This window comes from Aythya fuligula, chromosome 1 (genome assembly GCF_009819795.1).
Source record: "Aythya fuligula isolate bAytFul2 chromosome 1, bAytFul2.pri, whole genome shotgun sequence".
Lineage (NCBI taxonomy): Eukaryota > Metazoa > Chordata > Aves > Anseriformes > Anatidae > Aythya > Aythya fuligula.
Genome location: NC_045559.1, coordinates 4867155 through 5011333, shown reverse-complemented (window position 1 = coordinate 5011333; position 144179 = coordinate 4867155).

Here is a 144179-nt window from a genome sequence, read left to right as displayed (position 1 = left end):
TGCAGCAGTAAGCTTTTGGGGGGATTTCACAACACTGATTTCTTGGTTTGAAGCAAAATATATTTACAAGAGCATCTGCTGGTGTGTCTCTTAAATATGGCATATACTCCGTGTTTCTGCTTCATCATCATGTATAATTGGCAATAAACCTATTTAGAATTCAAGATGCATAAAACTGGAAGTCTTTGAAGGGAATAGCTGCTGAGATTGTATTTATTGTGATTTCCCACAATATTTTTCTATGCATAATGTGATAAACCTCCAAGGTGGTTGTAGGCAAAGCTAAAATATTCACAAGTATGCAGTTATTATGAATTTAGACAGGTTGTAAGACATTTTGATATCAAACTCTTAATGAATGGCAGTAAACATATTCTACATTACTTTATTAAAATGCCTATTAAAACATACACATCCACAGAATGATCACTGGATGTGTTTACTTGTTAGTAAAAAGCCCATGAAGAAAACAGCATGGAAATAAATATTCTTTTCCTGCACTACTATGATAAGAATTAAGGCATGCATTTAAAGTTCATACTATTTTCACCGTGTTCACAGCACATCCAGATACACAGATATTCAAAGGACCATTTCCAGAGAATTCAAATATGTTACCCCTCATATTAAATTGAGCTGTGGAAATGATAACTCCACATTCCATGATCATTTTTGAGATTCCAGAAAAACTTCCCCCTCAAACAAACAAACAACAAATATCCAAAAAGTATATTTGACTAATTTAATGCCTTTCAAAAAAAAAAAAATATATATATATATATATAATTTTTTTCCTGATTTTGTAAATTTTTATGAGAAAAAAAAAAATAAATGTCAGGTTGAACAAGAAATGTAGGGGATTTTCTTCTTTTGAACATTTCAGAGCGTATATTTACAATTTGAGAATACGTATATACATATATGAGTTAGAGATGTATGGAAATCTATTCAATTCTAGTACTATTTTTATTTGCTTTACAAAGTCCTAGTTAACGTTAATGACAAACACAAAGCCATAAATCTTCTCTTAATCCTGACAGCAGGTACGTAACTCCATACTGTGCTTTTAATCTAGAGATATTGTAAATCTTAAGAGGGTTGAATGCACTACATTTTCTATAGGCAATGGATAGTGGCCATTCTCCTAATGGCAATACCACTGTGTGCTGACTCCATGGGAGGTATCCATACCTCAGTGTGAAATAAGCATCTACAAGACCAGCAATAAGAAAAAAGCTCTGTTCTGTGCAAGATGTAAAACCTTGGCCCTATAATAACCAGTGCTCGTGTTCCCGTTCATTTCAGTGAAGCAACTGTTTTGCCCTTGACACTCGAGTTTTGCAGTCCTCAAGAGAAGCCAGATTGTTTGGATGGGTAAAATGAGTCCAGACAAGCTGAATCAACTGAGGGAGAGAGGCTTGCAAAATGAGTAACTGGATCTCTCTCTTTTCCCTTAACCAGTAAATCCATGGAGATGACCAGCACCCCTCTGAAAGAATAATGCTTTACATCCTGATGGAGTTTTCTATTTTTCTTTGCCACATTTACACAATAGTACATTCCTACCTACCTGTTGTAAGTATTTCCTTATTCATAAATGAATTTTTGGATAATGTACAACAGCAACATACCCTACAAAACTCTTATTTATACAGTACTGCTGTTGCTATAAGAACTGTTTATACAAATAAGTAACATACCCCACAGTGTAATATCTTTCACTTGCCTAATGTACTTTTTGACATATGACGAGAAACTGCATCCCTTAATCCCCAAGCCTAGGTTAAAATGACTGAGCAATGTACCATCCAAATGAAAGACAGTCATTGTTCTTGCTGGAAACAGACACACTTATTTTCATGTCTGGCAATAATATTGTTTTAAAGCAAACTGTGAAGAAATTATGCAAGTTGAGTCAAATGTTGGAATATACATGTAGATGTTATATTAATAGGCCTGGAAGAGCATGTATATTAAAAAAAAAATGCTTTATAGAGAACTGTTTTGCCTAAGCAAAGTCTACTTGACATTCCTTTGTTTACACCATTATAGCCCTGTAATACACCATTATACCCTATCTGATATCACCGATAAATGCATTGTGGGATGCCAGATGGACAAAGAAAGAAGGAAAAACAGAATAAAGAACTCACAATAAAGCTTTTTTTGATAATTTATTTATTTATTTATTGGAGGTAGCCTGGGAATGAGAAAAAAGAGAAAATTCTCCCAGTGTCCACACCAGCTACAGATTTTCCCTCTTCTTTCTACCATTCCCCTTCCCCCCACTCTCCTACCCTGCTGCTCAAAGGTGAAAGTAACAGAGATATTTGAGATTATAAAGCGTTTTGGATGAGTGAACCTGGAGTGAGTAAAGCTCTTAGAAAAGAATTTAAAGGATCGCAGTGGCATGCAGTCATGTTATATAAACATATTCTGAATGGTACCATCATACGCCCAGCCCTGGCGCCACAATTGCATTAAGTGAAATTTTATACAGAAATTGTGAAAGTGCACCGGAGTTGGTTGATTATCTGTTTTTTTTTCTGTTCCCTTTCAGATGGGAAGCAAGAAGCCAAGGTGCTGGAGAAGAAAGTGGACAGTGCCAAGAGGTTCCCAAACTAACCTAAGCAAGAGATTTCTTCTTTCTTTCTTTCTTTTTAATTTTTATTTTTTTCACCTTTCCTTCTCTGGATTGTTTTCCTCCACAGAGTTCAAAGCTGTCACTCCAGTCAGAAATGAACACCTGGAACTGACTGTCACTGGGATTTAAAATTTTCAAACACCAAAGGAAAGAGAGGGAAGAAATTGGAATAAGGCCATGGTGTAAAAGATATATGGTAACTTCCTGAAATGTCTAATGAATATTTTCCCTGAGTACCTTGACAGTTTTGAAGTGTGAGGGAGGTTTACAATGCCATACAAGGATTGTTTATTCTTGGCACAATAAGTTTATTAAAATGAGGTTCTGAAAAAAAATAAAAGGGTCTGGCTCATTAGAAATATTAATTTACACCTTGAATTCTGCAGTCTGCCTGCAAGGGTCTCCCTGTGTGATTAGGGCTATGCTTGTTAAGTAGGAAAGCATTGATGCATGTACAGCCAACTTTTTTGCTTTTAATGTTGTCTGATCTCTTTCTCTAAGCCAGCCCGGGTCTGCTGACCTTCAGGGCAAACTGAAAAACCTCTCAGCCTGTTGGATAAGGATAAGTATATGGTTTCTGTTTGAAGGGTGAATGGAGATGGAAAAATGGTGTAGGGTTGTTTGGAGGTTATCTTCCCTACTGATGTTCTTACTTGCTCCTGGTACTACCACTTGCAGGATGTCTGTCCATTTACTTTCGTAACTGACAGCAACTGCACAAATAGTGAGACAGGAGACCAGCTACATATAAACTCTATTTACCATAACAAATAAAGAATTTTGATATAATTTCTATGACTAACACCCACTTCCTCCCCACCCCCCCCCCAAAAAAAAAAACAAAAAAAAATCATTTAAAATCTGAATCATAAATCAAAATCCCAGTCCGTGAGATACATGGAACTCAAAATTAAACCCTTTTCTTCACTTTCTGCACACACACACACACACACAGGGGAACATACATGAACAAAAATAAAATATTATTATTTTTTTTTTTTTTCCACCAGCTCTGAGTGGAAATATATTAACATATCTGCTAGTCTAGTTGAGGAATTCAGTATTGTGACAGAACATGTCCCAAACGAGAAAAACTCAACAGTGAGCATTTATGTCAGAGTTAACATTAAGACATATTTTCCAAAACCCTTAAACAGACAGCACCTGGCAAATCTCTTCACTGAAATTGCATACAAGGCATTATTCATGAACATAACAGCAATTGGTTCTTCCTATGCGTGAATTTATGAGCTCCATCCCTGGATGTTTTCAAGGCCAGGTTGGATGGGGCTTTGGGCAACCTGATCTAGCGGGAGGTGTCCCAGCCCATGGCAGGGGGGTAAGATCTAGATGATTGTTAATGTCCCATCCAACCCAAACCATTCTATGATACTATGAACTTGAAATTCCACCAGCCATGTCAAATAATGTCTGGTTTACTACAAAATGAGCAAAAACATTGCAAATATTCCATGTAAATTATGTTATTTTACTGGCTGTACTGACACTGAATCAACTAGCAGAGAATCTCTTACTTTTCTTTAGACAGCTCCAGGACATGCTGGTGGCACAGTGTGTTTCAGATCTGTGGAGGATGCCCCACTGCTTATAGCCTCACTGAACAATATCTGCTGTTGGCAGTGCAGCAATTCAGCTCCCTGTGGGAATGGAAAAGCTATCAGATTGAGCCAGTTTTCATTTGTTCTACTGTAGCTGCTGGCCCCTTCCTTCCTCTGAGCCAGAGGAAGCTAAGGTATTAAATGGTTATTAAATTGTTTAACATTACTACTATTTCTTTTTTGCATCCGACCTGAGGAACTTGGTTATCAATTTTAACTTAGGCTGCAAGTAGATGCTGGGGCACTGTAGGGAACCACATCTCCAGAATCAGGGACTGGAACACATTATAAACAGGTATTTCCAAAACATTAATGGAATCTGAATATTTTTTCAAACAGTCATTGGGTTAAAATATACCTACAACAACAAGGAATTGCTGAGACTTTCCTCCTCTCTTCCACCTCTGTGAGTGCCCCAACTAGAGTTTGAGTAAGGATGCCATGAAAGGCATTGTTGCCCAAGAGGATGGGAATCCCGGGGGATGCCATGGGACACCAGCTGAGCAGACAGCAAGCCAAGCCACTCAAGAAACATCTCCCTGCATTTTACACCTTCACAGCTCCTATGTTCCTCAGTTTCACTCTCCTTGCTGCCACCATGTCATACGCACTGTAATCTAAGGTAAAGGCACAGGCTGTCTTAGGGCTGATGAGGATTACGTTTTATACAAATATTTATATAAATAGGTATTATGTCCTCTCTCAAGGCATCTTGTTGAGGTTTGGTTGTTTTCGTTGTTTGGTTGCATTTCCATGAAGTGGGAGATCTTCAGAAGAAGGTGTGGAGACCATCCCTCTGCTCAACCAAGAGTAGGACAGGACATTCTCAGGAATGTTTGGAAGCTGATAGGGTATCTTCAAAAACTGAATGACATTAACTCTACCAGATGACGATATTCCTACCATCATGAACTACCACAGAAAGCAGTCACTTCATTTTTGATGAGGACAACATGTTAAGCATGATCTCAAAACACCCACAGGGGCAAGGCTATCAAAGAGCAGCCTGTAGGGTAGGTTTCAGTTCATGCATAAAACATCTACAGGAAAGTTTCTTTATGAGGTGTCTGCATGTGCACAGGGAATCTAATCTGCAATTATAGTCAAGAGATATGCAGGATTCAGATGCTCCCACACTGACATTTAATGCATTTCAGAAACCTTAGTACTGAGGCATAAGCTAAGGGTCCTGAGTAAGCCTTATGTCCTGCTGAGTATGACTTATTCCTTATGGTACTGGCTTGAAAGATGAGAGAAGGACATAGAAGACAAGTGCCTTTCTGTAATGACAGCTGCAGACCAGGTTTCATGTCCAGAAGCAAGTTTAAGTGGCACTAGACACCTATGTGTGGATGACTGGATCAGGTCCTCCTCAGTCAGTGTGGTCAGGGGAACCTAGAGAGGTATTCACATATCCTTAAAACAGATACCAAAACTTGTTAAATTTGAATCGTTGCCCAGACTCTATTCAGTTATCAGCATTTATATTATCAACATACAGTTATTTACATCAAAACTCTTAAAAGGTAGACATCTCAAACCCAAAGTGAATCCCAACTCTATTTTTTTCTTAGAAATAATTTATGAATTCAATTCTGTGAGCCCATGTCAAGAAGGCAATATTTTGGGATGGTAAGAAAAACTTTCAGCCTAAATTGGAGGTGTCTTTGGAGTTTAGGATTAAAGTTTTACACCACAACTTTGTTAAAATGTCACTGCTTAGGCCTGGGGCCAACTTGCGTTTTCACCAACAATTACCAGGCACATTCTAGGACTCAGCACAGGCTAGAAACCAGATCCAATAAGCAATTTTGATGCAACTAGGCTGTTCTGAAATCATATAACATGGATGGCAGCCATGTCATGTTCACTAGCCTCTGTGCCAAAGAATGATCCTGTAGCACATGCTCCTACAGCTCTGACCAGCTCCTACAGCTCTCTCAACCTTTGGCTGAAGGTCGCCTAACTGGGATTTATTGAGATTGTAACTTTGACTTAGGTTCCAAAATCCCATCTATTTATTTTCATCCCTCACTCCTAGAGCTGGAAAATAAATCAGTTTTTGAAAGCTTAAGAATAAAATTAAATGTCTAACAGAAATAATTAATTTAAGGCAACATCACTTAAGCATTCCAATCTGTCATATAAAATTTCTGGAAATTTCTGTGATCTCAAGTCCCCTGAAATAAGAGTACTGGGGAGTAATAGAGAACATAGATCCCATCAGACCTGGCAGGGTCTCTGGTCATCTGCAATAGTGTTTAGATGTAAATTTGTACATGGGTCTGATACCCAAACATCTGGTCGGAAATGAAAATCCCCTCTGAGCTTGCAGAGGTGGTCATTCTTTCTTCAAGTGAATTTCCAGGAAAAGTTATGGCTGTATCCTCTTCTTTGCATCTCATGTACAGGCACTGAGCATGAGACAGGAAAGAGTAAAGTCCCCCTCCTGAGTCTATCTCAGCTCACCTGCTTGGACTCAAAAAAATATGTATTCCTTTATCTACTTTTCACTTCTGAAAATGTTTATATTTATTTTCTTTATAGAAAACAACCCCCTCAGTCCATGCTTATATTCTATCCCCATTGGTGTGGATCTTTCTTTCTATTACAGTACAGGTATTTGGTAATACAATATAATGACAGGGAGCTTTGTTACAACCCAAAGACTAAAACTGAAAAGTGTAAGTGGGAGTGTTGTTTTTTTCCGAAGAAAAGTAAGGCACCAGCTGCTTCGCAGGGGCAAAACCTTCCCTTGAACCAATACCCCTGTGCTTGTATTATGTAGTTCTTCTCCTTATATCTCTCTTAATTTTCACTTACACATCAAGATTGTTTTCTTAGAGTTGTCTCATATAGCGAAGAGGAAGGAAAGCATGAATAGACTATTGACTGTTCTAGCTTCATATATAATGCATATGGCACTCTTATCTGCAGAAAATATTATCATTATAGGAGAATATATTTAAGAGGTCAGGGTATTCAGTTTGTTTTGGCAGAGGAGAGGATTTAGAATGACTAGTCATGTCTAGCAGTGTCGTAAGAGTCAAGACATTTGGGTTCTGTTTTCCTCTCTTCTGTCATTACCTTAGGAAATCACAGCTTGTTTCTGCTTATGTATGTTGAATATTGACCTCCAGAACTGCAGCAAGCTATTCCTGCACTCATAGTGGCATATTTTCCTCCATACTAGCCCATTTTGATACCTCTCCTCTAATTTCATGGGAGAAAGGACAGAGGGAATATTTACCAGCCTCATGGTGCAGCCATTTTCTCTCAAATTCTCTTCTTCTGCTGCTGCCTCCATATCTGTGTTTCATTCAGAAGTGAAAGAGAAGGATAGAGAAGGTAGTGTGCATACCTTGTAAAAGAGTTTACTCCTTCTACCAGTGAGAAGAAGTGAGGCATTCTCGTGGTACATGGGAAAGAGGGAGAAACTGGGATAATTCCACATCCGTAGATTTTCCCACCTCCCAAGGCAGAGGTAGAAAAGATGCTTGGTTTCTTAAATTTTGTCAAATCCTTTGAAATTGTCAGATGAAAGATAAGGTGATAGCACTGTTCTGGGTCTGTGTGAGTACAAAGATTCTAATCAAGGAAGATGAGTACATTTGTTGAAATTTTCCATATTATTAGGAATTTCTGCACTCCACGGAGTAGAAACTGTTTTGATAGTGTGCTTAGAGACGATAAGTCAAACATCTCCTCAGGAGAATAATCCTCAACCCCATTACTATTTTTTCTATCCATAAAAATACACATAAAAAAATAATAAATTTAAAAAAAGCAGGTAGATGCAAGAGGAGAAGGAAAAATAAATAAATAAAAATAAAAATAATTTAAAAAATAATCTCTTTCCTGCTTCCTTCTTCACATGCATCGTTGTGAAAGCACAAATGAAAGAAAAAGGAAGAGTAATTTTCAGAGATCCAACAGAGACTAGAGTCACACCACTATAGGTAGAGGCAATCCCTGAATGACAATGTAATGCCTGTTCTAGCTCACAGCTCAATGGGAGCACCATCAAGCAGAAAGGGAACTGAGGCAGATTTTGTACTGTTACATGTTGTGTGATCTCTTGGAAGGTCTGTTGGTCTTTCCCACAACTGAATTTATGTATCCTGAACTGCTGCTTAAGCACCGCAAATGCTGGACCACAGCTGTTATTAGTATGGACTTACAGATCAGATGATATAGAAAAATTATCTTTCTTCATTTCCCTTATGTGTCAAAATACAGTCCTCCAGATCAAACCAGTATGGCTACTGCCACTAAAATTCTCAGATTCACAGATGATACAAACTTTCAGTAAAAGGTACTGGCATAGATATAAACAGAAAAAGGTTAAATTTGCTGCATCTACTCACCTTACATGCAGGATATGCAATTTAGCAGTTCTGTGTACATTTCCAGTAGCTTGATGATCTTCAACAGAGTGCTCACTTTCTTTCAACTACTTGAACATAGATGCAGGTGCCCTATATTCCTGCACAACAAGAACTTTGACACTGGCAAAGGAAGGACAAAGAATGCACATGACAAGAACCGTTCAATCTCCTTTTTCAAGAAAATGTTTCACATGCCATTTTGCTCAACGTGATGTATTCCAAGGACAAAAGCAAAAAGCTCTTCAAAAGTTTCTTCATGAGCTGGAGATAAAAGTAATCCCTGCTAGGGATGGTTTAACAGTATGCATATTTGGGGGAGGAATTTCAGAGGAAGGGAAATACCCCTCCACCCCATCCTGAGTTTTCAATACTACTTTGTAGTTCTGCCCACTTTTGAAGTAGCTTAAAAGAAATGGAAGTTGTTGGAATGTTTTTAGACAAGAAATACTTCCTTTTGTATAATTAAAATTATTGTGGTTGGCTCCTAGAGTGAGAGGCTCAGAAATTTGTTTCCAGTAACAATCAGTATAGTTAATATATATCCTATCAAACTGAGTTAAATTATGTTCATTTTGGGCCTCATCCAGACTTCACTGATGTCAGAGGAAAGAAACTATCAACTTAAATGTGCCTTCAAGTAGACCCTGCAAGCTGAAGAGAATAGATAATCTGATTATTTCTGGAACAAGGAAAGGGGACATCCAGTGAAAATAAGGAGGGTGAGATTTAAAATAAAATAATAATAAAAAGACAGACAGAAGGACACCATCGCAAAGGTGCCTTTTTACAACCCAGAGTTTTAACAGGGATAGAGAGGGAGCCTAAGGCTTCAGAGAGTGACCACGTCAACTACGGGAAAACAGGAGTAGGCATAATGAGAAGACAATTTGCCTCTCATATGTGATACCATAGGATTAATGTACCTTCTTCTGAATTAATACTTCACCACTGATACAGAAAAAGTATTACATGAGGTGACCTTATGCTTTATGTGTTCTAGACAGACCTTTGATATCAGGTTTAAAAGCTGACCACTTAAAAAAGAGATCAAAAATTAGTATGATGTAAGGATCCTGGATGGCACACAAACTAAGGAACTGTTTATAAAGAAACCAGCATGTTCAGTGGTGGTTCTGGCCCAGCTGGATGAGTTATTGAAAACTATGAGGACCTCTGAAATGAGTTCAGTATTCAGCAGGTTTCCCATGGGAATGGGCATCCACAATGCAAATTCTGTACTGGAGCCCTGCAGCATGATTGCAAGTTCCAAGCATTACAGTCATGAATAAATTCCCTTTTCACTTCCCTTACAAATAATGAAAGTATACAAAATAAAAATTCAAGATACTTTTTACTTCTGTCATGGTTTAAGTGACTGTAGTAGCACTTGCACTATGAAAGCTCCTCTTTTCAACCACAACTATGAGAAACAACTTTATTAATAGTTTAAAACAATCACTGCAGTACTCACTTCCCTGCAGATATCCACTTTCTTTACCTTCCTGTTTATCTCGTCTAACACATTTCCCTATCCTTTCTTTGATTTCTTTCCTCCAACAGCCGGTGCCCGTGTTTTCCATGACAACCTGGAGGTGAACTTCTTCCCTAAAGTGAAATCAACAGTAAAAAGGTTATTGAATTCAAGAGGGCCACGTTTGTGTCATTAACAATTAGCTTCACTTTCAACTTCGCAACTTCTTTCTGAAGTCAAATTATTCTGTGAATCTCTCTGCTCTGAAAATTTTACTAGCATTAACAGGCATGTGGTCAAGATGCCACAGCTTCCCTATGTAGTTGCCGTATCCAAAATCAAACAGCTATTATTGGTTATATGTCATGGTCTCATTCATATTACATTTATAGCTACAGTGGAATTGTAGAATATCATACACATGACATTGGTTATTAATTGTTACATATCACTCTGTGTTTATTTTGTTTTGTGTTTTTTTGTTTGTTTGTTTGTTTTGTTTTTTGTTTGTTGTTTTTTTTTTTCCCCCTTCATATTTTTTGAAAGTTCAGTAAACGTCATGATTCACATACTGCATTTCTGCTCTACAGATTTTAAATCTATGTGGAGCACCATGTCATTTAAATAACTGTTCTGGTAACTTGAAAGATCAATTCAAATCTCATGGGCCAAAGATCTGACATAAAAGTCCAGTATTCCAAAATCTTCCTTAAGTCTGCAAAATACCTGATAGGTGATCTGGTAAGACATTTGACTCCATGTCTTGCTATCTCCAATTGTGAAGTGATGTAACACTCTTCTTTTTTAAGAACTAAATAAAACTAATTCTTCTATTGACGACTTATTCTGGAGACTCCTGCAAAGCTTTACTAAAGCATTCCAATGAAATATCTTTAGCAGAAAAACAATACAGAGCAATAAGAGAAGACTAAAAGGGGTCTAACCCCAACTGACCACTGTAATATATAATTTCCTTGTTGTGAGATTAATTCCTTAATCTCTGGTTATTGGTCCATGTTATAGGATTAAAGAGTGAGAAGAAAAATTACAGCTTTTTGTTCTGTATCTACTTTTAAAGCAATAGGTACTTAGTTGTACGTATACATTGCCCAAGCTACTAGGCCCTTTTCTACTAAAAATGTAGAGATGATTAGTTTAAAGGTACCAGGGATTTGTAAGCACTTAACAAGACTTCTATTTATAGGAATTAACAAAACAAAACAAAAACAAACAAACAAAAGACAACAAAACCAAGAAAAACCTCAGCCACAGAATCCTTCACTTTAAAACAAATAAATGAGGGAAACAGAGCTCTAAACCCTTCCTCATATTATCCCAAACTACATCACAACTGAAATGCCAAAATGTTTGATGAAGGATGTAAATTACAGCTACTTGGGGAATCAAATATAAAACTATTTAAGTCATCACATTAAAGTAAAATAAATAAATTAATAAATAAATAGAAATTAATGATGATTAATACTATAGCAGTATGGAGAAGTAATGGAGAAGTAATATTTACAAATATTATGATGAAGGAAGCTCTCCTGTTATTTTGCATATGGGAGACATCCTTTCATTCCTGTGTTCAAATTGGAGAGAAAAGCTCACATCCACAAGAAGATTTGTAAGAAACAAAACAAAACAAAACAAAAAGTGAATCCCTGTTAAAGTATTATTTGTTCTAAATATCCAGCACCATTGCTAGGGCTGATACACCTCCCTAAAACTGCCAAACTGAATCCCTTGAATGAATCCCTTGAACAGGAAAAGGGTCTAGTACTACAAAACTCTGTCAAGGTTCTTGAAATATTAACTTTTAAGCTAAAAAGTATCTTGCACAGTCAGATATAGCCTGGGTAGAGATAAGCAAAGGAGTTTGTACAATGTTTTTTTCTGTATTAAAAGGTCACCTTAGAGAAATTTTGCTTCATGTTTGTATTTAAAAATTGTTCACACACACAGAAAAAAAAATATAAATAAATAAATTGAATTAAATGGTAAAACATTTTTAATTTTTAAAAAATGCATATTTTTAAATCAAGACAAGCAGAAAATTTTAATTTTTATTATTAATGTTAATTCATGTCTTGCTAGGCTATCTCGGATCTCACCAGAAAAGAACATAATATGTCATTACCATGCAGTTTAGAAAGAAACTGTATTTTTGATTCAGAGGTGGTCGGGCACAGAAAAGATGTGGTATATTTCCCATACCTGTCATAAAATTCATCTTTGTATGGCAGTAAAACACTAACTCTGATGATAATTCATTGTTTATTTGTAAAAAGGCTTTGTAAAAAAGTTTTTTTTTTTTTTTTTCAATGAGGTTTTGACATGAAAAAATAAAAATAAAAATATAACAGTCCAGCTGATTCTTAACAGTTTACCAAAGGGCTCAAATACATTTTTCAACATATGCTCAAATTGCTCTGGCAGATAATACATACGTGGGCCAATGTCACATTGTCTTGGTTCTCAACTTAGATTAAGTGTATCTTTATGATCTTTCTTTATATTTCCATAGAAAATTAAGTTGAGTTCTCCTAACTTGAAATAGATAAAAGTTAGGTACTTAGAAAAGATTACACTGAGTAAATAACAATCTCCAAAGTCAGTGTCTCCACACATACCAGTCTTCCTTACTCTACTCAGTGGAAAAAATGGCATCTCATTCTGAAATTGTTATCTTAAACAGGTGGGATGAATCATGCCTAAAATGTTTTCCATGGACTGTAAAGGGAATTGAGAGGGGGTAGTTAAGCCATAGACTTCACGCTGTATCTGATTTGAATATGAGCTTATATGAATCACCTGCTCTACTGTCTCAGTAAAGAGAGGAAAGATGTAGGAGGTCATCAGGACCTAAATTATCCTAAAAGAGGTGGAATGAATTGTCTTCTGAAGCTGCCTACCTCTCATTGTACACTAGAGAGAGAGAAAGCTTTGATGCCTAACTTTTAGAAGCCTAAATTAGACAAGATAAATCCCAACCACAGTATATAATGCAAGAAATCTGTGACCCCAAAATGGACTCTTTGCTTTAAAAGCAATGTAAATATTGGAAATGACACAGACTTACCAACACATCTCAAAATAGTTTGAAAGCTAGTCAGCCCCTCAGGCCAAATACAACCTTCCAGCTCTTGTTAATATTTTTTTGTTTGTTTTGTTTTGTTTTGTTTTGCACCAGGCCAGAAAAGAAAAATATGGACTGTATTTACCAACCAATGTCTGGACAAGTCAGATACCAATCAGTGCAAATCACATTTTTTTTAATCACTATTTGTGAATTTACTGTTCAAAACACACAATTCTGCATTTCTCTCACTTTGCATAACTGCTTCAGAGATACCAGCTTACACAATACTGCATGACTCTCACCTAAAGCTTGTTCTAAGGTTACTCAAAGACACCCATCTCTTATCAACAAAATCACTTTAAACCAAGATTATCACCAGATATAGTGACATTAACATCCGCATCTACCTCAACTGATATCATAAGTCAAATGTCAGAACACCCTAAAAAGGGCTCCACAGCCAACTCCCTTTCAATGCCAGTCACAACTGACCACAAAAGTCATCAGAATTATATCCCTGTTTCATCTCTGGGGCTGTTCTTTAACTTAACCACTTTATTTGCAGAAATAGGGAAAACATATTTGTTTGAGCAAAGAGCAGAAAGACAAAAAAAAAATCCACATTGCCACCTACTCCACTTAGTCACATAAGAAAATGAGAAAAGTCACAGTCACCTTCCTCAGGGTGTCAGATGCAGAGAGATGGTAATGCAGCCACTTTGGTCCTCCCTACTGCCTAGCTCAAGCATACTGAGGATTGCGGTTGGCCTCTGAAAGAGATGTACACTGCCTTCAACAAAACATGACATGCAAAGCAAATGGCTTCTCAGAAACAAACTCAGAAAAAAACCTTGCTAAACTGACAATAGAAGGAGCTTAAGAAGGATGGTTGGCCTAAAATACACCTGTAAGGAAAAAAGCACAAAATTAACTAAAAGGAAGAGAATTCTCTCCTCAATACATCACCTTCTCTTATCCCTTCTTTAAACATTTTTGTTTATAGGTACCTTCATGTATCCATGAAAAGAATGTAAACCTTTAAGTATATAGATAAAAAGCATTAAAAAATCCATTATTTCTATTAAAAAATAATTTAAAAAAAATTTTGTCACCATGGAAGCTAAGATGAAGCATCCAATAAATGTCATGAAAAAACTTTAAATTTTAAAAAGCCAGCCAATGTTTTAAGAAGGCAGATTTACAACATTTCCACAAATTTAATTATTATTCAAGACTATTCTCAAGATCTATATAAACAAAATCACTGAGACACTGACCGTGACACATTTTAATCCATAAGTGATAGAACAGGACATAGACTGTTATTTATCACAGAATCACAGAATTGTCTAGGTTGGAAGAGACCTCAAGATCATCAAGTCTAACCTCTGACAAGTCCTCCACTAAACCATATCGCTAAATTCAACATCTAAACATGCCTCACAACCCTCTCAGTAAAGAAGTTCTTCCTAATATCCAACCTAAAACACCCCTGGTGCAACTTTAGCCCATTCCCCCTCATCCTGTCACCAGGCACATGGGAGAATAGACCAACCCCTACCTCACTACAGCCTCCTTTAATGTACTTCTAAAGAGCGAAATGGTAACCCCTGAGCCTCCTCTTCTCCAGGCTGAACAAGCCCAGCTCCCTCAGCTGCTCCTCGTAGGACTTGTTCTCCAGGCCCCTTACCAGCTTCGTCGCCCTTCTCTGGACCCGCTCAAGCACCTCGATGTCCTTCTTGTAGCAAGGGGCCCAAAACTGAACACAGTACTCGAGGTGTGGCCTCACCAGAGCCGAGTACAGGGGGATGATCACTTCCCTAGACTTGCTGGCCACACTTCTTCTTATGCAAACCAGGATGCTGTTGGCCTTCTTGGCCACCTGAGCACACTGCTGGCTCATATTCAACTGACTATCACCAATACTCGCAGGTCCTTCTCCACCTGGCAACTTTCCAACCACTCCTCTCCCAGCCTGTAGCTCTGCTTGGGGTTATTGCACCCCAGGTGCAGGACCCGGCACTTGGCCTTGCTGAACTTCATATAGCTAGCCTCAGCCCATCAGTCCAGCCTATCCATATCCTCCTGCAGAGCCTTCCTACCCTCGAGCAGATCGACACATGCACCTAACTTGTGTCATCTACATACTTACTTGCTTTCATCTGTGTACTTACTTGATGTCATCTGTGAACTTACTGAGGGTGCACTCGATCCCCTCATCCAGATCATCGAAAAAGATATTAAAGAGGACTGGCCCCAGTACCAAACCCTGGGGAATGCCACTAGTAACCGGCCTCCAACTGGATTTGACTCCATTCACCACAACTCTTTGGGCCCGGCTATCCAACCAGTTTTTAACCCAATGAAGCGTACGCCAGTCCAAGCCACGAGCAGCCAGTTTCTTGAGGAGAAACATGGGAAATGGTGTCAAAAGCCTTACTGAAGTCAAGGTAGACCGTATCCACAGCCTTCCCCTCATCCACCAAGCACATCACTTTGTCATAGAAGGAGATCAGGTTCATCAAGCAGGACCTACCTTTCATAAACCCATGCTGACTGGGCCTGATTGCCTGGTTGCCCTGTAAAGGGCATTGTTTTTGAAGATACCCTCATTCTTTCAGCATTTACAGCTGAGACATTTTAGTAAGTAAAAAAAGGAAGAAAGAGCGGTTAAAACAGAAAAAGTCTGAATGTGCTATCCACAACTGATCAGTCTCACGTCAGACACTGTGCAGGACATGGGAGACCAGATTCACTGTTTCTTTCTGTGTATCTATACACATAAAACTTAAGAAAGGACTTAGAAAGCTACAGACAAGTTGATGGTGGACTGAGTAATGGGGTGTATGCTGATGTATCCTTCTTTAGAAACTGTTCATGTGGAATAAAACATACAAACACAAATAAACAGGATTCATTGAACAGCAACACATGAACTTAAGAGCCTAGTAATTACATGGCTTGGTTGTGATCATAAAACAGCCTAGATGCTGGTGAATAGTCCAAGGGTGATTTCTGATTATTTCATATGTAACAGTCATTAGACAATATACAAAAAGCAGTCTCCAACACAAGTACTGACATGTAGGACTCTTTCCATCCAAATGATCCCTTAATCACTAGAGAGTAATGCTTTCTTTTAAGCTTTTTTTTTTTTTTTTTTTTTTTTTTTTTTTTTGGCAAAGAGAGTGAAAAATCATTTCTGGACACCTTTAAGCAGCAAGTACAGAGCAACTCAAAGTCTTTAAAGAGCTAAAGGTTAAGACTTTTTTCAGGGAAATGGAAGTTTAAATTCTGCTTCAGCAGGACCTGATCACATTTACTATGCCCTGCAGCATGCTGTAACCACTGCACTAATATCAAGATAGACTTGCGTACTTAGTTGACAAAAGGGAGCATGCTGATCCAAGTGAGATTGTGGGCCAGGCAGTGAGAAGTCAATAAGCTCTACATTCCCTAGGAAATCCTAGGAAGATAAACCATGCTTACCCTTATTCATCTTTCTCTACATCACCCCTGGGGATGGTTTCCCTTCCACTGTTCAGCAAGGGTTGATTTGGGGTCTTGACTGGTTGGAGATGTCTCCTCACATACCAAGTCAACTGCATTGAGGTTTAGAAATGGTGGGATTTAAGGCAAAACAATTGGTGTTTCATAATATTTTATTGAAGGCAATTGCCCAGTCCTTTGTGCTGGCTAGAAGATCCCATTCTGTGGCAGCACTTCATACAGGGCATATAGGATTTTTATGTGGCATATATCAGTTACGTGGCTTAATGCAGTTCCAAAAAGTCCTCAGATATTTGAGTATTAGAAATATATAGGCACTATATAAATATAATAAAAGGTACTATATTTAGGCTGGGATCTCTCTGAGACAGTAACTGAAACTAGTTGAATTTCATTAGAGCCTGTCCTGGTTCCTATTTATGTTAATGCAGAGACTCTATAACACAAATGGAAATAGAGGCTGCTGGCGTGAAAACAGAACGGCCTGAAGGCAGTTTGTTTAAAGCTTCTGCGTGATTGTGAATTAACGCTGTGGAGGATACATGCAGTTTCAGGACAGATGCAGGGGAAGAATTTGTTACCAACCAATGTTAAGCAACAAGCATTCTGGAAAATGAACCTCTGAAAGTTTTCCCAGCTGTTGGGGGCTGACAAACTGATATGCAGTGGGAGAGGACACTGCATTTATCTTGGAAAATGAGAAGCACATGGGAAATAAAATTGTCAGGGTTTTTTCTTGGAATTGAAAATTGTTGAAGGTTGAAGTCTTTAATGTAGGGGGTTTATCAACAGAAGCAGAATCTGTGGTTTTTATCTGACTAGCAGTGAGGTCTGCAAAAGGTACTTCCTGCTGATGAAATTATATAGCTAGAGATTTTGGTCCAGATTTTGCACTCAGGAAGCCCTTGAAAACTTGTTTGCTGCTGTTGAACTGTGGGAATTAATAGATTTAAAATTAACTACTAACATATTTTTGAGGCAACCCAAAGTGTAACAGCAATGATCCCACTGCAAGTGGAACAGAGAAGTGTCCCTCTGTGTCATGGTGGGCCGGAGAGAGGACAGCCTTTCAAGCAACAACAAAGCTGCATTTTACATAGACGTGAGAAAGATCTATGGATCCAGGATTTAGAAGTACTTTTTGTACCATCGTGTCCTTTCTCCATAAATGGGTAGGACACAGAGATCAATCACTGTGCTCAAAATTTTCTAATATCACTTGACGTTCAGTATCCACAAAGAGGTATCTCAAAAGCACCCAATTATCAGACTCTGGAGAGGAAAATACAAAGAAATAATAGCCCTGTTACAATTATTTAGCAGATGCGTTTAGTAATAGAGGATCTCAACAACACAAAGTCTGAAAGGAAATATCCAAATCTTTATTTAGAGGGCTTTCTTAGCTAAGGTCACTTTACTGTTACTCATTGACAAAAAGCCTACAAGCAACTTAAACTCTGTAACTTACATATAGGCAGAAATTGCCTCTTCTTTCTTGCTATATAAGCAAGGGCAAGTTTAAAATACAATAAAAGAAGGTGTAAATAGAACTAAAGAAGTGCTAAAATCGAGAATGACCTTAAAAAATAGTTGTTGGAACAAAAGGACTAGAAAGCGTGTAACGCTGTCAGAATGATACAACATGAACATTGGCTATGATCCTGCTGCCTAATGAGGACAGACATTCTCAGTGCCTACAACCTCTACGGAGTTTGGTAAAAATGTTTCACTTCCCAGCATACGTCTTACTGGAGGTTCAAGTCCAGAAACTATGAGAGAGATAATCTGAAGGAGAAGAAAGATCCACACAAAGTGTTACTTCTGTGAATCAAAAAAATAGCTCCTTTCCTTTACTGGAGGCATAGAAACCGTATGGAAAACACGAAGGAAACATTTTCTTAAATGTAATCCTAACGCTGGACAGAATTTTTCAGTTCCTAAAATAACCTGAGTTGATAAGAGTGTAGTTAGGAGTTTCTGCTTCCAGGAAATTACTTAGCTTTATGAATAGTGCAAATGTTTCTCCTACAGGCAGGTATATGAAGAAGTGGATTGCTCCTTTAGGGCATGTTCTTGTCCTGAGGAAATCAATGAGAGCTTTGCTATTAACTTTTTTGGGAGTATGATATGGCCCATAATCTGATTAACTGCTGCTTTGAGTCTGTGTAGACCAACTTTTCAAAGATATACACAGATAAAAGACCCTTACTTTCATGTCATGCTTATCTTTCTTTGTTTTAGCATAAAAGTCTGTAAAATGTTACCTTAGTCCTAACTCACAATACAGCTTTTTCACTTATACTCAAAATAATTCATCCTACAAGGGCCATGATGGTGGATAATCTAGTTATATAGGTAATTCCACACATGCCTTGTGGCCGTTAGGGAAATGACAATTTGAGACTAGATGTTTTCCTTCAGGCATGGTTTATTACTGACAGAGAAGCAGAGCAGCACCATCTTTTCAGCCTCATGCTCTTGCTGTTCTCTTGAGGTTTAGGCAGTCATGAGGGGGGCAGGGGTAGACTGAGGTGGTTTATCTCTTGGGCTGAAGAGAGCAAAAGAGAAATACTTGGTGGGGAGCTGGACAACCAGGTCTACATCAGTTTTGTTACATCAACGTAAATCACCTTACCACTGTACTGCAGGACTCCTTAAACAGTTGTACAGTACAGAATAGTACACAAATCCAAAAACTGATCTGGCCAGAAGAAGTTTCTTTGTGTTTAATTGGGTTATTCTGTGTTTAGCATCTTAAGTTAGGTGGTAAAAATCTCTCTGCTGCAAAACTAGGACTCAGTAATGATGGATACCTAAGACTCATCAAACATCTTTTGCCATGTTTTCTCCTCGTCCCACTTGTGCCTTAACATTTTAAATGGAGAAGTGAAACTCCCTTCCAGATTCTTTATAAACACTAAGATACTTTTATGATGGAAGATTGAATTTTATTTTGTTAGGAGAAAGATACAAAAGAGCAACAGAGTCAAACAAAAGTCTTACTGTAAAAAAAAAAAAAAAAAAAAAAAAAAAAAAAAATTATTTATATTAACAGTGCTTTACTTCCTAGAGTTTGAAATAGGATTTTTTATTATATATTAAATGTTACACTTGTTTACAATTTTATTTCACTCTTATTAAAACTTCATCTTTTTCTGTAAAAGCACTAACTCTGGTCAACAGAAAAGAACATAGATTTTATGATATGAATTGCCAGTGTCTGATAATTTTAATTTTCTAATTTTGACATTTTCAAAAAATACCTCTTGTTAGAGCCATGTGATTTCATTATAATCACAGGTTTCTTTCTTTTTCCTCTTCCTTCCTTCCTTCTTATCTTCCTTCCTTCCTTTCTTCTTAGATGTCTATTCTTCATCTTTCATCTCCTTAAAACCATGAAAAAAACTCAAAAATTATAGGAGCCCAGATGTCAAACGTCCATTAGAAAATATGAAACCTCCTTACAGTGAATGCTAAGTGCATTGTATAGAGAACATTGTGTCATATATAAGCCCTTTTCATGGTATTTCAGAGGCATTAACAATTATATGTTCTGGTTGGTGTAATTTATTACATCTGTTAGGGTATTTTTCTTTTAAGCCTAATATGCAAATACTGAAGGGCCAGGTTGAAAGACCTGTTATATGATTTATTGTAACACTAAGATTATAACTCTCTCCCCACACACACACTCTTTCCCTCTTTCCCACCCCAGAATATTTTTAAAGGACATCAGTTTGAGAGAACAGACACTTTCAGCTTCAGAACATTTCATTAAAGTGATTTTTTGTGTGGTCATCTTACCTCTTTTCTCTCTCTCTTTTTTTCTCTCTTTCTCTCTTTTTTTTTTTTTTCTTTTTTTTTTTGTTTATTTGTTTTCCATGCATGCAACTACCATTCTTTAAAATTCTTTCCCTTCTGTGAGAGACGCTGAAGCCCCATTGTGGAAAGAGGAACAAATTCTAAAATTCTGATGCCCCTTGTGTCTAGGCACAGACATGTCTTCCCAGCTGCCAACCACGCACCAGGTCCAGCTTGCCCAGCAGTGTATGAAAGAGTTTTTTCCAAAGCTTCAAAATAACAGTTCCCATTTCTTTAGAGGTGAACTTTTTTCCTCTGTTGGAATAAATTGGTTCAACACAGAAACCATGCCCCTCACCTTTTGGGAGACTATCTAATTCCGACAGATCTCAGCCCCCAGCTCTCTCTTGGCAGCTGCTGTGAGTTTTTCTTCTCTTTCCTCACACTCATGCTCTCGTTCACAGTCCATCAGGTCTGGATCTCAGTCACAGTCCCTTTCACTGCAATTAGAAACATGTGGGAAACAAAAAAAAAGCTCCTGCAACTTAGTGTATGCAAGAAATATAAGTGAACTTTAAACCTAGAAGTTGAAAATTCCATTTACCCTGCATTTACTCCTTCATGGCACTGTGATGTTGGGCTGTGGATTTTTCCCCTTCTTTGGGAAGGTGAGTTGAGATTATTGTAAGGTGAAGGTGAAAAATGTCTTCTTTAAGAGGCCAACATCTCCTTAAATAGGTTTACTGACAGCCAGTACCCACTCTAAGCCCTTTTCAAGACATTTCATCTTTTCTATTTCCCAAAAAGTCTACATGCATTTGGAACAGCAGTAGGACTCACTTCTTATGAGAAGGATAGAACAGATTATTGTTGCCCCAAGGCAGATGCAAATTAAAGCTGATTCTTTGCCAGATAAAAACCTTCAAACCTTGCACATGTGGTAATAGATTACACTGAGACTTCACATGCAAGTGTGGTGGACAGGTCTCCTGGCCGTTTTTGAATTGAAGTCCATTGGGGTTCCTCTGTGCCATCTCTTCCTGGCCATCATCCAGTTGCAAAACAAACATGGGGCGTCTTGTTGCTTCCTGTCAGATTATCTCTTTTATCTTGGGTTCTGCTGCAAGAAGGAAAAATTATTCCTATATCTGTTTTGCCTAATTACAAAGGTTTGAGTTTTTAAAAATCACAGAGTTCAGATAAGGCTGTTCCCACTGATGTCAGAGACAGTTCAGAGACTTGTGTCTCTCTGCATTCAATAAATCACGCAAAGTGACTGAAAGGAATTTGTGTTCCCAAATTCCAAACTGTGATCCTAAATTTTTCTTCCTAATCCTTGAGGTCACCCAGCCTCACCTCACCTCTTTTTCATTAAGTCACTTGGGTACTTAATACTACACATGCACAGAACTGCTTTTCTGGCAAGACTTGGTAGAACCATACTAGTTTGTGTCTAGACAGCTTCACAATCTACAAGTTGCTCCTCTGCCTAGGTCTCATGAAGAGGTCAGCTTGGCAGGCATCATCAGAGCATTCCTTACATGAATCAACAGGCTTGAAAGCCCTGAAAGAAGGCTGATGACTACCACTTTGTGACTGCTGGACTTACCCTGGCATTTATATAAAAACCTTTAGGCTACATCATTTGTTTAAGCACTGGAAAATTTAAGTGTTCATTTCCTAATTTTGCTTAATGCTGTTCCTCCCAGGATATTTGTCTGTAGTGTCAGGGCCAGAAGATATTTAGCAGAGGAACATTCTACACTTCCTCCTGACATTGTACAACTTTAGCAGCAGAGAGGTCAAGCTGGCAGAAAAATTGTGATCTTACTGTAGGGCTTACAGCATTCACTTGGAAGGAACATGCCAATCTTGTTGTGAGGTCTCTTTCCAATGTCATCTATGGCATTTTGCACTGATGATCATTTGGTTGAAAGCAGAAACCATCCAGCATACACAGAGAAGCTATCACAAGTCCCACCTTTTTCCAGAGTGATCTAATTATGAGGCTGCAGAAATAGTTTCTGCCTGGTTTGTTCTTCCTTTCTGTTTCTCTCCAACCTCTTTTCCTCCCCTCTCTATCTCTCTGCACAGTCTAATCACTCTGCTTCCAGAGGACAGGAAAGTCTTTTCTTACAACTACTTGCAGTTAGGTCCCTTCTCAAGAAGTGACTCACTTGGTAACTTGAAAGAATTTAGGGAGGTGGAGGCATTTTTCCTCATGTAAAATGAAGATTATACCTAGGTTGAGCATCTTTAATGTAGACTTCTACATCTGAACTAGATTTCTTAAACTCCATTAGTAAGCAATGGAGTTATTTGTGCAGTGATTCATCTGATTTATTTTTGCAGCTATGTCAGGATATGAAAAATTATTCTTCACTGTTGCTTTTTTTTTTCTTCACTTGGTAACAACAGCAGCTGAGAGACAGTAACTCAGCTGTGGATGCAAAAACTACTGATATTTAAAGCTATGTGCCATGTATCTCACCCTTCACTCTTTGTGGGACTTTATTTAAGATGACCAACACAATGAATCCATATACCTCTGGACTGAGAAAAAAAAATGGATTTAAGAACAGATCAAACTATGTACTCTGGAGTAATTTCTAGTCTTTATATATATTTACTCATTGTCTTCTAGAAAGTTTTCAAAAAAGAGTAACATCTAATCAACACTCTCCCCATTTCTACTGGTAAGAGACTATGGCACTATTATGATTGATGGCTTCACTGAAGAAATGTTATTGCATCTACTGAATTTCTTTCCAGAGGAGGAGGACAGAGCTCATAACAGGCTGAAAGATTCTGAGCTGAATGATACCTCTTAAGGAATGCTGACACATGCTACACTAATTCACAAGAATGTGAAAGAAATCTCCGGAACATGACAATTCAGTGACTGGCTGCAGTTAACAACTGATTGGGAACATGATCTAAAACTCCAGCATCCCATTTATCTCAGGCTAACTTTTGACTAAACTGTTTTCAAACTTTATAAAAGTCAGACACGTTGCATAGGCATTTAGGCAAGGATTTCTTCTCTGTAGCCCCTGGGCAACTTTGTAGTTAAATTGTTAAAGAACGCTGGTCAGAGAAACTACTGACATTCATTATTTTTGGTCATATGTGTGTGTGTGTGTAAAAAGAAAAAAATAATACATAGGTTACACATTTTAATCTGATAGCCTTACATCAATTTAGCTATGTATGCTTCAGTTTGGAGTTTCTAGTGATGGTGCCTTTCCCCCAAGACTACCGTGCTAACAACACTGGTTGCCTGACCATAATACCATAATAGGTTGTAAAAGGCTTTCTGGAGAATTTTGGTCTACTTTTTTTTTTTTTTTTTTTTTTTAAGCATTTGTTACTACTTTTCTTGTACTACTTTGGTAAAGCATCTCACAGCATTTGTGATCTGCTGATAGGCAAAGGTGAAACTGCTGGTCTGAGAAGGTCAAGTGCTTCACAACATCCTCCATGAAGGGCTCAGCATAGGTCATGTACTCTGCTGCCTCCCAGCACACCTATACTGAGGTTGCATCTGATCAGGGTGATAGAACATAGGACCCTGCAGACAGAGCTTTTGTTGATCTTCTCATTTACTGACATGTAGGCAACACACTACCTGACAAGCTGCATTTCCAGCAGAGCTCAAGGTCAGACTTTCCAAGATCAGAGATGGGGTTATATTTTTAAGACTTCTCCACACTAGTAGTTCACCCAGCATATAAAAGGTCGGTCTCTGCCTTTTTTTTTACTTGCATGCAAAAAAAAGAGTAAAGAATTCTTACATCTGCAATAAATACGGAGGGAAAAAATCAATTTTGAAAGGAAAAATGCTGCAGACTGGTCCTGTCTAATGAGAAAACGTGAGTTCATTTACCTTTGTGTCTTTTATTCTCAGAAATCTACCAAGACTTTGTATGTCTTAGGAGACATAGGAGAGAGAGAGAGAGAGGTCAAGAAATAAAACCAATTCTGGATTACAGAATTGATTACAGTTTCTTCTGCATGCACACAGCAAGTCTAGCAAAATGATTTTACCACAGGTCCTGACACACAGTTACTTTAATCTGGCAGAGGACTACAAACATGTATTAAACTTTTCTTTTCACTTTTTTTTTTGATTCCATAGGATTTTCTTTCAGATTTTCTTTCTCTACCTTCTTCCAGGCTCCCATGTTTTGACAGTATAGCCCAAAGGCTGTTCTAACCAATACAAAGTTATTATTCTTATTTGAACAGAAAAGGAGACAGTCCTGTAGTGCTTCTTCATGCAAAATATAAATTAAAGCTTTGTGTTAATCATTTCCTTCATGAGCAGATCTCAGCTCCACTTGGAATATTTGCACTTCCACTCAACTATGTAAAGCAGTTTTGAAGTTTGGATCCTTAGAGATATGTAAGCATTTGAACTGATAGACAGCAGAGTGGGAGACCAATAGTCCCTGAATGTAGCTGTTAGAAATTTCCATTGAATTCCCTGAATTCCCTTGATTGAGTTATCTGACTTCTCTGATCAAACAAAATAAAAGTTTTTAAAGTTAGAAGAGCATTTTATATGTGCAAATATCAACATTTTTTTTAAATGACAATTAAAAAAAAAAAAAAAAGACAGAGGTTTCAAGTAAAACTTATTGAAAACTCATAATAATTGTGACTAAGTATTTCCACAGAAGGCACGAGCATGAGGTGTGATCTAATCTGAGTCATTCATTTAATAAATTTATTTACACGGGCTCTCACTCCAAGAATCAGCAACTCCTGACATTTAGTTATGTAGAAAATATTTAGTTTTGAACACAGAGAGTGACTGTGAGTGCCACTTATTGATATTGGTATGCACCTCTTGGGTTAAGAACTTGGAGACCGAATAGACATTACAAAACTGGGATGAGAGACTAAACCCTGATCTTTGCAGAACAATGCAGGGGCAGATTGCTTGTTATAACAATGACACAAAACCTGTCATTCAGATATAAATGGGAGGTATTTGGCTGAAAGGGTACTTTTGTTCCACTTCTGGGGAAAAAAAAAAAAATCAGTTAGCTTCCTGAGATATGAATGCAGGGGTACTGGGGTCTGATCTTTGAAGGAATTGATTCAAATTTGACTTCATTTTTCAGGTAAGGCTGAGTGGTAGCTCAGACAATGTCAAAACAGGCAATCCTTTATAGTAATAAACAATTTGTTTTATGATCATAAGATAATTCAGATGAAAGTCACCTAGTCTTGCCTTCTGCACTTTATGTGCTATTATCGAGTACTGAAAGTAGAGAAATGACCATAATTTTTGCTATAAAATTTTCCTATTTTTTTTTCAGTGCTGATTTTCAGGTTCATGCCAAGTCATAAATCACACAGGAACACTATTTGCTTAAGCAAATAAAAACCATTGACAACTTGATGTCAAAACCTGATACATGTTGAGCAACTCTTTGCAAATCATGCTGATGATAAAATTGTTTTTCAAGATCTTTCACAAATCATTGGCCCTCTTCAAAGCTGATTTTAGTCAGTAGAGTAACATCTACAGGAACAAACTCTTATTTCAAGCCCTATTTCTGTGTGATTCTTAATGCATCCAGGGTTTTCTTTCAATAATACAAATAAAATATTTGTTCATACACTGTATGACTCTATGACCCTCAGGAGTGTCTAGCTGCAGAAATACAAGAGTTTGATCATGTCTAATGTCTAAAAGAAGCAGTCCTTAAGGTAATGTTTTTGCTCTTGTATTTAGCTCTCGGTTTCAATGTTCATATTCCAAGTTTCCCCTTACCCAATGATACGTTGATATTACAAAAGAGTGACATTATAAAAATCTCAAAGCCCTTCCCAAACTGTGATGATTATTCTCATTAAAAGCAATTCTTATCCACAGGGGTATATAATTAAAAAAGAAGCAGACACTCTCGCTTACTGAAAGAGTTCATAGAAGCACAGGTCACACTGTAAAAATTAATAAGGAAAAGCAGTCAGGTCAGAGGTATTGATATAAGCAGAACTATCACTGTGGGAATAAATTTTTAAAAAAGTCACTTGAGGTTTTCTCTCTTTTTGCTAGAGAAGCAAAGCCTTGGAAGCCCAGTTCCACTTGGTCCGTATCATACATGTTGGCCTCCTATACAGTAGTCACATCAAATGAAAATCAGTGTTTGACTATACTAAGAGGTGTTATACACCTGAGACATTTCTTGCACAATGGAGCTTGCAGTCCAAATAGGAGCTCACACTGAAAAGAAAAAAAAAAAAAAAAAAAAAAAAAAAAAAAAAAAAAAAAAAGTGTAATAAAACCCCAGGCAGAAAACAGAATCAAAATAGTCTGTTCCATATCTCTCATCCTAAAATTAGAACCACTGAGCACAATAGACCCTAGATTACATTGCCAAGTGTAAAAACAATCTCAGTTTACTCTAGTTTTGCAGCAAAGTGTTTTGTTCTGTTTTCCAAGTTGCATACACTGTCATCTGTATTGTCATTCCATGGCAGAAAGAGTGTGTAGGCTGAGCAATTTCTAACATCCTTTGATTTTTTACTTTTTTTTTTTTTTTTTTTTTTAAGAAAAGTCATATACACAATATGAGTTGGTTATTTTACTTCCTTTTTTTTTTTTTTTTTTTTTTTTTTTTTTTGTAATTCAGAGGGTCTGATTTGTTATGTTGTGCAATATTTTGAAACCATTAACCAGCCACCATGTTATCAACTACTCAGTAATTCTCCCCGTATTTTTCCCCCTGCTAACAGGTTATCATCTTGCTATGCTCTGTGCTTTAGATTCAGTCATCTCTGGCACGCAAGGAAAGCCTGCAGCAACCAAGCAGGGCATTCCTTCAATCTGTATTTAACAGTTAATTGCAAACCTGTTCCTTGAAGTACTGCCACAATTCCTTGCTTCACTGCAAAGTCTTTGATATCAACCTACTGCTTTTGGAAAGATTACAACTTGTGCACTTGGCTACTCCGGTCAGATGTGCACAAGAACATCAAGTATGAAAGTAAAATTGCTTTCTGCGCTGCATGTGAACCCAACAAACCTCTCAATTGCCATGTTAGATATGCTTCGAACTAGTGCAAACCTGCCAGGGAGCTGCTTTGGGAGAATGGAAATTTCCAACAAGGAGGCTGTATTTCTGGATGGAAATGGAGGAAAGAACTGTACAGGGTAGCCACAATTTGGGGTAAATTCACATAGCTTGCCAGAATTGTTTTCACGTCAAATTGTTTTCACGATCTATCTTCACACCAGTAACTGAGCATCAAACACTGTTCTCATTTCCAGTAGTGCAAATCCAGAATACCCACTCTTAAAGTCTATTCATCAAGAGGATTTTGATAAAGATTAACGACTTCCATCAAGAAAGAGATGTGGCAGACATTGAATGGGAATTTAAAATGACAGTTTCCAACTAAGTATTTCAAACTGTAAGTTACACCCTGTCAATAGTGAGTTAAATTCAGAACACCCAGAATACAGAGATCAACATTTACACACAGGATCAGCTGTGCTGAAGAATAGGAAGGGCTACATGACTGGCTATTTTATGTTAATACTCCGAGTCCACTAAACAGACATGAAATTATTTATATTTTGCATAGTCATATTTGTAAAAATTCATTGTCCTCCATACTTCTAGTACTTCACATTTTAGTGGAGTCCATGTCGATATTAATGCATTGCCCCAAATGTATCTATAGTCTGACATTAGAGAGTCATGTGCATAAATGCTTAAACTAACTAGGTATTGATTTGCTCTTTCTTTTGTGGAAAAGGAGTTTGAGAAGAGTGGGGTCAGGAAATGCTGACTGTATTGGGAGTTTTGAGATATCTTTGGCTCCAGGCAGTCTTACCTTATACCTGGGTATGATCCAGGACTTGCATTGGCTGTGGATGAAGACATCAGTCCATGCTGATTTTTTTAATTTATATTTTTTTAATACCCATATAATATTTTGAATCCCATTTGACTATAAGAACCTCCTTATAAGTTTGCAGCTCCTCCATGTGTTTGGTGATTTTTTTACCACTTTTGTGCAGACTGGGAAATTATTTATCTATCCATATAGTTCTCTGCCTGCTCAATATATGTCTATTAAGTAGGTTCCAGTAACTTGTTTATTCCAGGCTAGACTTGCAGGATCTAACTTCATCCAGGAAAACATAGCCTTTATAATACTTTTCCAGCACCAATGGACCCTGTTCTACCCTGCACATATAGACATCAACTACAGGGTATATTGGCAGGGTTAGCAAAGAAAAGCCATGGACCTGAGAGCTACCAGTGAGTTGACAGGTCACCAGTATGTGTTTCCTCCTGCTCAAACAAGCCTTTTGCATCCAACTGAGAGCAAATGGTAGATCAAAATGATCCACAACAAACTCATTATTAAATTTTTTAGCTCTTAAGAGGCTGCTGCAATCATCTTGCATGAGTGTCTACAGCAGACAGACCACAGAACTTCACTAAGGAGTGAATATTTTTGACTTGGACCTAGAACTCAGCTTAGTCTATGGTATTCAACACTTACTAATTTGTCCACATCCTGTTTAAATATGAGTACCAGAAATGATAGTATTATTTTACTATCAATCTCAGTGATGTCATGTATCTGAATAACAGCAGCTTCAGCTGAACTCAATAACCCACGCAGATTGTATACCCACACGTATATGCTAGAATTGTATCATATGCCTTAACAATGCAGCTGTTTATATGTATTTGGAGGGTATACATATACATCTATTAAACCCCATACCTATGCTTCCTTGGTTCCAGATACATGTGCTTTATCTACCAAACTGTCAACAATGGTATATTCTTAAAGCAAAGGACCCTTTTCTGATAAGTTTAAATATACCTAAGTAACTGTGCTACCAAAACCTTTGGAAGGCTATGAGTAAGAAATCCATATTCTTCCTTTAATTCTCCTGATTGAGCACTACATCACTTGAAGAATTTGCTTAGAAAGTTGCTTTCTTCATACAAGTGTATTTTTTATTATTATTTTTAATTAATAATTAATTTTTTAAAGCAAATTAATTATTTAGAGGTATAAGATTCCAACAGGAGTTTTGGTAAAATGAAGTTGAGCTCTGCAGTGTTTCAAATCTATTTGAGTAATTTTTGTGTTCTTCAAGGCTATATTTACATGATAGTGGTACTTGCTGCAGATCAAGCGAAGGATAATATTCCTCTTTGCTTCTTTTTCCCATGTATGGTACCACAAATTGGAGAAACAAAAATTATATATATGATTTTTTTTTTTTCCATAGGATTGCGTGCACATTAGTAATTTTAGAGACTTCAAGCAATTGCATGTACAAATGTATAAAACTGAGAATAGGGAGACCTGAACTAAAACATTGGAACAGATCGACATGAAGTGTTGAGAGTAATTCAATTTAAAAACTGGATCCAGATATGAAATTTTCAAATGACATAATTTTGACTTCCTAGCAAGCAGAATACAAAGACCAGTAACAAGTTAAGACTGCATTTAGGGAAGTTCAAATACCACTGATAAATATGGGAGGTTGGCTTATTTCTAAAATGAGTAAATACCAAGACAGATACTGTAGGTTAAGAAATTTTGCTTTTGAGTTCAACAGGATCGGGTCTGTTGCCAGAACACCTTTGCTTCTGGCAGTATTACCATCAACATCTATTGAAACCAACTTATCAGTCATGGGTTTGGAAGATCGGCTTAAAACATATAGTCTTGTGCTTGCCTTCTGTCTCAGGATGTAAAAGAAAAGGCTCTCTTACATTACTCCTCACAGAAGAATAGTTTCTTTCTGCAGAACTGGCTTTCAATTTTCCACATCAGGACCTTATTCTCTTTATTGCCGAGTTTACCATACAAAGTCACAAACATATTCATTTCTCTTTTGCTAGCAATTAGTTCTTCAATACATAGGCAGATGTTACTCTTTAGCTGTAGCCTAAATATATGAGCTCCTATTTGCCATAAGATGTAATAGATCATGTTCCACATACAATTTTCAAATGACTTCAAGCCTAAATCATAATAAAGACTCAAGAGTTAACATTCCTTTCATCTACAGATTATTACTGAACATTTCTAATAATCTAGTTAAGTTGTATGAAAAGCACAGAAAGAGACATGAAACAGATTTCTCTTCTCATTTTCTTCAATACCGGGGAAAAGAAAAAGACAAATCCAGCAACAATATTTTTTTCCTTTCTCTTAGTGCTTTAACACAGTGATTTTCTTTGAAAGAAAATATGTTGCAATCAGCTGGGAAAGCCATTAAATGTTGTTCTTGTTTTCTGTGCCACCTGTGAAATACCATGCAAAAGATTTTAATCTTTGTTTCAGTATTTTTTCCTTAAATTCATTCATTTAAATGGAATTACAATTCCTTTGATCCAAAGAAAGAAAACTATAGCTACAAATTCTATTGTTAAAGTTTATTAAATAATAAATTATATATTTAAATAATAAATTATAAATTTAAAAGATATGACTTCATTGACAGGCTGGTGATATACCTTGGTAATTACATTATACTAGTGAATAATTACCATTGCCAATGACACCTTCATGCCTTGCCCCAAGGAGAAAGAAAAAGGAGAAATGGGGTGAAATGTTATTCCCACCCAGGTAGGAGTTTGTATAAGATCTTTTTACTGCAATTGTTTTTGTTTCTTGTAGAGTTCTCATGTTAGATTAAATTAAGGGACATGGCCTAAGAGGCTGGATATTGACTCACAAATCAAGAAAACGTTCCATGAGCTGGGACACGTGAGTTCATGAGAAATGTAGTTATGGCAAAGAACCCATGAAGAAACATTGAACATGACTCATCTAAACTACAGTTTCTCTTACTTTGCAACAGCATAGCTGGGAGTAACTGAAAGCTGAAGTGTTACCAATACATTTCAACATTTCTGACCTAAGAATTTATTAGATTTTTTTCTTTCCCCAAAAATCATTTTCTTTGAAACCAGACTGAAAATAAATGTTGACAGAGTGGAAATTTCTCTGTGTTGAAATTCCAGCCTTCGTTCTGATAACCCATATTTAGTTGGAACCATCGGACCTTTCTGTATTATTTATTGTTGTTTATATTCAAGGTGCCCTTTCCAAACAGACATGAAAATATTTGGCCTCTGCTATTTAGGTCTTGTATCATGTTAAAACTTAAAAAGCTAGTTCATTTAAACTGTTGACATATATAAAAATGATACTGATGTTTTAGAAAATAGTAGCGTTTGTCCTCCTTCACTGAACTTACAAAAAGTCACCATTTATTTTATTTTATTCAAAGTTTTGTGAGGAATAAGAGAGAGAAATTGAGACTGATACCATCCTCAACAAAAGTTTGACCGGGAAAATTTCTCAGAGTTCTGAAAAAGAGCTGAAAGGAAACAAGGTTGATGATGTGACTGGTAGGTCACAAATGATTTTCTTCTATGATAGAAGGGAACAAAATAGGGAAATGGTTGTTCATTCTTCTTCAAATCAGTTAAGCTATGTCATTTTGACTCTAAAATGTCTGACCTGTGGGGATCTGAGTGTAAAAACACAAAAAGAGTGAAGACTGTACTCTGACAGGCATGCTAATTTCATTTTGCCTCAGTTTCCTCATTCCTAAAATGGGCAAAATAAGCTTATGGGTTGCACAGAGTGTCTAGGGAAATTTTGAGAATAAAGAGCACTTATTACTCTTCCCCCATTTTGTTGTAAGTGCAGCTCTCTGTCCTCACCATCCTCTACCCTACAAGCCAAGTTGCCACCAGCTCATTTACAACCAGCTGAATTTCTCTGTAAGTGCCAGCTCTTAAATAAAAATAAATAAATAAATAGATAGAGAGATAAATAAATAATACAAAATAAGAAGAAAGATTCCTTCTTTTGACCAAATCATTTAAATTAAGAGAAAGTGTTCAAAATAGGCTCTTGCCAGAACTGATGTTTAGGGACAGACTCTGCCCTTCTTTAGAAATGAGGTGAGCCATCAGCACCATTACATGGAGCAGGATTAGCACCAGACCCTTTGTTTCTCTGCCTTACTCACCAAACAACATTTCTCCATAGCTCTGCTCCACTGATTGGAAAGGCTGCAGCTTAATGGCCTTTCATTGCAAACTTCCTTTTAGTGCCCAGCCCAGCAATTAGGCCCCAGCCATGCTTCACGACCTCTGACTGCCTCACTGTGAGCTTTGATCAGATCTTTGCTCACTGACACACATCTAATAGCCCACCACCGCACCAACTAAGCTATCAGGTCCTAATTTATGCCTCACTCTGCATCCTAGGCCAAATAAGGAGTGTAATTAGCTATTATACCAGCCAGAAGTTTGACCTGACCTCCTGTTTGGAAGTTGGGCATGGAAAAGGAAAGAAATGAGAAAACTACTGAAAACGAATTTTGTGGGGCGCTGTAAAACAATACAAGATCCATACACAAGCAGTGGCCCTTCATCAGAGGAGACTGCACTGGTATTCACATTTCTGCTGACCACATAACATCATCAGTAGCCAAAATTGCAAATTTTATTTTTGCAGGAATCTGTCTCATTTTGGTAGCAAATAGTTCCTCTAAGATCATGCACTGTTGCTACCAACATGAGTACAGTTAAACAAATGAAAAATGCTAAGAAGCCCAACAGTTTTACAGTTAAATACAAGAGATGTGAAAGGCATGGGTTTCCCTGTCACTTTTTTTCATATGGCTTCTGATTTTATTTTGAAGTGACATTAAAAAGAGATGTGGAAGCAAGGCAAACAGCAGCAAAAGAAAAAGTTTCATTTCAAGTCTATTTTTTTTTTTCCAGACTGAAATGAAATGTTTTACTTCTGAGCCCTTGGAAAGGATGTTTATTCTATTCTAAATAAAACTGAAGTATATTTTTAAATGAAACATCACCTCAAATTACTTTGCAAGAGTCCAAATAAAAAACATTTACATTTTTTCCAGAATCTTTTTCCCACTTTCCTACAGCTTTTTTTTTTTTTTTTCCTTTTCCTTATTTGAAAGGGTTCTCTTCGATCAGCATGAATTCACAAAATATTTCAGCCAACTGACTTGTATCATTTCAGTGGGAAAATTTCCTACTTGAATCAATCATTCCATTCTGTGTGGCCACCTCTCATGAGGCAGAGAGAAAGCAGAGCCCTGGAGAGATATTAGCTTTCCTGAGGCTACGGCTGCATCAGGGCACACTCTCATTTGGCACATGCACTCCAGCATACAGCTATCCACCCGCCAGCACAGGCAGAAGGTTCAGGTTGTCTTTTATTCCAGATGGACAAGGATGAATGCTTTGTGAACACCTAGCTTTGTCCTGCCTCTACTTCTGGTTAAGACAACAACCTTTGCCTCTCTCCCAGTGTAAGAGTAACATAACCTGCTGCAACCAGCATTCAACCCATCAACCAAGCTCCTTCCAGCATCTATGGACTTATTGTGGAACCTCTGACAAGACCAGTTAAAGGTAAGAAAATGTTGGATGGGGTTTTAGTTCCTGAAAGCATGGAGAAGAAACTAGAATTAAGGAACATTCTTGTCATGGGCTGGTGAGGTGGCTATGTTGAGCTGACTAGCAGATGTGTGAGGTTTAGTGTTGTTCTATTTTAGCTAAGTTTCAGATATTAAGTGATTTTCCAAAACTGTAGGCAGACTGATATGCTGAAGAGCTGACTTGACCATTTCTCTGTCAGTTGCTAGAGGAATGAAAACAGCTCTCTTAGGTGTTTTCATATCCAAAATGTATGGTCACAATTGTTATCTTTCCATCTGCTGTAACAGGTCACAGAAACCACAAGTTTTTATTTCCCTAGGATATTCTAAAATAATCTAAGTAACAATATCTCTGATGTATGGCTTTTTTTTTTTTTTTTTTTTTTTTTTTTTAATGAGACATGACTTCTTTTAAAGCATCAAATCATACTTTGTTGGGATATTTAAACTTGTGTTTTAAGGTCATCTTTATATTCTAGATGTTTCAGAATGAAAAAAAAATCTAGCATAATATATTTACAAAATAACATGATCACAAATGTGAAAGCTGTTTTATCTTTTCATAACCACTTTTAATCTACGGTGCTATATTTCTCAGTTTTGTTCTGCTTGAAGAACAAACAAGCAAACAAAAAAAACCTAAAGTTCAGACATGAAATTTTTTACAGTGAGAGGATAACAGAGTTCAGGCCTCAGCCTATCTGTGAAGGGCCATCAAGGACACAGTCTCAAAATACCAAGTGACCTAAAACTGGTCCTGTCTGTCCCCTTGAACTCTTCTGAGAGCAACCTAGAATCTCAGCCAAGATCTCAGTGACTGCAAACACCAATAGTGTCCCACAGCCTGGGACATGCAACACCCTAGGGAGAGTTCCTGACATCTTTATACTGAGGAATACATTGACTATTTTTGGTTGCAAAAGTTCTGGCCACCTGAAATCCAAAATATAATTAACTGAGTCACAATACTCTGAGGATGTCTCCTTTCTTGATTTTCTCCGTACCTCCTTAGGTCTCCTTTCTGGCAGAACTTATGTTCCCTAGTTTGAATGGGAAGTCATTCAGGATCCAATTCACACAGGAGGTCAAAATTTCCAGATAGAAAGAATTCTTCTGGCTTGCTTAAAATGAATTTAGTCATGCAATACCCCTATCAGGATGAGACAGCTGATCTTTAGGAAATATCTCTGCCCTCACTAACAGACCCACTGTCTCCAAAAACCAGTAGCATTGGTCTTTCAAGGGAAGTTCAATAATCCAAACACGAGAACAAGTTTCATCAGAGGTTGACAGAACACCATGAGGAAGGGATTACAAATTTTAGAAATCTGTGTTGGACTGGTATTTGTTAACAATTTATTTGCCTGGGGAAAGAGATGTGGTATCTGGAACACCCCATGCCTTAGCTTTGGAGAGAATTCTGATGTGGGACAGTGCAGAAGCCCTGAAATGAACAAGTGAGTGGAGAAGGTCATTGAATAAAAAGTTATTTTTTTAAGCACTGTGGTCCTGAAATTATTATTTGACATTTTATTTTAAGCCAGTGCTGATAAAAGTATATTAGTAATATGAAGAGCAGAAGAGAGTTGAATAATTAAAAGGGCAAATCAAGATCTGAATCAAACAAATATTACACTTCAAACAGAAATCACCAATGGACAAGGACAGGGATAGTTGTTCTACCAAAAGAAGTTATAACATGATCCAAAAGGTAGAATTAGAAACCAAACAAACATGGGCTGGAACAAATCAGGGTAATTAAATAACGGAACAACTCCCTCCACCACTGCCCACTTTCAAATCTAGAGTGATGTCCTCTGAATTCTGGATCTACTGATAGCAACATAGAACAGTTAATGCAAGAATTACTTCAGAGAAGTCCCATGACCTCTGTCACTAAGGAGGTCAAGAAAGATGAGAAAATAAATCCTTCTGGCTTTAAAAAGACCTGAGTTAATATCCTTTCCAAAATGTTAAATGTTTAAGGCTGAGCAGCATAGCTATTGTGAAATGGATTAAAAGGGGGGTGGGGAGAGGGGGATGTTTTTGTTTTCTTGTTGTTTGTTGTTTTGCTGTTTGTTTTTAAGACAGAAGATAATTAACTTATGGAATGCATTGCTGTGGGATGTAAGTGGAGAAAATATCTTCAATTCATGTTAAAAAATTGTACACCTATTTAAATAACTGGTTAACTTGCGATCCAGAGAAATTTCCCTATATCAGAACACTTGATTAAACAAACTTAACGTTACTGTGATTTTCACAGCTCTGTTTAGATGCTATTTCTTTGCTTCAAGTGGCATGGTCTCCAAAAATGATGCCTCAGGCCAAAGGTACAGGCCTGTTTTTGAAGCAAAGGTTTTTGAAGGTATCATTTCCTCAAGAAATTTCTCTTTCATTATACAGAATAAATGTTGGCCTGAGAGGCATAAAAAAGGCCTGGATTCAAGACAGGATCTAATCTGCAACTGTTAGAACTATTCAGAAATATCCAAATTCAAGGCTCAATTAGAATACTGAAGAAAAAAGAAAAAAGCCAACAATTAAATACTTACCTTCACTCTGGCTCCTAATTCTTTCTTACTTATTGAAGAATAACTTGCTTATGTGATTGCAGCCCTTGGAACAATCTGCATTAAACAGAAATCACCATATTATATTATATAAAAGCTTTTTCCTGCCACCTCATAATCAAAGCCCTGGGAGAATATATATTGTGAAGTATGTGCTTTATATTTAAAAGGTACTTAATTTCAATATGGACATGGTTTTCTTTCAGGGAAGTCCTTTGCTTAATACTTCTTTGTAACATAGCATCTCATATAACATAATTTCAAAGCCTCCCCCTCCTTTTCTGTGTTTTTTTTTTTTTTTTTTCTCAGTAATTTTTTATCAATTTTATTCATTTCCTGCACACCTATTTAGCACTGTTCCTACTGATAGCTTTTTTTTTTTTTTTTTTTTTTTTAAAAAAAAAAAAAAAAGTCACAAGGACAGTTAGTAAACAAACTCAGATTTTTTTATTTTTTTTTCATTTTTTCAGGAATGGTATGAGGCTGAGTCACTTTTTTCCCCCTGGAAAGTGTTTATGTTCAGAGGTGCTTGATTTTTAATAAGATGCTTCCAAATAAAACATTTCCTTTTGAACTATTTCAAAGTATTGAAATTAATGTCATTATTTTTTTATTATGTTTCAGGAAAACTGAGGTTTAAACAGCAGAATTTTCAGGGGGAGAACTTCTATTTCTAAGAAGAGAGGAAACTTTTTCTAAGATGGAAGGGCAAAAAGGCACTTTTTTTGGAGGCAAAGTATTCTATATTAGGACTAAATATGTGCATGCATGTATTTTCAGTGTTTCCTAATAATCAGGTATTCCGATGAGCTTAATTGTAGAAGCAGTGACAGGGATTTTCTCTTACACATTGTGCAGAACTGCTGAATCAGTGTTTCTCAGTGAAACTGCATGACAAGCAGTGCCCGGTGCTCTATTTTGGGCACATTTTTTTTTTAGAAAAATGTCACTTCTATATACAGTTGTTTTGACATGGGATCTATGTGCTTACCTGATTTGATTTCTCTGTCAGTGACTGTCCTCCAGGAAAGATCTTCCTCTTTAACTCACTTTGTGGGGTCTGAAATTTTGGTTCAGATTTAGTGACATGCCAATACAAGTCTCTCCCTATTTATATATATATATATATATATTTATTTATTTATTTTTTTCCCTAGAAACTTTAAAGAGAAGGAAAGTGTGAGCAGCCAGTCTCCTAAACACTGATTTTTAAGGTACAGTTATACAAGCAAAGGTTAAGATGTAGCTTGGATGTGAACTTTCAACCCAGTGGCTGCGTCCTGATTGCTGCTTGTCATGCATGCAGAAAAAATGTGAAGCAGCTAAACTCTCCACAAAGGAGGGATGAATCACCCTATGCTGTATGCTGTAGGATAAGAGCATGTCAGTGTACAGGTACTGTAGAGGAGTGAAACACTCTGGGTTTATGGCCTCTCCACTTGCCTGTAAGCCCGTACTCAGAGTCTGCACCAAAGAAGCACTGGGCATTCCCAACTAAAAGAGAAAATTCCTGAATTTATAACACAAATTAAATATTCCAGAGTGTAAAACCATCAATAATAAAATCTGACAGTATTTAAGAAACATCACAATGGGGAATAGTTGGTGATTTAAAGGATATAAACATTGATTTGGGAAACATTATTTATCCACGTAATAGCCTCCAAAGTATTTTTCCCACTTGCAGTATTTCAGCTTGCCCTGAGAGTGAGAAGCAATCTTTCTGCTGGCATCAAAATCCTAATGCAGCTGGAAGGGGCTTGATGCACTTGAAGATGTGATTATCCACAGGAAGGAGAGATCCTGCAGCCCTGGTCATGACAGGGTGGTGTGCTGACTCCGCAAAACGTCCCCTGCCAATTTGACAACTGCGTGGTTTGCAGTTTTGGAAATCCAAGCATCTTTCTGGGTATTAGTCTGGAGGCTGAGGGCAAGAAAGAAGCTGCAGAGTGGTGGATGAGGGATTAGCAAGTGCACAGAGGTCACGGTATTAAACAATATGTAAACTTCACGGTTTAGGCCCTGCTCCAGCAAACAGGGTTAGGAGTTGAACAGAGCTATTTTCTTCCATCACTGGCTGTCCTCAAATTAGTATAGCAATAATATTTGGTAGCTGACAATGGGGTCCCGTCATTATAAATTTGTTTTGTAAATACCTACGTGGCAGAGGCTGGTTACAAAAGAGCTCAAAACCCGAAAGCAGCAGACAGGCAAAGATTGTGAGCACAGACAGATGCAATCCAGGATGTTCTGCTCCCCTCTGCTGAGTTTTGGGGAGGGGAGGGGACTGTAAGTCTAATGCTCTCTTTTTCTCTGCTTACTCCTCCCAATAAATCCTTGGTTAATTTAAAGTGTAGGCAGGCCAGCTTTGCACATTTATCTGAAGTTTAAGTAGTTAATGTATACTGCTGTTTTACTGCTGAAAGACGGAACACAGGAGTGTTTCTAGTGCACATTAGTGGTTGTTTAAGCAAAGCCAACAGGGAGCTTAAATTCCTGCTGTTTCTGCTGTGATGATTCTCTTTGTGTCACAGAGAGGGGAACCATAGTGCAGAGGACTCTGGCATGTCACAATGTTACCACAGTTAATACAGGAGCAGGTAAACTGGAAGGGTTTACACCTTGCTGAAGGCTGCTGGTCAATACAGAAATAGCTACTGCCACAGCACGGCCTGTTTGGGTCATTACTTTTGAATAAGAAATGTGTCAATTATGTTTCAACATCTGGCCAGTGGTTATGAAGGGAAGCCAGCTGGCTACATCACAGCTGCAATGTTTGATGAGTCCCGTCCTTCACCGTCCCAATTGTGTGGGCCTAAGAGCAGAACTGTGGATCAACAGGAGGAAGAACACAAGGCCTACTGCTGCTTTTTCCTTCTCCAAGCGTTTTATTGTAGCCTGCATCCGTTCGCTGACTGAGCTGGATTAAGTCTCCATGACAGGAAGTCAGGAATGTAGATTTATTCAGACTTGTTAAAACAGCGGCACACATCCCAAGGAAGACAAATAGCCTTTTGTGAGATAATTTGCTAACACTGTTCCACCTTAACATGTATCTGTCCTGTTATCGCATGACTAATATGGACATAACCCTGTGCACTTTTATCAGACATGCATACATATGTCAGCCTGATTTGTGTCTCACTTGGATGGGTGAAGAAGCCAATGGACCTGTGCCCAAGCAAAACTCATTGAACTGAGATCAAAATCTGCTGTGCACTCTTAATTTGCTGCTTGTGCCTTTTTGCAGTAAGTGGCTTTAGCTCAGATGAGCATTTTCAGTAAGTCATTCAGTCATTTCTTTTACATATGAAGAAGAATTCATGGAATAGAAGCATTTGGTATTCACTGTCAACATTACAGTACTTTTTGTTAGTCACATTATTCTTTTGGTTAAAAGAACAGTGGGCATCTGATCAGGAGAAAAACCTACCCTGTGAGTAATCCTATACCATGAGTAATCAGAACAGGATGTATCTTGTTCTCTTGTAGCATTTTAACAAATGCTAAAGAATTCTATAATGTTTTAATGACTAACCTGATGTAAATTAAAATCTGATTTAAATAATGTTACTACCCTCAATGCTGATAGGGAAACTGAGGCATGGGGTCATTCAAAGTCTCTGGATAAGAAGTCCTAGATCCCAATTCAGCACAAACTTCAACTAAGCTTAAACAGAAAGCAAAGAGGCCTTTCGGTTTCACTACTGACACAGGATTAGGGAGATCTGACTATCTCTGTCAGATATGTTGTGTGCATTTATCCTCTTTCAGTGAACGGCAGGTAGCAATACTGCCTTTGCAAACCATCTGGTTAGGTTGTGAGAGCTTCAGGGACAGGAATAATTCTTTCTTGGGCACTTGAATAGTGCTTACCATAAAGAGGTGCTCCTCCTGGCTTTGCTATTGGTGTCAGTGGTGAGGCAGAAGGCTGCCAAATAAATTGTGTGTTGAAAAATTATTTTTTTTGATTCCTCCGGATTATGTGACTAGACAAAATCAGCCTCCTTGGAAGCTGAACGCTACTGCTTTCCACCACAGACATGAAAAAGTATGATAGTGAGCTTTGGGACAGAGATCCATGCTCTCTCCATACAAGCAGCACATATTATGACCTGTTTACACTGAAATTTAGCCAGAAAAAAAAAAAAAGTCTCTCAACTCCATATCAATGGATAAACAAACAGCTCCAGTCACATCCTACATACAATTTCCAAAAGTACCTACATCCTTCTCTTCAGAACCAAACAAATCAAGAGATTCCACAAACAATTATCTGTGTTCATGTCTCACTGAGAGGTATTTGTGTTGGCTGGCACTGTTTTGCTGTTAACCCATGCGATCAGGACAGGCAGGTCCATGCTGGTGTTGCAATACATTCACAGAGGATACTGGCTTTCCTTTTACACCAGTAGGTGACTCTGCACTTATGCTACTGTTTCTCTGCATTTACCTTGTTTGAACCAATGGTATAATTCTGTCCAGGAATTTTGTCTTTCAGCTTCCTAGAGAACAGATGAAGCTAGGCAAAGAACTCCTTTTAAGCAAATAATAAAAGCTCTAGTACCATTAATGTGCTACTGAAGAAAGCCACAGGTACACGAATAAAAGGTGGACCTTTGACCAAAGTGATACACCCACTACTTAAAAGCAGTGATTATTTTTTTCTGAGAATTTTTAAAAGCATAATTTCTTTTTTTATTTGATAGATAGTAAGTCCAGATCAAATGAATACCTTAGAAACTACTCTTCTGCAGAAACCCACGAGTCTCTGCTTTTTCCTGGCAAAGCTGAAGTTAGCTTAAAATTCCTCAAACTTGACATTTTTCCCCTATCATAAAATGCTCTAGTCAAAATAGAAGCTTTGAATGAAACTGTATGATTTTTTTTTACCATTTCTACAAGAAGAAATATATATATATATTCAATTGTATCACAATGTAACATTTATATTTGTGTTTCAAATAATTTTAAAATATATTTATTTAACACAATATTTATCTAGAGAGGGGGAAAATGTAAAAAAAAAAAAAAAAAAAAAAAAAGGCATTAAATGATTAGATTGATCTGATTTTTTTTTCTTGCTGCTTCATTTCAGTTCCTCATAAAATCATGAGAGAAAAAAAAAATTCTATGATGTGATTCAGAACAGGGTCTCATTTCCAAATACTGGAATTCCCCCAAGACTGGAAACCATGAACTCTAATCACAGCTTTCCCACTCTCTGACCCTGCAACTGATATCAGAGTCAAAGTGTTAGAAATTATATGGCAGTTTAATGCAGATTCTCTCTTCCCATTTTACACACTTCTTTCACGGTGGCCTCTGCATTTTCAAGTACTCGTGTACTCGTCCTTCCCATGTCTCACAGATTGCAACATCCAGGTGTTCTGGACATTCCCAGTGGGTATGTTGCCTCTCTATTTTTTAACAGTGACACTGTAAATATTTTGGTGCAGAGGGATAGTTGGCTTACGAAGCAAAATATTTTTAAAGCCATAGGTAATTTTGCTTTCTTGACTACATAGTGAATTGCAATTATTTATATCCTATGAGAACAAGTGACATCTTTTAACATTTTAAATATTTTTATAGTCCTTTTTTATATCTGCTTGTGTTCCATTTAAAAGAAAAAAAAAATAATCAAATTTTGTAATTTTAATATCCAGAATATTTTAAGATTTAGTACAGCTCAGTTGGACTTTGCTTGATGCTCAGTCAGCAATATAAATCAAAAGCAACCTTACTGGTTGTCATTAGACCTCATTCACTTACTCTTAAACAGATGCAAATCAAGAGTAAATACAAAAATAAAAAAATAAATAAAGAAAAATCAGTAGCATTATGAATGGAAGAAGAACTGGTCCTGCTGACTCTGCATTTCTGCACAATTTGGAAGTAGTGACTGCACTGCCCACAGATGAAGAAAATTGTTACAAGGCAGAGCCTGAGCAGAAGTGCTTATTTTTAGCGTAACTTAAATCAGACAATGAGTCTTTCCAAACAACATTCACGCTTTTCAGTTGTTCCACACTACAAGGTGACATGAGAGTTTTCACAGCTCATGATAAATCATTCCAGGAGGACAGTAAGAGGGCTGGCATGGGGGGAGCAGGGGAAGAAAATTCAAATTAATAGCTGAATTACTGTGAAATAAGTACTTTTACTGTGATGGATTTGATGTAGTGAATAGACTCAGGTACAGAGAAGTGGATTTAATTGTAATGCATGGATTAAGATAGACATGGAGAACGGAATCACTGTGTGTAGAATAACTTCTGATAGTTCAATTCTGGTGCATTTTCATTTTAAGTTACTTAGTTTTCTCTCCTATTTATATGTGTATGTATATGTGTATGAACATATCCAAAAGATCACAAAGTTGCACAAAAACAGGAAAAGCCCAAGCACAAAAATTACTCACCTTCAAGGAACATTGTGGCTTGTTTTTTTCTAAGACTATCCTTCTCTTCATAATGTTTCTAGAAACTAAGCAGTGAAAAATGTAGCTTTGAGAATTTCAGAGCACCTTGGACAGAAACCTGCAGTGTAACCCAGACAAATTATTCTAAATTAACATATTTCTGGTCATCAGCTCTCTACCACTGTGACTACATAAAAGCCCTGTGATTCCAATTTACTGGGGAAATTCACTTCACTTATTTTTAAATATCTACATCCCACCTAATCTTCCTGAGATCCCTTGATAGATAGTCAAGGAATATGGTTCTATTGCCTATTCTACATGACAATTTTATGATAAGGTGAACTTTGCCCTAAAAGCAAATATTTTCTTCCACTAACCACCAAGGAAATGTAACACAGACATAGATTTCAGCTGCTGATGGGTATGCAGAGCATAGATATACATGTATTCTCGGTACCTCCCATCTGGTTCCCGTTTAGCTGCAGCAGCTGAAGCCACACCAGGACCAGCTGTTCCTCAGGCCCTTAGCTGGTGATTATCTCCCTGATTGCAGAGATACCAGAAGCAAATTAGAATTAGATCCTTGGATACTATAGCCAGATAGCTCTATCTGGGAAGTTAAACCATGCTAACCTGAGGCTATGAAGAAGCAAAACGAACGGGCAACCTGGTTGTTTCTGTGAAAGACAACATCTGGTAGACAGGTGAGGCAGAAGACAAGGAGAGATGAGAAAGGCAGTGTCATCGTTATCATTAGTTTTATCAAAATCCAAAAAGACTCTGAGTCATAACCCTACTTAGGAAGTAAAACTGTTCTTGATGCGATCTGGAGTAATTTTGGTTTGCTGCTAGCTATGCTGGGAAGATACTGTCATTTCCAGCTCACTGAAGAATCAGATAGGTGGTCTAAGCTGACTTTCTATCTATCTGTTCAGTTGTTATGTTCTGGTCCAAGCATGATGCAACCACTAAAACACAAGGAAATCAGCAACGAGAAATGCTTAGTGCACTTAATTAAGTACTGGAACGTAATCTTGAAGAACAGGATGTGAACTGCCGCTTGGGGAAGAATGGGTGAAGGGAAGCCTGTAAATATATTTGGTTATGAGATTTTGCAAAAAGTACATGCCTCAGAGCTGTTTGTGGGGTTAATTCTGCTTTGATAGATTCTTAGCAATGGAGTACATGTAGTATGTCCATATGCAGCTTCAACTCTGACATTTGTGTGGGAAATTCCCCTGGATTTGTCTTTAAAGGAAAACAAAGGCCCAATTAATCTCTGGGAAGATTGTTCTCCTCTGGAATTTATGAAGCTGTCTGAAGCAAAGGTCTTTCCTTGTAGGCCCTTCCACATCTAACTGCAGAGTGAGTGGGAGTGAATTATAATTGCACGCTACAGGAAGTGGTTGAAGGAACTTCAGCAGAAGAGGCAGCGCCTTTTGTCCAACCTGAGAGCACAAAAAAACAAAACACATAATATGATAATCTGGGAGACCTGATTAAGGACTTACTATACGTCTCCTTGTCCCTATCACATTCTTCAAGGGCTTTTCTTCTATCATTTCATCCCTATTTAGAACCATCTACCTGATTTTTGCAAGTCCACCACAGTGTGACTATGCCTACTCTGAAGCCACACAGCTGAATTGCATCAGGTCATCATGGTGCCAATTGTCCAAGACAAAGCATTAAAATGAGATAAAATATGTCAAATTACATTTAAACTTAGGTTTTCATATGTATGTAGATATATTTTTATATATACACACAGTATATGTATTATTTAATATATATGTATATATAATGAACACATATTATGCAAATGAAAGTATACATTTATGTGTATTACAGGCAGAAATATACATGAGTACATATACATGCTATATATGCAGTAACAAGGCAGTCTGATCATGTGTATATGTATACATAGAGTTATGTGTGAATTAATACACACACATATTTATATTTGGGTATGTATAGGTATAGCATGTATGTATTTGTACCTCAATCTATGTCCATAGGTTTATGCAGTAATAGCTTGTTTGTCTACAGCTATTCCAGCTTACAATCACATATGAGTACTTGAAAACTGATATATTATAGGGCGTGGGAAAAACAAAGGCACGTGAACAGGTTTACATGTTACAGTTTGTGATGGTGCCTAAATATCACACACGTGCATGCATGTCTTTGCATGTGTTTAGAAGCAAAATATTAATGATATTTGCATATTTGCTCACATCAGGGTTTTTTTTGCCAGAAAGCCTTCCTCGAAAGACAAGATTGTTGTTATTATTATTTCAGTAACAAAGCAGCAACAGAAGCTGTGAGATTTAAGCAGACATAGAAAAGTGTCATCTAATAGTCCATCAAACAGCTCTTGTCACACAGATAAACCTTTTATCTCTGTCTTCCAGATTCTAATCAAGGGTACAGTTTGCATGTTTCTTGTGTCACTGCAGCAACCAATTCAGTTGGGACTTCCTATGCCCTGGGAAATAAACTCATTTTGACCCAAATGAGCATTTCACTGTCTTGTTTTATCTTTTCACATTAACATTGACGATTATTTGTTAGTCAGGACAATAAGAGTGCATTTTCTCACCAAAGGGATGGGCTGCAAGGCACAGTGTATCCGCTTATTTGGAGATTTTTGAACACAGAAGAAAACCAAAACTCTTTCTGGGAAATGTATTCACAAGGCAAAGTTTTCACTGTGGTTACAAAACCATTTAAAATGCTCTGAAATCTGAAGTTTAAAGAGTAAATTATTTATTATTTTAAAATTCTGTTTATAGTTTCCACAATTTTTCTCATTATCCGAATATAGTAATGAGAGTATAAAAGAAATTGTGAAGTTTCAGATTCTATCATATTTTTACAATACTGGCATTGTTGCACATTCAAATTGTGTATTTCAGTTCTGCTGTGCTTAATCAGTCATCCTTAATGGTTTTGCACTCATAATTAATTGCTCACATTGAAATAGAAAGCAAGTGACAAATAAACCATTGCCTAAAGTTAAGTCTTAACACTAAAAATATAAAAAGGAATCTTTTATGTCTTGTTTTTATTGTGAGTCTTATAATTCTTGATGATGGGTTCAATAGTCTTGGTTTCTGATATTGTTTACATGAGCGTTCATTCATCTGATACTAATTTCTAGCTTGCGTGTTGTTGGCAAGTAGTCTGAAAAAATTGAGACCTTGGGCTATATCTCTAATAGTAAACTAAAAGCCAGGGAACAAGGCTTGAGCGGGCTGCTGGATGACTTTCATCCAGACAGCTACCTCTGCCTTGGGACATTTGATTTGCTTGTGGGAGGTCAATAAATAAAAATCCATGTCTAATATTTTTAACATTTCTTATTTTCTCTTGAGTATTTGAAAGTTTGGACATGCATCACTGAGCAAAACAAGCATAAAGCTCTGGAAAAGAAGAAGCGGTTGGACATTGCCTGATCAAAGGTGTCTCCAGCATTGCAATTCAGAGCTGATCTAGTTGTCGTTGCCTCTGCCCTTACATATGAAAGAAACAGGAACTTTTTGGCATGCAATTTTTTGTGATATATTTTCATGTTTACTTTTGGATGAGATGATGCCTGGTGGCACATCTCTCTCCTCCAACAGAAGAAGGTTAAAGCAGCCCAAGCTGGATTTGTTATGGAGCAGTAGCTTGTTACCTCTCCTTACCACAAGAGGGAATTTCCCTTTTCTCTTCTCCAACTGATTGAAGAAGTTTTTTAGGAATTTTCTTTTCCTTAAGCATTGTTCTTATTAAAAATAGTTCAACACCTTAGGCCATAAAAGAAATTCTCCTCTGATCAGGCCTCCTGCCTCAAGCAGTTAAATAAATAGCATCCATTTGATGTAGCAAATGTGAAAGCTCCATGTTTACTTCTCCACTTTGAAAAAAGCATATAATAGCAGCTTTTTTTTTTTCTTCTTCCTGAGGTTCATGTGGTTGCAAAATAAACAGATGTTTGGAAAGAGAGGAGGGAAATGTATGCATTTTAAATGTTTAAAATATACCCAGTCACCAGTGATTAACAAGCATAACAAAGGGTGATAAGGAAACAGAAGATATCAGAAGTCACTCACTGGCTTTGGTAATTTTTTTTTGTTTGGTTTGGTTTATTTATTATTATTATTTTTATTTTTATTTTCTACTGTAAAATGTCTGGCATTGCCAAAAATAAAAAAATAAAACCTGCTTTGAAAACCAGACATCTGTTTTCAGAGCCTTTGAGACTGAAAGCGTGAAATGTAGGAAACATAAGAAAAGACCCTAGCAAAGAGTGCATCCCCCCTCAGACCATGAAAAGCTACAAGAAAATCAAATCAAAACAAATATGAGAAACAATTTTATGAACCAAGGTTCCTCTTTAAAGCAAATAGTTTGTGTAGAATGGATGAGAACTTCAGTTTTCAAACCTGAGCTTGCTCATTGTGATTCTCAAAGGCCTTCTCAAGGGACTCCCAGCTCAGAATCTCCTGTGTGGCTGCATGAAGTCTTTAAGTCTTCTTCCATGCAATCTCATTCCTACATCACTGTCCTGTCTAAGCATTGTGTAATGGGGCATTAATTGCAGTGATTAGGATTGATCACCTTATTTCCCCTCTCTTTCTCTCATACAATAAGGAAGCAGAAATAACAAGCCAAGGATGATGATCCCAGTGCAGACTCCTGTTTCAAATCTTGTCCAGTGTAACAAATCCACTAGAAATTTGTATCTGGGATCCAGATGGATATGCAGCTGGCATGATTGATGTAGGTCCAATGATGATCATGATCACCTACTGAAAAGAAAACCAGCAATGGCTGTGCCATTCATTTATTTTCTTTGCAAGGTGTTGAACTTACTCTGATGGATCTTTGAGGACTTGGTGCAAAACCCTGCAGGAGTCTACAGGCTTCCACTGTCTTTGGAACAAGAACTAAGGCAGTTGCACATTTCTGTGACCAGTTATTGACATTCTTGTCACATATGCCTTCACTCAGTCTTTTCCTAAGTTACTATTTTAATGCATACTGACTTGAATTGTCAGATTCCTTTCCTTGGAATTAATTTTTTGCTTGATTTTCCTCCCTTGAGTGGACCCAATTCCTATATGCAACATGCAGTTTTGCAGACATTAAACATGTGGCCAATCCTTTTTTTATTGTACAAAGTAAGCATACAGGTAAGAAGAGTTGTTCATGTTTGCAGGACAGCCCCACAATTCTGTTTTTCTTGCTGCCCTATTAATTCCTTAAATCATTACACTGTTTAACTGAATAATAAATGTTTCACCAAGTTTCTACTTTTTCCACAGCACACTGGTTCAATGATATGGCCAGTTACTGTTTTAATATTTAATTTATAATTATGTAGTTATTCTTTTTAAGCAGTTTTACTGCTCTTGAAGATTCAGGCTTGACTAAACAGAAGTGGAATTTGCTGCACTGAAAAGACCATGCTATTAAAAAGCTGAAGAATTAGCTTTTCCAAAAAACAGTGGTGTGAAAGCTTGAACAGGAAAAGATGATTTCAGCTTTTACCTGATTACCTGAATATTTGATACATTTAACAAGAAGACACTATGCATTTAATGAGTATGCTCCTCCTCAGTTTGAACACCACCACATCTGTCTGCTGTTGTGTCTGTCCTTTCAGACCTCAGCCGGCTACTATATTTTTCCACTTCACTTGACTAAAATACCTGATGATATTTAGATATCTAAAGTTTTATGTGAACTTTCCCTTAACTAAGTTGGCTATACAGGCAATGAAGATAGATATGTGTGTTTGAGGCCAGAAGAAGATTGCTTTATTCACCAAACACTCGAAACCAAGACTGGGAAAGCATTACCCTCTGACTTCTTCCAAATGTCCTCCTCTCTAATGGGTATCCACCTTGGACCCTATCTGAGGAAGGTTAATCTACTGAACACCTAATGTACAGATGTAAATTTGAAGTCACGCTTAGGCTGGGTCTTAAATAAAGCATATCAAAGAAGCTTTCTTAGATCAAAATCATCCCTATCTACTAAAGGATGGTGACTTTCACCTTCAAACAGCAAACTTTCCAGGTGCTTTGCATGTTTTATTGATATTTGTTTGTTTATCATGGAAGTTGCTCCCCTGAGAAACACCATGCCTATTTAAGATAGGCCACTGAATAAATCTCTATTAACAAAATGGTGAAAACATCCAGATTAGATCTCAGTTAGAGGAAAAAATAATAATAAAAATAATTTTACTTTATTAGTAAGATGTGAATCAGCTCTGATAGAACTGTAAGTATTTCCCTTTTAAACCATTATTCTTAGCAGTTTTGTGCAAATTTGGTATGTGAAACATCTTAGAAGAAAATCTGAATCCAATGCTGCCTGCATTCACTACTTATCAATTACACTACCACAGATTTTGAATGCTCTCTGCTTCCCATCCACTGACAAGAATACAGGAATATGTATGCACAGAATTTATATTTTATAGCGATGAGCAGAATAATTAAAGGAAAAATAGAACTTGCTGGAGACAAGGTCAGTGAGGATGTGGGGACAGAAAATCCTTAAGGTTAGACTTATCCTGCTTCCTTGTGCAAACAGAAGAAACATAAATCTGGCAGCTGCCTCCCAGAGGAGTTTGGAGGAAGCATGATACGGTCTGCAGGTCAGCCAGGAGCATAGATGATACCTCTGTTGAACTACATAGGCTTTGACAATATTAAAATATAAAGCTCCTGGAAAAGCTACTTCTTCATCCCCTCACAAACTAGTGAGATCTGAGGGTCAGATTCTTAACCTAAGTAAATTGTTCACATTGTAGTCTGATAGTGATTTGCACCCTTAAAAATCTGACACAATTTTGTCTTCATCAGTTGTTGCTCAGTAATAATTTACGAGTTTATGTTGTACTAGAAGTTTGCCTCTTTGGCTTACTCTCCCTTTACCTTAATTAACAGGAAATGTATATTAGCTATCCATATAAAAACATGAGTTATATATATATAAAATAAAAGTTGGAATGTTTTTCTTAAAAAATACACGTCTTTACAAATAGGAAATATACATATGCATGTGTAATACTGCATATTTAAAACTTATTAAAACTGTAATTTTTACATGCATGATTAATTGTTTTCAAGTGGAAATCTACCTCAAGTAGTTTAGGGTTAGAAAACTGGGCTTCAAAGGAATTTGGTATGCCTTCTTCACCTTTGAGATTCAAACACTGGAGCCAGAATTGAAAACCAAGGTATTTCAGGTGTCTGCATTTAAAAGACTTTGTTTATGTTAAGGCTTAGGTCACCTTAACAGGTATGTTTTAATGAAAACATTACCTCTTGGTGACCTTTGGGATTTGAAGGTGAAAATGCAGTCACTGGAAAAAGGAATCCTAATTGTCATGGATGAAATCTTCAGCATTAAAGACATTGTTTCTCATCCTTGTGAATGACAGTGCAACAATAATTTTGCTTACTTTAAAGAGCAGGGGACAGGGTGGCCTCTGATGAGTTGTCTTCTCTAGAAAACACAATTCCAAAACATTAACAGAATTAAGCAATGGCTTAAAAATAGTTCAGGACAGACCCTTAAAATGAGTGTGTTAGATATTTTGCTATATAAGTGAACCTTGACCTGTGTCACTCAAATATGAATACAGGAGTTTGTGTTTATATTCGTGTTTTACAGGGCATTACCTAGTTGTTCCTGATTTATTTTATTCCTGGTTCTTCAAGGAATAATATCCAGTCATTACAATGAAATAAGGTAAAGTCACATAGTAATAACACACTTTCTGTAAGCATAGTAATTTATAAATTATGTCAGACATCTGGGACAGAGGTTCTTTATGTCAAATATTAAATCTATTTAGCAGTTTATTCATAACATATTTGCAACTTCAAAAAGAAAGGAAGAAAGGAGAGAGAGCGGGGGTTTTCCTACATTTTTTGCATTAATGAAACTGACAGCCCTTGTGCATTTTCAATAAGTCAATTGAAGTAAATGACTTTTTACAACCCTTATTAACTTCAGTTGTCACTGGGATGTCATCAACAAGATATTCATTGCATTTCCAACTGGATCTTTTAAGTACAATAACATCAAAATTGCTGAAATCCAAAACTCTATTTTTTCTTGCAGGGGACAGGGAGGGTGGAAAGAATCTGTCGGTTTCCAAAATTCAGGTCAAGGCAAAGCGGGAGGGAAAAAAAGCTAATGTTTCAAAATCATCATTTTACACTAGTTTAAAAGCCTGAGTGATGAGCGAAATACATCATATTTCCACTCAAGTCTTGTGCCGTCTGAACAGAAAGATGGGTTTGTGAGCCCTTCTCAAGTTACTTATCTAAAACAAAATCCAAAACAAAACAGGACTCAGAAACACATATCTCCCGGTGTTTGAGGGAACACTGTTGTGGGAGGTGAGCAAACAGAGACTGCATTTCTCCCTGAACCCAAGCTCACTTTGTCAAGGCATTTCTCAGCTTGGCAAAGAGCCAGCCCCAAGCTGGAAGTGACACAGACCCATTAGTGCTGTTGAAAAGCATACTGTGGACACCAGGGATATGTCTGCATCATCAAACTCACAGCTCCCCGCAGCACAGCTCTGGAATAGTTCACTTCAGGGACTGCTCTAAAGAAGCAGTATGGATAAGATCACAGCAGCTTTGGATGTCTCGTCTCCAACGCCATTTCAGCAGGTCTTTGACCTGGATATCATGCCATGATGCCATGACAATAACCTTGGGTAGCTACAACACCCTGTCCACCTCTGAGGTTGTGTCCTCAGATCTTTTTGAGCAGTGTGATGTTACAATTTCTACGCATGCAAAAATAATTGGGCTACCATGGTTCCTCATCAAAGGAAACGTGGGCCATGGACAGTGTAGCATGGGCATTTGTAGCCCATTGGGTGAAGACTAGTTTGAGCAGCATGGACAAAGTTCTCACTGTATCCCCCAGCCTGGGACAGGGATGGGTCTGTGGAGTGAATGATACTTGCACTATGGATGCTGTCAGTAATAGGGTGGATGGCTATATCTCTCCTACTGGTGGCTGGTGTATCTCTCCTACACCAGCCCCGTATTGCTGCTCTGATGTGCAAAGCCACCCTTCTCTGTGGATGTGGCCATGAGTAGATACCAGTATGGCACATGGGTGCCAAAGTAAAGGATAATACAGTTCACCATGGCTCCTGTGTATGAAAACTAGCTAAAATGGGTCATTATTTTGGTGTATATTCCATCTCTTCTGTTGCCCTCAGCAGTCCTCTCTGACTTTTCAATGTTGTCACACACAGAGTAACTGTCTACAGTGACTCTCCAGTAGGAATTCCTAAAACCATATTTATAGTTGCTAAAAATAGGATAAATAACCAAGCTTTACAGGACACTTTTCTGGTGCAAACTTGAGGCCATTGGTATTTCCTCAGTAGATCACGGATGTGCAGATATGTTAAGTGATTCCTGGCATGTATATGTGATCTAATTTGAAGCAGGAATACTATCCAGTCCCTCTTTCTTCCCTATTCCAAATAGGTCTAATTTGAATGTCACCAGAACAGAAGAACAGTAGGAAGTGCTACAGGGATATTTTGAAGAAAATGGGTGAGGGATGGATGAGCCATGAAGAGTGATCCTAATGGGTACAGAGGTCTAATGGACAAGGCTGGGGTGGGGTGGAAAAGCAAAAGAATCCCCCAGTATAAGGAACGTAAAGGTTGGTCTGCAAATAATTTTGTGCATGAAGCCATGGTTTTGTCCCATGTCCACTCCCCCTTGCAGACTGAGGTCATTTTGTCCGTCTGCAGTCCCTCTATACGTTTCCTGTTCCACCTGAAACCATCTTGTGGGTGAGACAGTCTTTCTGCTTCAGTTTCTTGATCTGGAAAATGATCTTGTTTTCTAAACAGTTTCTGGGTCCTGAATGAATGCCTGCTTCTGCCATTATAGCTTTGACACCAGGAATAGGCAAGGTTCTTGCACTGTGAGTCATGGAAAGTAAAAGTCAGAGACTGTTCCTGCAAGGAGAACTGAAAGGAGGTGAAAAGGTAAAAGAACAGCTCAGACAAGGTTAAGATGTACCTACAGCATGTTTAGCTTGAAAGCAGCTTCCTCAGGCATTGCTGACAGCAGGGGGTTTAGCAGTTACAACTTTGCTCCTCCAGTATGTTTTACAACCCGGGCTTTTCTCTACGCTCTCCTGCATGCACTATGCCAACAAATTAGCTGGAATTAGCTCAGAAGTATCCATACACAGTGTAGTCATACCTTGTCCTGCTCTAAGTCACAGGAATGGAAAATATCTACAGCTACTTCCTGGAATGGGAAAAATAGCTTTCCCCAGTTCATTAAGGTCAGGACACTGCTGGAAGCTTAAAGAGGCAGGAAGTTTTAACTTTGAAATGTCTTTATACAAGGGAAAAGAGTTCTTTGTGTTTGGCTGAAGAACAACAAAAGTCTTTGCTTTAATAGCCTTCTAATAATATGTAATATTATATAAATTTGGCTAGCAAAATGCACCACAAATTGCTTTTATGTAGCACTTGAGACAAACATTATAAGGAAGGAAGTCCAGTGTTTGGCCAAATATGCAATTAGCTGCCACCTAAAGCAGGGTTTGAGAGCAGTGTATTATCTTTTCAGATTTAAAGAGGTTGCAGTAAAAAATAGGAAGCCATAACTAACAAGGAATAATAATAATAATAATAATAATAATAATAATAATAATAATAATAATAATAATAATAATTGTGTTGAAATTCCTCACAAGGCACAAATCATTGTGCTTCCCAGATCTAAAGAAGCAGGGACGTAAAAATAACAAACCATCTGAGCTTGTTTGAAATCAGGCTGGATCTTACAGGAAAAAAAGGAAAAACTGAGTGACCACATGAAGTCGTATGGTGGTAGCCTGGGCAGAACTGCCTCCTTCAAGTGATTTCCATGATAGCAAGTTCATAAGTGCAGCCATTCTCTTTGTTGCCTTTCAAGTCAATTGTAATACTCCTGGAGGCTTCAGCAGCATTTGACTTTGTCTTTCATTTGAATCCACCAGCAATTTTGCCATCAGCCTTGGTGTAAACAAGATCAGGATCTAAATCACTGGGGGAGGTTTTCAGCCTGTATAAATTGCCTTCAATTTCACTTTCAAGGTGCAACAGTTTACACCATTGAGTTATGACAGTTCTGCCTTGGAGGTAGTATAAATTGCCCCATACAACTATGGCATTTTTTATCTGCATAAGATCTGCCCCTTGTTTTAGAAACTATCTATGCAGGTGGAGTTTGCGGTCATAATGCATTAAGCACATCTTTCCCTTCAATTGAAACCAGCAGGGTTTTTGTCATTCACACGAGCAAAGATATTGCTCTTAATCAAGTCATTGAAGAAGATCTATGTGCTTCAAAAGAGAAAAAAAAATAACAATCTATATAAATACTTTTGAAAAATATTCTGCCCTTTATTTACTGGTGATATGGTTACAGGTAGAAAGAGGGCAAGTTTTTTAAATGATTGTATATTAAAAAAAAAAAAATGAGAGAATAATAACAAAAATATCTTCCAAGAAACAGATTTTGAAAAATAAATAAATATAAAAGGGAAACTCAAATAGTCATATGACAAAGAAGACTTCTGCTTACAAGAATAGAAGGCTGGTATTAGACAAATTTCACTGAATAGATTTACAAATATGATGTAACTTTCACAAGCCAGATTTTGTATCTTGACAAAGATAAGTTTAAGAAAATACCTTGTACACAGGCACATATATACATAAATACACATATATATTGTATATTGGGCTTGTTTATTGCTCCAGAAAATTTATTGAAAGAGATTATGTGTCTCATATTTTCTCTGTTTAAAAATAGAGCATTTGTACGTGTTTTTCATTAGCTTGTTATAGGATTATCTTAATCCTGTCCAAAATATTTTACCACTTCCCCATAGTAAATGTACAACGGTAATCTGTTTATGAAGAGTAATATTAGAATAACTGTAAATAACTTTCTAACAGAAACCAAATAGTAAAAACAAAAACTGCAGCTTAGGGCAGTTTTGGTTTGCAGTTTGTAGAAAAGCAAGCTCAGTTAAGCAAACCCAGCAATGGATAACACTCCACATCATGTCACCGAACCATGAGAAGCTGCAAAGGTTGGGATAAACCAAGGAAACTTCTGCTGGAAAAATCCTGCCCTCATTTCATTTTCATGCATTCACATGGGTATAACTTAGGGTGATTTGGATCCTTATGTGGTTTTCCACATACATGTAGTCACTTATCTTAAAGATGAAATAACCCACATTTTTTTTTATATATTTGGAGGAGGTTTTGCTGACCTTTTTTGAAATTATTTTAATATGATGCCTATTTCATAAGCCTGTGAAAGTCTACTGAGTCCGTGTGTAGTTCAGGCAATGGACATGGCAATAGACACAAGTACTCCATGTTGTACCAAGGTGTCCAAGTCCCCTCCCGGCCTAGTTAGAGATAGGAAGAAGTGTGTTTCACATAAACACACACTATTTAATCCACATGCACAGATTTCCTTCATATGAAAACTGTGGAGATGAAGAGATCTGTGTGTAGTTGGTCCCCATGACTGTACAGCATCATGTCACAGCTAGGGCATCCTCAGATCTTCTAGACTAGATGTAGCTTGAATGCCTTGCAGGGACATATTGCCACATAAAAATATGGTTAAAATCAATCCATTTGGTGAATAAATAAATTAATAACCTTACCTATTTGGAATTGCAAGCCTGGTAATGAGAAGTGAGACAATCTTAAATTGTCCAGTTTAACAGTGAGCAAATTCCATTTACCTGGCTGTATGCTGAATTCCAAGAAACGTGTTTTTCCATTGAATCAAATAGCTATTGGACCATGACCTCTCAACAGTAAGCATTAAGCCATGAACAAGTAAAAACATGTGGTTTGGTTTTTTTTTGTGTGTGTTGTTTTTTGTTGTTGTTGTTGTTTGTTGGTTTGTTTTTAACAAATTTAAATTAAATTTGTTATTAAACATATATGTATATATATATATTAAACAACCATTCTTGTTTAATTTAAGTGCATGACTTATTTCACATGATGTTTTGCCTTGTCGCAAAACAGTGCAGGGAACAGCAGTAGCTGGGTAGACCAGAGTTGGGAAAATGTATTTTTCTGTCTGCTTTTCATTCAAGATTAGTCTTTGAGTTCTAATTTTCATCTTAAGGAAATGCTGGTCTTACAGTGTCTGGACCTCAATATCTACATCTGCAAGTGGAGAAGCAAATATACACAAAGTAACTTCAGTGGATATAACAGAAACTTACAAAGTGATCCAAGTATCTTGGAGCCTCCATGGAAAAGGTGTGAGCCTCAGACCTCCCCATGTGAGGACAAACTGGAGGATGTACATCTTGACAAAAGTCCAGAAGCCAGTCTCTAATTCTGGAGCCACATAGGGACTTAAGGTGGGAATCAGAATACATCCAAACCCATCTCTGTTTCATTGCAGACTACACTCAGGAAGAGACTGGACTGCAGCACTGAGAGGTCTCGCAGCACAGGCAGTGGAAAGATGCTTTCAAGTAGGAAACAGCAAGCATGGGGCTGAGACTTAAGCCAAAGGTCTTTTAAAGAGAAAAGGATATTTTGGTTTTGGATCTTTGAGGCAATTGATAACATCTGCACTATAATAAATATACATCTCTACCTCCTTTCTTCACATATCCTTTTTTTGTCTACATTTTATAAACTGGTTGCCACTGTTTTACTACAGACCTGAGCCTCCACAAATACCACAAAATTAATATATATAATAAGGGTTTTTTTGGTCTTCCATGTGCTGCCATACAACCAATAAAAAATTAGCCATCATCATTTTCTCAACAGTGCAATTAAAATCTTCCTGAAAAGGAAGAATTTAAAATATACTTGACCAGGGAAAAGGATGAGAGATAAAGGAGGGGGAAAGAAATGGTGGGCTTATTAATCTGTTCTAATAATAAATCCTTATCACTTATGCATTCCAGTTACTCCTTCAGCCTCCACATTCTATATTTAAATGCATCTGCTTCACACGTGCTTTGCCAATTAGCTGGTGATATTGACTGTTCAGCACTATCTACTAGCAAATGGCAATGCCGAACAGCATGAGAGACAAGCTTGACCAGAAGAGATAGTCATTCATGAGGCATACATTTCTCTCTATAACTCAGAAGTAGGAAGATAGAAAAGTGGCAGAGCAATTGACCTAGGTTGTACATCAAGGCTAAATAGACACAGAGTAAATTACAGACAAGTGAGACAAGCTACTAACTGTTCCTTGAGCAGCCCATAATGCCAGTAACTCTATTACAATGATTACTAGTTATGCAATGCTGTTGCCATGCAAATTTTTCTTCTTTTTTTTTTTTTTCATTTTTTTTTTTCTTTTTTCTTTTACTCTCTCTCTGTCTCTATCTTTCTGCATTGTAAAATCTGTAGACTGAATAGATATATACAGGGGCCAGCAAGGGTCATTTTGATCATATTGCAGAGCCACTTGCAAGCCACGTAAGTATGGATTATCCCTGAGCAGATTCCTCCTTTGACTGGAAAGCAGCATCAAACCAGTTTATAATTGTTTATCATGCCATAGAAAACAGTATTGAAATATCTGCATGGTTTTAATCTCTTGTAATGTGGTAAAGTATTTGTTGTTATTGTTGTTGTTTTTGTTTGTTTGTTTTCCAATCTGAGACAGATAATATTGAATTTACACTACAATAACAGCTATGTTTAGATATCTGAATTAAACACTTGGTCTTCATTAGTTAGCCTCCTCTTCTCCAGGCTGTACAGTCCCAAATCTCTCAGCATCCCCTTTCTAGAAAGATGTGGGTCTCCCCTAGATTTTGTATCACTTCTTTTGCTTGATGGTTCAGATGCCATTTGTCATTTCAAGTGAAAAGCAATTAACTGAATTTCCAGTTACAAGGGGAGAAGAGCCAGCATATTCCCCAGTTAAAGAGAAGCTGGGTTCTGGAGGAACAAATTGTAGCAATGGAAATAAGCTTGGAACAAGGAAAAAAGACATTAGATTTCTTCCCAGCCTATCACTTATTCCTTATAGGCTAATGGCTAGGTATATTCACTGTTCTACTCAGTTTATTCATCTGTCTGGCTGATAGACAGTGGTTGATAGAATGGATGTGGATTTTTTATTTATTTTTATTTTATTTTATTTTATTTTATTTTATTTTATTTTATTTTATTTTATTTTATTTTATTTTATTTTATTATTTCATTTTATTTTATTTTATTTTATTTTTGAATGCCAGTTTGCTGTCTCTTCTTGGAGGGCATGGGAGAGCTCCATTTTTGGTCAGGCTTGGATTAGGATTCTGCAGATCACTTTGTTGCTGGTTTCCTGAAAAGCCTTGGCAAGTCACTAAGGGCAAGATTCATCCTTATTTTGTAGCCATCCACAGGCTTAGATTAGGTAAGATTGAATGACTGTATAGACAATTAAAACTAAAGGAAATTTGGTAATGAGTTGTCCTTTCCTTTTTTTTTTTTTTTTTTTTTTGTGTGTGTGTTTGGTTTGTTGTTGTTTGTCTGCTTACTTTATGACATCGGGAGATGCCTTGTGCTGAAGGACATTCCCATCAAAGCAGGTGCACTGTATGGCCATGCTCTGTGCAGTCTGGCTTCTCTTTTCCTGTTAGATAGGGCACAGCCGACAGCAACTGAGAAAAAGCCATGCTTCAGCTAGAGACATGGAAATAACTGCTATAAGACAGGTTATTTACCCAAAAGGTGTAATTCTGTGGTAGTTTTAGCCTTCTGAGAAAAAAAAAAATAAAATAAAAATCTGCCACTGAGGTGGCAGAAATCAAAAAATCTGCCATTCAGGTCTCTCTTCCAGTGTTGAGCTGTGCTAGCCTGATGCTAACTCTTTTCAAATCATAAAACTTTAACTGCCTATCACAGTTAAAACACATACCCACGTCTTCATTTAGTTATTTTTTTCAGGCCCCAAGAAACCCAAAGCCTAAAACAAAGAAATGACCAAATTATTATTCAAACAATCAAAGGGAGTGAAAATTAGTTTTGATTCCATGGTGAATTTAAAACCAAGAAAAAAAAAAAAATTGTTTTTTTTGTAAATGTTGGATTTTTTTTTTTGTTTTGTTTTTCTTTATACTTATTGACACAATATAAAGATACATGAATTTGCTTGGAGGACTTGGCAAATGGCAACCAAGCTTATTCTATTTGTTTAAATTACTGGTATGCAGAAAGCTTATGAAGAAATAGGAATATCAAACTTCCAAGAATTGTTGATGCATTCTGATGACATTAAGGAGCTTGTTTACAAACAGATGGGTCAAGGTTGCCTAAACACAGGCACCTGTGCTGTTTGAGTACCCTGGAGGAGCTAAGAGATATCCATGATTTGCTGGAGGATTTATGGGAGACCTGTACCCCTGCAGTCACAACAGCTGTTCATATTGCAGGAACTCATATGTGCCCAAAGTGCCTATGTTTGTGCAAATAAATTTTTGATTCTGTTAATACAGTATGTCAAAATCAAACAATAGCCACTATAGAATCACAGAATCACAGAATGTCCTGAGTTGGAAGAGACTCACAATAATCATCAGGTCCAAATCCTGGCTTCACCCAAAAATCAAACCCTATGTCTGGGAGCATTGTCCAAATGCTTCTTGAACTCCAGCAGGCTCAGTGCCATGACCACTGCCCTGGGGAGCCTGTCCCAGTGCCCAACCACCCTTTTCCTAATATCCAATCTGAATTATTTGGAATTAAAAGTTATTCTACATATGTAGAATAGTATCATGAACATTATGCAATGTCCATCAAAGTGCACAATTGTGCAAATTGTGCATCATGAAATATAGAATACATCATGAGCATTGTGCAATGGTTGAAGCACAATGGAATATTTGCCTTTAGTCATAAAACATTAGAAAATTTACATTACATATCTTTAGATAGCTGTACTAGAAAGCTAATCATTGTGAACTCTCCGTATAGCCAACAGAAACAGAAGTGCATGATTCAGAGGGGAGGCCTGTTCCATGCTCTAAATGATGCTCTTGGGAATCTTTTTCCTTGGGGCTACAAAGGAACACAAGCAGACTCTTTGCATCAAATAGGCTCTGAGCTAGATGGCTATGGTCAGACAGTAAATAGTGGCCCTCCTCTGATCTGGAAAAGTGACTTGTTAAATGATTGAAGCCTTCACAGATGTTTACAGACCTACACAAGGAAGATGGTCCTTGGTGTTTTGAACTCCTAATCCTAAATTTGACGCTGCTCCTCCTGTACTGTGGGAAATTCACATAAGCACTTATTGCTGATTTGTAAAAAAAGGGTGACTGAGCACAGCTACCTTCCCTGTCAAGTTCTGGCAAGGATTAGAGATACAGTAACTTAAGAACCCTTTGAAGTATAACCAAAAAATGTCGTAAAAGGGATAAGACATACTGTTAATGAAAGTGGTCATGGAACATGTTGTAAGAAGAGCTACTGAGTCTTAAGTCATACCAATACACTTCATAGAGCACATCATGTGAACTGTGCAGCCCCGAGTGAAGCAACCCTTCATGCATGATCTCTACTTATATGCTTTGGAAAAGGTTTCAGATAATTGGCTGCAGGAAGCTAATATGTACAGAAATGTCCGTCTACTGGGTCTTGAAGGTGAAAAACCACAGCACATTAGAGGGAATTCAGGGTACATGCATTCATCTGATATGGTAGCTGTCTGCATCGTACCTTTGAATGCGGGAAAGGACACTTGCAACTCCAAAACATCATAAGGAGCCTTTAGGATCTAAAAGCCCTTGGAATCGATGCAGTTTTAATTCTTGAAAAATGGTTGATCAGCTGGGAACATGAGGAATCCAGCCTGAGAGGTAGTCTTACCTGATTTCCAGACATCATTTATGATAGGAGTGCACCACAGACAAAGATGTGACTATGTCTGTTTGGGAAAAAAAAATAAAATCATACAGATTACCTCAAATGAGGTTTGTGGCAGAGACCAATGCAGAAAAATTTGATTGGTAACCTCAGAGAATGTAAGTGTTATAAATGTGGCAAGTGCTCAGAATAAAGTGGAAAATGTATGTCAAAAATAAGATCAGACCCATAGTCTCCTAAGTGAGAGAAAAGCATCTACATTTTTTAACATGCACTTTATAAAATTTTGAAAGCACTCCTTTTTAAGTTTTACATAGGGGTTAATCTGTATTTTGTTTTCAGACAACTTGATTTCCATTGCTCTCTAGAAGAGGACTCAGAACTAAACCTAGTCTGAAGCCCATGACAATGGAAGGATCACGTATTATATATAGACACACAGTAGTCCCCTAATACCCATTTGCCCCTTTTCAGCAGCTCCAAGTTTTGCTTAGGTATGAAGGTAGAAGCAGATTGACTAGGTCTTTCATGAAGTACCTGGGACTGATGACTTGTGGGAGCCCATGTTGCACTGGAGATGAGGATGAGTAATCTAATGGCAACCTAGACCAGCTGGGACATGCTATGACCTGTCACATGTTAATGACCTGGTAAACTGACGTAGCCATGTCACTCAAGCTAACACACACATTTTCAGGCTCTGGATGAGAAGAAAGGTGAAAAGTCTCCAACTAGCTTTAGACCCATCTTCCTGGGATGTGACACATGCCCTCATCTTCTCTGTTGTTCATCTTATGAATTGAGGGAGCTTTTATGGCAAACTTGGGCATTGTGCAAGATGCAGTCCAAGTGTATTTGTTATCATCCATTTCCACTCAGTATGTTTTGAAAATCTGCCTGAATTAAATACTATTAAAACATAACTCCTTCTTAACATATTTTATTCAAAAATCTTTTCCATGCTTATATTCCTAACAATGCTTTGTTCACTCTTTTTTTCATAAAAGTGTAATTCATTATTACTGTATATAACACCAGTGGCTAATCCCTTTGTTATCCTTCTTATGGGGACTGTTGGAATGATAATTAAGCTACTTTGCACCAAGCACACCTGTGAAGCAGGTAAACTTTTATTAGCTCATTTTAAAAAATTAATTAAAAAAAAAAAAATGTTTGTTGTGTTCTGTGCACCTTTTCTTTTCCTTGAAGGCAAAGAGAGATGAAGCAACCATGGCCCATATTATGAAATTAGAATGCAATTATTGCTTTAAGTAAAACAAAGCCCAGCCTCACACAAAAGGTGTGGAAACTAAAATTGCTAAATGATCCAATCGTAGTCACACTTGGTAATCAGCTCCAGTGTTTTTTTGGCAAGACCCTGCTATGAATTATGATGGGAAAATTAAAAGACATGTCTTGTCCCATGCCGTTGCCATGTAAATGTATGCTTCATGCAGAGATATAAACACTGGAAAGATCTTGAGTTACGTTGCCTGTGAGTAATTGCCATCTCTATAAGCAGGCTGTTTGGAGTTGTAAGAAATAGCAAAATTATGCCTTTTGTTCAAGATTTAACAATGTAGAAGAGCCCTGCCAGACCTGTCTTGTTTAATCATGTTAGCTCAGCAGCAAAATGAACAACTTCTTTTAAAGCGAACTTCAAGTTCCTGTAGGAGGAGGTTGTAATTCAGTGCATGCTCACTCATAAGCTTTTTGCACTGTTATGTTGTTAGCATGAAGAGCCTTGAAAGGATTCCAGGCTGCTTCATTTCGAGGAGAAAGCAGTCTTTTAGCCATCGTGTTTCCAAGGCACCCATATGTGCCTTTTTATAGTCAGAATATTAGTCCCCTTACAGTTATCTTTTGTGCTGGGGTTGTATGTACTCTCACAGATCATCCTTGGACTGAAGAAATGCAGAGAAATATTGCTATCTCCATAGGATGCCTGGGGGTGTAAGACATAAAGATATTGATGCCCTCATGGCCCTATAGCAAGTTGATGACAGAGACAGAAGGCAAACTAAAGCAGGTTGTGGTGGATGGCTCAGTGGGAATTTACCCCAAACCCTGTCCAGTTACAGGTTGTTCCTTTCTGCCACATCCAGCCGGGTGATCTTTCCCCTTTGTATGCCTCCCCAAGGATGTGCCAAAAAACGTGTCACAAACAGATGTCAGCACATCTGGGATACAGGGAGTGTAGGTAATAAAGTTGAAAAATCACAGAATCACAGAATTTTCTAGGTTGGAAGAGACCTCAAATGGACCAAAGATATCCAATCTGCACCAGAAATCAAATAATTGGCAATATATATTTGATATATATTGATATATTGTCCATTACTTGCCTTCTCCAAGGCAGCTGTAGACCATTTTGCTCATTCACCTCCATCTGTATAGTCCAGTTTTCAGAACTACCAGATACTGGCTGGGTTTATGGTTTTCAAGTACAATTGTGTGTGAGGGAGAAAGTACAGTGCCTGACATTTACTCAAAGTTTTCTTCCTGATCCCACCACTTCATCTTTGGCAGAAAGTGTAATCAGAGAGGATGGAGGACAAGCTACAGGCACTATTTGCCACCTCTGCTCCCTGTAGAAACAGGAAAAGAAAAAAGGAAAACCGCACAATCAACTTGCATCCAACATCCTCTACCACTCATATTTCCTAGATGAAAAGGCATTCCCTCACAGAAAAAAGGTACTGAAAGTCTCTTGAGTTGCTAATGGATACCACATAGCCCATGCCATAACACAGTCTTAAATTCAGTTTGAAGGTGAGCATGTTCTTCAAAATAAATAAATAAATAAATAAATCCTTATTTTTAAGTGCTCAGCAATAGAAGATAAACATATTTGGAAGCTTCAATTTACCATTCTGATTGTTAAATGGGTTCATGGTTAAAATCTGCTTCTTTTCCGTCTGAATTTTTCTGTCTCTTATTTTTCGTTATTGGACACATTTCAGACTACTGGCCTAAGAAAACTGTCACCAAATGTGTTATTGTCGTATAGGTGTATACAAGCTAAAATCAAATCACTGTGCAGCTATGATACTGTGCTCAGCTCCAGGGCCCTCAGCAGAAAAAAGACAGCAATGTTATTAGAACAAGCCCAGAGGAGGCCACAAGGACAATCAAAGGGCTGGAGCCTCTCTGCTACAGAGCCAGGCTGAGGGAGTTGGGGTCGTTCAGCCTGGAGAAGAGAAGGCTCTGGTGAGACCTCACAGCAGCCTACCAGGGCCTGAAGGGGCTGCAGGAAAGCTGGGGAGGGACTCTTTGTCAGGGGGTGTGGTGATAAGACAAGAAGAAATGGCTTTAAACTAAAAGAGGGTAGGTTTAGATTGGATATAAGGAAGAAATTCTTTGCCGTTATGATGGTGAAGTCCTGGCACAGGTTTCCCAGAGAAGCTGTGGATTCCCCATTGCTGAGAGCGCTCAAGGCCAGGTTGGATAGGACTTTGGGCCACCTGCTCTGGTGGGAGGTGTCCCTGCTCATAGCAGGAGGTTGGAATTAGGTGATCTTTAAGGTCCCTTCTAACCCAAACCATTCTATGATACTATACTAAAGCTAAAGATCGAATTCATCTAGTCTTTCATGACAATGCAAGTCTTTGTTTCAGTATTTCATCACTCCCCTGAGTGACCAAGTTATGAAAAAAGGGTTCATACCTGAAGGGAAAAATCATACCTATAATGGATGCACACCCATAGATTTAAAATTGCCTAGCCCATGATGCACCCTGGACAATCAAAATCGATGTAGGTGCTATGACTCTTCCCCACACACACTACCTTTCCCATTGATGCTCCCTAATGCACTGTATGCCCCACATCATGTTATGAAGGGGAAGTTGTCCAAATTCTTCACATCAAAGCAACATCTAGCCTTCAGATTTATGGGTATCTGTGTTCAGTAGCTGTTCAATACACTCTGTCAACTGAGTCCTGCACATCAGGACAAGATACTGCTCATGGCTGTGCTGTCTATGGGCAATGTCCTCAGAGCTCAGAAAGAAAAAGAAAAAAAAAATCTGCAGGTTGGTTGTTTCAAGGCTCTCTCTTGCACTTCCTCCTTACTCTTCTTTATGTTCTGGTATTGCTGGGCTTTTTTTGTTTGCTCCTTTTCTAATATTGTGCAATCATTTATTTATTTTTTTTCTTCAAGATTGAAATACTGAGTTCAGACCAAAATGACCCAAGTCTTCGAGTCCTGGCCCAAGCCTGTGTTATGTTCTGTTTACTAGAATATGACTGATCTGTCAAACATTGTTAAGAGAATCTAAATTGCACCAATTTCACTCTAAAACTAATGAGGAGTAAGGAAGCAGCCTACCAGCCCTCTTATACTATCTGAATAATCCTGTCAGGTTTGCCTATGGACTTTCACATGTCATCAATCTCATTGCATCCACTTAGCATTAAATCAGACAGGCCAAACATCATGAAACGAAGCTTGCTCATCTTGGTGGGAGAGACCCACCCAGAACTAATGAGATGCAGAGCCTTGAGTGAGTTATAAATTATATAGACAGTAAAACCAAACATATACACAGTGCTCTTGCTGAGTGTTCTCTGTTAACGACATATCCACCGTACATGGCTGACACTGACTTCTACACTGCAGTTTAATTCAGCAAATTGAAAATATGGGACACCTGCACCTAGTCCCTAACACATGCAATCATACAGATACAAAGGAAAAAAATTCAGAATAAAAGGAATCATGTATAGTACATGAAGGTTCCAGTGTGGAAGCAGCTATGTATCTATCAAGTAACAGAATCCATGTCTCAAAGCATTTTCTTCTCACAATTTATTTCTATAACAGAAACAGAAGATGCTGAGGAAGCAAAGCATTCCTGACAGTGGGATGCTGTCTCAGGGTGGTATTTGCAAAAATTTCACAAGATCATTGTTTTTTGCTCCACGCTGGGCACTGAGAAATACATGGACCCTGTGTTGCCTATCTAAGAGAAATGTGCATGGCCACTACTTTCAACAAGCAAAGAGAAAAACAGACAAAATCTAGTTTGTGGATTTTGTGCATCCAAAGAATAGAACTTACTAAGTTTCTGGTGAATTTGGTCTGATCAGACAGTTTGTATTTTTTAAAGAGCATTTTTTTAAAGCAAGTATATTTTAAAACAATACTCTATGATGTTACCTAGCTATTGGTTTATCAGTGAAGTCTATGAGATACCTTCATAGCCATTGTACAGAAAGATAATTTGTTTGCCTTGGGTAGAGCCTTGCCATATTTCACAAACTCAAGGTCTTAGCTTATTTCTTTGATTTATAGATTTTTGCACAAAACTCTTTCATAACTACTAGAATGTATGTGACCTTCCCAGAAGTCCATTATTTACAGCTTAAAACATGGATTTTAAGAAGCTGAACTATTTTTACAGTTTTGTGGACAATTTGCTTGTATATTTACCTAATACCTTTTGCACCATATCTCCATGTCTCTGATCTTCTGAATCTTGTGTTTTCTTTTTCTTTCTTTCTTTCTTTCTTTCTTTCTTTCTTTCTTTCTTTCTTTCTTTCTTTCTTTCTTTCTTTCTTTCTTTCTTTCTTTCTTTCTTTCTTTCTTTCTTTTTCTTTCTTTCGTTCCTTCTTTCTTTCCTTCTTTCTTTCTTTCTTTCTTTCTTTCTTTCTCTTTCTTTCTCTCTTTCTTTCTCTCTTTCTCTCTTTCTCTCTTTCTCTCTTTCTTTCTTTCTCTCTTTCTTTCTTTCTTTCTTTCTCTCTTTCTTTCTCTCTTTCTTTCCTTCCTTCCTTCCTTCCTTCCTTCCTTCCTTCCTTCCTTCCTTCCTTCCTTCCTTCCTTCCTTCCTTCCTTCCTTCCTTCCTTCCCTCCTTCCTTCCTTCCTTCCTTCCTTCCTTCCTTCCTTCCTTCCTTCCTTCCTTCCTTCCTTCCTTCCTTCCTTCCCTCCTTCCTTCCTTCCTTCCTTCCTTCCTTCCTTCCTTCCTTTTTTTAACCTAATGCATCTGTTTTATAAAGGATAAGTGGATGTGTTAATGAAGCCTGTTATTAATACTATACAGCACCTCCTGTTGCAAGACTCCTTTTCTGTTGCTTGAAATTATCTGTAATTTTCAAATTTTAACTGGGAAGGCCAGAACGAGTTATTAAGAAGTCACTAAGCCATTACTTTGGCAGCTTTAGGTTGGTGGATCCTGTTTATTTTAACCCAGTACACTGAAATGACAGAGTCATTGCTACGGCTCAGCCTATGCTGAACTGAAATGGCAGGGAAGTAGATGGTTTAAGGTTGCCAATGTGGGGTCTGTGGGCTCCCTGTTATCCCTACAATGTCTTCAGTGAGTTCAGAAAGAGAAAGGAGCAGAGACTTATGTGTGCCATCACGCTGTAGGCTCCAACAGCTGTGCAGGCTGGATCTCCATTTACCTGGCAAGATCAAATACTTTGCCTGGAGACACCTGCACACACACACAAAAAAAAAAAAAAAAAAAAAAATAGATGCCTTAACCTGTGAGCTGAAGCATATTCTTCCAGCAATAGGTGAGAAGAATCCCACGTCAAGTCTCTAAACCATATAAGTGCTGAAAAATCAGAAGATTCTGAGAAAAAATAAGAATAATTGCTGGAATATATCCAACTTTTAGTAAGGAAAACCAAGGAAAAGCCCAGGAGGAAACCAATCATTCTGTCATCAGGAGGTAATAAATAATGGTGGAGGGGACCACCCACTGAACAATGAAGATAAAATGCAATTTTGAGAAGCTCACAGAACAAGTAGCTGCAAATTTGTAATCTGGAAAAAAAAAAAAAAAAAAAAAAAACACTTTTTGATTATAATACATGTACAAACAGGGGCAGAAAAACTGACTGTAGATTTCTGTGGATTCATGTAAGTCACAGAAGCCCCACTGCTACCTCTCCAAGATAACTGTTACTGGTGTACACCATAGGATGACTATTTGTGGTCAGCAGTATATTGATGGAGGTATAGAACTTCAGGGCCCAGTTTGGCTTCTTTCTGTCTGGCTCAGATGGACAGAGAAAGTTCAGTTCTCTGTCTACCTGTTCTTTATACCTGTTCTACCTGTTCTTTTCCCACATCTGAAAGTATTAGAATTGTTCTTAAATGGATTTCTAGATGGAATCATAAATAAGATGAGAATTTTTAAGTCCTTAAGCTTGGACTATGTCTACCTGCAGTGCAACTATTAAGGGATTTAAAAGAGACACAAGTGATACCAAAATTAACCTAATGCAAAAAAATTAACCTAATGCAAAAAATTAACATAATGCAAAAGGTGGAGAGAGGATTGTGTTTTTATGGTGGGTACAGCACACAACATGTAATCTGTCTCTTGTTGATTTTAAGGAGGAATCACACACACACAGAATTTCTAGGTTGGAAGAGACCTCAGGATCATCGAGTCCAACCTCTGACCTAACGCTAGCAGTCCCCACTAAACCATATCCCTAAGCTCTACATCTAAACGTCTTTTGAAGACTTCCAGGGATGGTGACTCCACCACTTCCCTGGGCAGCCTGTTCCAATGCCTCACAACCCTTTCAGTAAAGAATGTTCCAGTGACTTCAATAATGTTCTAGCTTCTTAAATAATTGAAGAGTAAATTAAATCTATGTTAAACTGTGGTTTTATTGATTAAGAGAAGTCATATCACTGCTTGTTAATGTAAATTACAACAGGAATAATTGTCTGAGGGCAATAAAAAAGCACAGATGGGCCTATTTGAAGTCTGCCTCATGCAGTTTTTGTTATTAAAGTCACTTTGCTTAAGTTTCTGTTTGTAGGTTTCCTGATAGAAAAAAAAATAATTATTTCCCAGGTAAATCAGGTATATTTAGCTTGAATTAGTACTTTATATCAAGTGAGATTAGCATTGATGAATTTTCATAAATATAAGTATATAAATTATATGGTTATATATGTGGTTATTTCATGTGTACTTAATATCTTCATTCTATGTATTTTACCACAAAAATTAAGTGAAGAAAAGCAGTTTATATGTCATTCTATTAAAATCATTCCTACTTATTCATTAGTGGTTGTTAACAAACCAGCTTTAGATGTTTTGGAAAACTTGAACATAGGCCAGTGGAAAAAACAAGAGACATCTTGGCTATTTCTTATTGTGTATACATTGGCAGTCAGATGTATCACATCGATACAATCAATATGTGCACTAACTAAATACCATGTAGGACTCAGCTATATTGTTCCTACAGCTACTGTGAGAGTTTTGACCAAGATCTGGGGGTCCTTTTTGTCTGAGGTGCAGTGGAGGTACAGAAGATGATCTCTGTGTGATAAAATCTCTAACTTAATAAGAAAAGTTCACAAAAAGTGGAAGAAAGTCTGATTTCTGGTAGAAAAAGTGAGGAAAACAAAAAGCAAAAACTGGACCCAGTGCCTAACTGACAGTGTTCAAGGTCTGGCTTTCCAGAAGCTGCAACATTCTGTAATAGTGCTTAGTACAGAAAATAGCTACTTTGGAATCCAGTCTGTGCATTCCTAATGAGTTAAAGTCCATTTCAGTGTTCTTATGGTTTCTTTTCAATGGTACTTTCTAAATCTGTATTGCTTCCATTCTTCTTCCAATACTCTTCCATTTCTGTTAATTCCCTCTTTGGTATGTCAATTTAGCCAATTTGTCCAAACATTAAATTATCTACTGCTGTTATTTCTTATGTTCTTTTTTCTTTGTATTTACTGTGTGGGTTTTTAATTGTTAAGGTGGCATCTTCAACATGGTAAATAGTAAATCATTCACCAAGCTTTTCCCTGCCTTGGGTCTCCTTTGTAAACTTTTTCCCTCACTAAATGTGGGTTTCAGGACATTGTTTTACATTTTTGAAATGCCTCTGAAAATATGGACAGCAAACCCTGTATGTTATATCTTTTCAATTCAGAATTACATTACTAAGAAATCTAAACTTGGGGTGAGGTTTCTATTGGTGCTGGGTTTCTTGGGCAGGTTTGCATATCTCAGTCTAAGGCTCTTAGCATCTGGTTGCACCAGAAAATATGTTCCTTATGTCCAGAAAAGTTAATTCAATTAATTTATGCTACCAGAGAGATTAAGTCAAATGTGTCATCTGAAAGTAAGTTTGCTTTCCAAATCTGGTCTGTATTCAAAAATAAAATACTGGTTTAGGTAAAGAATGAGCACCTGAATGGAATTCTTTGAATAAAACCTGTGAAAAATGAAACCACAGCTGGAGTCCCCAAAATCACATTCTTCTCCAGCTCCCAGATGTGTTTGACAGGGAAGAGACACTCCATTCAGTGTGTTTAATGCATACAAGGGATTCTGATGCCTGACTAGTGTGTGAGTTTTATACTAGTGGAAAAATACATGATTTCTGAACTGAGCTCAGCATGGGCCCCAACATGTGGATTGCATCCTAACGCACTCTGTTCATACAGGCTATTTGTACAGGAGACACACACCTACTTTTTAAAACTTCTGATTCACAAAACAAAAAAAGGCGTCAGCACTAGTCATAAATCCATCATTGTGGTAGCCAGTGATCTCTCCAGCTTCCTTGGCATTGTGGCAGAAAGATGAGAAAAAGAAAAATATTGCATGCCAACATTTTTTTTTTTTTTTTTTTTTTTTTTTGTAATTATTATCGTGTGCTTCCTTTGGCAGAGCAATGGCAGCTCTAGGGTCCATCGATCCATAGCGCAATCTCAAAGCAAGCCTGTCTAGTTCTCCAAGGTGATGTCTCAAGCAGTTGTCTCCCCACCAGGCAGATCACCAGTTACAGGATGTCAGCTGCAATGGCACTAAGCCCACAGAGACTCTGCACATGGCTAAACTCAAGAGGCTATAAGATGGAAGCTCACACTCTGTAACACTGAAATTTGTCATGCTACTGGAAATGCATATGTGAGAAGTGCTGGAAAGTCTCATCATTTTGGTAGTTGTGGACCTCCATGTAGATTGCAATGACAAAAGTGGTGAAATAAGAAGTAGTGCGTTGTATTGCTCCCTCTTTCTGCTAACAGCTCTTGTGCCCTTGCAAAGAGGCTTAGCTTCTTCAGGTTCATTCAAAAGTGAGCAGTAAAAAAGCTAGTCTTGGGCCTGGCCATGCCACAGACTTTCATTCTGACCATGTGCTAGTTAGAAGAAGGATTCTGCCAACCTGTCAGTCCTTCTAGATTCACTGTCTGCAACTGAGCTAGCCCTCTGACAGGGTCGAGAGAAAGAAATTTCTTCAGGCAGAATTCATTGTAATTCACTTTCTTGGCTGCCCTACTAGAACTGAATCAACTCCCTGTTGCTGAATCAGCTACCTGTAGCTGTTGCCTCCTCTCTAGAGAATAAAGAGAACAGCTAAGGTGAGCACTTTAGGCTTAGACATCCACCTTTTTAGCTTTGGTAATGTCAGCCATAACTCTCTAGTATCTCCATTCTCATTTGTTACTTCTGTAATGGTATCTCCTTTCTCTCGTTCTTCCCAGTCATATTTATTTTGTTTGTAAATATATTTAATTTTAGGCTTTTTATTAGATTCTAGGCTGATTAATTTGTAGATAAACACTGTATTATGGATTTCTAAGAGAGGGTAAATGTGCTTCATTTGTTACATCTTTGTAAGAAAGTGCAACGAGTCTCTAACCTCAACTATAAACTGTAATAACAATTATTATTGTTATTATTATTACAAGTAACCATAAGCTTATTTATGCATAGATATAGCTGTGATTTAAAGACTAGTCTTGCAGTCAAAGTGACGATAAGCAATGGTCTTTATCAACACCCATAACACCCTTTCTAAACATATAGGTTCTGCCAGCAATAAGTAGGGATTTTCAAGCATTAGAGCTGCAATCCCTAACTCCAGCTTCAGTATTTATTATTATTATTATTTCTATTATCCTGAATTACCATGCTGATAGAAAAGGGAGGGGGGATTAATTGTTTTTGAAAGTCTGTCTCTTATGTCTAGGCAAGATATTGATGTGTAGACCCAGACAGGAAATTTCATGGAATTCAAAGGAAGGATGAAAGGCAGTCTCTTCCCTGCTGGTTTCTGAACTTGCATTTTCTGCAAGTTTGGGTATTTCTAAAGATACATTCAGAGCACTAACACATTACTTGCAGCTGCCATTTAATTGATTAAAGACTATGTTTAATTAAAATGTGTCACAGGAACAGAGAGATGGAAAGGTGAGTTAAAAGTACATTTCAGCCCACCTGAAATGATGAGGCTCAGAACATATACTCTAAATCACACCACCAACTGGGAAAGCATTTTCAAGGGTAGATCCAGAGCCTTTCTAGAAAGATCCAGTTGCCATCTGTCAGTATTACCTACGGATCCTTACCTATTACAAAGGATATGGGCTGCAAATGCCCTTCAGTATTTTGGAAAGGAGTGTGCTAAGAGAGCAGAGTTAAAAATCCTGTGGAAAGGATTTACATTAGTGTGCATAGATTAATGAAATGTTCACATTTAAAACATAACTTTAGCCCTTTCAAAGTAACATAACATCCCCCCATGCCATATCTTCAAAAACATCCTAGCTTTTTTGGGTCCCCTCTTTTTTCTTTTTCTTTTTTTTTTTTTTTTCTTTTTTATCAATTCTTTCATTGCAGCTGCCCATTTCCCTTGTCTCAGGACAGACACTGCTGTCACTAGATCAATTACTAGCATTCATTTCGTCTCTTGCTATGACCCAATGGACTCCTTGTTCTCCTTCTGTTGACAGCCAGAGAAGGCTCCAGGCAAACTGGCCATAAGCTACTGACCCCTCCACAGACAGCTTTATTAGAGTAATTGCAAGGCTGGAAGCAGCCGAGACTGGGGCCCAATTACACCTGTCCTTGTCCAATTCAGCCAGGGCTTAAATTACTCGGATGGGTCAAGGATGGTAGTGTGCTCAGGTGAACAAAAGGTTTTCTTCTATTCTTATGTCTTTCAGGGACAGGCATTCTTAATTATTCTTGTCATTGGAATATAATAACGCTGATTTCCTTAAACGACATCTTTCTTCATCAGGGTAGCCAATGTATTGTCTTCCTAAACACCACGACTGAGCAGACTATGGTTTTAGAACAAGAAGCCATATTTAGGATTTTCCTCTTCAGGTGGTTATTCTCTAGTCTGGAACAGAGAGAAGTTGTTGCTTAGCGTGTATTATGTGCTCATATTCATACAATTAATTAGTGACAGTGGTGACAAAAGCATGTAAAAATATGTTTCATAATGTTTTCCCATGACAAAGGTATGATCATGAGTCCATTAGTTTAATTTTGTTTGAAGAAGATGGTCATTTGAAGTGTTTAAATGAACTATAACACTGAGTTATGGACAAAGAACTTAAAAATAATGAGAGATGGGCTTCCAAACTTTAATTGTCTTGATGAGAGACTTTTTTTTTTTTCCAAATTTAAGAGCACTGTTATGAAAATAGCAAAGAAAGTATAATTTTTAGATTAGATGGCCTATATAATCTCATACAGTACTAAGAGAAGATCCAACTTCATCTATTACATTTGCCTTGGATATTTAAATCAATATTTTATAGGATTTTAATAAAATGTGATTTTAAGTAATTTATTTTGATTTACTGATTCATTTACTTCCTGTAAATCTCTTTTTGTTTCACACAAAATCAGGTTACAGGAAAGCAAATCCAAATGAATAATTAAACAAAAGATGTTTTTAGATGCTGATAAACATCATGAAAAAATATACAAGAAAAATGTATGAGTATTGGCTTCTTTACTAAAATCTTTCCTGGTTTTCTGAAATCATTTTCCAGTAGGAATAAAAATGCCAGAATTTGTGTACATCTTTTTCTATTGGTTGTTTTTGGTGGTGGTACTTTCACTAATCAGTCATTGCCTGGAGACACAATTTCCAGATTTACATTTGGCATTGCTGGAATAAAAAAGCTCCTTGGCAAGGGAATTTATTGCAAATGTTTTATTTTGATTTTTCTCTGACTAGTAATGAGCTGTCTAGTAATGCGCTTTTAGAAGTTGTTTATTGTATGACAGTTGAAATGGGGATGGGATGGGATGGGATGGGATGGGATGGGATGGGATGGGATGGGATGGGATGGGATGGGATGGGATGGGATGGGATGGAACAGTCTTAATCCAATCTTTGGATAATTAATTTAACTAAAAAGGCCATCACTGGAAAGCAAAACATAAAAGTGATTCTACAAGTGTCCCTATTTGTTGTCCACTAATACTACTTGGAACCAAGTAGAAAATAGTGTACAAAATAGCTCAAACATAAATCTGTGGAGTACAGTTTCACATTGCAACCACCTTTTAATAAAACTAATGATTACTTGGGTGGAAATGTCATACATGTGCTCTTCTAGACCAGACTTGTTTTAGTAATCCTTTATCATGCTGAAATCACTTTGTCTGCAAACAGTGTACCAAGATCAGCAGTGAAAGACCCACACTTTAACACATTTAAATAAGGGAAAACATATAATCTCACAAGAAAAACTCCTAAGAGTTGCAAGGAAATAGACAAAGTGAACCAATCTAGCAATCTGGTTCTGTGCTAGGTTGCATCACAGTGCATTTGGACTGCTTCCAGTTTAGTCACAGCATTCCTCTGCATTCTGTTTGATCAGATCTGGCTTTCAGTATTAGTAAGTTCTGTTTTCCATGACATTGTGTGTTTTGCCTTGTGGAAATCAGTTATGAAACCATCTTGCATTACTAACCCAAAGAATAAACTCATTTAGAACTCTTAGGTAGGAATCCATCTGCCTTAAAAAGACACTTTGAAAGGAAGAGATTCCTCCTGTTCTAAGATAGGTTCATGGTTCAAAGATAGGTGAAAACAATTTCGAGTCACTCTCTGGAGGTACACATTTCATCAATTTTAATGGCTAAAATAAGGTGAAGTGAATCCTGTCAAATGGAGTAAAAGCAACAAACATAATAAAAACAAACATATTACTAGAAACAAGATGTGAGATTTCAGTTTCCTTCTGGGCTGAAGAATTCATCTACATGGAGTCTTGATGTTACTGACAGTTTCAACATTGAGTTGAAACAGCAGAACTATGTATTGTTTGCTGCCTTAGCTTGAAGCTGCTTTTCTGGAAAAACAATTATAAACACACCTATATTTAAAATTAAAAACTATAGCCTCATAAGACACCACAGGATATTAGTTATAATGACTTTTCACTTCAGCCAAGGACCTAAATACACTTTATAAACACCATTTAAATGTCATCACTGTCCATTATTAACCACAAAATATATTTCCCTATTCTCTCTGGAGACTTTCTAATTTTCTCTGCCCTTCCATGGTATACAACACACACAGTGAGCAACAGAAGCTCTGTACACAGAATGAAAAAGCACAGGAATAAGAAGATAAATCCATCTTAATGACACCCAAACCAAAGTAGTGCAATGAAAGAGAAAGATTTTGCTCCTGCTCATTTCTGAGACCAAGCAACTTAGATTTTCATTGCATCCTTTTCCCATTATGTTGAAAACTATTTAGATTTTTTCATGTACAAACTCAGCATGTGATCCAGCCATTTTAAGCTTCCATGAGCAGATGATGCCCACCATTGTGAAAATCCTCAGTTGAGATTCATGTCTGTAAACACCACCTTGCAATATCTTTTAAAAGATCTCTGATTCTGGAACTCCAAGTCACTGTTGATTGCTAGGCCACTGAGGCACCTTTGCTTCTGTTTGCCCTGAAGGCCAACAAGATATTTGCTTATGTAGACAACAGGTTAGTGGGGAAACAAAAATAAAAATAAAAATAAAAATAAAAATAAAAAAGTAAGGAAAAATCCACCTGAGAATGGCTTAACAATTAGGGCATGTGCTAAAAATCTGATTTTGTTCCAAGTGAGCAGAAACAATCCTGAATATGAATTTTTAATACCACAATTAAGTGCCCTAGCCCCTCTTTATTAGTGGGAAGGAAATGCAGATAAATAAATAAATAAATAAATAAATAAATAAATAAATAAATAAATAGGGGTTTTGAAATTATAGCTCTTAATTCAGCTGCTGTTTTTGCCAGTAATGTGATATGCATCATCTCTTGAATCTGTGATGCATCTATCAGTGTAGTATGAAGCCACCTTGTACGCAGATGGGAATTACATTATCTGGGCCAGATCAAGAGCAAATTTTGCCTTGTTATAGTGTGCATTTCAATTTGCACTGGCATAACTTAGATCAGAATCAGCCATGTGAGTATGGAAGTGAACATAACTCTGCTTCCCATTTAAAACAGCTTTCTCAAGTGGGATTAAGGGATTAGGTTTTGTGGTTGTCTTCCAGAAGCAATGTCACGGGGTGGTTTTACTATGGAAAGATCTGGTGTTTCGCCAGTGTAAAATAAAGTCTGCTGGCAACATGAATGCAAAATCATTGAGACAGAATCTCAGCTCAGCTGCAACAGCACAACCCCAAAGTTACATGAACTCCAGCTCTCCTGCAGCAGTTGATTAAAATTAGATGGTGAACTTGTGAAATTCCACTCTCTCCATATTGTCCCTCTTCCAAGGTTGCTGCTCCACTGAAGAAGTGTCTTAAAGCAGCATCTGATCAGTTGCAATTTGCATCTCAGTGCAACACAATTTGGATTAATTTAAATACATGAGGCTGAACAACCAATTTTTATTTAAGTTTCCATTGGGTCAAAAAGTGTAGTAGTTCAGGAGCTGCTTAACAAACTAATCATCTTGCTGGCAAGTCAACAAAATGGGGACAACAAACACAACACTGACCTCAGCTATCCAATTTCAAGCAGCTGCCATATGTGGGTGAAAGCCATTACAGCCATGGAGCCTGATCTCAGTGCATATGAAAATAAAGAAACACAGCAGAGGTGTTATAGCATCCTTCAGTTCAGCAGACTGACTTCTTCAAATGCCAGTAAGAACAAGAGTTGCTGGCCAACTTAATTAGCACAAGCTGGATGATCACTCCCCCTTGGACAGAAGCTCCATCCACCTTGAAAAGGAGTCTTGCCTCTCTGTCCCCTCTCTTGTGTATCTAACACTTCAAACCCTAGTGCTGAGTGCAGTGAATAAAGCTCTTTGCATGCTAGGAATAAGCCAGATGTACTTCTTAGAAGTCACTGATATAATGATGTCTACAACTTTGAAGACACAGTGGCAGTGTGGTCATGCGGAAGGACATACTGTGCCATGCATAAGAAGCTGGTATAAGGTAGTTTCCTCTAAACAGTGCAAGATCCCATGCTGAGCTTGCTCCTCTCACTTCACTGAAGTGATGAATGTATTAAAAGCAATGTCATGTTGCATGTGGACATGTTGTGGTGTGTGTGTCATGTTTGTTGCAGCCAGCTGGAGGTGTAACTCCAGCTTTGCCATCTCCTCCTCTCTTAAATAAGCTGTTGCAGCTACTGCTAGAATTAGAAGTGTGTGGACACCTCGTCTGGGTCTCATCCACAGCCCAAATTATCTGTTCTCTTGTCAATAAATAGGTGGCAGCTGATGGGAACCATCAGCTACCATCCAGACCCCTCTGCGGGTCTCCAGGCAAACCACAGAATCCTGATGGACTCTGACAACCTCCTGGCAAAACAACACAGCAGCTCCTCATACAGAAGTCCCAAGGATCCCCATTTACTGTGCCCATTTCTTGAGAGGGGACTGGAGGTTCCCTGTAGGTTTCTAGTAGGGAAGCAATGCCATGTCCTCTTCTAATAAAAATAGACAGTGTCTTGGTGGTGTAATCTTATTATCTGCATTCCTAGGAGGAACTTGTGGCTCAGTTTGAGGACACTTTGGTCATGCCACAGCAGGGATGCAGGGTTGAAGGTGGTGAATATTTTTTTCTTTTTTTTTCTGTGCTGTTTCTCCACCAAATCCAGGTAGATTGTTAATTGCTTGTAGATTAGAGAGAAACACTGAGATGAGAGTATTTTGGAGCATAACATGTTTTTCAGTTTGATTTCTCCTGGGTTTGATCTGAGGTTCTGTACAAAATAGTCTTCTCCACTGCAACAACCGAACTTCCATAGGACAGTAATTCTTTTATTTATTTCTTTTTTTATTTATTTCTCTTTCTGGCACATCTTTGATGCACTGGAAATACAATTTACCAGCATGTGATCTGAACCTCTCTGACAATATATCACCAAGATATGAAACATAGAGAGGGACACACACACATAAAGAGGTTCTGAGTTTTGTCTTTGTATTCAGAAAAAGCATGGTGTCAAGTGGTTCTGACAACTGTGTTGATGTCCCAGGTAATACTTGGAAGAACATAAGAAAAGGGAGACTGATTGCTGCACTTGCCTCCAAAAATACCTGATAGTTATTGAAGACAGGATTGAAATAAAAATACAAATAAAATTGAAATTATATTAAATAAATAAATAAATAAATAAAATTGAAATGAAACTGGATTTGATATAAAATTCCAACATTGATTAATAGAGTTTTCACTTTTCTACTGAAAATCTTGTTTGTTTGTTGTTGTTGTTGTTGTTGTTTTTTCCCTTGAAGACCTACTATCCCAATGCCACTTTTGTTTTAGAGCTGTTCTTTCAATAGCAGTCTTGTCATTTAGGCTCTGAAGAGGTGAGCTGGATCTGGGAATCTGTGGAGAGAGAAGAAGACAGGGAAAGAACACCATCACAGTTTGAAGTACAGATTTAACATTGGAAAGTGACTATTTACACAGGCAGATAGTGATAGGACAAGGAAGAATGTTTTTAAACAAAAAAGGGGATATTTAGATTGGATGTTAAGAGGAAATTCTTCACTCAGAGGGTGGTGAGGCACTGAGCAGGCTGCCCATTGAGGCCATGGATGCCCCATCCTTGGAAGTGTTCAGAGCCAGGCGAGATGGGGCTTTGGGCAGCCTGGGCTGGTGGGAGACATCCCTGCCCATGGTAGAGAGGTTGTAATTGGGTGGGCTTTAAAGTCCTTTCTAACCCAGACCATTCTGTGGTTCTATGATCCATGTAGGTCCTTTCTTTGATCTGGTCCTGACTCCTTTATCAATGTTTTTGTAAGTGTAGAGCACAACATGCTTCATGTTAGTTGAAGCTGAACTGTCGCCTTTTGAATATAATGTACCCTTACATTAATTTTAGTGGAAAGTTTTCTCTAGGACTGTTTTCACTATTTACCTGTATCATGTACTACACAAACTCCATTCCTCTCCCTTTCATTGAAAGGAATAAAGAGATTCCCAGGGATCAGAACTGGAATGCAGACCCGGGATCCCAAGTGATTTTCTCTTTCCATTTTATATCCTCTATAAATCCTTTCCTCCAGTTTTAGGGTTTCAGGTTAAGGGCAGGGTACTAAAATCTACTTCTCTTGTGGAACATTCAGGGAATTTGCAGACTCAGCTTGGTAGAACCAAGCCCTAGAAGTCACCAGAGCTGCATTGCTTTGACTCACCTGCTGAATACAGCATTTCTTCTGCTGTGTTAGGGCCTGCAGATATCCCAGCACAGTATTTAGCACTCCATGGTCTTGCAAGGTAGGTTGGCCAATGGCATTTCTGTGCTGTTTTTTATTAAGCCATAGAAATATGTGATTTCCCCTCTTGGGTAAATAAACATGATCTCTGCCTTGCACGGTACCTCTCTCCCTCCACATCCCTCCTCTTACCCTTGGGGGTGACAGATTTGCAAATCTGTGCCCCTGAAAGTGAGACTTCATTGAGGTATTTCCATGTCTTTCCCCCTTACCCAATGGTTTCCCTTTTGCTCATTTCCATCCTTAGATTGCTACTCCTCTCCTGCTCCACAGCTTTGTGTGCTTGACACAGCCAGTTGACCTTATTTGCAGGCCACCCCAGCAATGCATGCTTACTGAGACACCACAGTGACCACGCCTCTCCTATGGCCTACCAATCTCAACACTTTGCACAGCCTGACATTCAAAGCTTAGGAGATCTGTGCTAACTGCACAGGGTGATTATATTTGCAGGAAGTTTCTCAAGTGTTACTACATTCTAAGCTCTTTCTATGTCTCAGCAAAAACGTTTCACCTTTTTGTATAGGCATTACTCTACACACTGGACAGCTGTGAAGAACTGTGGGTTGAAGACTGTTTGTAATATGCTTCCAAGATTAAAAATAAATAAATAAATAGAATTTAAATTAAATTAATAAATAAACAAAGTACAGCACCTTGTCTATTGCTAACACTGAGAACATGCTGTCACATCACAACTCCCTGGCTCCCTTTCCATGAAAGAAAGAATGACAATATGAAAAGAAGCTTCCAAGAGTCTTTTATGGAAAAATACAAAGAAGAAGTGATATTAAATACATATAAATCACAGATATAATTACTGCCTGGAAATCTGTCAGATAAATTTTATAGTGAGGCTTGATGAGGCTTCCCCTTTGGGCAATGTAGAGACCATGAAACTCTTTTTCTTACCTTTCCCTAGGCTGCTCCATGCTTTCACTTGTGACAGTCATATGAGGCTGATATAATTTTTGCTGTCTCCTAATTAGCACCATTTCATTATCCAACATACTGTATATATCAGTTTTATTTGTAGTAGCATGTAGTATATGACAGTTACTAGTAATTTAAAAGATTATGATAAGTCACCAAACACACAGTCTTCTTTGCAGAGTTATTACCCCCAACACTGGTGGAATAGAGGGGAAAAAAAATCCATGCAAAGAGATTTCACAACCAAAGTGACCCCCAGATTTTAAGCTTTTTAACGACCACCCAATTAATCTACTTGGTGCTGCTCTCAGTAAATCTTTTTAATAATGCAACATGATTAAGTTATTCCCTGATTTTTCATCTCCAAAGATTTACGAAAAGTTACTCAAGAAACACCTGTGTGGAAAAAAACATAACCCAATCCATCACAGTTTGATGTTTGCCCATAGGCAATTCTCTTCAGCTGAACTAATGGCACTGTGTCAGGTGAGAGTCATATCTTCACACCACAGAACTATTTTGCCTGTGGGAATATACGGATTTATTTTTTTATATATACATTTTTTTTTTAAGATTATTCCTAGTTGTTACCTTTGTAGCAATGTATTTATCAAACAGGTGATACTCTGTAGTTGAGAAGTAATTCCACTGGAAAACCGCATTATGTTTAAGGAATCTCTCTCTCGTTGAGATGGTGTTTTCTTTCAGATGGATAATACTTAGTATTTTCAGGCAGGAGCTTTCTTCCAGTGACCTCCAGAGACATTGTCGGATATCACAAATTTGTGATATCATTAGCGTGATTCATACAGTCAAGGAAGCATGCAGAAACTGTGATCACATATTTCCTCTGATCACTAACTGGATGTCCTTCTGTTTCAGGAAACTGAACTTAAGATATAGAGAGAACTACTGCAGAGGTAACCTGGGCTCTTCTCCAGACATTTCTCCTAAATCTCCACATCACTCATCTCTGTATTGCAATGGTATAGTCAGCTATTACTATCTGGCTTGACTCTTGGGTATACATTAAAACATGAGAGACCAAGCTTATCTCACTTGCAAAACCAGTCTTGCATCTTCTCATCATCCCCAAAGGTCCAGATAAATTTTGCCAGAATGATACAAGAGACCAAACAACTTCAGAAGAGTTATTTCCAGGACTATTTTTTTCCTGTAGGTTCAATGGTATTGGCTGTTACCAAGGGTCTGACACACTTAATTGAGTTGGACTTTACTGACAGCTGCACTTCTTTGGCCCTTTCATCCAGAAATAGCTGCTTCTTCTTCTATCCATCAAAACAATTAATAATCAGTCAATTTTTCCAGTTTTTCTTTCATTTCAACTGTCTTATCCAACCTTTTTAAGGCATAGAATTTAAGAAAAAAAAAAAAGAAAGAAAAAAAAGTATATGTAAACAAGAAAAATCTTATTATCAAAACCATTTTTTACATTTTTTAAAAAAACAAAACCAAGTCATGCCAAATAACAGGGGACAGATGGGTGGTGTCAGGCTTCTGTGGCTTCCATGAGAAGTGCAGACTTCTGTAATGCCTAGCTGCACAGGGATGAGAAACAGCTGTATTTCTTTGTTCATTGAACCAAATGTCCAGTCAAACAGAACACAGATGAATGCTGGAAAGTCAGCAGCATGATGTAGAACTGGACTAACTAGTGGTGAAACATCTACAGCCTTAAAAAAAAAAAAAAAAAAAGTCTGCAAATATGGTTCCAGTTGTTACAGTTTAATTGCAAGCATACACATGCATGCATTTTCACACCTGGATTGTTTCTCCACCCATTCTGAGGACTAGCCCTAAACATCTCACTGACACACATAAAAGAAGAAAACAAGTTGATTTGCAGTCTGTCCTTGTGGAGGAAGTCTCTAGGCAAAGCACGGAGATCTGGCAGGCCTACAAGAAGAAAATATGATAGGAAAACGCACAAGGAGGGATTAGCCACATTGCTTTTGGCCTCCATATCTTACTCTCTTCTATTGAAAGAAAAAGGTAAATCATTAAAACTAGTAAACTTGAAAGGGAAAAGAAAAATGGGTCTGTTTGGGTCTAACGTTTAGCAAAAAACAGAAGGTTATGCCAAGAAAAAATAGAAGCTGTTTGGTTACTTTGACTGTTTAATCAAAATTTAAATTGTTTCTTTTTATTTGGACTTGCTTTCCCAATCATATTCTTCATTTCTACTCATCCTGCTATTGGCAGAACAGCAAATGTACCTGGTTTAACTGAATCCCAGAGAAAAGGTGAACCCTATCTCCTGATTCTGCAGAAATGAAAGCAAATCTGATATTTTAAACCTGACAGAGACCACTATGAATATCTAGGCTATCAATCAGGGAAAAAAAATAAATCACCTTGTGGGTCCTATTTGTATGCAGTGGATCAGAATCCCCTGGCACTGACTGATCTGTTCTTCAGGTTGCACATGGCTATAACTTGTTCTTTACTCCCTGATACCAGCTGTGGTGACAGGGGCTACAAGTGTTACTGTTAGTCCCCATCATGTATGTACAACGACTCTAATCTTCAATGTCAGTGAAATGAGAGCAGTTCTCAAAACCTTGCATGTCAGCTCCAAGTTAGAGGTAAAGACTGTACAGACTGCCCTAACATCTATAAATGTAAACTAGAGTGAGAAGGGGCAACCACACTGTGGCATATCCAGTCCTGAAGTCACTAGTGGGTTTGGTACCAGACCTATGACACTCTAAAAGCACCTGTGGCTTAGAGAGAAATGTCTAAAATTCACTTCTTCCATGAAAATTATGTGGCCACAGATCATATTTATTTTCTACGCCATCCCTCCAATTGCCCAAAACAAAGTAAGAGACATGGAAGATGAGTGGTTTTGTTATATAGCAGTTTCTTGGTAATACAGCATCCACTATGGTAGTTCTCTTCGTGAGCATTTTTTATTATCTTGAACATCTGCTTCTCTGTCCAAAAAAAAAAAAAAAAAAAAAAAAAACAGGGAAGAGGGGAAAGGAGCAAGAGGGGAAAAAAATACAGCAAACTGAAAATGTTTTGAGGAGTAGCTACCCTATTCTCCTAGGAACCAAATGTCAGTGGGACTGAATAGGTCTCCTAATGGATATGAGCACATGCCAGTGATCACAGACAATCACACTAAATTTCCCTTTAGCAATATCCAACAGACCAAACTGTGATCAGTGATAACTGAGCCTTAGGGACTTACTTTGTAGCCCATTCAAAAATGTATATGCCCTCAAGGGAAGGTTTGCCTTGTTTTCCTGAGGAAATTAAATAGACTCTTTATAGAATTAGCAAAAATCAGCAGGGGTTCAGATTTCCATAGTCTTTCATGATCTGCAGTTAATAGCGGGCTTAAAGTTAATGTATATCAGATACATGCATTTTCATTTTCCTCTCACTTACACTGAAGAAAAGACATTGACTTTAATGAGTTATTCCTGATTTCCATGTTAAGTGAAAGGACGGAAAGGGTCACAGTGTTCAAATACCTTTCTGAAGAAGAATATCAAAAAATTACATTGTTTTTTCTGGGATAGACATACAACTCATAGCACCAAGCATCCATTAGTTTGCATTTTCAAAGTATTATTGTTTCAAAGTATTAGTGTTGTAGTATAAGTGTTAGGTCAAAGTCACAGGTAATTATTCTACTGCTTTGAGATTTTAGCTTGGAAAAGTGCTTTGTCTGCTTTCTGACCAAGTTTTACAATTCTAAGGGAGGAGAAGAACCTTTTTTCCACATTAGTTTAATATTTATATTTACATATATATGTATATAATAAAAGAAATCTCATGAAACTGATAATTCAGTTTGCTACTTCCAAACAGCTTGGGCAGAAATATCTTCACCAACTCTGGATATTTGTTTTCAGAGACCAGATGTGATCTGAGAGAACTGAGCTTCCCAGTATTTTGTTTCATACACTCTATTACTGTGGCAGATTGCAGAGACCGGGAAGATCTGAAGTTCTTCCTTTTCCTCCTTCTCCTCCTATCACGTATGTGATCCTGTTAAAGCTCTCTCCATTGTAAAGCTCTCTAGGAGGAAATGTCGTGCCTTTACATTTTGGACTCCCTCAGGCTGATGCAAGCACTGTGGTTTGCAGCCCAGCTGGAGAGAACCAGCACCTTCAGTTCAGTTGCTCTCTGACTGACACCACTCTCAAGAAGCGAAAGCTGAGATTTCTCAGCACATCAGCCTTTGAAAGCTCCTCATTCTGGGGACATGAGACCATCAATAACAGCAGCTTTCTCAGGAGGGAAACTCTTCTGCTTTTTAGGGCATAAAAGATGAATGTGGGCTGAAAAAAGCAGCAAGACATCAAGCATGCTTTCTTGCCTCAGTTTCCCCAAATACTCTTTTGCAAAACTAATTGTCCAAGGACAACATCTCTCTCTCCTCCTCTCTTGAGTCTCTTCCTATGAAGGCTCTAGAGGTTTGTTAAAATTTATAATAGTCAGATAAGAAATCCTCTATTTTTTCTTTTTTGTTTTTTTTTTTTTTTTTCCTATCTTTTTAAAAACTCCAGCTTTCTTTGTGGGATCTTCCCCTTATTGTTCCACTATCTGATCCACATTTTTGGCAAACTTTATATTTTTAAAGCTTTTTTTTTTTTTTTTTTTGGAAAACTTCTAGAGTCAAGAGCCTAAGAAAACTTGTCATTTAAGGGACTGTTGGTCTTATTCTCAGCTGTGAGGTCACTAACGTCACATGCATGCCTCACAGCCCCACTTAGGAGGACATTGCTTCTCAAATATATGCAGAAAACATCCCAGATTGTTACTGGTGATAATATTCCTTGCTAGTTCTTTTTCTGCTTTCCACATCATTGGAACGATAATTTGCCCTTTTCCTTTCAGTACCTCTCTTAGGAATACACACTGGAGCAAATCACGTTCACCTGTAATATAAAGGAGACGGGATGTAGCTAATAAAGAACAAGGCAATTCAAACTTTTTTCCTGAGCCCTCAGGAGGAATACCCAGGTGTGCTGAGGAAGATATGCTTGGAAAAAAAAAGAAAAGAACCATTCTGCAGTCAATCTAAAAGCACTAGGCTTCCTTTCATGAATTGATTTACCCACTGGGTGACATATTGGCAATTTTCTGTTACCTACCCAGTGATATGACTAAGTAGATGAAGCTCAAAGGCAGGTCAGATAAAAAGACTTTAATCTAACAAAAGCAGCCTGAATTTCACATGTCAAGGAAGATGATTTAACAGGGAATAGCAGCCTAAACGCGATACTGGATCAAGGTGGAGAATCCATAATTAATGTTATGCTGCAGAAATGTTTACTGAAAAACAGAATGACAAAAAGGGTTATATTAGCCTTTCCTATAGGAGACCCCAATTCAGCACAATACATCACTGTGGTCTTCATGTTAAACATATGCCTCAATGTCATCTTGAATCCGGACCTGCATGGGAAGCCTTTGAATTCATGTCTTTACAGCCAATGCAAAAAGGGTGAAAATCAGTCATGACAGGTTTTAAAATACACAGTCTGAGTACTGTTATAATTTTATGAATAAACAGACTTGGCAGAAATGTTGTTCAGAGACTTAATTAAAATTGTTTTCTCTGAGGAAGGAAAAGTGTCTTGGGAGAAGCAGTAATATCATAAACAAGTGACATGAGACTTGTTCAAGTATTTTCATGCCCAAGGGGTAAAATGCCCCAAGGAGCAGTTAGTCCTTGAATAATGTATTTATTTTGCAGTTATGCTTCACCATTTTCCTACCAGGGTTATTTGAAATTCCTAAACAGCAACCAAAAACATAACCTCAAGTCACTAAACACTGGTGCTGAGGAAGAGGAAAGCCATATTCTGCTCCCCTAAGTGTTTTATTTGTCCCTTCCTTTCTGATGACTTCTTCTTTATGCTTTAAAATTAAATACGTGCAGTTTCTGTATGGTTGATGTATGTGTACTAAGTGAAGCAGTCACTGTCTGCAATCCCTCAGCTGAACAAGGACTGCCCAGCACTTTGCAGAAGGAACAGGACAGGGCCAACAGCTCAGGCTGAGTTGGATGGCAGGATGGCTTATCATTGGATGGCTACAAAACCATTTTTTGTCCTTTTACTTATAATTTTAAGGTTTTGAGCAGTCAAAAAGACTCAAGTAGCCTTGACTTTGCTGTAGTCAGGGCCTTAGATGAACTGTGTCTGGGGCTACTATAATGTTTACTTTGCACCTCCTGCAATCTTTTTAGGCCACATCTGGTGGATGAGGGAGTATCTCACACTACCCTTAACACAACATGACCCTTCATCCTAGTTAATGACCATTTTGATCTGAAGTAGTCCAGCATGAAGAGACAGCAGTCCTTGAGGTAAAGTATTTGGGCCTAAACACAGGTAAGCACCCACACCACAGCCTGAGGCCCACTGGAGGTGGCTCTCAGACTGCTCATTCCCCTGAAACAGAAGGAAAAAAATTAAAAAGATACATTCTGCGGAAAGCCCTTGATTAATTATCTTCATTACTCAATATTTTAACCCACCTTGTCAGCCCTTCCCACTCTGCCTTGCAGGAGGAATAAGACTCCCAAACTGCCTGGAGCTAACAGCAATGGGGAAACCACACACAGACCAAAGTGCTGACAAGAGCAAAAACCTGCTCCTCCATTAGCGCCCCCGAGTTCTGGCCAACCTCCACAACCTGGGTTTAAAAATATACACCAGATCCTTTTCACTTAGCTCTGGATTAAAGATTGTGTCTGCTTTTTTCCTAGGTGGACAGGCAAGATTCTTCTCCACCACCTGAACAGAGAGGATTTGTTCACAGCTTTTTCCCCTTGCTCTTGCACAACGTGTTTCTAGCATGATCAAGCACATTTTCATGTCCTCTGCTAAAAGGCTGTGAGTCACAGCTGAGTTTTAGCTTGCACAAATCTCTGGGCTCTGAGCAGAGGCATCTTGGATAGAAGGCATAGATGTGAAGAAGAAAGACTTTGTCATTTGGGAAAAGTGAAGGAGATGTTCTTCTGTTTTTTATGTCTAGATACCTACATTCCAAATGTGACTGGTACAGAAACTTAGGGGCATGCAGTTTTGAAGCTAACAGCCCCACTCGGTTGCTCTGGGCTAATGGGTAAGGGCTGGAACTGATTTCCTCAATGTTTTTGTTTAATCTCTTGTAAGTCTTATTAGTAGTTCCCAGTGGTTCCCATCATAATTTTCCCTTCCTCAAAACTTTCCAACTGTCAAAATCAGCCTGCGTTTGCCTTCAGACACATTTGTCTAAGTTCCAGTGCTACGGTAGTATCTTCATGAAGAGCCGAACCCACCTTGCAACAGGACTGAAACCCTCCAAAAAGATGTGGGTATGAGAACTGTTGTATTCAGTCCAGGGGAAACCACTGAGGCACATCCTCCAATATTTCATTGTTAAATGAGTGGTTTACTCATTGTCTTTCTTTAAAGTAAATCGGAAACTATCTGTAACTTACTCCATATACCGCAGAGCAAGTATTAAAAAGATTTAAAGTGATAGGTTGAAGAGCATTTTTTTCTGCACTGTCCTTGACTACAGCTAGGAGTCTTAGCCTCTGATTTTGTGATCAACAGATCTATCCTTGAGAATAAGATTACACAAGGGGAAAAGAAAAAAGGATCTTGGCTTAATTTTATTTTACTTGCCACCAAATTCACTCTAAACCAGGACGAAATGGAGGCCTTTGGAGTTATTCTAATGATGATAAATTTAAACTCCACCTCACTGAATATAAATTTGATACAGCTCCTTGATTGTTTACTGTTTTTTCTAAGCTTATCAGCAAATAAAAAAATCAAATATTTATGCCACAACAAGCACAAGAAAATGTATCCTCCCTATATGGGAGGAGAATGGGATAGATTCATATCCTCCTGTGTAAATGTATTTTCCAAAATAGAAGACTTGATTTTTTTTTTCCAGAAAATATTGTTTTCCTGTGACTTTTTTTTTTTTTTTTTTTTTTTTTTTTTTTAATTATCCTCCATAGGAAAAGTAAACAAATGAACAAGGAAACAAAAAAACTCAAGGTCTAAAACATTTTAGCTTTTCCCAAAATAAATAAATAAATAAAGTGGGACAGGATAAGCAGAAAGTGGGAGGGAGAGGAAGAGATTTGGCTTTGCAGCAAAGCTGCTTGCCTGAAGATGTAAGAACATTCCCAGTGAGCTCAGCATTTAAAGCCAGGCAGCCAGAACATGCTTCACAAGAGACAACCTCCTGTGAACTCCTCACCTTTGTAAGGTAAGTCAGTGTTCACAAGGAAATACCCCACCACACCATTCCCTTTGATGTTTTCATTCTGCAGAAGAGAAGGGTGGTCTCTTTAAAGAATTCACAATAGAGAGAGAAGGGGAAGAGGAAGCCCTTTGAAGAGAGCAGAGAGCCTCCTCTCATTTTGTTGCTGACTAGAAGCCACCCCTTTTCCTTTGTGCCTTGCACAAAAGAAGATTTGCAAGCCCACTTCCCCCTTAACTAGACAGACATTTTCTGCAAATACCATACTGAGAGGAGGTGGCTTTCCAACACACAGAACAGAGAGGGGGAAGGAACTGTATGGCTTCACACATCAACCATAAATCAAACCTCTAGAAACATTTGTGTAAAGTTTTAAGGTGCATAGGATCTGGTGGGTCTTCCAGCAAGAGCACACATGCAGGTCCACATGCAAAGACCTCAGGAAATCCCATGTCTTCCTATGTTCTGCTTGAATCAGAATGCAGTTAATACTGCAGTTTGGAAAAAAAAAAAAAAAAAAAAAAATGTTTTCAGCTGGAGCTAAACACACCTAAAGACAAAATAAGTAGAAAGAAGGAATTTCATGAACATGCAACTGGAAATTTAGAGAAAAAATTCATTTATTGATGAATATGGGAGACAACATTGGAAAAGATTCTATGGAAAGGGTTGAATTACTTCAAGACATTTTTGCCTCAGTCTTGACAAGTAAAGTATGGTCTCAGTCCCCTGATTCCCACCAGCATGGCTCAGGAAGGAGAAAGATAGTGAGAGAGCAAGTAGTAAGGAAAAACTCAGATATACTGGATGAATTCAAACTCTAGAGTCAGGTGGGATTCACCTCAAGGTACTGCGAGAGAGTAGGAGGGTACCCATCTTCTGGAGGGTAGTAAGACCCTGCAAAGGGACCTGGACAGGTTGTGTCAATGGGCAGAAGCCAATGGGATGAGGTTCAACATGGCTAAATGTCAAGTCCTGCACTTTGGCCACAACAGCCCCATGCAGTACTAGAGGCTTGGGGCAGAGTGGCGAGAAAGCTGTGCAGAAAAAGGATCTGGGTGTTGGTCAAAGCTTACCTGACCATGAGCCAGCAGTGTGCCCAGGTGGCCAAGAAGGCCAACGGCATCCTGGCTTGTATCAGGAATGGTGTGGCCAGCAGGTGATCATACTACTGTGCTCTGCTCTCGTGAGGCTGCACCTCAAGTGCTGTGTTCAGTTTGGGCCCCCCACTACAAGAAGGACATCAAGGCCCTGGAACATGTCCAGAGAAGGGCTACAAAGCAGGTTAAGGGTCTGGAACACAACTCCTGTGAGGAGCGGCTGAGGGAACTCAGGTTGTTTAGTCTGGAGAAGAGGAGGCTCAGAGGAGACTTTATTTCTCTCTGCAACTACTTGAAAGGAAGGTGTGGGGAGCTGTGGGTTGGCCTCTTCTCATGGGTAACTAGTGATAGGACTAGAGGAAATGGCTTCAGTTTGTACCAGGGAGGTTCAGGTTGGAAATTAGGAAAAAATTATTCTCAGAAAGAGCAGTCAGGCATTAGAACAGGTCACCCAGGTGGTGGAGGAGACACCGTTCCAGAAAGGTTGGACATGGTGCTTAGTGGTATAGTGGGTGATATTGGTGGTAGGGTGATGGTTGGACCAGATGATCTTGGAGGTCTTTTCCAACCTTAATGATTCTATGATTCTATGAATATTCTGTGGCTGACATGATTGTAAGGTTGCTGTCTACCATGGCAGTTAGGGCCAACAAATCCTTGATGATGGAAAATATTAATACTATGCCTAACTGTAGTTCTTCAGTCTCACCTAAAGGCCTGGGAAGTCCTAGGAGCACTTCCTCCTGGTATTTACTTCCAAACTACTGAAAGACACAAAGAATCAAGAGTAGTATACATAGCTTTGTCTAGGGCAAATCATATTTAATCAACTTGGTTGGCTTCTGCAATTAAATGGCTGGCTGTAAAGACAAGTGAAGAGCAGTAGATATTACATATCTTCAACACAGTGAGGATTTTGTCAGCCATAATATTATTGCTGGGAAGTTGAAGAAGGAGTAAACTTCTAGAGAAGTTGAAATTTGACTTGGGCTCATACACTTGTCATAAGTGACTCAATGTCCAGTTAGGAGTTGGTAAGAGGCATATTGCAACTAATTGACAACCGGAACAGTAGAGCTTCAAACCAGGAAGGTTTTTAGAAACTTAAAGATTGGAATAGCAGAGACTTCATGAAGATCAACAAAGATAGTATAAATTTCTGCACCTGGAGTGAAATAACACCACGGAGCAGTAAACACAGGGGACAGGCTGAATAAAGCCCAGCTTCAAAGTAGATGCCAAACAGAATGTGAGACAGGAATGTCCTCTCATCGTGACTATAACAAATTTTTTGCTGGGTTATGTCTGGACGAGTGAGACCAGAAGGTTAGAGAAATTATTATCAATCTCTGTTCAGAAGTGAAGAGGCTGCACTTGAAATCCTTTGTCCTGTTTGGGTTCCACAGCTCAAGGAAGATATTAGAAAACTAAATAGGGCTTATCAGAAGACTAACAAGGTGCTTAGGGGTTTATATCACATAATGTACAAGGAGAGGTTGAAGGAGATATGTTCATATAGCCTTCTCAAAGGAGAAGTTAGGAGTTGATTTATTGAGTTGATCATCCTACAAAATGTGACAGAGAGTTACAAAAAGCAGATCTCTTCTTGTTAATGGCAGGTGTTAAAAGCACGGATTGTGACTTGGAAGGTCCAGGCTGGTAATTGGGAAAATATTTTCCTCTAGGAAGGCAATGCAACAGCAAACAGGGCCACTCAGACAGGCTGTGAAATTTCTATCCTTGTGGGTTTTCAAGACTCATCCAGACAAGCCCATGTTTGACCTGCTCTGTGTTGGAAACAGGACTGCTTCAGCCTGGAGGTTGGGCTGCAGACCTCCAAACACCCTTTCCAACCATCACATCTGTTCCAAGAATGGAGGTCTTAAAATCCCAATAGCAGTGAGGAATCTAGATCACTGTGTTGCTAGGCAAGAAAACTAAGCAAACACTACATAGACCAACTTCTTTAAACCCTTTGTTTGCAAATTATCTCTTAGACAATTTGGGTTTTTACCACAATCAAGAGCATTTCTTGTATTTGCTAATCAGGCCAACCATTGACATTTGAAAATGCATCCAACTGACTAGACGTGGCCTTTGTGACTGTAGAATTGGCTAAGAGAGTAGGAGATAGGTTTGCCAACTGCCTCGTGTGTGGATACTTTTATTTTGCATGGCAAGCCTTATGCTCACAACATAACAGCATAACAGCTGTGATGCTTTGAGTGTCTAGACAGCACCTCCACAGTGCTTTTAGAGTCCATGGTAGCTTGTCTCAGCATGAGGGAGAGGAAGGGGGCGGAGGAAAGAAAGAGAGTTTATGCAGATGAAAGTGCTTCCAAGTCAACACTGATTAATTTTGAAAACAGGCAGGTACTCGTGGGCGATATGCAGCAGAAAACCTGCTGAATGGTGTGTGCCTCCGCACGCAAGGGGAATAAGAAACATTCAGGTCATCCTTTCAGACCCCTCCCAAGATATATTAGCCAATGGACAAGCCATCCATTATGCACCAGGTGCATTTCCTGACCTATGTTCTTCATGACAAAAATCCACCTCTTGTTCCCATGAGTTGTATTTTATATATATGGTTGGAAAAATGAGTATCATAACATCCAGCATTCACATGACAGCTGGTCTGGAGAAAACAGGCTAGTCAACATGAGACATACTCATCTCCCACCCACTATCCAGAGCAGAACAGGTTTATAGCTCTCCAGAATAAAATGGAAGAGAGAAACTTTGATGAAGCATGAAGGTGCAAGTGGAGGAACGATACTGTGCTTTATCCCTGGTTGCAGCTACGTTGATTATTGAACATCAGGCAAATTAAGTGTTGTCTGTTTTATAACTGCCTTCTGAAAGCATGCCTAGAACAATAGGTGGGTTCTTTTTCTTTTTTTCTTTCTCTTTTTTTTTTTTTTTTCTTCTCCTCTTACCACCCCTTTTTTTTTTTTTTTAAATACGATAACAAATATCAAGCTACATTAATCTTTGTACTAAAGTAAATAGCTATAGCTGAGATGGAAGACTTCTCAGCTGCAATACTGCTCACTATAAGAACAAAAAAAACCCTCATACTGGTATTACATTATTTTGCACATAAAGTCATTGAAAAGGTTGTCTTCAGAGACTATAATACTGAGTTATGAGATTTTTTTGGCATGAGGACAAGGTAAGATATTACTAGACAAAGAAAATACTTATAATTCAGTTACTGGCTGGCAAAGTTATACTCTTCTGCTGCTAATTAATTTTCCATATTTCCAGCCAAACAAATGGTGAAGTCCTGTATAATCACCCAGGACAGCAGTCAGAAAAGTTTTAAAGCATCCTTAAGTTAAACACTGTTCTCCATTAGATGTTTTGCACCAATTCTGCTGGAGAGGATAATTTTCTAGAACTGGTATTGACTGCATGCACTACCAAAAAGTGAGGAAATGTATGGGTGAGGGTAGCTAACATCCCTTAAGTCAACCTCAAAACGTTTCTTATGAGTTTTTTTGGTGAAATTAGAACTAAAATTATCTCACTCTAAAGCAAAGAAAATATTTTAGCTCCTTTTCAAATTTTTTGTTTGTTTGTTTGTTTGTTTGTTTGTTTGTTTTTCTAAAATCACATTGGCAAAAATTTCAAAATAAATGTTTAAGAACCGGTCTTTTCAATTACTTTTTTATGTTTGGATTTGTGGGGGAATAATTTTTGTGTTCGCTCATTTGCTTGTTTGCTTGGTTTCTGTTGACATGAATCTGCAAGAATTTTTGGTACAAAAAAAGCTTTTGCCTTCAGAAATAAAAATGCATGTTATAGAATTTAGTCCTTCATCTCTGTGAACTTAAAAATGTATAGATCAGATTTTCATCCCTCTCTGTCAAGAATGTAATGTCCTATGGAAGATTTAACACTTTTTTAATTGATCAGCTAATGGACTTGCACACGACTGGACATGATATGTTATGGACATTAAAACTTTTTAAGGCAGAATTATTCTCTGTAGGGAAGATTTCAATATTCCAATGGTAAAATTATTTTTAATTTAAAACAAACCTCCTATTTTTACATTTTAGTGATATCTCAGTGGATCCTGAGCTCTTGGACAGTCAGATGGTTGGGTGGATGAAATGAGAAATGGTTTCTTTCTGTCTCCTTTTCCACTCAGAAAGAGATATAAAAAAATTTAACAAGTATGTTTTAACATTTGCAGGTTCCTGATTCCATGCCTGCAATAGCCCTGATCATGTGCTGATGTGCTTCAAAGGGCTTGGTTCCCACCAGGCCATGGCATCTTGAAAGTCTAGTCTCCAGTGGAAATCTAGTCACTAGAGGTTAATTGTACTCAGCTTGGTATTTGTCATACTTGAATCAAAATTGAACGATCTCAGCAAAATGTTTGAATTACTACGAATCAGCTTTTTCAATTGGGAAAATAAACATTCCACTGAGGAGTTTTCAGCCAGTTTTAGTGAATCCTGACCTTAAAATAGATTGTTATGTCTTTCTACCTGGAAAATTTGGCAGATATTTAGTGGAATATGTGACAGATAACAGTTAATATTTCCAAAAGCTGTTGGTAAGTGTGATCTAGATAAGAACTTGGAGTAAATGGAAACACTAAAAAATAAATAAATAAAGTAGGAAAAGGACTAGGAAATAAAAAGCAGAACAAAATTTCTGAAAACAGGAATTACTAGCTAAGAGAGACATTCTTTCTGCACATGTCCTTCACTCTACTCTCTCCAAGTGACAGACTAATCTATCAATAACACAAATTCAGTGCTGATCTTTTACAGGAACTATGGAGCACATGAATATAGAGCTGTAGAAGGCACAGGTATTTAAGTAGTTATTTTTGGATGCTCCAATTCAGATACCCTGAAGGGATTGGATTTCCTGAGAAGGTGTTCAGCATTTAAGAAAATTAGATGCCTTTGAGATATTGAAGATTTGGCTTTCTCTGAAAGCCCTGAACTTTTGCTTTCAGAACATGTGGACTGGTTAAAAACAGCTTGTGTAAGATGGTGGGTACCTAGACATGACTGAAATGTTGGAAAGGATAGCTAAATCTGTATGAAACTTGCAAAACCTCAATTTTTTTCAGATTGAAAATTCTTGACAGTCCAAATAGAATCTGAGGAGTGTTAACCTTTAAGAAGAGCTTTAGCAGCAATTTGGAAGCCCACTGAGGCATAGTCAACGCATACTTAGCCGAGGTTTGCTTTCCTTTCTGAGGCGTGGACCAGAAGGTCAGCTTGATGAGCAGTGCAAGATTCCATCCTGTAAAACATCTGCTTGGCTATGACTACATCTCTGGGTGTATTAAACAAAATCCTTCAACAACAATTCAATTTATTCCAGTTCTGGACACTCGTTCCTGTAAAGGAATGCCAGAAATGCTGCTTGCAGCAAACTGGCAATTGTAACACAGGTATTCACTGGGTATCACCCAGCAGCAGAGCTTACCCTGGCATGGGACAGATCATTTCTGCTCCATGACTTGCTGAGTACAAACCTATCTAGGCCACGTCGTTTTGAAAACCATGTCTCATTCCACCTCTCCTACCAAGATTTATGACAATTAGCTGCTGAATCTGTAATTAGCAAGTGGTAACAGATCAGCAGATATATTCAGTTCTGGTGACACCTCTGACAGATTGACGCCGACTCCCCAAATCCCTGCGAGGCTTCATGTTTTCCCTGTGACCACTCTCAAACAGAGTTTTGGCAAGGTTGTCTCAGCGGGGAGGAGAGGGAGGGCTGGGGAAGAACAAGTTCTCACAAGCATGACAGGACCCATGCAGAACCATTTGGCTTTGCAATTAAAAACATGTTCTGTCTTCCTCTGCATCACTGAGGGAAACGTATAAGTAACAGTCGCTCTGCAGGCTGCCTAGGATTCAAATAAACAGGGAGGTTTGGGTTTCTGCGTGTGGGTTTTTGTTTGCTCAGAGGAAGCAGGATCTTTTTTTCCCTTTCCAAAGAAATATTTCAGGAATCATTCTAGGGGGAAAGAGGGAAAGGAGGTGGGAGGAAGAAGAGCTGTGTTTGTATTTGTGCAGGAACTTCCACTCAGCAAATGCCAGGCTCAAGGTGAGAACTGGAAGGGAAGAGGCCATACCTGCATTGTTCAAAATCCATGGATCTGTAATTCCTTAACTCCTGTAATTCTGCTGCTCTAAATGTCATCCAAAGTCCTCTGTGTCAGCTTCACATACCCACCTCTGAGATGTGCAAACACTATAAGCACGTTATGGGGGTCTTTAATCTTTTGCAAACACTCAGTGGTATATTTGGCCTTTCTAGGCAAAGTCCCCCAGATTCCTTACTCAGTTTTTTTCAACCTCAATCGTTAATTTCAGGTCTCTGTGTACCTCCTATCTCAATGCATCCCTCGCTAGCAGATGTTAACTGTGTGCATCTTTCTCATTTGCATCTGTAACCTTAAGTACAGACATTCATTTTTCCAGTCCTTCTGGGTACAACATTTGAGAGAATCAAAGAGTTGCATTTAAGCAGTTCACCATTAAGGAAAAAATAAAATATGAAGATAGGGCTGAGATTATATCTCATGTCCAGTGTTACTTGGAGTCTGTGGCTGATACCATATTCCCTGACTTTCAGCATGGCTGGCTTTGCTGCCTGACTGATGAGAACCACATTCAGGTCATCTTCCATGACTTTGTAACAGAAACTTCACAGCTACTCATTACATTGATTGTGTTGGAAGCCTGAGTTTCCCATAATTACCCCAAGTAAATATGCCATTTTTTTCTGGATAGTAAAACTAATGATGTGCATTCTGAATTCAGGCCTGGGTCACTTTCTCTAACAATGTTTTTTATTTTGTTTCTCATTTACAATTGTACCTGCTACAGGGTGACAGCTATGCAAAGGCTGTTATACAAAAGCCAGTTCTCCTTCAGAGGTCTCTTGCAGTGATAAACAGGGTGTTTGGTGTTACAAGCTGGTATCTGGCAAAACACATCTGTGGCTGTAAGAGAGCCTAAGAAAACAATATAATAGTTGTTCAGTGGTAGCAGCAGCAGCAGCAGCAGCAGCATTAGTAGTAGTAGTAGTAGTAGAAACAGTAGTAGTAGTAGAAGCAGCAGCAGCAGTAGTATTGTAAGCTGCTGGAATAAGTGATGTTGATATTAGGAAATTCCCAAACAATGTGTTGGTTGTTTTTTGTTTTTTTTTTTGACTGAACCAATATTAATCAAAGTCTTTATCCAATAATGGTCATAGTTCTGCTGCTTGCCAGGGTGCGTTGAGGGAACTCAGTGAAGAATCCTAATTAATTTTTAGGTTAGCTCCTACCAGCATTGTCTCAGTACATTTTTCCTATGTAGATAAATAAATAAGACAGATAGAAAAACACCAAAAATAAAAAAGAAAAAAAAAAAAGAAAAAAAAGAAAATAGAAAAAGCCTACTCTTTCATCAAGTGGAAAACAGAACATTTTTTCTATCTGTTTCTGTTTCATTTTCTGATCTCTGGTGCTATTATAAGCCACATAAGGGCTGGATTGTCTTTCTGTATGTCTGGGCCTCAGGTATTAAGTGCAACAGGGTCAGGACTGATTCCTCATTGCAATACCAAATCTCATTCTTTTCCCTCTCTGTAGAAGATTTGTCTTGCAGTCTGAAACCAAGTCAGGCAGACAGGTGACAATTCAACAAGAATAATCAGAGTCATGCTTGATCTGAGTCTGTGACCTTCATTTGTTTAGAAACACAAAGGTAACTGAAATGTCTGCCCCCCAAAAAAAAAGCTTGCACATGCTTTTTGATCTTACCTTAAGCCTGAAAGATGTTGTGAATATGCACAATGATCACTGTCTTTAACAGACTGCTATATGACTCTAGATGAAGATCTGCAGACATATTTAGAGAAGAATTTGCTTTCAAAGGAAGCTGGTCTCTTCTTTTTAATGTTTTGGCCCCAATGGCCTCATTTTACTTTTTTAAATATGTTGAATGCTTTGAAAATTCCAGGTCACAGATGCACCTAAATACTTTTGTAGATCTGGGACTTGAGAGCCCAACTTCAGCTGCTCAACTTGACAGCCCTGGCCCTATCTCATTAGATCTAGAAAAAAAAAAGAAAAAAAAATGGCAGAAATATTTCATGACTCTGTATATATAACAGGGGGAAAAAAATCACATTTCTGTAGCAGGAATTCTCTATATTAAAACTAAGACAGCACAGAACTGGTACATAAGTCTGCCAAAAGACCTCTTCTTGGTTTCTAGTTACTTATGATGTGTTCTTGCTTGTTGCAAGCTCTATGTTGAGCTTTTCTCATCCATCTTCTTCCTTCTTTGCCATTATACATATTTATTACCTTATCATAGTCAAACCTGAGTGAAATACCCTCCCCCCAAAGGATGATTCTTATATTTTGCAAAGAATTTTGTTCTACAGAAACAACCATTGGTTTGTTAAAGGAGTTGTTTGCAAGATGACTAGATTAGATTAATTAGTTAATGTTTGTAAAGTACTTTGAAGATTAAGAACACTATATAAGTGTTAAGTATTATTGTTATTATAATAGATAGAGAAGGTAGATAGCTAGATAGGTAAAGAGATACAGCAGTCAGATAACAATAATTATAATACTTAGCATTTCTATAGGGCTTTACATCTTTTGAGTGTTTTACAAACATTAACTAATTAATAGAGTTAAGAAGAGAGATAGTAGATAAAATAGTAGGTAGATTGATAGATAGGAACAAATTTTGCCTTTGGATATATGAATAGTAAAGTCAGTAGAAGTTTTAAGCCATTGATGAGGGCAAAATTTGGTCCATAGACAAATTTAAATTACTGAGTTATTTCAATGGTTTTGTTGTTTGATTATTTGTTTTCCAAACAGTCTGTCTTCCCAGTGAGTAGATTTACTGTGAGAACAGAAAGTAAATAAACATAAACTGTAATACCGAAATTAATGCATCGAACATGTACAAATGTTACAGTGACATATGGAATCAAAGCTCATCCTTAAGATCAGTCACATCACAGTGTCAGTGACTCAGCTGTAGAACAGTTGAAATGATACATCACATTTTGGAAAGCACCTTCAAAGTGCTGGATGAAATGGCATTATCACTGTGCTCAGGTACATCCCGATTCTTCACTTGTCATTGTGAAAATACAGAAATATGATCTAGTGACTGAGAAAAAAATATATAAATTAGAGACAGACATATGTATATCTTATTTTCATTAAATAAATCTGGTGTTAATTAAAATGCAGAATTTATGTAAAGATACAGAGAATTGAAAAGATGCTAGTTTCCTTTAATCTGTCTCTCCTTGAACAACGATTTTTCTGCAATAATTTAACCCTAAACCTATGCAAGAATGCAGAAAACTAACTGTTCCTTTTTGAAACGGAGTTCATTTCCAAAATGAATGAGTGTGCCTTTGGATGAGGTTCTACCGCCTCTTGCACATCTGTATTGTATAAAGGAAAGGAGGAAGAGTAGCCTCAGCTGGGTTTGAATGGGCTCACTCTGGAATGGTGTGCTATTCTGTGCTTAGTTAATTACCTTTCCTGGTGACCTCTAAGATGACTGGCTGATGCATCAGTGTTACCCCTAGGTCTTGAGATAGTATCGCTGCACAGTGTTGTTCTGTGATACCAGACTAGGGCTCTCCTCATTGCTCTGAATTGTGTGCAACTGGTGCTTCACATAGCTTTTCTGCCACCAGGCATGTGCAAAACCATCTCAGGTCTTCAGGATACTTAAAACTACAGACCACAATTAAATTTTGGTGAGATAGTAAAATGAAGGAAAAGGACTCATCTGACTTAATTCTTGACATCTATGGTGTAGATACCTACCTCTGAGATAGACACTCCAGGCTTCTTTATAACAGCTGACAGAGATGTAGATGCACATAAAAGATCACTTTCATCTGCTTTGTATTTATGTCTACACTAGAATGAGATGAACTGCATCCTAGAAAGTCCTTTGTCTCTTCATTGACTGTTACTGAAGCCTAGATATTTAGCTTAGATAAGGCCAGCTCCACAGAAAATATTTAAAGAGAGATGTGACAAAACTCATACTAAATGTCTTCTTACTTCATCTGCAAGGCCTAACTACTGGATTTTCCAAAGTTCATCTACACAATCAGCCTGATTAGGATTGATAATAAGAAGGTGATTATGATTGATAATAAGAAGGTGATTAGGACTGATAATAAGGTTTACCTGGAAATTGGTTGGAAGACCATTGGATGAAAAGACAAGTCAAGTCTACATGCTCATCTTTACTGTTTACTTGGTGATATAACTCCACCATTATCCCTGCTCTTCCTTGTTAGGTTCTCGTTATCTCTGCTCTTCTTTGTTAAGTGCAAGATTCAGTTGCATCATGACTGGAAGCCAAAAAGATGCAAGATTAAGAATTATGTCTTATCTCCCTCTCAGTCAAAACCTCTATGCCATGATGCTATCAGCAACATAAGTTTCCCTTCAGTAGTACAGTGGTGCTTCCAGTGATGGGAAAGCTTCTGTTACAAAGACAACACAGAAGGCAATAGGCCATCCATCTGACTCAGCAAAAAAAAAAAAAAAAAAAAAAAAAAAAAAAAAAAAAAAAAGCAACTTTCAAACATAGTATAGAACATTGTACAGAACAAATACACCATTCATAACACAACAGTCCTTTGATCACCTAAAGAAAGAGACATAAAAAATTAAGCAGGCAAGCAAGAGCAAGAAATAGTGTCAATGCCCTTCTTTTTAGTAGAGATGGACAGTACACACCTTGGTAATTAAAACACATAGCTTTCTTCTCAAGAACTCAAACCCAAGTCTCAAGTTATGGGTGAATATTCACAGTGTAAGGTTTCAGGACAGACCTGTCTGAAGTTCTCTTGCTGGAGCGGTTTTACATGTATTTGTATACCATATTTCACTATTTCCTGGGTCATAGGGGGAATGGCTTTCTAGTTTAGTGGTTAGAGTACTCACCTGGAAGGGGAAGTCCTCAGTTCCTGTGCTTGCTTCAATTAATGTTTCTGTATTTTTTGTTTAAGTATTCATTGATGTGGATAATGGAAGCCAGGTCTCTGGTCCCAAATGAAAGACTATACCATGTATATAGATATATAGTCATTTGCATAGGCTTGCCATCTTCCTGTTCCCATGAATATTTAATTAACCTATGCAAAGTGAACTGGTTTCAATATGAGGAACTGAGAAAGTCCTGCCCTAAAATATTCTGTAGCCTAGTGGTTGGGGCAGTCAGGGAAGTGGAGAGACAAGTTCAAATCCCCTGAAGCAAAAGAGGGAATTGAACCTGGATCTTCCAGAGCTTGGTCGGTATTCTCAACATAATGTTACCGGTGAGAAAAAAAGTAACATCCATGCTTCCTTTTCTTGCCTGTGCTACTGGGACACCCTGCCAAAATGCTTATCATACTGAAAGATCATCACGGAGTGTGACTGATGTAATCTTTATTAGAAAACAAATGATTTCATGATAAACTTTGCAAGAAATGGAGTAAATGATGTGACAACAAAATGGCTTACCACAAGGGAGCATACTCACACCTGTATTATTCACCATCTAGACAAACAATCTAACGATTTGTAATGACAGAAGGAGGTTAAGGCTGCCAAAAAGCCTAGTCTCCAATTCAAAGACTTGGCCTGAATGAAAGCCATGTTAACATCAACACTCTACCAGATTACAGAATATCATATGAAAAAATAGTGCAATATCCCCATAAATACAATGCTACCAAGTAAGTCTCTTTCTTCTCTAAAGTTCAAGGCCCAATAAACCAAACAGAATAATCTCAAAACAGATATGACTCAGAATCCAGACTACATTGAACTGACATTGGACTACTTGCTTTTCCTTAGGGCACAGATAGAAAAGACAAAGTGCAAGGTTAACCCATGGTATAAATTACAGAAGAAAAGTGAATTCCAAACTGAAGGTCAGCTCTGCATTGCTGTAAACCATGGCACTTGCATTCTCTTATCTGGTAGATAAATATTTATGTCACACATAAGAAAGCACTGATATATCAGTACCTATAAAGAGATATGAAAGTGGATTTTTTTTTATGCATGCCTTAGGCCATCTAGGGAAACAATCTGTATCTCCTAGCTGGGATCACCTGACAGGGGAATAGATAAAAAGAAAAAAAAAAAAAAAGAAGAAAAAAAAAAAAAAAAAAAAAATAAGGAAACAGGGAAGGAAGGAAGAAACAAGCTTTGAAGTATGCTTTTAAATGCCCAAAGCCACTGAATGGTGGACTGTTAAATTCCAGATTAATCTGACTGATAAATTTCCATTTCCTTCTAGTTTCAATTATTAAGAAAAAAAATTACCTGCATTATTTTCCACTCTGTTTCCATTAAGGTCATTCCAAAAGTGAAAAAGAAAAAAAAAAAAAAAAGAAAAAAAAAAAAAACAATATTGATAACTTTCTCTGAGGACTTTGCTTATGGAAAAAAAAAAATCTGTGTGATTCAATGCTCTGTATAGACAGTGTGTTTCCTTGGTGTCAACCCAGCCTGAATACACTGAGTTCTCAGATGGCTTTGCTGTAGACTCTCAGCACAAGAGGTCTTTAGGTGAGAACATTTTCATGACCAATCAATTCATATCACAGACAGATTAAATGCAGAATGCATTAAAAAAAAAAATAAAATAAAATAAAAAAAAAATGCAGACAGACCAATCTTTGTCAATCCTAGTGCAAACTTTACTGAGGTGTTTTAAAGCAAACATTCTTGGAGTGCAAGCATGGGCTTGCACAAATACGGATCTTGTGTGTTTAGATTATGAGCTCTCTGGGGCAATGACTTTCTCCTCGGATGCATATATCCACTTCATAGCACCAGCCCTACCATAATAACACTAATAATAGTAGTTACGACAGCAAAATAATAATAGCAATAATAATAAATTCATCCAGGATGCTGCAAAGCATAGAAGAGCTGAAGGGCAGCAGGTGTGTTGGGGAAATAATATAATACATCAAATCCTATGCAGTGAGCACATGAGCATGTGATATCAAAGACACTACCTATGAAATTAATTTGCCAGGACACTGCCTTGCCTACCATCCCTGGCGTTGTGAGAATTAATTAATGCTTGCAAATCGCCTTGAGAACTTCAGAGGAAAGACGCTTTATGTATGCAAAGCCCTGCTGCCTTTCCCTGGTGTCTGCTGCACACCTGTGCCCATTGCATCATGTGCTGCCTCTGTCTGGTCGCAGAGTGCTTGCTAGTACATATGGCCTCAGCATGATTGATGGTTGGATTCGGGTGCCGACACTGGAAGCTCTCCCCTGTCAGCAGGGAGCTTGCCCACACATGTCCGTGCACCATCAGCCTCTTTCCTCCGGCATAGTTGTCAGGTTTCCCAAAACAATGATTACCTTGCCCCAGAAACAAACCTCCATCCTGACACCTTTCCTAGCTGTTGCCTTATAGCAGGAGGCCTCCCTTTCAGGGGTCAGTTCCCTACCTCCCAGGGCTCTTGTGAAACCTCATTCCTTCATGTTTTTAAAATATGTCAAGAGGACGACGTAAAAGTGTGAGAATGAGAGAGCAGTTTGTGCTCTTTTTTTTATTATCATTATTAGCAAATAATTATAACCATGCATGCAAGACATCCAACTTGTACCACAAATGTCCCTATATTCCCCCAGGGAAGGACAACAGAGTGAGGCTTCTCCACCTTCAAAGTGGCCAACTGTAATCTCAGAGGACCTGAATGTACCTGGAGGTCATAGCAGCTGCTCTGATGGGAGCTGCAGGCACATTACGTCTGCAACCCCAGTGCTGAGGGGACTCCAGGTTGCCAAATTCTTCTTACATCGAAAGTGAGTCTCGCTCACAGCAATTAGTTATTTCCAGTGATGCAAAATATTTGTTTAGATGGCTTTTTCTTATTATTATGTAATTAATGCACTGTTTTAAATTATTAGCATCACTTGCTTCATTTATTTTAATTTTTTATTTATTTTTTTTAATGTACATATTCGAGCTCAATTTCCAGGTCATCCTTGACACCCCTATCTCAGCAGACCAGCTATGTTTACATCTGCTTCAAAAGAAGAGGTGGAGGATTTTCCTTCCTGAACAGTGGTCCCTCCTTATGATTATATATATATATATGTATATGATTATGAGTGCTATACAGTATCTCTATAACCATTGGAAGGCAATACCCTTCTGTTGTTGGGTGATTTCAAGCAGCAAATGTTGGCACTCATCTGCCTTGCCCTGTTCCAGCTGCAGCCAGAAATGCACAGCAAAATGGAGGGGAAGAGAAAAGAAACAGGAGAACATATTGGAAGGAGTCAAGGGTATTTTCATCTTCCACCATCCCCTTTCCTATGCTTAAGGAAGAAATGGTGGACTCACTGCATAAACCTCCAGCCTTTCTTAGCACCATAAAGAGATGAAAGACAGAGTACAGACTCAATGATTCCAAGACAGTAAGTATCATAAATTCAATTATAACCTATCACAAGCCTAATATGATGAGATGTATTATGTTACGCTTAGTCTCAGGATTTGTTCATGCAGCACTGTGAGAATCATAAAATCATAGAATCATAAAGTGGCTTGGATTGGAAGGGACCTTAAAGACCATCTAATTCCAATCCCCCTGCCTCAGGTAGGGACACCTCCCACTAGACCAGGTTACTCAAAGCCCTATTCAGCCTGGCCTTGAACACTTCCAGGGATGGGGAAGCTTCTCTGAGCAAGAGAAGAGAGCAGACATCAAGCTAAGGACCATGTGAGGAGTTCCACAAAACAATAATCAGAAATTTTCTCTGAGCTTCGCATAAAGGTCATGTGGACCACAACAAAAGAGATCCATATGGGAACCCTCTGTTTGGCCAAAATCTTCATGCATGGGCCATCTTTTCATAAGAATAGAATTTTTGGTAATCAAAGATTTTACATGATCACACTGAGAAGGGAACTGATTGATGCTAGTTGTGATGTCTCATAAGATTTTTCCAGAGGGCAACAACTTATGAATTTTGCTTTTTTATGTTTACTTCCATGGTTGTTTTCTGTCAACAGCTTTCAAAGTTAGTATAGAAACCTGAAGTCAAATAAGCATGTTTTGGTTTCTTCCACCCTTGCTAAAATATTTCTTTTCTTAGTACTCTGCCTGAAATAGATTTTGAGTGAAATTAATGTTTTAATTTTTTTTGATAATCAAAATATTTTATTTGGATTGTCTGATTTTCAGATAAAAGATCTTTTTTTTTTTTTTTTTTTTTTCTCCAGAATAGATATCTCTTGCAGAAATCTTCCATTTCCATTAAGAAATTATTCTGATGGATAATTGCAGTTTAATTTCTCTGACCAGCATCCTCAAAGGCATTCAGATGCTTTCTACTCCATCATTCCCATTTCACACAAAGAGGAATGATAATCCTTTCCCGGTCTTGGAAAGGTAAGTGTTGGAAGGCTGAGTCCTTTTAAAACTGCTTAGTGTCTGGTTAAACAGGGCCCTAAAGGGAGAACCATCAGCACTCAGTGCAATCTCCTTTTGGCTTTCCTCTTCACCCTCTCTCCTCATTTTCCATGCTTTGCATGGGTTCTTGGGTTTTGCCTCCTCTGAAGAGCTTCATCTCAGCCCATTCCATACCCACAGGCAACTAATAAAGGTCAATCTCAGATATAATGAAAGGGGACAATGAGTTTGCTCTGGCCACTCCTAGTTTTCCCCACTGCTTCTCACGAGCTCTGCAGGTTCTTCTGGTTCCTCCACCAGTCCTGAATGTTAGGGGGAGGCTGTTCCCACCACCATCCCCAGCTGTTCTTCAGCCATCCTGTTCCTTTGAAGATGTGCATAGTTATCATGTTATTACAAAATACCAAAGGTCACATTACCTTTTCTTTTCCCTTCCTCTTCACTGGAAAGTAATGGCAGAAGCAATTACTGAGTAAACAAGAAGGAGTGGGTTTGCAAAGTATTGCAGTGAAGCTCCAAGAGACTCAGCCAGACTGGTCTGTTGCATCCAGAACTCCCTTCTCCCCAGCTCTTCATGCAAATTGAAGCTTCATGAGCAAGAAAGTGGCCCTAGCACAAAACATTTTCCCTACACCTGGGCTGGCCCATTTATCACAGAAAATCTGGTTAAGTGTCCACGAAAGAACATCCATGATTCAACACAAAATGTATTTTTTCCCCATTTTTACCTGAAATGCTGTGCCAAAGTGATAGAACTGACTTTTGGAGACAGTTTAAAACCTAGGAGACATTGAAAATCACACATTGAACACTGTGGGAAATAGAGATACCTGTAGACCACAGAACACCCCAAATTCTTGATGACCCTCTGCCAAAATAGGAACAAGAACTGTCTCAGGGCTATTTTAACTTAAATTCATCCTCTTCTAACATAGTATGCAACAAGGCTTCTGCTAACTTTTGCTGTGATTCCTATGAGGTATGTTGGCCCAGAAGGATAAGAACTGCAGTTCTGCCTACTAATTACATCATGTAAGTAATAGGTCTGCCCCACTCCCTCCAGCTCAGCTAGCTATGGGCTTGGTAGAGCTGGGCCCTTAAGAAATACTTTTATGGAACTTGTGAAAAGCAGGTGGTCTGATGAACAGAAAGTACCTTAGCACTAATGAAGATAAAGAATTTCACAAAAAGATAATTGTTTGCCTAGCAGCTGAATTTATTTTCATTCTCAAGTTGTAATTAAGGGAAAAGATGTAGTTAAAAATGCAATATGTTTTTCCCTCTCTTTGCTTCTTGCCTAATAAGCAAAGCAAAAAGTTGATTCATTTTTATCTGTAACGTAAAAGTGTATCATTTTACTCATACCTGATTTGAGTACACAAACTTTACTGAAATGAATGAAAGAAAGATAAACAGCTGGAGAAACCTGAGGGGGGAAAAAAAAAAAAAAAAAAAATGAAGACAATTTTCCAGAATTATGCATGTCTGAAAAAGAAAGAATTAAAAAGAGGAAAGGAGAAAAAGGAGAAAAGGAGAAAGGGAAGAATGGAGAAAGAGAGAAAGAGAGAAAGAAAGGAAGAGAGGGAGAAAGGGAGAAAAAGAGAAAAGGAGAAAGAAAACTGGAACTTTCCTACTGAAGTGGAGAGTTCCCACTGACTCAGGAGAGTCAGTCTCTCATTTTCCAATGGTGTGGAAGGATGAGCAAGTTGAATGGACCAAGATGTTCTTAGTGGTGTTATTATTTAGTGTCTATTATTTACTATCTGTATGTGTGTAATGTTTAGGAGTTGCAAACTTAGGAGTCCAGGAGTCCTTAAGCATGTCATAAATCAAAGTTGGTCTCAGGTTGCTGGATGCTAAAAAAGAGAAACAGAGTAAAAAGGAAGTCTCAGTTCCAGAAAGCTTGCAATCAAAGCAGAAGACAAGTGGTAATGAAAAGGCATTCTATATGGATACAGAAGGAGCAGTACAAGAACAGGACAATCCAACATAATGGACAGTTGTCTCACAACAACAAGACATAAGCCAAGTCAGTTTCTTTTCTATGTCTATAATGCATGAATAAATTTTTCTAAATGACGACTATGTTCTATCAAAATTGGAGAGAAAGTTGATTTGATACACACAGAATTACAGCCACATGAACATGTCTCCATATAAAATGGAATATAAAATAAATTGCATCTCTGCAATGGCTTGTCATAGACGTGAGCAATTTAAATTTTAATTTTGGATTTTGGATCATTCAAGATTAGTTTAAAAAATTAAAACTTTTTCTTTTTTCTTTTTTCATTTAAAATAATCCGTCAGGTTTGAGCACAGACCTCTGACTGTGTTTATGTGTACAGATTAAGTGGGGATACATCTTTGAAAACATTTGTGAATCTGGGTTTAATATTCGCTCTAAGTTGATGATCATCGAGATAAAGGTCATTCTCCTGCAGGACAGTAAACACTGAACTCCTGGATCAACCTTCTAGTTTATATAGAATAGGATTCTTTTCTCTATCATTGACGAGGTCCAAAAGTGTCAGAAAAAAAAATTATAGCGACTTTCAGGAAGGAAAACTATCCATCTTTTCTTTTCTTGAAAACCTATTGTTGATTTAGCTAAGTAAAAATAAGTTTAGATCTCAAAAAAAAAATTTATATATATATATATATATATATATATATATATATACAGAGAGAGAGAGAGAGAGAGAGAAGCAAAAGAAAACAAGAAAGGTATATATTTCCTTCCCACCCTTCTTTTTTTTCCTTTTATTGTCTATATTTCCCTCTCATTCCTTTCCCTTCCCCAGCTAACTGGAAATACTTCCAACTATTTCTTGGAATCTTTCTGAATTTTCAGTATAACAATTAATCAGAAAGAGGTAGCCTGTGAGCACATCACAAATGAAATACATGCTAAACATAATCTGATGAGTACTTCTACTGATTAAAGTCATTTATTATTAAATGAAAATTCTGGTAGTTATTTATTGTTTTCCATAGATACTCCAAACAAGAAACGAACTCTGTTATAAAGATTACCTTTTCCTCCTTCCAACCAAATTCTTCAGGTATTTTCTGTTTATCTTTCTGTACTTTCAGTTCATCCATCCAGAGCTGCAATTTTTGGCACATCAAGCACATTAGATAATTATATGTCAGTTGAGAAACTCTCAGCTTCTTGTCACTAGTCTATAAAGCTCTCTGTAATGTTGTAATACAGTATCACTGATATCTCAATGAGATAACATGTTAAGTGTCTACTGGCTATATAATTTGAACCAAAAGTTAACAAAGAGAACTGATCTTTCAGTAAACATATAGTATATTTTTGTCATCTCTTCCTGATAGTGGTTTTGATAAGCAGATTTAGATGTAGTATTATCCTCTGATTGCTTTTGCAGCATACTTGCAAGACAGGGAACTCCCTCATAATTCCTCAGACAGACGGTTGAGAGGAATTTCCCAAATACCCGCAGATCAAAGATTGCTCCCTGTAAATAGTGATGGTTACTGATATTACAAATCCACCCATACATTTATTCTTCCTCATTCTAAAAATCCTTTCACTTTTCTCAGACCAATGTGAATTCTCATTAGGTGGGGAAGAATAATTTTAAACCATCAAGAGGTAGTATGATAACCTTAGATTGCTCATTAAGGACCAGATTGTGCATGAGGTGTAGATGACAGAGGTCTAAGAAATCAAAGAGGAATGGAAATTGACAGCAATTGTTCACTGTCTCTTCCAAAACAGGAGCAAGGGGACATCAAATAAAACAAGGAGGAGGCGGGTTCAAAACAAACAAAGGGAAATGATTCTTCATATAGTGCATAATTAAGCTGTGGAGCTCCTTGCCACAAGATGTTGTGGATGCTGTAAATTTACATGGGTTCAAAAAGTAATGGACAAGTTCATGAAAGAAAAATTCATCAGGAACTATTAAATACAAAGACATTACCTCTGGCTCTGGAAGATGCTGAAATGCAAATCTCTTGATGTTGGGAGAGTGTTCCGAGGAAGTCTCACTTGGCTCTATTTATTCTTCCCCAAGCATGCATTCATTGTTGGGCCCTGTCAGAAAGAGGTAAATGGGTTATATGGGTCCTTGTACAGCTGATACAACTTTTTATATGCCCTAACTTCATACTGCTGTCTTATCCAGGGAGTATATCAAGTGATGGCTATTGGTAGACCTACGTACCATTCCCTTCTTAATGTTCTTTGTCTGAGAACAGTAATCTGAAAAAGGGTGTACTGCTACATAATTTTATTTTGAGACAGTTTAGCTTCCCAATTTTTTGCCCGGAAGGTACAGAAAATTGAAGCTGGGTGGCTGGCTCTGGGAGAGTATGGTGCTGTGGCCTCCCAGAGTCCTTTCTCTTCATGGTGTTCAGACTGGTGATGCAGGTAGGCATGTGTGAAAGAGGTGAGGTGCCAGCCTCAGCTCTTTACCTCTCTGAGCTAACTAGCTGCCCAAATAACCACACCAGTCCTAAATATTTAATGATTCAGGAGTAGAACACACACATAATTTGGGATGCTTGGCTATGTGAAAATTGGCTGGGAAATCCCCCAATAAAGCTTTTTATCCAATTACTTCTGGCATTTGGCAAGCTTAGCAGTGCCTCCTCAGCTAGACATTAGTCTGGTAATGAGGAAAAGCCAAGAAAAGTCAGTAAAAAGTGCCTCCATCTTGCAAAATACATCTTGGTGCTCTAAGTGGTAAATCCTCCATTTGACCAAGCCTTGGAGGTAGAAATATCCCCCTTCACTCCTACTGATTTGTAGTGGCCAGGTTAGAGGAGAGTTAATGCAGGAACAAGTCCTATCCTGCACTAGAATACTCCTGCATCTGCAAAGGCTAAAAGTTTTGTTAGCCAATCCCTTGGTCCCTCAGGCTTAACCATTTTTCTGTGCTAAATTAACATAGTGGTGGTGGGGACTCAGAGAGCTACCACAAAATTAAGTCTAGCTGAGTGATGTACACCCCCAGCCCAAGGGATCTAACAGCTGGAGAGGAAGTTTAGCTTCAGGCTTATTGCAGGTATCCCATATTGGTCACCCCAACATAGTGGAGGCACTCAAAAAATGACAATCTCCACAGCAGGACTTATCCTGGGGTTTCAAAAGCCATTTCCCTTCCTTCCCAGCACCTCTAAAAAGCCTTTTGGGCAAGGAAGGCAACTCTTCAGGCTCTACAGGTATTATTATTTGGAGGCTTGCTTTGTATTCAGAGTTGGCTGCTCCTTGAGTTCACCTAAGCATTTTAGTGCATGCATGCCTGGGTGTATATTGAATGTGCTTAATAGCTGCAGTAGGTGGAGAGAGAGGAAGCTGTTCTCCAAATGATGGGAACTCCTGGAGGGAGTTGTCTTGCCACTGGCATGCTGTCATCATGCCAATAAATAAGAAAGTTTGGATGATCAGAGGAAGCTCCCCTAAAAAAAAAAAAAAAAAAAAAAAAAAAAAAAAAAAAAATAGGGTGGAAATTCAAGTCTGCATGGTGATCAGGCATAGGAAATACATTCAGTCGCCATCCAGTTTCTTCCTGTGGTTCAGGTCTGATATTCTGTGAATCGTGAAACAACCAGGAACTATCTCTGTGCCCCCAAAAAAGCCCTGTGGCTGCTGCCCTTTCTGTCATGTAATTCCTACTGCCAAGCAGCACTCAGAAGATTGTTAGTGCAAACTCAGAATGAGGTGGTTCAAAGGTATTGCAAGCTCTTTCTGTGTAGCTTTGCAAACATTGAAATTAGCCACTGAGCAAAACTATCATGATTTTGGAATGGAGAGGGTCATTTCGTATGGTGTTGGAAATCACTTCCAAATTTGTCAGTGCTCTAGGGCTCCAGATCTTGGCCTCGCACAAGCACAAGCCTAGATTTCTATGACTGTGGGGAAATCAGCATCTAGAGGCAGGGAGATAGGGAAATTGTTCAGTTATCTTCTTAGCAAAGGCTGCTTTGGGCAGGTAATCTCAATAGTTGACTGATTAAATGCATAACTGGTCCACGAATGACCCCAATTCAAAACCTCAACATTCTTAACGGGCAGGGAGGGAGCTGAACAGAGATCTTTCACCTCCAGAGAAAATACTGAAAATGAAAATGCAGAGGTTAGTCTTGTCATCAGTAGCTTCTGAGCTCCTTCTTTGGATGAAATATCCAATGAGACAGAGTGTCTCTGTATTTTAATTTTTAGTCCATTCAAGGGGAAGAGGCAGACCTTTTCTAGTAAAACTGTGAAGATCAGAAAAGAGACACTAAGATACCAGATGTTTTAAATGGCTATTGGAGACATAGTCCATGGACTGATAAGCAAGCCATAAAACCTGAATGAAGGATGGTATCTCCATCCAATCTGGAGCCAGGCACCTGCCTACCTAATGAGAAGAGAGCACAAAGCCTCACACCTATCCTTGGCTTTTCCTCCATCAGACTGGGCTTTTGCCTTGTGCTGCTACGTGCTAAACCCTTTCTTTAGATGCTTGATTCTCTTCCTCACATATTTCATGAGAAGCTTACATGTTTAAATTGGGCAACACACTATCAACAATGATCCTGAGAATTAGAAGCTACTAAATTCAGTGCTGTGATATGTAAGTCTTTTGGTAGATGTGGATCTTTGATACCACACCAGTGAGAGAAGAGCTAGAATAGATTAGAATAGAAAATAATAGAACAGAATAGGAGCTTTAATCCTTATTCATTTGTATCCAGGATCTTTAATATCTGCAGCCTATCTGAATCAGTTTACTTTATTTAACCCAGCTCGCATACATTTGATCTACTAAAGCTGGCAACCTCCTTGTTCCTCAGGCGTGCTGTTTATTATCTTTTACAGATGAGAGCTCTGCTGTCTGTCTCTACCCCTCACTTCCCCAAGCTGACATTCAGCTCTTCCCAGGGACTACTTGAATCAAATTCTGTTCAATCTTCCCTCCTCTTGAGCATATTAAATATGCCCAATCAAGTACCTTAAACATAGTCATAAGACTTTTGTATTCGACTACTAACCCTCAAAGCTATGTGCCAAGGACAGATGTTCCACAAGTAAACCAGGCTTCCTCTGATCAATTGGTGGTATTCGCAGACTTATCAAGAAGAAGCTGAGATTTATGTTCAGTAATGATTTTGCCAAAAAAAAAAAAAAAAAAAAAAAAAGCTACAAACCCCACCTAAAGTACCTTCAGCTTCACCAGGTTTCAACAAAAACTATTAAAGGTCCTCAGTGATTTATGAGGGTGGGAAAAAAATAGCTGGCATTGCATATTTAAAGACAACTTCACTTGGACATTCTGAACATGTACAACCACAGCCACTTTATGTTTAGCAGCATGGCTATAGATTAAATGACATAGAGGAGGGCTACTTGGATGATCAGAGAGACAAAGTGATTACTTCAAAAGAGGAGACAAAAGGGAGGTCTAAGGGGCAAAGGAGAGAGAGCTTACATCTGGTTGAACTAACTCTGGTGAAAAACAGAGAACTGACATTAAAGTAGTTATAGAGCTTGCAGAACCCCAGATGATATCACCACAGTCCAATGCACTATCTTACATAGGCATATCAGTTATTTTCCATCTGTCTTTAGTGTCACTATCAATTTGGCATCAATATAACATGTCTGAACATGGCTTGTTCACTTAAAAAAAAATGCTCAGCAACAAAGGATTAGAGATGTTAGAAGTACACTGTATAAATACATTGATAAATAATCAAGGGAGAGTAAGAAAAGCTCCCTGAGCTAATGGCCAATGTTGTCACCACAACCAATAGGATATAAAGGCTGTGAATACCATTAAATCAGGATTTATAGAACTTCAGTCATGTAGAGGAACATAACTAAATTGTAACTAAATTTAAAAAAAAAAAAAAAAAAAAAAAAAAAAAAAAAAAAGCATGAGTTTAGAGATACCTCCTGATCAGGTAGTGAAAGGAATTAGTGTTATGATTGTCTGTGACATTTTCTGAGCTAAAAAGTGCTGCAGTACATATGGATGTATGATGTATCACATGTCCTTTTTACTCTAGAATGATAAACACCCCAGCACAACAGTATGTTTAGTCCACTGTGTCACTTCAGAACACAGATAGTATGAGGGAACTTCTTTCCTTTACCAAAAGATGTCAGGATATTTTTTAACATAAATTATGAATTTCTAGGATTCATATTGCCTGACTGCAAGATAGTTATAATATTCCCATCATCTTCTTCTTTCTCCCAGAATAACTAGCTAAAGCTCCTTTATATTATGCTGTGAGATTTAGAATTTTGTTTTTGTCATAGAGTATGTATTTGTGGGGAGGAATATGACTACTGTGAAGACAGTCAGTGAGAGCAGATACTTTCCCTGCTACTGATTTGCTCTCAGTCTCATGTCCAATATCTTTCAATAACCTCAGCAACATCTCCAGGGATTTGCTTTCCCTCAGTAACATCCCAGTTATTGGCTGCTAGTTCTACCTAGCCTGAAGACAAACATTCACACAGCAAAGTCCCATCCATATGGGCATGATCTGCTTGTGACCTGCATCTCTCTGAGGACAAGCTCAAGAGCTTTCCTCTTAGACTCTCGTGGATTTTGTGTTTCTTTGTTGTGCTTGCTTGTGGTGATAAGGTTTATCTGGACTATCTGTACTGAAGTAACATTTGCTCATACATGCCCCAAAGAACAGGTTTCAACTCCAAGCAAAATGGAATCAGGCTTTAACACAACTTCTACCCAGCTGAATAAACGTGCTCAGGCTTAAATGATCTCCAAGTATAGGTGCAGGGTTTTTTTTCCTGCGTGGATGATCAAGCATTTCTGATTACTGTTTGGGTAGCTTGTTTATATAAAGGAGACAAATCCTAAACTAATACTGAAAGTATTCTACCCCAAGAAATTCAAACATATAACTTAGCTCAGAAGCTGACAACAGGTTTTATTTTTTTAAGGTTATTTTTACTGCTAAGTCTCAGATGTTCAGGTTTTCTGAGAAGAGTAGAAGTTTACTTCCTGTAGTAATGAAAGGTCAGAAAGGAGTTTGAGACATGGTGAATTTTTTCATTAACAGAATAAAGTTTAGTATTGCAGAAATTGAAATACTGTGAAAAAAATCCACTAGGATGGTGTTTTGTTTTTTTTTTTTTTTTTCTTTCTGACTTCCTAAATTATTATGTATATTATTTTAAGAGATTATTTTAATATGAAACACTGTGCTCTTTTTAATGAATGAATATGGGGTACATCTCTGCTTGAATGTCTGAAAACCAGGAAGTAATACTGCATTCTTTTATGCTCATTATTCACCAGATATATATATAAATATATATATGTATACATAATGCAAGCAACATAAACAATTAGAGTGAATAGATTTTAAAAAATTATGTTGATCTTAAATAAGAATCTAACATGACATTAATAAAAAAGATAGGGAGCCCATTTTTGAGTCACCCCCATAAATAAATAAATAAATAAATGAAACAGTATTTGCAGAAAGAGATTTTTAACTGTCTGCATCTTAACCTACCTCTTTAAGTGTGTACACAGCATACACATTCTTTTTATTTTTTTCTCTAATGTTCAAAATTAAGCCCCTCTGTATGCCTTCCATGCTGAAGTTTATAACCTCAGCCTACACAAGTCCAGTGCAGAAAGATCTACAGCCTCCAGGCAGAGCGAGGAAGCTCTTTAAAGATGAATCATTTTCATAAATGAGTGCAGAGGGAGGTCAAGCCAGGGGACACAGAAGGTTACATGTGTGGCTGAGATAAGGCCTCATTCATCCACTTCTTACTGTCAGGTCTTGATGGGTGAACATTGCCTTGAGCTCCCATAAAACATGTTGTTTGCAGAAAACTTGCAGGTGGTTCATAAAAAAGTCCAAACTGTTACCAAGAAATTTATCTCTCAACTGCTGGATCTGTTTATAATAGAAGTGAAGGATCTCATAGAGAAATTAAGTATCGGAGGCTGACTTATATTGGCTTGCCAGACTGAAAAATCCAACCTGCTTTCCAAATGCTGCACTAAAAATGTCAAAGCAATTGTATTGATGACATCTTGACAAGATACTGTACAAGACTGTTAAAAATCCAACAACAACAAAGGAATGTTGCCTGTTTATGGAAAAATTGTCCCTGAGGAAGGGATGTGGGTATTTAAGAGACTTTTATGGAGGAAATTCAAACTGTTCTTGCTGCAACATTTGTTTTTAGAGAGTGTCAATCTTTTTGTACAGTGGTACCCATTTGAGAGCCAGCTTTTAAAAGGGTGTCATTGTTTCTCCCTGTTTTTCAAAGCAAATAGTCAGATAAAACTGGGTTGTGTTGAAGAAGAGGAAAGGTGAGGGTTAAATTGATGCAGGAGGCATCAGATGGTGGACAGCTTGATGTTTTTGCACTGAGGGCCTAATTTGAGACCTGTTGAAGTAAAAAAAAGTCCCTTTATTGACTTCAACAGACTTTTAGCTCTAAGGAAATGTACAGAGACTGCCAGCTGGTTTCACATAAGCTACTCCAGAGCCATCAAATAGTAGCAGCTTTCAACAACTACCAACCTGAAAAGTGTTCACATTCATAACCAAAAATCAAAAGGCCCCGTGTCTATTACACTGCAGTCCCTCTACTCCCATTTCCTCTGCACAAAAATACAAAGTTAAGTTTTCTGCATTTTTCTCAACTTTCTCTCTCATGCTTTCGTATTCATAGATTTTTACGGCCTGAAGGAGCCATTATGATAATCTGGTGTGACCTCCTGAAATCAATGTATCAATGGGACTGCACCAACATTATGGAGAACAGTATTTGGCCTCTAGATATCCTTCCATATAGAGACAGCACAGAATGAATTAAAATGGATAGGGTATTCATTATGAATTATTTGCTTTGGGGGTTATACGTCCAACATTCTGCCACACTTGTCTGGCTTCTTTTTTTTTTCTTTCCTTTTTTTTTTTTTTTTGTTGGTTTGTTGTTGTTGTTGTTTTTACTGTAGCCAAATGAAGAGAAATATTTTCTCCAGAAGAATCTGCATAAGTAATATATGCTCATCTCAGTTGCTGTTGCTGCAGTTCTTGAGCAGAGGCAGTCAGGGGCCCAAAGTTTTAGTTATTGTTTCCTTAAGGGTTTAGATCAAAAATATAGCTTTTCACTATACCCCCTCTTGGTCAGTTCTTTCTCACCAATTTCCCTAGCTATGTTTCTTGTTAGAAATGTCCAACGCCCATGACGTGTCACTAGGTTATAGTAACAGCCCAGCCACCTGTGATAGTGTCATTGGTAGAATGGAATGAGCCACACAGGTCTGGCACCCCTTCCTCAGGGATTCCTCCACCTACTCATACACTACTCAAGGCTGCCTCATGGATGTTAAAACATCTCCGTACAGAAAGATCTTGGGTACTGGGTAGCAATATTGCCATATGGCCCATTTCCTAGGAAGAATGTGGGATCATCTTATTCAGATCCCTTTAAAAACACAACCTTGAACCATACTATCACATTGCAGAGACTCTGAATTTGGACTAGGACAAGGTTATATCCAGGGAATGGTCATAGTAACAGTAAAATGAAGCCTAATGCATAAGTGCATGAGAATCTCAAGGCATATAGGAAGCCGTGGTCCATCAGATCCCTTGGTATATGAAGGACTTTCACTTTGAGGCCAAAGTATATGGTTTTAGGAGTAGCAGGTCCACATCTGTATGCTAGAACAGCTTTCACTCACAGGAAGTGTCAATGACAATTTCAATCACAGGACCCTAAGTACAAGGCAACTGCTACTTAATTAAGGGAAATTTAATGAGAATTGTTGGTAAACAAATATCAGGTGATTATAGGATGACATCTCCCCGCAGATAACTCAGTAATTACATTTCTCTGACCCCAAAGGAATTTCCATGCAACCTGCAGTAAGGCTTAAAAGACAGAGATAATTAGGTCTTTACTCTCTGAAACTTTTCAGTCTTTTTTTTTTTTTTCTTTTTTTTTTCTTCCACAAGCATATAGAAATTATCAGAGACAGGATCACCCCTCACTCTAAATTCCACTTAAAGAGATGATAACTCCTCTGGTTCCCCTTAGCTGCTCAGCTTCCATAGCTGCTGCCAAGATTTTGTTATCTTCAGCTTTGAAACTCCAACAGGAGCAAGTAGAACTCTCCTCATCTGCCCACAGATACTCCCCTGCTAGAACTGCCCTATGTAAGCTTTGGAAGCAGAAGGATTGTACTATAAATACCATTTCCCATCCCCAGCCTGCCAAGCAAGAAGTGAAGTTTTGCTAAAAACACATTCTCTTTACATAATTAGAGTAACACAACTAGGGCCCATGTTATTAACATATATCAGCCCTCCTGATGCAACAGAGTAGGTTAATATTGTTTTGATTATACAGCTTTCTATCAGGAAAAAGCTGATTTATCAAAATCAAGATGTTTCTTGGGAGCCAGTCAACTGTGATAATATTCTTGTTGGCAAAATTTCAAACTAACTCCAAGACTAAATAAAGTATTTAGTTTGACCTTCTCACTAACTTTGTTTTGTTTGGAATTTGTTTTCTTTTATTCATTTTTGTTTTCCCTGTTTTTAACTTTAATATCAAAATTTTGTACATGTTCATCATTAATTAGTGTTATGGTACACAACAGTATAAGATGTTTCAAGTAGTCTGTCATTACTATGACAACGTGCAGCCATTATGAAGATAAAACATTTCACAGCATGATGGAAAAGTAAAATGGTAAAGATGTCAAGAGAATTTCCAACCTGACCCTTTCTTATAATATAACACCAAGTATATCTAGATCATTCTTGCCAGGCATGTCTCTAACCTGCTCTGAAAAACCTCCAGTGCTAATGACTCTGCAGCCCATCAACCTTATGCTGTTTCTGTCCACGAAGTTAGAAGGATTTTGTGATAACTAACCTACAACTCTCCCATTGCAAATTAAACCCATTTCTTCTTGCTCTACCAACTGTTGACACAGAGAATAATCAATCACTGTCCTCTTTAAAAAAAAAAAAAAAACTACTATATATTTGAAGACTCTTATCATGCCTCCCTTCCTTCACTGCTTTTCTAGACTAAACAAACTCAATTCCTTCAACTTTTCATTATAGGTCATGTTTTCTTAAACCTCTTCTCTTTCGTGTTACTCTCCTCTGGATGTTTTCCAAATGGTTTATTACTTTTTTTAAAGTGTAGTGGTTAGGACCACATACCTCAGGCCAGCTGAGTCCCCACCTGTGCCAAGTAGTACAGGCTAATGACCTCCCTTTTGATAAGTATGTTTCTGTGTTTCTGTTAAAACAGCTTGGACTTTCCATTCCATAAAACATCATAATTTCTAATTACCAAAACAACTTTTGAAATGCTGGAGTTCCCCACACAATGGGAATTAACTTCTGGCTGGCTCTACTACATGAGAAAAAGATGCTCCTGTGACTGGAATACACAGTACTTAGGCTACTGCAGTCTGCACAGTTAAAATACTCTGTCATATACAGGGCTTTTACCTGTAGACTTCATATTGTTTTGTGAAAGATGTATCTATCCACAGATGCAGAAAGCCAAGGAGGGAAAAGGACAATACTCCAGGATGGGAATGATCCACACAGAAATTCATGTCTGCAAAGATGAGTTTCTAGGATCATATTTCATGAAGTGGAAAAGGCACCACTCTATTTGTGTAGGGTCAGATCAAAAAAGGATCTGTCCATCCAGGAGGGCACATCTCAGCTATCCTCTTCCTTCAGACACCCTGTCATGAAGATGACACATACAGTGACAAAAGAAGCCAAAAAAACCTGAAACCAAACTTGGGAATCCCTAGTGTCCCACCAAGTTTAAAATGCATGCATACATATACATCAGACTCTATACTTTGACTTACAGAGGGACTCTAGAGTGCCCTCTGCTATTACAGGGGACTAATAACCTGAAGAGAAAGCTTTGGTCCAAAACACACTGTTAAAGTCAAAATCCGTTACCCATGCAAAAATCCTCTCCCCTTGGCTTTGAGCTCAGGTGAAACATATGTGCTCACTCGTTACTCTGAAATTTTGGAGATTTGGATCCTGTCCCTAGCTCTGCTTTAGGGAATCATTGTTGGGTGATTCTGGATAAATCACCTCCCTCTGTCTCAGTGCCCCATCTGCCAAATGTAGTTCCTGTCTTGCACTTCCAGGTACTTCTTCAGACTGTCTCATAGAAGTCTCTAGAGAGAAGGCAGATACTCTTATTGTTATTTAGAAGGGAAAGAAGGAAAAACAGCGCTGTAGAAAAGTGACAGTAGATTTACTTTTGTGGAGAATAGTGTCTCCCTTGATGAAATGAAATCAAATGTGTCTGAGACAGAATGGAAAATTATGGAATGTGACATTCAGGAATGCCCCTTGCTCTCCTAAAAGTCTGCAGTAAATGAGACCCTGACATGAGTACTTAAACATAATAAAAATATCCGTCTGACTGGAAGGAATCCAGAATTTTGTGAAATACTTTTATTAATATCGTTTCCTGTGCAATAGCCACAGGACTTTTTTCTCCATTAACACTTTGGGCTCAGAAACCAATAGTGCCAGTTTCTGCTGGGCTATATGGCTGGTAGATCTACAGAAGACAAAGAAGTTTTCCAAATATGTGTCAGCTAAGGAACTCTGCCTCTGCTGGAAATTTCCCTTGAAGATGCTTTGAGGAAGACAGTGATTCTTTAGAATTGAAAGATCAAAAGAAAATACTTGTATGGGTAAAAAATGGGAGGGCTGGAGAGGGGAAAAATACAAATAAACAAATACAACAAGAACCAACCTTTCTGTGTTATGAAAATACTATGATGAAGAGACTTCATAGTTCACTCAGGATCCATAAACCTGCTATGGCCTCAGAGTGGTGATCTGCACAATTAAAGCACTCAGCAACATAAGTCTCAGCATTTTTTCTAGTTTCCCAATGTCACTGTCACATGGAGAGCTATCTGCTCACAGCTTGTCACTTCCTGCTGGTGCCATCCAAATGACTGGAGAGCTCTTCTGCACTGAGCTTCAGTGGGGATTTATTTCAACTTTAAATGGAGTATCTTCAAGATTATGAGAGGAGCCAAGATCCTGGTTGCCTAACATAACAATATGGAATTTAAGACTTAAGTGGGAGTCCATGTTTTTTTTTTACCCTTTGGCTCCAGTGAGTCCAGTAGGAGATGAGTGCCCTGAGCTCCTCCTTTTCCATACCAGGTAGACCACTAGAAGGTCCACAGAGCTGACCAGAACTGGAGCTGAACCAGACAAAGAGCAGAAACCATGTGATATATTGTGACATTTTTAGTTTCACACAATATAAAAAAGACTTGTTCTGCAATGCATGAACTGAGGCTTTGGGCACAGTTTGGAATGGATTCTGATTTCTGTTTAAATCAGTCAACAAATATCATACTGAAAACTGGGCCTGAGTTCTGTTTATATTAAGTCTTGCACTTTGGGGTATTGTTGTATCCTTCATTAACTCAGCAGTAACCAAAATTCTCCTGTCCCATCAGAGTAGATTAAGTAACACTGAAGGGTCTTCTGGAAGAAGAGGACAAGGAAAATCTCATCACTAACGTTACATATGTTTTTACACGGTGCATTTAAAATCCAGTGAGGTCCAATCCTACACTCTGGAGGACTTTTTGTTTCATTTCAAAGGACAAAGGGTCAGACCTAGCATATTATTCATCTACCATAGTGACCATGCCACCAGAGGTCCTTAATGTCCCTTCCCTGAACAGGGTTGCCCCTTTATTTTAAAGTCATCTCGCACCTCCCACCTCAGGGCTTGTTCCCTTGTTCCCCCTCTGTCCTGCACTTGATCTTATCTTCTGAAACAGTCAATCCCCTTTGTCTCTTTTTGTGTCTTTGTTTTGGTACTTATAGGGTCTAGTGATAAATATCATCCCCATACCTCTGTGTGGGTGCTAGTCTTTGTGGTGTCTTCCACCACCCACACAGGCTTGTGTGACCTTTTCATGCTGTTTTTACATGCCAAAAGTCCCTTCCTACTACACGTGTTTTCAACTACATTTCCACTGCTGCCTTCTGTCTCCTTTAATTGCTGTGCATGCTCAAGAATTACCTACAACAAAACACACAGGATCATTCCAACCATGCCATCCTAATATATTTGTCTTAACCCTTCATATATCTTCTTATCCCTACCCCAAACTTTGCTCACTCCTTTTGTGTATGTGTATGTATGTTTGTGCATTCATTTAATTTATGAAGAATGAAACAGCGTGGTTCAAAAAAACTACTATGCATTTCTGATTTTCTTTCTGTGTCTGAATCACAAAGGAGTCACATCAGTTTTAAGTGCAGTTTCCACAAATGAGTCTTTAGCTCAGTGCTAAAAGCTTACCTGTCTGTATTTGATTCACTGCCACCTCTCGTAGGCTGGTAGAATATTGCTGTAGCACAGCAATATTGCCTGTTGTGTACAGCAGCTACATCTATACCATTATCTGTTTCTCTGACCTTGAAGGCAAATGCTGCAGGACAGGTCCATAAGGTTGTATTACTTTCTTTTTCCCAAAAATGAGAAAGAGAGCTCTCTTTGGATGATACATGTTGGGAATGTCCCCTTGCACACACTGTTCCCCAAAATGTATCAGGGGGCTGCTGGAGAAAGTGTTAGTTAACATGTACCAAAAACAACTTAGGAGCCATGCTCAATCCTTTCTTACTCTGTTTAGTACCAGTAGAGGTTTAACCTGGAACTTTTTTGTTTGTTTGTTTTGTTGTTTTTTTTTGTTGTTGTTTTTATTTTTCATTTAACACATAGAGCCAGGTTCTAGTGTTTCTTTCTTTTTTTTTTTTTTTTCTACATTGATGTACAGCAATAATTAAATCTAAATGCATCAAACCATCTTGTGCAGAAGTGTAATTCAAGACTACATTTGGCCTTTTCTTCTGTGAACTTACCACCCAATTCTCATCTTTCTCAGGTTAAGCTGTTAACTCCTGATTTCACCTCATTCTCTGGATCATGGACCACTACAACAAAATCATCCATTAACTTTAGCTCATCAATCCATATTCAACAGCTTCCAAGAGTAGTGTCAAAGGTGGTGGAGCAAATCATACCAATGAGAATAAAATTTTACAGCCCTTCATCTTCATGATACCTGACATCATGAATTAACCATTGAGTTCAGTGAGAGCAAATTTAAAATAAAGTATTACTTTGGTATTAAGTAGTGGTAGGTAAATCTGAACAAAGGTACATGAAAATAATGAAATCAAAAGCAGGAAGCCAGCATGTGGTTGACCAGCTAATTTTAAATAGAAAGTTTGGGGATTTTTCAGAGTACAGAAACTCTGCATTTAGAGCAAAGCAGAGTTTGCAAGAGGCACATTGCTCCTGACTGCACACAAGCAGAGAGGTTGCTGATATGGAAAATTACTTGGCCAATGGCCAACATTTATTTAGGCTTGTGAAAAGGGAAAGAGAACACTTCGGAAGAAAAATCTCAAGGTAATACATTGACTAGTTATTATCACAGGGGATAAAAAGACGTAAATCAAATGAGATTAAAAAAAAAAAATAAAAAAGGATGTTTAATACACATAGGTTAAAGATGTATTCAGTGGCAGGGCATCATCTGTGATTTATATTTCTAAGCAATAACAAAACAAAATAAAAAGACTCAGGTAAACAGGGCAAACTGAAATGAAGGAAGATAAAAGATACCCAGGTATCCAGTAGCTCAGGTAGACCATAAATTTCAAAAATATAATTCTTCAATAATAATATAATCCATATTTAATTAAATTTTAGAAATATAATTATTTTCAGAAACTACCAGTTCTGGCTTAAGTTCCTTCTTTCTTAAGTAATCATATCATGGCTTTCAAAGTAAGATGTTGTGGACACTTTCTGAAAAAGCTGTCCTGTAGAAAATGTGTTGTAGGACTGAGCTACAGCATCCAAAACAAGATCTCATCTGAGACTAGAATGATGATCTGGGTTTGCTATTGTGCAGTTTCCTTCTGATGACACTGCCATTACTTTGGGACTAGCTCATGATATTTAAAACAGAGTTCTCAGCCATTAGCCAGAGGGCCAATTTCAACCCACACAACCTATGGGATTGGCTCAGCAGGTTTCCCCACACCTTGAGTGTCACACTGCTCCAAGTGCTATGTGATTGTGGTGGGAAACATGCAGCAGCCACACTGCTCCCAAACAACTCATTGTCTGAATGATAGAGGCATAACTTCCCATCATTTTGTTCCATTTTCTGCTGCTATAACTTCCTGGCTATAGGAAAAGAGACCATCAGTCCACAGTGGGTAGTGGACAAAAGGGATGACTTGAAGTGTTTAAGAGAAAGGTGGTCCTGGATACTGATGATGAAGCAGTCCCTTTGGGTGCTGAAATGTCACTCCACTGCCCAGCCCAGCCCTTTTGTCAAACAGACAATCTTGTTTCGATGCAGATTATACTGAGCCAACAAGATTTACAAAATGTGACATGACTCTGAGAATTTTGCTTGCCAAATTCGGCACCCCTTCATAAGTATGCAGAAGTGAGTCATGGTGGAGAAAGAATCAGAGTGGACTGAACAGGCATGATGTGATCTGTTGTAGCATAACTGCAACACAGCCCCCATTTCATTTCCATCATTCAGTTTTGAGAGATTTTGATGTGGGAAGAAGCAACAAATAAGGTAGATCTTGTTACCTGTGTCATTCCCTTCTACATAATCTCTCCTTTTTTTTTCCTACAGATTGAATACAGCTGAGGACCTTTTATCATGCCTTTGATCACTTCTGTTGCACATTGTAGCTACTGACCAATACTATTGGCACCTTTATTCTCATTCTTAGATGTACAACTCTTTTCTCCTGGGATTTTAAAACTCCTGTGTATACAGCTGTGGTTCTGTATTGGCGTACTTTCCACCACAGCATTTGACCTGGCGCAGCCCTTCTCAGCCATAATATTGAACAACATGACATAGTCTGTAAACAGCTCTTGTCATATCGCTTGGCATAGGATATCGCACTGATGGACAAAAGCCCATCTGCTGTAAATCAGAGCTCTCCTATTGACTTTGGTGGAGCCATGCCAATTTATGCCAGCTGAGAGTGGCTCTTGCTATTATTAGTGCATCCTTATTCTTTTCCCCATGTGTTTTTTGATACAAACAGAAGACACCATGGAAAATAAACTATGTGTTCAGTAATTCCTCATTGATCTCAACTGAACAATTCACAGTATCAGAAAGGTAAGTAGGGGTAGAGGAGACTGCATGTTTTTAAAATGTCAAACAACATCTGGTCCCAATTTGTGAGAATTACCGAGTCTTCTTCAGTCCCTTAACCCTTTCACCCACATTGTATCTGTGTTTGCACAGTTTATGAGTTTTATCTTTGGAATCCTTTCAATGAATGAAACTCGATATAGAAAATGAATCTTTTCTACAGGCCCCTTCCAAGGATTAAAAGAAGGACTGATTCAAAAAGCCCTCACCCCATGCTCCTCCCTGACACCCACATCACTCCAATTTAGGGCTGTGTCAACATTTTCAACATAAACCTTTCAATTTTAGATGCAGTATTCCCACCAGACTGGGAACATGGTAAGTAAGGTGTCAGTTTTGGAGCAGTTTTGTCTCTGACCTCAAATGCAAAGTGTTTTCATGGTCATTTCAATCTCCTAAAAGCATTTTGGAGTGGGGGTGTGGAAGTTGTTCCAAAATTACCCAGTGAGAACTGGTTTTAGACAGAAGGGTTCTTAAATTTGTGATCTTTTCTCCGGTATTTTCAAGTGCTGATTTTTAGAAACTTCTGAGTATCAACTGACTGGATACCAGTCACTTTAGATGCCTCAGTTTGGGTGCCCAAAGGCAAAAATGCCTGTACTTCACTTTAAACTTTTTATATAATTGTGCCTCTAGCATGCTGATACTGCTTTTTTTTTTTTTTTTTTTTTCAATTACAGCTAAGGTGAGGTAGGGTGTTAGTCTAGGTGTGAGGTACAATTACATGAATGATTTCTGAGTGGGAAGAGACTAAAACCCTCTCTTCCAATTTCATAGATTAACCACTGTACCTCTTCAGCAGGGCAGCTTGTACCAAAGTTATTCCCCACTCCCACTGAGGGAAAGTCCTGTTACCTGGACTAGCAAAGCTGAGAAGGGCTTGGCAAAACCCATGATGTCATAATATCTCATCCATCCATGTACTTGACCATAAATATACAACCCCAGGAGGAGGACCAGCCTCCTGTGAACCCATTTCTATAGGGTTCACTGCCCAATTCACAGTTCCCACTGGGCAGCAGGAAACATAGACGCTGAAATTTCCTTAAAGATGCCAGCAGCACCTATTTGGCCCCTTCAGATCCATTGAGTACCAGTGGGTCTGTGTGCATCAGCTGATGGTCCTTGAAGTACTGGTGGAAAATCCTTTCACAAAAAAAAAAAAAAAAAAAAAAAAAAAAAAAAAAAAAAAAAAAAGAGGAAAACAGAGGACCTGGAAAAAATGTCTCTACAGAAATAAGTTAAACACAAAAATACCTTCACAAACGCTTTTTCAGTATTGTGAGGTTGAACCCTAAGTTAAATCAAGTGTTTGGAGCACAGGTTTCCCTATAGCCTCCCTCAAAGGAGAGTAGTACAATTGGAGCAATGACCAGCATGGTGCTGAGCAACTGTGAAAACTTTGAAGTTAGATATCCTAGGTGTGTGTCTTCCGGTGAAGAGGAATATCAAGGACTTCCATCATCCATCCACCTCTCCTTCATAGACTGGTATTAAGACTATGCCCAACACAGGTGTAATACAACTACAGGAATACAGAAATAGGGTGTTGACTCTTTGAGACAATGTTAACAGGTCCTTGAAGTTCTGTCCAGCTGCACAAAACTCACAAAAGTTTCCTGCTATTTTTGGCTTGGCTTTGAAACAGGCCCTGAAACATTACTGTGGCAGAGCCTCAATGGATTGGCAGGTACTTTTTTCCATGACAGTCAAAAGAACTTGAGTTTGGCCTTCTGTTACTCCTGATGAGACAGAACTGGAGCTGAAAGTCCAATTTTTCCAGCAGAAAATACTAATTATCCAAATCACTGTATTCTGGAGGGATGCATTGGCTCCACCAGAAGGTTAAACATGCAGTTATTAAATGTCTCATTCCCCTAAATTAAAAATATTTCATTGTGTCTTTATTCTTGTGGCGAGATCAGGAAATATAATGCAGAGTAATCATTGCCTCATATTGGCAGGAACAATACAGACAAAAGTTATTGTTTCAATGAGGATTAAACAAAGCCTATCAGAATACTTAGTTTTATGAATGATTCTGTGATTTTATTACTATTTTCTGAATTTGAGATTCATCCCTTCCCCTAAAGGAAAAATAATAAATAAATAAATAAATAAATAAATAAATAAATAAATAAATAAAAGAGAAATCTTGTAATTCCCCTAAAAGGCAATTCTGTCAGTTTTTAACCAGCTCTAGCTCATTTGTTAACTGAAAATTCACACCTGCACGTATGAACCTGTAGAGACAATGGGATCAGGAATGTCCTTTTAAGGTCTCATTTATAGATGGACAAAGTCTCCAAATTACCATTGATTAGAATTGGAACAAGAGTAGCTCCACATCTCTGAAATTCAGGCCTCAGATGACTATCAAATAATTAAGAACAGTTAGCAGCAGCCGCTAACATAAGGCTTCATCAGAATTTTGCATGCTGGCACAGACTGGGGAGTCTTAAGCAATAACAGAAACCGAGTTATACAATCAAAGCATATAGGGATAAATTCTGTTCCTGATAGCATCTGTGGGAAAATTGCCATTGAATTCAATATGACCACCAAGATGTGCCCATAATTATTAGCAATGCATGAAACACTTTGGACACTTGGTAAGGCTGCATACATGAATAGCTCTGCTTCAACAAGGAGGAACTGGACTCTGCATGACGTTTGTTGGCCTTATTACAGGAGTTGTCCATGGGACAACAATTCCATTTTACCACTGTTTTTGAGGTTGTGAAATTTGTTTCCCTCCACATTGGAGAAAATGAAAAGAGGAAAATAAAAAGCTTTTCAAATATTTTGGCAAATTATAATGGCAATAGATTTTTAACACCCCTTTCATTACACATGGGAGACGAGCTCTGCTTCTCTTTGAATTCTCTCCTTGACCAGAGCCCTGAACCTCAAAAATTTCTCCAAGAAAAGTGTCAACAAAATAGACACTTCTTTACAAAATGCTTCAGCTTTGATGAAACATGTTTTAACAAAATGTATCTAATTAACAGCTCTAATTAGAATGCAGTGTGCAATTCCAGAGGTGAAGAGAAACTCTGCTGCATACCAAGAACCTTCCATCACAAGCTAAATTCTCCTGTTTTTTTTTTTTTTTTTTTTTTTTTTTTTTGTTGTTTGTTTTGTTTTGTTTTATTTTTTTGTTTGTTTGTTTTGTTTTGTTTGCTTGCTTTTTTGTTTGTTTGTTTGGTTTGGTTTGGTTTTTGTTTGTTGGTGGAGTATGCGTGTGTGTGTGTATTCCTTATTTTTCTCAATTGTTGTCAGTAGGTATGGACACTGACAAAGTTCTTACAGAAACATAGCTTTTAAGCCAACTGCACTCAGCTGCAGTTGAAGAAAAAATAAAATAAAAATAATTTTAAAAATCCCTAGATATCCTTTTTATTCAGAAATTCCCTAACAAATATTTTAGAGGGGATTCTTGAGCTTTTGATATTTATTAGACTTTGTACAATTTAAGAATAAATGGGAAATCCACACTGTGAAGAAAATTTGAGACGAGTCTTGTTGGCTCAGTTGCCTGCTCTGCCAGAAGTTTTCAACATTACCTCTCTCTGTGTTCGTTTTGTCTGTTGTAAATTGAAGAAAAATTTGGTGATAAAGTATGAACATATTGAAATGCAAGGTATTCATATTTTGGGGTAATAGAAAAAAGGTACTAAACACAGGCAGTTAGATAATCACAGAGTTGAATAATTAAAATTGGAAGAAACATATGGAGAATATTGGATCCATCCCTCACTGTGTTGTCAATCCCTAGAATTAGCCTTTATTAACATTATAATTACATTTGTTGTTTTTTCTTAAGAACCATTTTTCCAAATTCAGGACAATATTTTTGTAGAAAGCCCTATTCTCGGAGAAATGTAGTTGTAGGCAATATGATCAAAAAAATGATCAAAATCATCAACAAATTTAAAACAAATGTGGTTAACAGACTGGGATTAAAAAGCTTTTAAATCAGTATGCCTCAACTTTCTGTAAACCAAACCTTCCAGATTTCTGTTCTTAAATCATGTTTCATTTTCAAATTCATCTGCACTGAGTCTATCAATAGATAAAATGAAAATCAAAGTAAAATATTTAATTTATAGCCAATGGAAATGTTTCTTTTCACATAAGTTCATTTTCATTTTGATAAGGAAGGTCTCCCAAATAAAAGTAGCATTATTTCTAGGTAATTTCAGGACAGTGATTTAGCTGCTGAAGCTGAAGAGACCCAAACCACCAAGACACTGTTATCCACACAACTTTGATTGATTAATTTCTTTTTCTTTCCCTTTGTATAGTTTTTAAGAAAGACTATTGATTGAGAATCAAGGTAGAAAACTCAAAATTAATATATAATTATATGTTGAACTGTTTCAGAGTGTCTTTCTAGCAATTTTGATCTTTATTGGTTTCTTAATTTTGTCACTATTTTAGCAAAAAAATAAAAAATGGACTTCCATTCACTGGACAAATGGGGTGATAAGATCATGTTCTTGTGGTTAGAGAAACCTCATAACTCTTCTTGAATGAACCAGTGCATCCCAAGATTGACAGGGTAGGCACTCTCCATTGAGTTGCACTTAGAGAAAAGAAAGTGTTATGCTCCACTCCAAAACAAGTCGTGCTAAATGAAGAGGTGACTACCTCTGCACCATCCAAAGGAGCTCACCACTGCCTCCCAGCTGATAGTTACTATCCAGCAGCAAAGCTGATGTTACGGGCCTGCCCTCCCTTCTTTCAGTCAAAATAAGCCAAGTAGATGTACTGATATAAATACCGACTGTCTGAGAGGTACCACTTCGGAGTAATGGTTGGAGTATGCATTCAAGATTTCATATCTTAAACATAGAAAGGGGGAAGAAACTGGAGAACCCCAAGTCTCACCTTGCTTCTTTTGAGGAACAAATTCTTCTATCAAAACTAGCCTGGAGCAATCCCTTTCCTTGAGGAGAACAAGGAATATGACTGTGATGAGTAAAGTCTTGCAGTTCTGCAGACGTTCAAAAGGCTCTCAGAGATATAAAAGTACAAATCTGATGGAAAGTTAATGAAACTTTCACTCCTAAATCTCTTAGGTCCTTTTGAAACTTTCCTCACTTATCTTCAAAGCACTGTTCAGGCATAAGCCTTGGCAATTTGCGTGGGTGATACTATATAGGGATTAACAGCCATTTTATAGATGAGGAAACTGAGGTGAAGTGACGTGCCAAAGGCCACACAAGAAGTCGTGTCAAAGGATTCAGATGGAGAAGGATTAGCAAAGGGAGAGGGGATATTTCATCAGTTAGATAGAGAATTATGGAGAGAAGAAAGAGGGTTCATCAGATTTGTAATTAAAATTCTAGGCTGTTCAGAAACAAAATACTTCTGCTTAAAATTTCTAATTTTGAAAAACAAGTTATTGTGTTCTTAGTTGTCTCCCCCACCTTTCTTTTTCTGTTTTATCTTTCCTGTTTCTGATGTATTTTATTTTCTATATTTGGGGAAAAAATAAAAAAATTAAAAAAAAAAAAGAAAGAAAAAAAGAAAGGAGTGAATAAAGTGTTCTGTAAGATCAAAAATCAAGATAAATACACAAAAACTGAAAAATATTCTGTATCAATTTCATTTCACGTTTTGCATTTTGGTGTGATTTAAGAAATAAAAAGAGTAGCACATAACTGTGCTAAATTTGTCTAATAATAATGGGAATATTGTGTCCTTATGGTCTGAGGATGTAAAAGATTTAAAGTTTACAGAAAGATGAAATAAGAAAAAGGAAATATCAGTTGATAGGACTGGTACAATACCTGAGTTCTGGTGCACTTAAATCTTTCAGACATGAAATTGGCAGTAAACTTCAGTCTTACTAGAAGCCTTATATATTTGCTTAACCTAATTATGTTAATCATCTAAACAACTGGAAAGGAAAAAGTGGCTCACAAGTGCAGAGCAAAAGCAGGTGTTGTTGGGGCAGAGGTGATAAGGTTTGACTCCCTCTTGGACTTCAAGAAAGATGGGTAATTGCCTATGGTACTATGATTATCTGGTGGTGTGAGGGAAATTATAATGTGTTAAAAAGCAGTTATGTCTTTAAAAGAGCAAGCTCAGGATCCATTGGCCAGTGCAGGGCAGAGCGGCTCAGCCTAATTATGAGCATTTACTTCACTTCATACCCAGGTTTTTCAGCCCACACAACATTCCCTGAAACTACAGCTATCCTACCAATGGTACTCCAGCAAATTAATTTAAAGGCAGCTCGGGGATACCTGCATGAGCTTTAGTGACTGCGGTATAAACATCCCCAACTGCGGGGTGAAGAATGGAAGCGAAGAATGGGTGACTCACCTGCTGAGACAGGAGTGTGCCAGGCAAAATCTTTCCAGGAAAGTGTGGAAGTAACTAAACTGTCTCCCAGACACAGGCAGTGGTTGGGCTGGAACTGGCTAGTAGGATGCTGTGGAGGAAGTAGCTCTTCAAAAGCTAGTACTGTCCCTTCCATGCTGAGGGGAAAAAAAAAATGTGAAAAGAAAGGGTAAAAGATACTAAAGAAAGGGTAAGCAACTTGCCCAAGGTTTCAGGAGTCATGAGTCACCAGTGTGAAATTAGGACCCTCTCTCACTGAGCGTGTAAGTCAATGGAAATTCAGGGCAGGATACACATGGCTGTGTCTTAAAGGTCCTTAGATACTTCAAAGACATATAAGTTTCTTAGAATGCCTCTCCAGCCCAGGTTCTTGGAAGGATTGACTCACCCAACTCCCACAGATATCATCCTCGTGTTTAGTGGCCTTTCAAAATCTGTCCCTGATTTGGTACTTAAAGGCCCTCGGCCTTGTTTCTTGGAGGTGTTGATGGATTTCTGCTCAACATCAGGTCTTTCATCACTTGCACCTTAAATGTCTCTATCCTAAGCACTCAGGGCTAGTGGCCTGGTCCCGAGCCTATCAGTGACAATAGAGAGATTTCCATTGGCTTCAATGGGCCTTGGAACAAGCTCTAAATCCTTAAATAACCTGCTCTGAAAGAGTCTATCCCAAAAATTAATCAAGGGAAGGAAGGTCTGTGAAAACACAGCCATCTATGTTCCCAGCTCCCTCCCAACCCCTCCCTTCCCCTCCCCCATGTTTCAAACACTTCTGCAGGTGATTTCTGTAATTTTAATTAATTTTAATTGCCTGATTAATTTAATTGAAACACCACGGAAATTAAATGCGCACATTATGGTGTGTAATTAACATTAAGGCAATGACACAAACTGGCCAGAGTGGAGTGAAGGTCTGTGTGCTCTGTTAGTGAATCATGCTCTTCTGTTGCTGGTGCTCGGGAACACAAATTTGGAAGGAGTGTGAGACAGGGGCTGGTTTTGCAAGAGGTGCTGCTTGCTGGGAGAAAGCCACAGCAGGCTGGGATGAATTATGGGTGGCATGGCACGAAGCCTTGTTGATGAAACCTGCCTTGATCTAGAGGGTTTCGTCATGCCACCTGGTGAAATGAATGTGGGGTATGGGGTGGGGTGAGGGAGAAGGAGTATCCAGAGCTTTCCTCAACAGAGAAGAACGAATTCTCAAGATTATGTAGAACAGCAACCATCAGGATAAACTTTCCTTCTTACAAGAAGTGTAAAAACTACTTTTTAGAAAAGGACTACATTCAGTCTTTCCAGCTGTGCCAGGAACCATGAATGTATTTGCATGTTAATATTGAGTGTTCATTAGAGTCATTTTTTATTTTCCTAACCTGAGGCCTTTTTTATTATCAGGAGGGTGGATGGATATTTTCCACGATAAGATCTTGTTTGCAGTTTTTTTTCTTGTGTTGTGCTTTTTTTTTTTTTTTCCTCTTTCTTTCTCTAACCCGGCGTGTCAAATTCCAGTCTGTGTGAAAGGTGAGGGCGTGTTAGAGAAGACAATGAAAGGTTCTGCATATGCAGGGAACTCTGGAAAAAGCTCAGGGCTTTGCTCGTCCCACCCCGTTCCACCCCTGCCACTCCCGAAGAGCAACACAACACTGATGGGTGAGATCATTGCTCTGAGGGGGTAATAAAACAAAACCAGAAAGGGTAATTTAGCAACACTATATATGGAAAAATTGGCCAGTTTTGTGCAACCACTGACTACTGCAAAAATGCCAAGCTGACAGAGGTAGATCAGATAGGATCTTTCAGGTCACGGCTGTTAAAGGCAGGGAGACTCCCCTTTACACATTTTATAGGATTGACATGAATAAAGAGTTTGGGCTATTTTCTTATCTCTTTTACAACAGAAACAATACAGAGTTACTCTGGGTTTGAACTGAATTGTCCTAAGCTTCAGTCTGGTGCAAATGGAGAAGAATCCTTAGATTCTACATTTCTACCACTTACAATTAGCATATCCATTCAAAAGAAAATTGTAGAGGCATTGCCAAGACAATAAAATTCCCCATTCTCTTTTCATAGATGCAAGTTCTTCCAGGCCCATCAGACTTATCTGTGGTTATCCCTGGCTCCCAGTCCACCAGACCATTCCCAGAGATAATCTGCCCAGTTGCACACACACAAGTATGCTCTCAGCATTTTCCAGGATGTGGAATGGCATTGCCGGTCAAGGGAATGTGAATAATTGTCTGATCTGCAGGTTAGGGAAAAAAAAAAAAAAAAAAAAAAAAAAAGAGAGAGAGAGAGAGAGATTCCTACATAAAGAAGGAAGACTAAAGTTGGTTGGTTTGTTCTGTTCTCCGCAGAATGTCCCAGTGGATCAAAACCCAAATGTTAATTTTCCAGCTCTTTTAAGAAAGCAAGATCTAACGTCCACCTCAGCACCCTGTGGCTGAAGAGCCATCCTATCCCCATAATTACAAGGTAGTGATAAGAGCGCTCCTTAGGTTTTAGGAGACCTGAATTAAACTCTCTCTCCTCTCCAAGTGGATTCAAACTCATGCCTCCCACGCATGAAGAGCCTCCTAACCAGGCAGTATTAAGTATTGCCAATCCCTCCCAGTTGATGCTGTTCCACTTCACAGCTCAACGTGGATCTGGGATCCAGGTGCCTCCCTCCCAGGAGAGCAGCCTAATCAGCAGACTGGTGACTCATCCTGGCTCTTTGTTTGCGTGAGCTCTGAATTATTGCCTGCCAAGTAGAATAGCTCCAGAGCCATCCCAGATCACGTTGCCCTCGGATACACTCCAGCCCAGAGGCTAGGACACTCACCAGCTGGGTGGGAAATGCCTGCTCAAATCCAACTTTCTTCCTGATTCAGCTGCCTCCTTGATGAATATCCTACTCCCTGTAGATTGCTCCCTATGGGAGTCTGGTGCCCTTAATTTCTCCCCTTGGACCTATACCAATCTCAAAAAAAAATATTAAAATATTAATTGGTGCAGAAAGTAAGTGGACTAATTCCCGAGGATGTTTAACACATTGTCTGTGGGTTCTCGTGACTGCATAATCACATGAAATAAGTTGTTCTGGACAGGAGCAGTTGAGTACATTCACCCTTCTTTGTATACTAGTAGCATGGACATTCTCCAGGAAAGAAGAAAAGCTGAAGCTGAGTTTGTCATATCCTGCAGAAAGAATGTCAGCTACTGAGAAACCACTTATGAAACCTGGTGTGTGTTGTATTCCTTTTGCTCCTTCAGTTTTTGGTGTACAATGTAAATGTCTCTCCCAGATGAAGCTACAAGCAGATTTGACCTGAAGGGGGCAAGTAATTTCACAACAGCTGAAACTGCATTTCACAGCAAACTTAGCCTATGACCAAAAGTAATCAAAAAAAAAAAAAAAAAAAAAAAAAAAAAAAAAAAAAAAAAGCCCAATATTTCCTTATCCATCTTACTCAGGTGCACTTTCACTGAGGAAGATTTGGTTGCCACCGTTAGGTCCCTCCTCTGCCCCCAAGGTGTTCAGTGATTCACAAAGGCTCAGCAACTGCCCTGCCCAGTGTCACAGCTTCTCCTTATGTCCCCAAAGCCAGAGGAAGAGCCTCTACAAAGCTGTATGCAGTTCTCCACGTGACATATGAGAAGTCCTAGCCTGACCTCAACTCCCTTTGGAGTCCCAGCAAAACAGTACAAAGGTCCTTGGTATGGGTAGCAGGGCTTCAATCCTCTCTGTGAACATTTGTCCTCATCCACATCTAGGAAGTATTTTTGTGTTTTTGTTCTTTGTTTTTCATATTACTACTATGATTTAATTTGAATATAGCAGGAAACAGAGAAGAAAAAAAAAAAAAAAAAAAAAAAAATAAAAAAAAATAAGGAATAAAGAAAGAAAAGAGCAAACTTCATGCACAGTGCTCTGCCTGACCAAGAGATTACTCACTCCAAAGAAAAATGATCATTTGCTCCTGTCCCTTACTTAGCTGAGACCATCACCAGTAACCATGCATAGAATAACCTACACAAGATGTCCTGCAAAGCCTTAACTTCACAAATTCATAGCAGTAGTGGTGATATTAATTAATAACAATCATATTAAAATTATAAATAATGAGAGTAACAATAATGATATTTTTAAATAAAAGCAATGGTAATGGTAGTAAAAATAGTAATAGTTGAATCTGCATTCCACTACCATCTAGAGGTAATAGAAAATGATATAGTCAAATTGTAGGAGAAGTTCTCAGGCAAGAAAACCTGAAATGTTTCCTATTTTAATTGACTGGGTCAAGAACAAGGCTGTTACTATTCCCACTGTGTATTTGAGAATGACAAATTTAAGTCAGAGCACATGAATACCAAGAATGTCTGCTGATTTTAGAAGCTTCATTTGAGATCTCAAGGGCAGGACTTTTCCAAGACCTTAGCACTGTAGAAAGTTTTCTATGTTCCAAACATATAGATCCCATCAACTCTGATTGTTACAATAAGAGCTGCAAAACAAGCTAGAGTCCCAAACAGAGCTCCTATAGGATTAAAAAAAAAAAAAAAAAAAAGAGAGAGAGAGAGAGAGAGACTGTCAGAATTTGCTAACCTCTACAAGGGCCTCTCCTATAAAACTCTCCTTTCCATTCCTGGAAATCCTCTTCTTTTTCTGTATATACCTTCAAATTTCTGAAGCAAATGTGATCTTACAGGAGATAGGTCACTAACCTGAAACATCCCTAAAGCAGAGGATTCTGAGACCTTCTTTCTGAGCCAAAGATCCTGGTGAAAAGTGGTCTTTGTTTGTGTGTGTGTGTTTTGTTTTTTTTTTGTTTTGCTTTTTAAGAGAAAAAGAAAAGGCCTTAATCTGACCCTGTCAGTGGCAATGAAATATATTGGGTCATTACTACCAATTCTATGGATGATTTTCAGTCACATACAAGTTTTGACAAAGTTGATGATATTACAGATTTTGTCTAGACAATTAATCACTTTGACTACAATCAACTATATCCACTACAGTGACTGATGTATATTCTGGCCAAGACATTAGATAAGACAAGAATTTGTAGTCCATTGCAGACACTGACAACTACTCAGGTTAATACAGAGCTTGCAGCTGAGTTTCCTTTGTACATATACAAGTGGGCTTTTGTATCACAGAATTAAGTTCAGCTCTGAAGGTAATTTTCAATTCATATCTCTCTGAAATATACTAACCTCCCAGAAATTGTTTTAATTCAGAATAAAGCAAAAAGTTTATCTAATTTCATTGTTGTTTTGTTTATTTGTTTGTTTGTTTTAAAAAAGAAAACAATTATTTCTCCTAATTTACCTTGATACATAAATTTGATTGAGACTCAAGAACCCTATTGAGCTTGAAAACACATTTGTATCTAATGATAAACTTATACTTATGCTCAGATTATAGTCAATGTTGTACTCTGGGTCAAAGACTCTGCAGTCATATTATAAGACACTTTCAGGCATATACAGAGTAGGAGGTCAAAGATCCAGCTGGATTATCAAGCATACGACTTTCCAACCTTAATATTGCATTTCTTGCTTTCTGAGTGCTTGGCCACCCAGCCTGAACCATGTTGAAGCTGGTTACTTGCTTAGAATAAATATCAGCTGCCATGTGGAAGCACAACTGGGTATATTGATTTCATTAGGCACCTTTTCCTGAATAATATTTGGCATCTGCCAGAGATACCCCGAAAGAGGATTATATAAGCAAGCTAACAGAGGAGCAGCAAATGGCCTAAGCCAAGCAGTGGTCAGTAAAATAAAACTACAAGAGATATTGCTCTTATACTGATTTATGGTTTGAGTGGAGTATTTTAAGACAAACTGTGCTTTATGTTGACTTGGCTCTGAGAAGACTGACATTAACATCCACAGCTACATAGATGTCTTGAACACTGCCAGGGGATGGGATATTCACAATTCCTCTGTATCCCCACCTGTATCCCAAACATGCATCCCAAACACCAGGGAGCACAAATGATGCCGGGTCAAGAAGGACTGTATAAAATCTGATGGGGAGCTGTCTACTTGAAGATTCTCTCTGCTTCCACACACCTGTCTTCCTGGAGCAACAGAGCTAACTAGTCAGATTTTCATAGTTCTCATGTCAGAAACTAAATAGAAGCTGAGAAAACTAACAAAAAGTTGCAAATCCCCTTCAGCATGAGTCTTGGCAAGGCAAGCACTGAGCAGCAAGGGCACTAATGCCGACCTGCTGACTGCTGATGGGAGCCTGGCTGCTTCCTTCTGCACCATGCCCCTGGCTGAGTCATGACACATCAAGTCACGTTCCACCTGTATTCTTGCCCAGAGAAACTGCCTGATCACCGGAAAGCACTGTTCAGGTTTCTAGGTTTATGCAAGAGGCAGAAATGCCCTCTAACTCCCCCAGACAACTCCCTTGCTTCCCAGGGAGCACAAACCCATGATGCTGCAGGGCAATTAAAAGGCTTGCACTGCTGAATAAACAGTGACAAATTGTAGATTAAGAAAAAGCCTGTTATTTGTGTGAAAGAGGCAGCCTTTGCCACTAAATGGATTCATCTGTCATTGCTACTGATTGCTCCCTTTCCACTAAACGTCCCCTAAGAAAAATGTAAATCCTATGTAAATCCTTTGTTATCACCCGACAATGTGCGTATCACAAGCTGCATGGGTTAGAACACAGGTCCATTTTTCTCCAGTCTCTGCCACTCCTCTTTCAAATTTCAAGGTCTTAATGTCTCAAGAGTGAGGTGGCAGAAGACATTCAATCCCCCTGGGACAGACTGAATGAGGAAAGCCCTCACAAGAGGAGAAGGGGAATCTCTTTACAGGTTTTGCTGTTGCAGTCAGCTACACTGTACTCTGGAATCAATCTCTTCAGAGAGATGCAGGTGAATGGAGACTGAGACACAGACCCAGGGCTCAGAAGAAGAGCATCTCCCCACAGTGAGGAGGAAGGCCTGAAGGAAGAGGAGAGGCAGGAGGATGGGAAGTACAAAGCCAAAGTACAAGGGTGCATAATTCACCTGCAATACTGCATACCTCAGTAGTTCATTCCCACCTTCATGCCAGAGTGACACATTCATGCCATAATGCAGGGGGATTATGAGCAAGAAAAATAAAGTATAAATATATTAACAGTCTCGTATTTACAGAGAAGCCAGAAAGCTAATCAAAGGAATCTGAGGGCTGTGGCACTGAACATTTGCTACAGAAAGACTTACCATGTTTACTAAGCAACCTATGAAACACTTGGCCAACCACCCTACCAAAACCCAGGAAGCTCAGAGACATGTACAAGTCATCCACCTGAAAGCTACATCATCTTATCTCCTTCTCAGACAGCAAGACAGAAACTATAAGCTATTGTCCAGACTCTACCCTCAATGCACATTCGTGGTACCAGTGGGTGTATTTCAGCTTTATGAGCATACTCTGGTTAGGATAACATCAGTCAAACTATCCATCCCATGGAAGTTCTTACAGTCTTCCATAGATCAGTAGTCCTCTTTGAAAAGCCAGACCCAGAGAGCTGGTTACGGAGCTGTGATTACACAGATAGGGTGAGATGTTCCTGTTTGTCAGGTGGACTTGGAAACCTCAGCCTTCTGTTTTTTTGTGATTATCTACTATAATAGTTACATGGAGAACCACTGTTATCAGATAATTTTGTTAATACATGTCATTATTAAGGATGATTCCTGACACATAAGTCAAACTAAATTCAGAGAGTTGCAATTATTATTATTATTATTATTTATAAATCGTGGAGCTCAGCATATTTTAAGGTCACAAGCATCCTGAGGTTAAGCTTGAGGTACCTTAAGGTTGCTTCTCATGGTACAAATCAAGTTATATCTAGCAAAAGCTATATAGATATGTACTGTAGATGTTTGTGTGCATTTGCAGTCAGTGGTCAGTAGAGGTAATTTGATTTAACTTTGTCCACAACTGAAGAAATACAATCTCACATGCTCTAAAGGCAAAGAATTCACACTTTGCACTTACGGACCACATTTTTTGCAGTGAAGTAGGCCTTCGTCTCTTGATCATAACTCTTGTAAACTGACATTCACTTTGCTACATTCTGTGCAAATGAAGAATGGAAAAGGCTCTCCCAGCCACACATTCCTACCCCAGTCCTTAAATGCAAACACAGACCCTTTGTGTGGGACTTTGGCCATCTTGGTGCATCCTGTCTCCAGTCCTGTCACACCAAACATAAGCTACTTATCTTCATTTTAACAGTCCTTAATGTTTCTGATTTTGCCTTCTAAAATTCTTTACCATTAAAAACTCAGCAGGTGTCCCACTGGAAAAGAGTGGTAGTAAAAACACCATGTTTTCTTTTTACATGTATTTAAAGAATGGCTCCAACCACTCAGCTACCTTTCTTATGCTGCTAGGCAAAATATTTTTTAAAGGAAAGTGTTGTCTGAAAGAAGAATTTGACCCCTGTGCTAATTAGTTAATTGTGCCAACAGCATCTCCCTTTCCCACAAATTTTAATCATTCCTGCAAGATTTCTCCTGTTCAACAACGTCCCTTAGCACCATCAAGACACAGTCAAGAGTCATCTATACAGCAAAGGTGAGTCATCTATGATCAGCAACGGTGATACAATACAGCACAGTGATGCTAGGGCTGGGAAGAAAGCACATTTAAGGTATTTTCAGATGTCTCTGTTTTGGCAGATAAAGAAACAGACCCACATAAACCAAAACTCAGCATTGGTTTAGCAGACCATAGAGGCATGTTCTTGCTTCCATGCCTGCACATCTGTGATGTGGTTACAGGCCATTTCCAAACTGAAATAGCTACATTTGAAGAAATCGTTAATGTATTTATACCTCTTTTCAGGGGTCTGCTGTCTGTAAGAAGCCCATTGTTTATCTGTGGACATCCACATTGAAGGGAATGCCAAGACAGACATTTTCTGCAAATCCCATCTGCCCTTAAGGATGGTAAACCCAAGACTGTTCAAAGGAGAAATCCAACATGACAGATGCCGACACAAGGTTATACAATATCCCATACAGTCCTGTCAGACATTGTACAGGGTCAAGTTCATGCCCTAAATTTAGCACAGACCTGAACACAAAGTGCATTTTGGTTAAAGCACATGTTAACCCAAGGCTCTACACAAAATTCACCAAACGTGTAAACAGGGTCTCTGAGGCCATATTTTTAAAGATATTTGTGTGCCTTCAGCTGTATGTAAGCACCCACTGGGGTTTGCAGAAGTGACTGCAAAGATGTATTTAGGTACATAAAGTCTTGATGATTTCAGTACTACTGAAGATTTGGGACTTATTGACTACATCCATTAGATTTTGAAGACTTCCAGACTCTCTTCTCCAATTTAAGTTTAAATATCTCCAGTAACCTAGCCACAGAAGTCAGAGAAAATATATGGCTCAACAAGGTATTGAGCTGGGTTCTCCCAAATTGAAAACTAAATACTAGATCCAAAGAAAGGAGTTAGGTGCTTTTTTTTTTTTTTTTTTTTTTTTTTTCTCGTTGACTGGCCCCAAAACGGAAACCCAAAGAGCAGTGTGAGGCCCCTGGGATCTCCCTACCTAATGCATAAGGAAAGTTAGTTATCTAAGAGAGTGGAGCACTTCCATACACCTCCTCTCTGGTCCTGCTACAGCCTCAAGCCTGGAGGCTTAAAACCAGGAAGTCTGCCACAACAGGGAGCAGCCCTGGGGTGAGACTCCATGTGGTGCATCTCGGAAGCCACTGAAAGCAAGCCAATTTGGAAATGCTGAGCACACAGGGTGTGCCTGAACTCCAACCCATCTTGAGGTACACAAATCAGGTCTGCAAAGCAAAATATCTCCCTCCACTTAGGTTCCAGAGGGCCGAGCCCACTCCTGAGGGGAGACATCTGGAAGCACTCAGAACTGAGCTTTGCTCGCTGTTTTTGAAACGCGGACTAAGACAGGGGTGCACACACCTTTTTTTTTTTTTTTTTTTTTTCTTTTTTTTTTTTTTATCAGGAGAGAAGTTAGCAAAAGCACTGGCCCATGAAGTGAGAAATCTGGCTTCAGCCTCTTCTTCAGCCTGGAGGGATCCAAACCACATTTCCCACCTCCCAAGAGAGGGCCCGAACCAATGGGGGTAAAGTGAGGTTGAGATTGGGGAGATAGAACATGCAGCCGCCTCTTCTTGAAGCTGCCCAGAAATGTGTTCCGGGGGGCATGAGGAGATCAAAGAAACCTCCTGTAACCCAGACACACATAGACCACCGCTCGGCAGTCTAGCAGTTGGGCTCTCAGCCGGCCAACATGAGCTCTGGGTTGGAGTTGCACTACTTAGCGTCTTTTACATGGAAAGCAGGCATTGGACAGAAAGAACAGAACCTCTCCTCACAGCAGGGAGAGGAATCTCCTATCTCTTATTGCTTCTCCCCACTGGAGGTGCCTGTATCAAAGACTCTGGGAGCAGGCAGTTGCAGAGAGTTTTCAGTAGAGGTTATGTGTATCTGTGGGCATCTTTGTCCTTTCTTTGGTTGTGGTTCTGAACAAAGTGGCAAACGAAAACACAGGTCAGCTTGCCAATTTGCTGTTTCAAGCCCAGGAATAAGACATTGTAAACATCATTACAGTCTAGAAGCAGGTAAACATCCATGCACATCACTTTGGGCATTTTCTGGGCCTTACAACCTAACCATTAGGTTTCTTTCCAGTGAACTCTATTTTTCTCTTTTTCTGCATGAGACACATCTATTCAGAATTGAACAAGAGAGGGAGGACTTGCTGGGAGCATCTGGTTCTCTGGGATCATGCAGTGGGCCATGTACTTGGGGCAAAGGGTAGGACCCCAACCCAGAACTGCTACTGAAGCTTGTAGCTCCCAGTAAGATTCCAACCAGCCTTATCTGGCTGTTGAGGCAGCTGTGAAAGTGCAGTGCTAAATTGCCAACATGCAGGATAGCAGCCTGATTTTGTATGAGACAAAGGTGAAAGTGGTGTTTTTAGGAAGTGAGAGGACCAATCCTTGAATGACTAATTCCTCTCTTACTTCATAAGCATCCTCATTCATTCATTGCTTTTCAGGGTTCTAAAAGCCCCAGTGAGCTAGTAGTCTCTATACTAATGAAATATAGGATTAATAAAGGGGGTTGTACCACGAACATATCCCTTGATTCCAAGGAAAGAGAATCTTTCATGCCCAGAACCAGACATCATACAGCTGCAGGTAGCAGCTTTCCCTCAGGAAAATTCTTTCATTTGCTTGCAGACATGTTTTAGTCTCCTTTATGATTTTGTACTGAAAAAAAAGAAAGGGTATTTGTAGTCCAGCCAACCTGAGCAACCATTTCTAACAAGTGTTGTTGAATTCTGTGAAGATATCCATGTAAGTCTATTTGCACTTACCTGCGTGAGCATTGCAGATGGAAATATTTGCTGTGGAAACCTTAGCAGCATAGTTTGTGCATGTATAGCTCTGAAACGCTTGTTTTATTTTTAATAGCAGTGATTGAAAGCTCTTGTGTCACACAGGAGTTTGTGTTTTTTGCATATGCACCTTATCCAGAGATGCCCTGAAAGCTCTCATATTTAGGAGGGAGACTGTCTTAATACAATCTCTGTCCTTGCCACCTACGCTAGATTTTTAGGCACGGTAAAGGAGCAAAGTTTAAACATCCCCTTCAAGGTGGAACATGTCTAAGCAGTTCACGGCCTGGAACCTAGAACTTTGCATGACCATGATACACTTTCGCTATGCTTTCTGAAATGCAATTTTTCTTACTTCTCTGCATATTTTAGCAAATTCTCTCAATCTCATTTTTCAACATTTGCATCTATCACCATTCATCTTGCAAATTAAAATATTTCTGCATGACACTCTGACACACAGGAGAGAAAATAATAATAATAATAAAAAAAAAATAATAACACAAAAGCGTTTCTGAAAGTAACAGAACTACAGAGCTTTTCAAACTTCCTGTTTCATAGCACTGATAGAAAAAGTACACTGAGTTCCTATGAAGCACCCTCCTGACATTTCCAGACTTATTAGCCAGTTTTCACACTGACTTCAATCAACCTCTTTAATCCTCCAAGGAAAGAGCATTTTTAATTCACCGATTGGCTGATAAGCTTGAAGCCAAAAAATGATTTACACGTAGATGAATTGTGCTTACAAGATGGAACTTCGAGCATTAGAAGCGGATCTGAATTTCCTATCTGTCATTTTATTTGCCACATTCATTTTTGCTCTGCCATTACCCTTGCTGATTATGATCTTTCAGCGCTATTGGGCTCCTGCTTCCACAGTTTTTAATCTGCCTTTAATCCCATAGATTTTAAATATTCCCCGGCACCGAGAGACTGGAGGCAATTAACTGCCCTTCTGATGCTCTCCTTATCAGTTGCCTCCTTGTATCTCTCAGAAGCAGCCTCAAGACACTTCCAGGCTGACAAATACTACCAGCATTTCTGATGAAGCAGCCGCAGCAAATGCAATGTGAAGTCCAGCTGCGTAACCTGATTCTAAAAAATCGAGTCATTCAATAAATAAATAAATAAATGCAGCACAGGCATCTAAACTCCCGTTCCATTTTGACTGGACACACAGAGAAATAAACAAAGAATATCTTTACATTTTTAATTTGTGGGTTGTTCGGGTTTTGCCTTTAGCTTTTGTTTTTGTTTTTGTTTTCTTTTTTTTTTTTTCTTTTTCTGAAAAAGAATTTCTGTCTCTTCCAATCTGATTGCTGTTTGAAATAGAAAATATGCAGCACATTTTCTGAATGTGTCTGGGCACTTCTGATGCCCAGAAAACAGATCTGTTGGATCAGAATCTGCATCTTTTTGTTCTTAAACAGTAACAATTAAAAATCAGATGCACTAGTTCACCTACCAATAGTTGATGTAGTGTAAATTTTCCTACATTTCTAAGGGATGTCCACTCATACTTGAACTAATTTAGACTATGTAAACTCAGCTCTATGCATTTTTACATTACATCAAAGATCTGGTACTACAAATGAAGAATCAAATCAGTGTGACACAGCTCATGAAAAGAAGATGTTTTTCATTAAAGACCATCTGTTTATTCACTAACGTATACATTTACATAACCCTTCAAGAATGCTAAACTTTTGCTCAAATAGGCCACATGGCAATAGTTGGGAGACACAAAGAATTAAATGCAAAGGGCCCAATTCTCCATGGCTTTGCACCTAAGGAAATCAGTATACAACAGAGCAAAACAAGTGAAAGGTGCTATTATTTTCATCTGCTTTGTGCAAGCACAGATTTCTAACTTTGACTGAAACAAACAATTCATTTTTCTAGTAACATATATATATACACATATTTGTACACATATACATATACGTGTATGTGTGTATCTATATGACATGTA